The following is a 143,799-nucleotide window of genomic DNA, read 5'->3' on the forward strand; positions in this document are numbered from 1 at the left end:
TGGGGATAGAAGTGAATAGCAAGCCACCAGCTGTGAGTACGACTTGACATCTGTCTAAAAGTTTTACAAGGAGAGCTGGGGACTTACAGGGGGATCTGATAGATGTAATCTCTTCAGGGCAGTAGAAGGGTTCCTCTCGAACCTGGTTACTTACAGGTGGTCTGGGCACCAGCAGCACCATGCCATTAGGGACGCAGTGTATCATGGGCAGTACTCAGCCTTCTTGAAGTAGGATCTTTATTTTTAAACAAGAAGACTCATGGTTCAGAAGCATGGAGAGGTATTGGTGTAGGGTCTGGGTATCGGTTTCTGACGCCGTGATAGAATGCCATGACCAAAAGCGACTTAAGGAAGGTTTATTTTTGGCTCATGGTTCCGGAGGGTTGGCGTCCACACTGGCAGGGGAGGCATGAAAACATGCAGGGGTGGGAACTAGTTGCATTCTGTCTGTACACAGGAAACAGAGAGAACATGCTAGAAGTAGGTGGGTGGGGTAAAGCTATACATTCTCACCCCCCGCCCCTGAGACATACTTCCTTCAGCAAAACATCATGTCCTAAAAATTCCGTATCTGTAGCAAACATTGCCAAGAACTGGGGACCGAGCAAGCCTTTGGAGGATGTCTCTCATCCACGCCACCATAGCTCTCCTTAGAACATCAATTCTCACCCTCTCTGTCTTCCTCCTCGATAGACCAGCTTTTGAATTTAGCCCAAAGAAAATACATCATAAATAGAGGATACCATTGTTCTAAAGACAATGGAAAAGAGCTGTGTTGGAAATTGCTGTAGGACCCTTGAAGCAAGTCAGTTTTATAATGTTGTATGAGTTTCTTCCTGCCACTATAACAAAAACCACAGAAACTGGGTGTTTCAGACCATAGCTTTATTCTCTGGTAGGTGTGGAAGCTAGATGATCAGAATTGTTCTCACTGGGCTAAAGTGGAGCATCTCTGGGGCTGATTCCCTCTGGAAAGCACGAGCAGAGATGTGCTCCCTTGGCGTTGTCAGCTGCTGGAGTCCGCCACACTCCTTGCCCTGTTGCTCCTCTTTGGCATCTCCTGAACCTCTGTTGTGTCTCACGCCCGCAACTTTCACAGTCAGATATCCTGTTTCCCTTATGAGGACCCTTACAGTTACAGTCAAGGCCCAGATGACAATCCGGAGGTTTGCCATCACAGGGTCCTAGGCTTACTCATTTCTGCCAGGCCCCCACCACACTGTGAAATCTTCGTCATCCTCATCCTCATCTCAATGGGTGTGTGTGGAGTGTGTGTGTGTGTGTGTGTGTGTGTGTGTGTGGGTGGGTGGGTGTGTTGAGTCCTGGCTCCTGGCAAACTCCTAAAAACCCGTGTGGAAGATTGTCTTGATTAGGTTAGTTAAGATGAGAAACCACACCTTTGTTGATGACACTCTTTCCTGGACTGGGAACCTGGACTGCATAAAAACTGAGAGGACAACCATGAAGTTGTTCCGTAGAAGCTTTCTGTTTCGATTTTTGAGACTGTGTCTTTCACTAGCCCACAGCTCTTCAGGCAGGCTAGGCTGGCCACAGAACCCTGAAGATCTACCTATCTCTGCCTCCCCAGCACTGCGTCTGTAAGTGAACACTGCTTCTCCTGAACATGGTTCTGGGGTTTGAACTCAGGTGCTCATGCCTGTGTGGCAAGCACTTTCTTGAATGACTTATCCTTGCAGCCTCTTCAGATCCAACGGATTAGCAACCTCATTGCGACCTACTCCCGGAGCACAGCTCTCCAGACCACTCACCGAGCACAGCTCTCCAGACCCACTCTGGAATTTCTTGGGAACAATTTTATCGAATGCAACTCAGGGTCCACAGGGGAATAAGTTGTTTCAAATGAAGACGAACACATCTTTCAATTTTATGGCTACTTCAGATTTCATAAACAAAGCCTGTTGCATAATGGATAAACTTTAGTGGGATTCTTTTATCAAAATCACCAAAACATTTGCTCTTTTTACCATCAGAACTAACAATCACAAATTAATTTCTTTCCTTTCTTATTTTATTGCATATTGTATATTTCAGAGATCATCCCGATTATTTTTGGGGTCCCTAAAATTTTCCAACAAAATACAAATTTCTGACCTGCCCTATAAACGTATTGCTCCTCTGTCCCCCGCAGGAGGACCAGTGTCTGGAAGAGGGGAAGGCAGTTGAGTATCTCTGACACCAAGGCATTGTCCCTCCCAGCGTGTGAAATTCCCTGCTCCTGCTGGCCCTCTTCCCCCAGCAGGTCTGTCCTGTGTGTGGTTACTTAACTCTAACCTCAGAGTTTATATCAGCTCTGGAATCAGCTGCTGTCACTTCCTGTTCTGGCCGAGCCCAGCTGTTAGTCTCATGACCGCAGGACAGTAAAGTTGGTGCGGAGCAGTCCAGATTTGTCCTAGCAACATAGGCTTGGGGGTGGGAGGGCACCTGCTGTCTTGCAGAAGGCTAGGGTGCTGTTCCCAGAACCCACGTGGTGACTTGCAACAGAATTGCAGCTCTCCAAACACTGCACTGGGTTTCCTCACTGTGGAGCTCAGGTCTCGTTCCCTTCTCTGACAGGGTTTGACTGTGGCCCTCCTGACATCCCATGTCCTCTCACCCAATATGCCCAACTAAATCAAGTTGGGTGTGTGATTGTCTGCTATGTGCTAGGCTACTGGGCAGGCAAGGAGGGCAGCCATAAACCACACTTGTGGTTTGTGGTCTAGAAGTAGCCACCTCCTGAGCACCTTAGCACAGAGTACTTTGTGAATAGCCAGCGCCCTTCCTCTTTCTTAAACATGGCCTTCTGCGTCTGGTTCAGGGTGGTTTTGGTGGGAAAAAGGAAGGGCAGACTGTATTCCTCCAGTTGGGGTGGAGATGGCGTACTGTAGTTTGCTAGAGAGGAAGTCACATACAATGGAGCTCGAAGGGACCTTTGTGATTTATAATTTTACCAGTGAGCATTGTTTTCTTGTCTACATTTAGAGCCTGCTAATACGCCACGTACTCCATTAGTACTTTTGGCGGAATCGCTCACTTGGCCTAAGGAGCTCTAAGCCAGTGATCATCAACCTCCCTAATACCACGATCATTTAATATAGTTCCTTGTGTCCTGGTGACCCCCCCCAACCATAAAATTGTTTTCATTGCTCCTTCCTAACTGCAATTTCGCTACTGGTACAAACTGTAATGTAAATATCTGTGTTTTGGGGTGGTCTTAGGTGATCCCTGTGAAAAGGTTGTTTGATCCCCGAGAGGGTTGTAACACACAGGTTGAGAATCACAGTGTTAAGAGGCAAACAATTCACAGTCGCACAAGGAAATAATAAAACTTTGAAACGTTAGTCCACATCCCTCTGTCATGCAGCACATAAGCTGAGCTCAGAAAAAGGACCGGAGCCCTAGAAGTCTGCTCTCAGACTCCGGGTCTCTCATTTCTCATCTTAGCTCATGTTTCTCAACTCCCGACCTTTCCAGATCACCCATGGGCTCAGAGGTGCTCAAGCACAACTCCGCAAATCTCTTTGCAAGCATACACAAGGGCAAGCGTAACTCAGTGCAGGGCCTAGGCAAGCAGAAGAGACTCCTTACTGTTCAAGCATGGGCTTCCCCAGAGGGACCTCTTCTCTCTCTTCTCTAGTGAAAGGCTGTGGTAGTTGTGTTTTGCTTCTTGAGAGGGGCAATTTCAATGCTGGTTGTATGCACTGTTGATGTCCCAGAAGGAATGAAGAGTAAATAGAAGATCCCCTGCGGAATCGATCACCAACCACTTGGCTAAACAAGCAGTACATCTGTCAATCGGCTTTCTCCTGGGACTTCCAGTCATTATATTGCGTTGGTCTCAGCAGGGGTTCTGCAGGTCTCTGTAGTCTGTGGTTGGGTGTGCTGTGATAGCTGATGCATCCAAAGCTTCCTTAGGCTTTTCTGTTCCAAATACCTTCCTAATCCCTTGCCCATCTGTGGAACACAGGATCGACTTCTCATAGGAGAGGCTGGAGTCCACAGCTCCGTGCTGGCTCTCTACTCTCTGGTCCCAGCCTGTTTAAAAACTGGTACTATCTGTTGGTCTAGTGTGTGCCATTGTGGAATGGATGTTGCCTGCCAAGGTTGAATGAAAACGGGCCGCATAGGCCCACAGGACATGACATTATTTGGAGGTGTAGCTTTGTTGGAGTAGGTGTTACCTTGTTGGAGAAAGTGTGTTACTGGGCTTGGCTTTGAGGTTTCAGATGCTCAAGCCAGGCCAAATATCACTCTCTCTTCCTGTTGTCTGCTGATCCAGATGTAGAACTCTTAGCTACCTCTCCAGCATCATGTTTTGATGGGGGGGGGGAGTCTTCTGTTTTGTGTTAATTTCATTGGTTAAATAAAGAGACTGTCTTGGCCCTTTAATAGGACAGAAAATTAGGTATGCGGAGTAAACAGAACAGAATGCTGGGAGAAAGAAGCCAAGTCAGTCAGTCGCCATGATTCTCCCACACACAGACGCAGGTTAAGAGCTTTCCTGGTAAGCCACACCTCGTGGGGCTACACAGATTATTAAAAATGGATTAATCAAGATGTGAGAGTTAGCTAATAAGAGGCTGGAACTAATGGGCCAAGCAGTGTTTAAAAGAATACAGTTTCCGTGTAATTATTTTGGGTGTAGAGCCAGCCAAGTGGCGGGACGCAGCCCCGCCGCTCATATCACTACAGTGTCTACCTGTGTGCTGCCTTGCTTCCCACTGGTATGATGATGGACTACACCTCTGAACTTTAAACCAGTCCCAATTAAATATTTGCCTTTATAAGAGTTGCTATGGTCATAGTGTCTCTTCATAGCAATAGGAACCCTAAGACATGGCCCAACCGAGCTCACACAAGGAGATGGTTGAACCACCAGGGTGGAAGATGGCTGATAACAGGTCTCCCCATTTCTCTGTTCCAGACACATGGCTCTCTTCCCTATTGCCCCTGGAATATACTAGTTCGTGCCCACCTCTTCCGAATGTCCGCTCCTTTGCTTGCTCTTGGCTTTGCCGGAAGGTTTGTCTGTTCTCACTGTGTTCGGGTCTTTGCTCAGAGGCTATGGCGCCAATGAAGACCTCACTATTCTCACTGATTAGAAAGGCCATCTCGCTTCCTGTTCCACTGACCTGACAAGTCTCCTTCCTCATACAGCGCGTCTTTTTCCCTGCAACACTCCCCACTGGCTAATACATCATGCTCACTTATCTGATATATTGCCTGTCTCCTCTCATTACAAGTTTCCCAGAAGCCGGAGGCTCTGCCCCTCTTGCTGTTAGCTGCATCCTCAGCATCTGGCTGGCACATCCTGAGGCACCCCAGGGGAAAGAGTCACTTCGTCTTTGTTGTATGAATGAATCCCAGACAGCCCAATCCCATTGAACCACTGCAAATTTTGAGGGAAAAAATTTGCAGGTCAAAAGCTGTTGAATATTGGCAGTTTTGTGTGGCTTTACCCAATATAATGCAACCCATAACAATTGGTTCAGGAGGACTGTGTGGCAGGGGCATTTTTATCATTTTTAAAACATCAAGATCTGCTTTTAATCTGGTGATAAATTACTCACTGAAATAGGCATGTTGCTCCCTAACCCTGGGGTCCACAGGGTAACTAGAAGAATGTCATGTCGGAGGCAGAAATGCTAGTGTTGCTCCTTCACACCTCTATGTGTAATTTTTCTTGGCTACGGATCAGTTAGATAAACTAGAGTTTAATTGGCCCCAAAACTGACCCAGCATTCGATTCAAAGCTGGGGAGATAGTGGACATCAGTGACGAGACAGAACACAGTCAGGGGAACAAGGCTCTGGGGTAGAGCTGAGGAGGCTAGTCCTGATGGTCACACGCTGTTCAGAGGGCAGAAGTCTTCCTCTGCAACACGGTGGGCTTTTGTTCTTGTTTCCCGTTTTTTTTTTCGTTTGTTTGTTTTTTCCATATAGCCAAGGAAAAGGGGATAAAACCCTAGAACTTCTGACCTTAGAATCCCAGCTCTCTTAAAGCTAGTCTGTTAAAATCCAAATGGTAAAGCCGTTGTTTTTAGTGTCTCCAGCACAGTTCAGAAGACTAATGTTATACAGTCCATAATTCAAGGTGGCCAGACACAGTGGTGAACCCCCAACACGTAGCATTGTCTCTATCATTGTGTCCCCCGCTGTCGGATGTCCCCACAACACAGGGGCTACCTTTAGTCTCTGCAGGAGCTAGGAGTGAAACACACTCAAGTTGGGGCAATGCGTTGGCATGTATTTGACCCTACTACTTTCGACACCAGGCTACGTTGGTTCCCTTTGGAATGCGATGTGGGCACAGAGTTTTCCCCCCGCCTCACGTGTATCTTGAAGAAAACAGTATTGCAGCATGTCTACAGGGACCCTCAGCCCTGCCTCCCAGGACTCGGAGGGTTTGGCTCTGTCAGTGACTCACAGCTGTCTCCATCAGCTGGGGCAGTCCCTGCTGTGTTCAAGCAGTTGTCAAATATTAATAGTGTTCCTGAACATAGGATTGGTGATGTTTTAACTATAATTGTCCTATCTTATAGCTAGGGGTAGCTGCTCACTCTCACCATGCCCCGTTCATAAATTAGACCTTATTGTAATCATGTCTATAGAGAACCAAAACACACCGTATGAACGGATTAGCACTGTCTGAACTCGGTGGGGTACTGTATTATATCAAGAGGTGTCGTTGTGCACATGAAATGGAAACAGCCGGTCTTGTTTATACTTCTTTAAAATGTCTGCAACTCATGGCATGCTATATTCACAGATTCAAAGATCACAGTGAAAGGCAAGGTGTGTTCGAAAGTGTTGTCACATTGTTCGTCACGGTGACATATACTTCTCTAATCCTGTCACCTGGGAGGCAGAAGGTGGATCTCTGTGAGTTGGAGGCCAGCCTGGTCTACACAGTGAGACAATGAGTTCCAGGCCAGCCAGTGCCTGAGGTGACTACCTGACTCCTTTCACCACCCTTGATGCTTCCCTCATTGTGCATGGCGGGGGACACATTTGAATGCTGTTTCTTGTGTAGCCTGTCTTTCTCCCTGCCCCCTTGCTTCCTGAACACGTCTGTGGTCTCATTTCCAGGGAAGCTACCCTGGTCCTAGGCAGACTTGGTTACTCCTGTCTCCACCATACCCTACAAGAGCCCCACTTCTGTGCCCGGAACTGCACTGGGTCCACAGTCCTAACCCCCACCCACATCAGGTCTCATTCTTCGTGTGCACACCCCCTCTGTGGCAGGAACTGCAGCCACCCAGCCCCAGTCACCAGAGTCAGGGGCAGGGTGTCTCTGCCTCTCGTGTAGGACCCTTCATGGTTCTCAGGTCTCCCGTGCATTCTCTTTTCCTTGTGTGACCTCTCTCCCTCACTCTTCTTTCCATTTGGATGTTGGGTTCAGCCTTTTTACTCTGCCAAGCTGAAGAAGACTTTTTGGCCATCTCTATTTACCTGGAAGAAGTCAAAGCTTCACCTAAACCTTCATGGAGGCCAGGCCTGTCTTTCCTCTAGCCCTGTCTCTTTCCCACTTCTCTGCACTCCTAGAGCAAGAGGAGGGGTTCTTTCTGTACACTGCATTTGCTCTTCTAGAGCGCTCTTTATAACCACCTTCTCCCTCTCGCTCTCCCCACACACTTCTTCCCTCCATTCCCTTTCTCTCTCCCTCTCCCTTCGCTCTCTCCCTCCTTTTTGTTTGTTTGTTTGTGAAGGGATCTTAAACTCAGGGCAGCCTGCCTAGCTCAGCCTAAGTGCTCAGATGCCACAGATGGTCCTTTTCGAAACCTCCTCATCTCCCTGAGACCTATGTCAAACCAGAGTGTGAGAGAGGCTGCTCCAGGAAGCCTCCCCCTTTCTGTGAGTCCCACTTACGCCCCTCCCACGTGAACTTTCACAGCCCCCTGTACTTCCCCATCATATCCCTTCTTGCGCTATATTTACCTGTCCACTTAATTGGCCCTCTCCTTCCCATTAGTTGCATCTGGGAGGTGGGAGAAGAGAGATGAAGGAGAGAGACAGAAATCAAGTTGCTTGTTCGTGGATTTTCCTTCAGCAAAAAGTCTAAGTCCTTAACAAATCCTTAGGGTTGATAAACAAATACACGGATGTTTGCTTTTGCTATTGCTGATGCTAACTCAAACTTTGCCGAGACATCTGGTTCTTCATCTTCTAAAGGTCAGAGCAGGAGCAGCCGAAGCAACACCAGGTTTCTACCCCCACTCAGGGGCTGACACCAGCTTCGGCCTCAGGGCTGCCAAGAGCAGCTTTTCCAAGGTGGCTGCTTTTGCTGATTGACTTTCCGAGTGTGCACAGTGACTTCCCCATGGGTCATGTGTTTTTCCAAGACTTTCAGGAACTCACCCTAGAGAGTCCAGGAAGTTTCCCATGTGTCTCTAAATGCCTCCTTCAGAATTCCTAAGTCAAAGGTCCCAGGACTGAAACTTTGCCTGTGAGGCTGCCTATGGAGCTGCTGCCTGAATGGTGCTCAAGGGGGCTGGATAAGGAACAGTGTGTTGGGTCAGGCAGCAGGTAGTGTAGACCTGAGGTTCCAGAGCCAGAGCCAAAGTGAAGGAACCCAGCACTCCTGTGGTACTGGGTGGCAGCCAGGGAAGCAGGGCAGTTCCTTTCTCTTGGGGCCATGAGTACTTCCTGTCTCAGTGACTCTGGGCTCGTTCACGTGACCCACGTGGGGTAGTGGAATGTAAGCAGAGATGAGCATGGGGGCCTGAAATACATTGTTGGCTTTTTACTCCTTTAGTCCCCAGTGAGAAGGACACACTCTGGGTCATCGTGTTTGGTCCTCGGGTATTGACTTTGGATTAGTCTGGGCTGCCTCTAGGAGATCTAAGTGTATATGTACATAATTTGGAATTCAAAAGTGGTCGATTCTGGAAACACACATAGGGGTTGTTATATACATGGCGTAACTAAAGTCTTAGGGCAGCCAAGCTTGTCAAGGTGATAAGGGTGGAAAAAGAATCTCCTGGTGGAATCATGGTTTACAGGTTGGAGAAACGAGAAGGAATTAAAGAGGAACCAGAAAGAGAGCAGAAAGAAAGGGGGCGGAAAACCAGGCCAGCCGTGGACCCTGAAGGACAGATAGAAGGTTCAGAGTCATGTGACGGGGCAGTGCCCACTTATGTCTGACCCTGCAGGCAGGCCAGTGAGGTGAGCCTAGAGACCTGATCTGCTGGTTTAGCGACAGAAAAACCACTGGTGTTCTTGAGAAGCCATCCTATGTAGTCCTGGGGACAAGGGCTTCAGATGAGGAATCCAGGAAAGAAAAAGAAGGGAGATAACAGGAAGTTCAACAGTCCTTATTTAAAAAATTCTCAAAAATCAGGCTACAGCCAAAGGAGGAAGTAACATCAAGAGAGGTTTTTTTTTTTTTTTTGAAGATGTGAGAAACGTTAATGTTGATGGGAAAGACCCAAGAGAAAGAAGAAAGAGGTGATGTAGCTGAGCTAGGGGAGAGGGGAGGGCTTGTGCAGCAGGGAGCAGGAAGCTGGGTCATCAGTAGACAGCATGAGAGGGGAGGAAAATGCACTCAGCGCTGGCCAGTGGGAAGGGAGCTAGCCGGCCTGGATGTGTGGCCTGTATGCGGTGATTATGCAGTGAGGCCTGGGGTCTGCAGGGACCTTTACTGAAGTCCGTGAAGTCCCTCTGTTGATCACTGCATTTACAGATGAGGGCCTCGAAACAGGAAATAGTCAGAACAGACCCAAAGCTGCACAGCAAAAAAATGTAAAGCTGGGATGTGAACACCAGCTATCTGTTTCTAGACGTTTTAACTGCTAGGTCAAGCTGGCTCCATTAAAGATATAAAAGCCTACCACAAGCTGAACTAGGTAGAGTGAAGGCTAAATTAGAGATTGTGGGGTAACTACCGTGTGCCAAAAATCTGTACTAGGGGCCTCTGCAACAACTCGGTACACCCACGGTCGGTAAGGAGCCCGTTTTTGTGAAGAAGACATGGAGGCCCAGGAAGATTCTTCCAAAGGGGAAGGGAACCTGGGTCATTAACAGTGGGTCTGGTTGTAAATACCACACCATGTACACAAGGTGGAAGAAGCATTAATCCTCTGCATGGTTCTGCCCAGCTGGAATCAACTTAATCAGCGGAGTGCATCCTAGTCTCCCCCCCACCCCCCACCCCCGTGCTTCAGGAGGGGGCACCAGGAACCTTTATCCCAAGCAGGTGAGAGCTATGCAGGCCTCACACAGCAGGGATTTTAAAGAATTTTAAAGCTTTCTGCCTGGCTGCCTGAGTACTCTTAGGCACTGAAAGTTTGAGGCAAGAGCACAGGAGTTTGAGGCACGTGCTGAGAGCCTTGGGATTCTCTCTCTTTTTAAATTAAATCCACACAGCCTTATGTCACAAACACGCTCTAGCTTTACAAGAATTTCTAAATGTCTTCTGAGGAAAGTGTGCTCATAACGCCACAACGCTGAAGCCACCCACTTCCTCAAAATTGCAAGGAAGCAGACAGTTAAAAAAAAAAAGCAGAGGCTGTTGTTTATCACAACTTTGCTTCAGTAAGGCCTGAGATTCTTCCGCGCAGCGCCCTGCTTCCCACAGGGCAAAGCGTCAACTGGGATATTTCTGGTAAAACTCAACGCAAAGCAAGGTGCCAGCCCTGGGGGACTGTGAGTGGGATTAGAGGAGCTTGGGTGCCATCCCCAAGTGACAGATGGATGGACCTTCCTTCTGAGAGAAAGGAAGAGACACGTGGGCTGATCAGCCTGGCACGTAAGAGTGCCTGCGAAGCAATCACTAGGCAGAGCAGGCAGACGAACCGAAGGGAAGATCAGAAAAGCCAGAAGGGCACGGACTGTGACACACTGGCCACTTGACCAGCCACTCACCCAAATCGGAAGCAAGATGTCCCTGAAGTTGCCAAGGAACTGGGATTTCAACTTGAAAGCAGAGGCTGCGAAAATAGGTAAGGTCCAGGTCTTTTCCTGCGGGGGTCTTATGCTTGAGCACCCACTATTTGCATGCCGGGCTGAGGGAGCTCAAGTCAGTATGAGCAACAACACTGAGCTGGGTGGAAATTTGCATTCAGGTAGATGTGTTGTCTGAAGTTTCAGCATGCTCTCCTGCCCAGAGGTGGGGTCCACGGATCAAGGGAACTTTGGTGGTCTTAGGCTGTGCCTTGTCTACAAAGTTGAGATTTCATTGGTGTCTCTGACTCAGGAAGTCGTCTATCAACTGAATGGCTTCAGTAAGAGCACGGAGATTGCAGTGTTTAGTGATTCATCTGTGAGTGAGTTTAGGTGAGTGTCACATTTGTGAGCCAGGGGTCAGCGAGGGGCTGCCTGCGGGAAGGAGGAGACAGGGAGAAGGAGGCAAGAGCATGGAGACTTTTGAAGAACGAGAACAGCGTTGTAGAGGAAGAGAATGTGAGCGAGCTCAGGAGAGGTGAAAAAGACAGACGTGGAACATTCTGAGATGTTCTGGCTCTCAGCTCATCCCATTTGCCTCTAACGACGACAATGACACATTGGCTCAAATCTATTGTTGGTTATTATATAGGTGTCTTTTTGTTTGTTTGTGTTTTAAGACAGGGTCTTGTTATGTAGTTCTAGCTGGTCTAAAACTTGCTATAGAAACCCCTATTCATAGAGACCTATCTGCTTTGCTTCAGTGCTGGGATCATCGACATGGCTTGCATATCTCGTTTCTTTTCCTATTAGATTTTATTTTTAAATTGGTCACAGTCAGATGAAACAATTGGGCTGAACGTGGTCGACTAGGTTACACACACACCATCTACATAGTGAGAGAACTCTATTTTAGACATTGGTGTTAAGGTGCTTGCGGCAGCTTGGAAGGATTTTGCTTGGAGGAAAGTTTAGGCTGATGGTTCGTGGTAGTCGGTGTGTTAAATGGTCCACTGGAAGCTCACAAATGGGAAGCAGGTCAGAAAAAGGGCTTTGAGATTAAACTGAAAGTAAGCCGAGGAGTCATTCATCTTGGTGAGCGGAAGACCGCATTACCAAACAAAGCTGGGACTGTGCTGGGCTCAGTCCAGAGATGAGGAGCAGGCAAGCGGTCTCTGCCCTGTCCACACAGACATCCGTGTCTGATGTTCACCCTAAGCTACTCACATCCAGTTTGAAGGTAAAGTCCATGACTGGGTCCCCGTGGAAATGTCTTGCCCTCCCGTGTAAAGGCGCCTGCTCCCCCCATCCATGTTTCAGCTGCAAATGGGAAATGAGAGAATAAACACTAGATTATTTTCAGAGATACAGAAAATCAGCACATAAGATTCTCAAGCCTGGGGTTAGGTGGAGAGGGATTTTAGATTTCTACCACTGGTGGGCTCAGGTGGGGACCCTGGGATCCTGCACTCTTGTGAGCATACACCTGGTGAGCTTCAGCTTCCAGGGCTAAGTGCACAGGTTCGAGTGACTGTACACGCAGTACGGGGGCACAGGTTAGGGTCACTGTGCAGGCAGCACGGGGCACAGGTTAGGATCACTGTGCACGCAGTACAGGGGCACAGGTTAGGGTCACTGTGCAGGCAGCACGGGGCACAGGTTAGGGTCACTGTGCACGCAGTACGGGGGCACAGGTTAGGATCACTGTGCACGCAGTACAGGGGCACAGGTTAGGATCACTGTGCAGGCAGCACGGGGCACAGGTTAGGGTCACTGTGCAGGCAGCACGGGGCACAGGTTAGGATCACTGTGCAGGCAGCACGGGGCACAGGTTAGGGACACTGTGCACGCAGCACTGAACCTAGTACCTGCACCAGCTGGGCAGGATTTGTTGACTGAGTGAAATCTGATTATCAGAAGGCCATATTATTCAGTGTTACTCAATAACTTATAATAATGAGTAACTAATGTTGAGAAGAGTCTTTGTCGTTACCCATGTCATCTACATGTGTGTCACCATGTGGCAGAGTGTTATACGAACTGGCATCCATTTCATAAGTAGCCCCCTCTGAGAAGAGCTTGATTCAGTTGTGAGATCTTCAGTCCTATCTCCCATGACCAGATACAGCGGTAGGGATCCATTTGTCTATATGTCCGAGAAGCCACCTCCATAGGAAAGGCTGTGTAATTAGGAGTCTCACAGGGAAGTCAGGGGCTGTGGTTTTCTGTCCTGGGTAGTATGGTGGAGGGGGATCGGGGCTTCTCTGCCTGGCCACTGTTGATATTTGTGCCTGGGTAATTCTTATTACCAGGGCTTTTCTGCACACTGTAAGACAGTGAGCAGCATCCCTGGCCTCTACCACCACGCACCACAGCAACCAAAAATGTCTCCAGACATTGCCAAGTGTCTCCTGGGGAGAGGAGGTTGTAATATTTTCCCTGGACCACTGTACCAAAGGGTTACGGTTATAAGGTCATGGGCATTGGAGCCCATACATCATATAGTTCAGTTTTAGAAGGCTTTTGTTAAGATGTGACTTGAAGGGGATGAGAGAAAGCTTAAGAGTTCCAGGAATGGCTCTTGATGGGAAAATATAAGACCCAACCACCGTGGAGCCCAGCAGGGAGCTGCTTTTCCTTTCGGTTCCTCAAATCTTGAGTGCTGAACTAGGGCAGAGGGAACACCAACATCTCTGAGACTGGGGAGGACTCAGCAGCTATGATTTTTTTCTCAGAAAATGGAGGGTACCCTTAGAGTAAGTAACAGAACTGCCAGGAGACCCCCACCATGGCCTGGGTGCTCCTGGGGCAGAGATGAGAGAACATGAACGAGGCCACCTTACCCTGACCCATCAATCCTAAAGAGGAACCGGAGTTAGAACGAGAGGGTAAAGGCAGTGAGCAGGACTTGAGGTGGGACCAGGAGCACATCTTTCTTCTTGAGATGTGGCATTGTCCACCGCTTTAGTCTAGCCATTTGGACTATGACAGCCTGCCACTGTCATGTTCACATCTGGTTTTCTAATGTGTACACGTTTGTACTCCCTCCCTTCTGCCTCGCTGTGTGTGTATGTGCACACAGAGGTGAGAGATCAATCTCAGCCATCATTCCTCTCACCGGCCTGAAGTTCACGCAGGCTCGGCGGACAGTTAGCGAGCCCCACAGATGTGCCTGTCTCTGCTTCTCCAGGGCTGGGATTGCAAACACGAAGCACAGATGGATACATAGATACACAGAAGTGAACGGATAAAGACATCTCTGAATCACTGAACAGTAGGTAGACAACGCAAATAGTAATACTTGACCTTATGAAAATATATAATCTCACTCTTCAGAGGGTGCAAGTAAGAAGCACCGTGGCAATTCATTCTCATCTACTAAATCAAATAAACAAGAAAACCAGTTAATTCCAAGTGTTGTCCATGACACGGTGCAGAGAGGAATTGAGCCATTGCCGGAGAAGCCTTTGGCATAGCTCGCCTGAGCTGATGATCCACAGCTCTCCCCATGTCGTCTTTCTCCCCTGAGACGACATCCTAGAGAAGCCCCGTGCATGTCAGCAGATTAATGTGCAGGAGAAATCTGTGTGTTCGTCAGCAAGGGAGTGGTTTAATGCTCGGTAGCATCTTCATGAGATGGAGCACGGCACAAGAGCAAATAATTGTGGTTATGTACAAGTGAAACTGACCAGCAGTGACTTATTTTGGAGTTCCCAGGGGAGAGAGAAATGCGCTCCTATCCAGTTTAAAAAGTACATAGGCTTATAGCAAAATTATAAAGGACAACAGAACTGCATGGCTTAAAATTCAGGGTTATTGCTCTTTTGGGAAAGAAAGGATGGAAACCATATGTATGAGGTGTGAAGGTCCTAGCTCAGCAATCTGCACACGTGTGGTTCTATGCCAAATGAACAATCCCACCACCTCTTCCAGATACATGGTAAACTATCAAAGACATGCAAGGTTTGTGAGCAGTGGTTAACTATGGGAAAAGGCTTCACCAGGGAGAAGCACTCACACACGAATGTGTTATTACCCTGAGACTTAGACTAATTGCTTAAATTAAATGCCGTGTACGAGGAACAAGTGTTACTGTGTCATTAAAAATGCCCCTTCCCAAGTGCTTGACCAAACAAGTTGGCCAAGGTCTTCACACAACACAATGATCCTTTAGCAACGGGCTCCAAAGCTCTACGTTGGCTGTAGAGGCTCCCCTGGGCTAGGACCCGCCCTTGCTCCTCCACACATCTCCCAGATGTCCCAGGGAACAAGTATTTCTTGAGCGAGCGCCATCATTCTACAGCTGCCGGGTCAGCCTGCTGGAGTTCACCTGGACACTGAGATGCTACTGCTCCCCAGTAAGGCATACTGGCGCCTCACGGTCCAAAGCCACCCGAGACAGACATGTTTGTGGGTTCAGTTTTAGAGATCTTTTTCCACTTGTCAAATGTAACAGATGCCGATCCAGACCAGCCTGCCTCTCGATCACCGAGGTCTATTTTCTGTGGCTCACACCAGTGTGCTCCCTGTGCTGAAGATTACCACACAGGCAGCAGAGTCCTGGCTAGAAACACACCTTCCTTCACTGTCACCAAGGGGAGTACTCGGTCCAGGCGCCACATCTGTCTTTCTGCAGAGGTTACATCATTGTCCCTTGTCCCTAGGCTATTGTCAACTTACTTCTAAGTTGTTAATGTTAAGTGGGGGACAGAGCCTTACAGTCAGTTGGGTAATGAAGGCTGAATGTCCCCTCTGGGTATCCTGCAGTGGTTGCTGGGAGAGGATGGACTTTAGAGGTACAGGGAAGAAACACCTGTTTTCTACCTACTCACACACTGAGTGTTACCTGCAGACACTTGACAGTCTATACTTCCTGCTAGATTAGGAGCTGAGTGGCAAGGTAGGTGACTCAGAATCCAAGTCTCTTAAATGGGTCTAGGTTGAGATGGCTCTGGCCTGGGCATGACAGCCTTCGGTAGCTCACAGGAGTGTTCTGCACAGCATGTCTGTCTCTCACAGTGCTGTTCACAAAGCGTCATCAGAGTCCCGTGGGAGAAAGCCATGGGGATTCTACGCAGCAGCAGTGCGGAGGATTCGAGGATCTGATGGGAAGGATAAGTTGGTGACAACAGTAACTGGAGGCTGCATTTTCATTTCCTGGCTGCCCAGTCCCCACTAATCACACAGACACTTTTATTAATTACAAACTATTTGGCCTATTAGCTCAGACTTATTATTAAGTAGCTCTTACAACTTAACTCATTTCTATCATTCTATATTTTACCGCGAGACTTGTGGCTTGTTACCTCACATCTTGCTTCTCCAGCAGCTGCTTGCATCTCTTTCAATTCTGCCTTCTTTCTCTCTCTATCTCTGCTTGGATTTCCCACCTAGCTATATTTGCCCTAGGCCAAAACAGCTTCCTTATTAATCAATGCTAATAAGACATATTCACAGCGTGCAGAAGGGCATCCCACATCAGAATCCCACAACTGTCCTTTTACGCACAGGATGGCTTGAAAAAGAAAAACTTTGCATGAATTAACACCATTTGGGGTTACCTAGGTAACATGAGCTATGACATGGGAGGGCGCAAAAGACCCCAGCTGTGGCCATAGCAACAGAGCCCGAATGACCCCCAGGGGAAACTGAGAAATCATGGACATCACAGTAAGGGTCAGGCCATTTAGTTTGGTCCCATCACAGAGGACAGCAGCGAAGTCTTGCAGAAGCCCAGGAAGAACTGAGATAAGAAAGCCACAAGAGAAAAGAGACTTCGCCTGTCCCCCTCTCCTCATCCTGCTTTGTTCTTTGAAGAAAAGACTCTCACAGAATTAGCAGCCAGATCTAGGCAGCTACCCTATGTCTTAGGACCCCACGGGTAAGTAGAGGCAGACAGGGAAACAATTGCAAGATTGTGCTGAGAATAGCTGCATGGGTCACAGGGGACGTCACTTCTGCCACCATCTTCTTCTTTATAAGATACTGACCATTATTTCTTAAACTTCCTCTGATTATGAACTTTTTTTAGCCCAGGGAATTTTCGTACAATTCCGGGTACATAGGTATTTTAAATTGGTATACAATTAGTATTTATTGGTATTGATTCTTAAACGAAATTCCAATACGTCTGTGGTATCCATATAATTTTAGCACTTATTGAAAATGAGAGCACGTTTACAAACTAGTGAGGAAGATTTATTCGTTCATTTCTTGCACAGGGAATTCAGTCTTGGCTGAATATTTGATTGCAGAACACAGAGCATCTTCGAGGGTTTTCAGAGCTGTTTTAATACTTCGGTTTTATAACTCAATGCTGAGAATACTAGTTTGCATAAATATATAATATAAAATGGCTTGGGGCTGGGAAGATGGCTAAGTGGTTAACCAAACGGTCTGCTCTTGCAGAGCACCCAGGTTTTCTTCCCAGCACCCACAGAGCAATTTCCAACCATCTGTAACTCCAGTTCCAGGAGACCAGGTGCCTCTTCTGGCCTCTGCAGCTATCACCCATGCATGTGGCACACATGCATACATGCAGGCAGACACTCATATACACAACATAAGAAAAACAAATCTTTATAAAAATAAAAACGAGACGGCAAAAGTATGTTTAGGGCCATTTCAGAAATTGCTAGAAATTCTGCCCCAATTATAAACCAAAATTCATGAAATACTTTCTTTTCAATGAAACTGAAGTAAGGAACTCAAACAAGTTTTATTTTTATTTTATTTTATTTATTTATTTATCTTTTGATTTTTGAGACAGGGTTTCTCCATAGCTTTTGGTTCCTGTCCTGGAACTAGCTCTTGTAGACCAGAGCTGGCCTCGAACTCACAGAGATCCGCCTGCCTCTGCCTCCCGAGTACTGGGATTAAAGGCATGCGCCACCACCGCCGGGCTCAAACAAGTTTTAAAACCAAGCATTACAATACAATCTAATCCAAAACATATTAATTCGATGCTTACATGCTGAGGAAGGACGGTAGGAGAGTGGTTTTTAATTGAAGCATTTTGCTACTACACATTTTTTTGTACGTCTTGTAAAATCCCTCCCATAATTCCGTGATAATTTCAAGTCTGAGTCAGATGTACCGGCAGTGCGTGCTGGTTCTGTGCGATGCAGGCTCGGCGCAAAGGGTGCGTGCTCCGTGTTCAGAACCAAGACCACAGTGCATCCTGGGATATAGCGTAGGTGAAAGCCGTCGCAAGCACCTCGCATTCATCGTTTGAGTTTGAGTTAACTTTTTGGCCATTGCATATCCAGAAGGTTTTTTACTGTTGCCATATTTTCCACAGCCCCCACATCAGTTACATGACCCTCCACGGGGCTACAACCCATAGATTAAGAAGCTCTGAGTATAGGGTTTATATTCTTCAGTGAGTCTCAGACTTCCCTTCAGGCCTATGTTAATTTTACTGTGTGGTGTCTCGTGCATGTTTTATATCCTTCCTCTTCAAGAAAGGAACCAAACTGGAAGGGCTTGTGATCTAACCCCGGTACCCACCCCTTCCTCTTGCACTTCCCAAGGGTATCACACTGCAGACTTCAGTTGACTTCTTCACTGGCTCGCTCACCCTCTTTCTGCTCTGGGCTTTATCACCCAGCCCGCTGGAAGTCAGTTTATCTCCGGAAAGAATATATAATGGTCCTTTCTAACAATTTCAACAGAGAAGTTGACTCTTTTGAGATGATATCTGTGGATGCTTCTGAGCTCGCGTGATATAACTCAGTCCTGCCAACTAATTGATCGATTTTATCAGAGTTGGTTCTTCACTCTGTGGACCTACTAGTGAAGGTGCGCCTCCTGCTGCCTGGAAGAGTTGGCATGGGCATGAGATTGGCATAGGGTTGGACTGTCTGTTGATGATTGATAGACAGGAAGGAGGCCAACATTGCCTTGGATGATGCTGCCAGTTGATGGCAGACCTAGGGCACATGGCTTAAATTCTGCAGTAAGATTCCTAACACCTATGCGTTATGAGAAAGGAATGAAGTCTTTTCCTGCACATCGCATACGTGATGTGCTCAGCAAACATTGTGTCCTTTGTTTATAGACAACCTCATCTTTAAGCTTGGATCAAACCAGCAGCTGTGTTTGGGCTCCTGGCAGAAGAAAGCCCACTGAGTGTGCTCTGGGCTATGCTCTCGGGCTTTAGTTTTACTATAAAACTTGGTGCAAGTTTTCCGGTTTGGTAGTAAGAACTGCCAAGGGCCAGCAGCTCTGAGATATCACCCCACGTGACAAAGCTTTCTGAGTCTCCTGATAAGCCATCCATCGGGACCTACTATGTTCCCCTTTCATCTTGGCTTCCAGGAAACTGAGTCACGCCAACTTCTACCCACGCATTAGCATACTCGCCTTGCTGGGTCTCAGGGAGAATTTAGGTGTTCTTTGAGAATGATTGTCCATGAGAACATGAAGATCTCACAGTAACTTTCTCTGACGACAGCATATAAGAATATGCAATGTATCGGTTCCCCTGCTCGTGTGTCCTGTGGGCAGAGTTCATATTTTTCAGCAGCAACTTTTCGATCTAAACATTGTGATCTGTCTCAGAGGGGCTTGAAGAGTACTTTCGCGATGAGGGCCGTTCCTTCCAGTTTTGAGTGAGAGCACAGCTCCGCGCACACTCCTTCTCTCTTTAGAGGTTCACGGAGCAGCAGCATCTTTGATACTTTCGGGCCAGTGACTTCATTCATTCATGCTTGTTTATCCACTCACACCAATCTGTTCATTCCTCCAGGCAGACGCTCTCCAGAGGGTGTCCTTGCCTCTCTCTGGGTGTCTCCTGTGTGGAAAGCATGTCTCCCCCACCTCCGCTCCGCCCACCTTACTAAAGAAAGTCTTCCTTAACCTCGAGCCCATCACAGTCTACAGAAACTGAGTACATTGTGTCGGCGGGATTGGCTGGCTTTGACGAGCCCCCACACTCCGCAGCCTCTCCCAAGCGTGCCCAGCCAGATCTTGTTTCTAGACGAGTCCAGGTGCCTCCAGGCTGCCTCCGACTGAGTGTCCCGGGCTCCTCTGAAACCCACATTTCAGGGCTGTTTCCTCTCCTCCCCCCACCCCTGGCACTGAGCTCACTCTGAGCATTCCAAGTTCTTCCTTCTGTCAGCTATCTCAGTTTCCCTTGGACTCAGGGTGGGGTGGGGCCCGCCAAGGTGAATTTTCTACAAGGCCACACACACTATTGGGGGTAAAAATGGAACCGGGGAAAGTATTTTTAAGCTGGAATCTTTCTTCTTTCCTGGATCTGAAAGTCCTCCAGAGACTTTGCTCAGCCTATCTGAGGCTGTTCCTCTAGCTGTTAGGCAGCCTTCCCTTCTGCTCACACGCTGGCAGCCACATCTGCCGCAGTGCTGTCAGGCTCTTCCCGGAATCACACACAATCCCAACCCGTATGTATCCTAAGTTTGTCATTCTGGGTTTGGGTATCCGTCCACCTCTGCCCCTCCATCCCCATTGCCATGGCTACCACCCTCCCCCTGGGAAGCCTAATCAAATTGCCCAGGTGGGATCAGTTCTCCATTTTGGTCATTTTTTTTCTTTATCCTGGTTGATGTCTATTATTGGGTGTCTGTTATGTGCTGGACATCACACTCAGCTCAGGACTCTCAGAGATAAAGAGATTCGGACGCTTTCTAGAGATGGCTGCCATGAAAGAGTGGTTTCCGGTCATGGCAGGGATGCTGCGTATGTGACCTTATGGTGGGTATGACTGCACACACAAGATCAGGTCAGCCACAGTTCCAGCTTGGGCTGGGGAGGGACTCGTGAGGTCCCACCCCTGCCTGAGGAGCTGTTGATAGCTGATGGCTGCAGAGGGAAGGAGAGCCTGTGTCCCCATGCACCAGTAGACAGTCTGGAAGCGCTAAGTGGACTCAGTGGGTTTAAAAAAGAAAGTAGTAATCTGGGTAGTGAAAGAGGTGTTAGAGCGTATGGGGAGGGAGGGAGGGGCGGGGTGGACTTGGTCAGAACATAGGACATTTCTCAAAGAATTCATTTTGCTTAAAATACTCCCACAGTGCCTTTTATCTGAGGGAAGAGGCCCACCCCACCAGAAAGATCAGATATACCATAGTCACAATCATGTGATTGTCATGACAACATTTAAAGAGCCAACACAAAGTTTGTTCTGTAAGGCCCTTATGTTGATGCCTGTCATTCAAGCCTGGGTGGGCCTGAGAAACCTTCCACTCCCAGACTGCATTCCCATGTACAGCCAGCAGAGGACGCCCACAGACAATGTTCTGTGGTTCCATTGCTACAGAGAGACTTCATCGATTTTCCTTCCATATACTTCCCCAGAAAGCCTAGGATTTAACCAGTTCTCTGAACAGCATACAGCTCCCCCACGCTTCATCCTTCTATGACCCGAAATGCCTAGCAGTACTGAATAGAAAACGTAACCACCCGCCTTCTCAAGGAAAAACTAGCCGTCCAGATTAAAGGATTTCTTTAATGAGAGGAAAAAGATCTTGATTTGGGAAGCCATTCATAGTGCAGAGGTGGGGTTGGGATCAGATTTGAGGACAGAGTCCTTGAAGACACACACATGTGGATCGGATTAGAAGCTCAGCCCATTGCCACCCCTGACTCTGGACATTCTACATCAGTGTCTGCAGGGGAGTCACTCTGCTGCTTTATAGGCTATTAGGCAAAGTCTCCTGTAACAAGGACAGGCCACTCACTGTACACTGTGCCATCTCTGACTTCACCTAAGTGCCCCCCACATGATGTATACTTAGTTACCTCATCTACCCATTCTCTGACATCAGCCCCTGCCACTCTGGACATCCTATAGTTCAATAACCACTGGGCAGTCTGGTTCTACTTCAGGCTTATGCCCATCACCCTAAGTAGGCGATTAAAGAGTCACTGAGAGCCTGACTTATTATCTGTGCTAGGATTGCAAAATATCTGTGACTAGTAATGCTAAAGTTGAGATTTGTGCCTCACAGCACTGGGTGCCGGGAATCCCAATGCCAAGGTTGTTGGTGGTGAAAAGCTATTGCGTATAGATAGCACTACCACTGGCGTGATGGGAGGTGGGTAAAGAGAGGTCACACACTGTGACTTCAGAGGGCAGAGGAACAGAAGAGCGTAAACCTGCTTCCTTAAAACATTTTGTAAGCCAGGTGGTGGTGGCGCACACCTTTAATCCCACCACTCTGGAGGCAGAGACAGGCGGATCTCTGTGAGTTCAAGGTCAGCCTGGTCTACAAGAGCTAGTTCCAGGACAGGAACCAAAAGCTATGGAGAAACCCTGTCTTGAAAATCTAAAAAAAAAAAAAAAAACAAAAAAAAACCTCCAAAACATTTTGTAAGGGTCCTGGGTCAGTCAGCTGTTTGCCAAAGAGTCAAAATGTCCAAGAAGGTACTTGAAGGGAAAACAAAACTTATTTCAACCCCTGTTCTGAAGATCTCTGTCCACTGTTGTCTAGTCTTATCTCTTTGGTGTGAAGTGAGATCAAACATTAGGGAAGACTGATAGCTGAGCAAAAATGGTCACGTCATGGTGGGCAGGAAGCAGGAGGGGGATGGGGCAGGGACTATGGACAAGATGTGCCCTCCAGAGGGGCACCCTGCATCCTCCACCCAGATCCAGCTCCCCAGAGCCCACGTGGCTTTCCAGAGTCAGTGGATGGATTTACTGTACGGTCAGCATCCTTAACACCCAGAACTACTCAATAGCACCACCAGCTACAGACCAAGCCTCCGACACAGCGTCCTCAGGGCACAGCTCAGATCGATGCTGTTCTTAACTCTGTCCTCAGGGGCAGCGCTCTCCTTGCTCAACAGCTTGCTAAGGCATAGCTACTTTGGGAGTTGAGCTTCAATATGAATTTGGAAGGGGCATTCATCACACAGACCATGGAATCTATCAACCAAGGTTACTTTTCTTTGCCCCAAACTCTTGCTGCTGAAGGTGATTGGCAACCTGATTGGAATAAGGGCCCCTGGGATGAGATGAGCCAGACACATCTGTGGGTGTGTCCATGAGGGAGTTTCTAGAATGCACTAGAATCTAGTTTGCCCTAGGAACCCAGAAGGAATTTAAAAGGAGGAGAACGAGAGAGAGCTCTGTGGCAGCTACTTTCTCTCTCGGCTCCCTAACCACCATGGGTTCCCTTGCTGCCCCACGATAGCTAATACTCTGAAACTGAGAACCAGAGAAAATTGTCCAGTTTTCCTCTTAGGTATTTATCATGCTTTTTCCTTCTTAGGGTCTTAACAATTCCTCGTACTCTGTCTCAGACTTTTATATTTCAAAATGAAAAATGCGGCAGCGAAGTGAGAATTGCCCCCCTCTCCTAACACAAAGAGATTTCACCTGTCCCTACTTTTACCTCCAGTCTCCCTCCTCCCACTCTCACCAGTCTCCCTCCTCCCACTCTCAGCAGTCTCCCTCCTCCCACTCTCACCAGTCTCCCTCCTCCCACTCATCAGTCTCCCTCCTCCCACTCTCACCAGTCTCCCTCCTCCCACTCTCACCACTCTCCCTCCTCCCACTCATCAGTCTCCCTCCTCCCACTCTCACCAGTCTCCCTCCTCCCACTCTCACCAGTCTCCCTCCTCCCACTCTCACCAGTCTCCCTCCTCCCTCTCTCATCAGTCTCCCTCCTCCCACTCTCACCAGTCTCCCTCCTCCCATTCATCAGTCTCCCTCCTCCCACTCTCACCAGTCTCCCTCCTCCCACTCTCACCAGTCTCCCTCCTCCCACTCTCATCAATCTCCCTCCTCCTCCTCCCACTCTCATCACTCTCCCTCCTCCCACTCTCACCAGTCTCCCTCCTCCCACTCTCATCACTCTCCCTCCTCCCACTCTCACCAGTCTCCCTCCTCCCACTCTCACCAGTCTCCCTCCTCCCACTCTCATCACTCTCCCTCCTCCCACTCTCACCAGTCTCCCTCCTCCCACTCTCATCACTCTCCCTCCTCCCTCTCTCATCAGTCTCCCTCCTCCCACTCTCATCACTCTCCCTCCTCCTCCTCCCACTCTCATCAGTCTCCCTCCTCCCATTCTCATCAGTCTCCCTCCTCCCACTCTCACCAGTCTCCCTCCTCCCACTCTCATCACTCTCCCTCCTCCCTCTCTCATCAGTCTCCCTCCTCCCACTCTCATCACTCTCCCTCCTCCTCCTCCCACTCTCATCAGTCTCCCTCCTCCCACTCTCATCAGTCTCCCTCCTCCCACTCTCATCACTCTCCCTCCTCCCACTCTCACCAGTCTCCCTCCTCCCACTCTCATCACTCTCCCTCCTCCCTCTCTCATCAGTCTCCCTCCTCCCACTCTCATCACTCTCCCTCCTCCTCCTCCCACTCTCATCAGTCTCCCTCCTCCCATTCTCATCAGTCTCCCTCCTCCCACTCTCACCAGTCTCCCTCCTCCCACTCTCATCACTCTCCCTCCTCCCTCTCTCATCAGTCTCCCTCCTCCCACTCTCATCACTCTCCCTCCTCCTCCTCCCACTCTCATCAGTCTCCCTCCTCCCACTCTCATCAGTCTCCCTCCTCCCACTCTCATCACTCTCCCTCCTCCCTCTCTCATCAGTCTCCCTCCTCCTCCCACTCTCATCAGTCTCCCTCCTCCCACTCTCACCAGTCTCCCTCCTCCCACTCTCATCACTCTCCCTCCTCCTCCTCCCACTCTCATCACTCTCCCTCCTCCTCCTCCCACTCTCATCACTCTCCCTCCTCCTCCTCCCACTCTCATCACTCTCCCTCCTCCCTCTCTCATCAGTCTCTCTCCTCCCACTCTCATCACTCTCCCTCCTCCTCCTCCCACTCTCATTACTCTCCCTCCTCCTCCTCCCACTCTCATCAGTCTCCTTCCTCCCACTCTCATCAGTCTCCCTCCTCCCACTCTCACCAGTCTCCCTCCTCCCACTCTCATCAGTCTCCCTCCTCCCTCTCTCATCAGTCTCCCTCCTCCCACTCATCACTCTCCCTCCTCCCACTCTCATCAGTCTCCCTCCTCCCACTCTCATCACTCTCCCTCCTCCCACTCTCATCACTCTCCCTCCTCCCACTCTCATCAGTCTCCCTCCTCCCACTCTCATTACTCTCCCTCCTCCTACTCTCATCAATCTCCCTCCTCCCACTCTCATCAATCTCTCTTCTTAACTCTTTTTTATTGATTTTATTGAGCTCTACATTTTTCTCTGCTCCCCTCCTGCCTTTCCCCTGCCCTTCAACCCTCTCCCATGTCCCCATGCTCCCAATTTACTCAGGAAATCTTGTCTTTTTTACTTCCTATGTAAAATAGAACCATGTATGTCTCTCTTAGGGTCCTCATTGTTGTCTAGGTTCTCTGGGATTGTGAATTGTAGGCTGGCTTTCTTTGATTTATGTCTAAAAGCCACTTATGAGTGAGTACATATGATATTTGTCTTTCTGGGTCTGAGTTATCTCACTCAATATGATGTTTTCTAGCTCCATCCATTTGCCTACAAAATTCAAGATGTCATTTTTTTCTGCTGTGTAGTACTCCATTGTGTAAATGTACCACAATTTCCTTATCCATTCTTCAGTCAAGGGGCATCTAGGTTGTTTCCAGGTTCTGGCTATGACAAACAATGCTGCTATGAACATAGTTGAGCACATGTTCTTGTGGTACTATTGAGCATCCTTTGGATATATAGCCAAAGGATATATTGCTGGGTCTTGAGGAAGGTTGTTCCCTAATTTTCTGAGAAATCTCCATACTGATATCCAAAGGGGCTGTACCAGCTTGCATTCCCACCAGCAGTTCAGAAGTGTTCCCTTTACCCCACAACCTCTCCAGCATAAGTTGTCATCAGTGTTTTTGATCTTGGTCATTCTTACAGGTGTAAGATGGAATCTCAGAGTTGTTTTGATTTCTCATTTTTCTGATGACTAAGGATGTTGAGCATTTCCTTAAGTGTCTTTCAGCCATTTTAGAATTCTCTGTTGATAGTTCTCTGTTTAGGTTTGTATTCCATTTTTTATTGGATTATTTACTTTTTTGATGACCAATTTCTTGAGTTCTTTATATATTTTGGAGATCAGTCCTCTGTCTGATGCGGGGTTGGTGAAGATCTTTTCCCATTCTGTAGGCTGTCATTGTGTCTTGTTGACCGTGTTCTTTGCTTTACAGAAGCTTTTCAGTTTCAGGAGGTCCCATTTATTAATTGTTTCTCTCAGTGTCTGTGCTGCTGGGTTATATTTAGGAAGTGGTCTCCTGTGCCAATGCATTCAAGCATACTTCCCACTTTATAAGGTTCAGTGTGGTTGGCTTTATGTTGAGGTCTTTGATACATTTGGACTTGAGTTTTGTGCATGGTGATAGATATGGATCTATTTTCATTCTTCTATATGTTGATATCCAGCACCATTTGTTAAATATGCTTTCTTTTTTCCATTTTTTATTTTTTGATTCCGTGTCAAAAATCAGGTGTTACACACAGACAGAATATTGTATACATAATAAATAAATAAATAAATATTAAAAAAATCAGGTGTTAGTAGGTGTGTGAATTAATATCCAGGTCTTCAATTTGGTTCCATTGGTCCTCCTGACTGTTTTTATGTCAATATCAGGCTGTTTTCAGTACTGTAGCTCTATGGTAGAGTTTGAAGTCAGGGATTGTGATGTCTCCAGAAGTTCCTTTATTGTACAGGATTGTTTTGGCTATCCTGGGTTTTTTGCTTTCCATATGAAGTAGAGTTCTGTTCTTTCGAGGTCTGTTAACAAGTTTGCTGGGATTTCGATGGGCATTGCATTGAATCTGTAGATTGCTTTTGTTAAGATTGTCATTTTTACTATGTGAATTCTGTCTACCCAAGAGCATGGGAGATCTTTCCACTTTCTGGTGTCTTCTTCAATTTCTTTCTTTAAAGATTTAAAGTTCTTGTCATACAAGTCTTTCACTTATTTCTCAGGTCCATTTAATTGGAATTTTTTTCCCCAACTCTTTACTCTGAGGCAATGTCTGTCATTGAGGTTGAGGTGTGTTTCTTGTATGCAGCAGAAGGATAGATTCTGTTTTTGTATCCAATCTGTTAGCCTGTGTCTTTTTTGATCTAGTCTATTTAGTGTTCTGTAAACTTCTTGTATCTCCACAGGCATATCTTTCTTTAGGTTCAGAAATTTTTCTTCTATGATTTTGTTATATATATTTTCTGTGCTCTTTGAGTTGGACTTATTTTCCTTCTATACCTATTCTTGGTTTGGTCTTTTCATGGTGTCCCATATTTCCTGGATATTTTGTGTTAAGTTTTTGTTAGATTTAATGTTTTCTTTGACTGATGAGTCTATTTGCTCTATTGTATCTTCAGTGCTTAAGATTCTCTCTTCTATCTCTTGTATTCTGCTGTTAATGCTTGCATTTGTGGTTCCTGGTTGTTTTCTCATGATTTCTGTTTCTATAATTCCCTCATCTTGTGTTTTCCTTATTGTCTCTATTTCAGTTTTCAAGTCTTGAAGAGTTTCTTTCATATGTTTGATTGCTTTTTCTTGGTTTTCTTTAAGGGATTTGTTAATGTCTTCCATTTTTTTTGTTTGTCTTTTCCTACATTTCTTTGAGGCAATTTTTTATTTCCCCTTTAAGGGCCTCAAACATTCTCCTACAGTTATTTTTAATCATTTTCTTCTGCTTCATCTATATGTGGTTGTTTAAGTTTTGCTGTTGTAGGGTCACTAATTTTTACTAGTGTCATGTTGTTCTTTGTGGTGTTGCATGTGTTCTTACCTTGTCTACTCGTCTTTTCCTCTGATTGCTGTAGTTGGGGCTATCTGTGACTCTGGTGATTAATCTTCCAGGTGCCAGTGGATCCAAGGCTCAGATGTTTGTCACTTTGTATTCCTGAAGGTCATTCGGTGTTCCTAGGGTTCTCTCTGCATTCCTAGGGGTTGTTCAAGCCTACTCCCACGGAGATTGCTTGCTTGGAACTTTTTCTGCTGAGGTTGCTTCCTTGGACCTGCTCTGGCAGAGATTCTGGCTCAGGCATACTCCCTTGGAGGTCCCAGACTCATGCCTGGACCTGCATCTCCTTTCACTCTCAGCAGTCTCCCTCCTCCCTCTCTCAGCAGTCTCCCTCCTCCCTCTCTCATCAGTCTCCCTCCTCCCTCTCTTATCAGTCTCCCTCCTCCCTCTCTCATCAGTCTCCCTCCTCCCTCTCTCATCAGTCTCCTTCCTCCCACTCTCACCAGTCTCCCTCCTCCCTCTCTCACCAGTCTCCCTCCTCCCTCTCTCATCAGTCTCCCTCCTCCCTCTCTCATCAGTCTCCTTCCTCCCTCTCATCAATCTCCTTCCTCCCTCTCATCAGTCTCCCTCCTCCCTCTCTCATCAGTCTCCCTCCTCCCTCTCTCATCAGTCTCCCTCCTCCCTCTCTCATCAGTCTCCTTCCTCCCTCTCATCAGTCTCCCTCCTCCCTCTCTCATCAGTCTCCTTCCTCCCACTCTCACCAGTCTCCCTCCTCCCTCTCTCACCAGTCTCCTTCCTCCCTCTCATCAATCTCCTTCCTCCCTCTCATCAGTCTCCCTCCTCCCTCTCTCATCAGTCTCCCTCCTCCCTCTCTCTCATCAGTCTCCCTCCTCCCTCTCTCATCAGTCTCCTTCCTCCCTCTCTCACCAGTCTCCCTCCTCCCACTCTCATTACTCTCCCTCCTCCCTCTCTCATCAGTCTCCCTCCTCCCTCTCTCATCAGTCTCCTTCCTCCCTTTCATCAATCTCCTTCCTCCCTCTCATCAGTCTCCCTCCTCCCTCTCTCATCAATCTCCTTCCTCCCTCTCATCAGTCTCCCTCCTCCCACACTCACCAGTCTCCCTCCTCCCTCTCTCATCAGTCTCCTTCCTCCCTCTCATCAGTCTCCCTCTTCCCTCTCTCATCAGTCTCCTTCCTCCCTCTCATCAATCTCCTTTCTCCCTCTCATCAGTCTCCCTCCTCCCTCTCTCATCAGTCTCCCTCCTCCCTCTCTCATCAGTCTCCTTCCTCCCTCTCATCAATCTCCTTCCTCCCTCTCATCAGTCTCCCTCCTCCCTCTCTCATCAGTCTCCTTCCTCCCACTCTCGGCAGTCTCCTTCCTCCCTCTCATCAGTCTCCTTCCTCCCTCTCATCAGTCTCCCTCCTCCCTCTCTCATCAGTCTCCCTCCTCCCTCTCTCATCAGTCTCCCTCTTCCCTCTCTCATCAGTCTCCCTCCTCCCACTCTCACCAGTCTTCCTCCTCCCACTCTCACCAGTCTCCCTCCTCCCTCTCTCATCAGTCTCCTTCCTCCCTGTCTCATCAGTCTCCCTCCTCCCACTCTCACCAGTCTCCCTCCTCCCTCTCATCAGTCTCCTTCCTCCCTCTCTCATCAGTCTCCCTCCTCCCTCTCTCATCAGTCTCCTTCCTCCCTCTCTCATCAGTCTCCCTCCTCCCTCTCTCATCAGTCTCCCTCCTCCCTCTCTCATCAGTCTCCTTCCTCCCTGTCTCATCAGTCTCCCTCCTCCCTCTCTCATCAGTCTCCTTCCTCCCTCTCTCATCAGTCTCCCTCCTCCCTCTCTCATCAGTCTCCTTCCTCCCTGTCTCATCAGTCTCCTTCCTCCCTCTCTCATCAGTCTCCTTCCTCCCTGTCTCATCAGTCTCCTTCCTCCCTCTCTCATCAGTCTCCCTCCTCCCTCTCTCATCAGTCTCCTTCCTCCCTCTCTCATCAGTCTCCCTCCTCCCTCTCTCATCAGTCTCCCTCCTCCCTCTCTCATCAGTCTCCTTCCTCCCTGTCTCATCAGTCTCCTTCCTCCCTGTCTCATCAGTCTCCTTCCTCCCTCTCTCATCAGTCTCCTTCCTCCCTCTCTCATCAGTCTCCTTCCTCCCTCTCTCATCAGTCTCCCTCCTCCCACTCTCACCAGTCTCCCTCCTCCCACTCTCACCAGTCTCCCTCCTCCCACTCTCCTCAGTCTCCCTCCTCCCACTCTCACCAGTCTCCCTCCTCCCACTCTTGTTCCACGCCATATTCTCTACACCAGTCCCAACTCAGCAGTTCTTAAAAAAGAATCAAATCATGTAATTTGTTCCTTCAAACTGTCAATGCATTTAGAATTAAATTAAAAATCATGGTCTCCATCTATAGGCTAGGCCTGCCCCTACCAACCCAGCAGCAAGAGCTCTGGTGTTGTTGTCTGTGCCCAGGCACACTGACTTCCAGTTCTGCATGTGCTCTGCTTGGGGTATTCTCAAGGCTGGGCCTTTGGTCTCCTTGAAATACCCTTTCTGAGATTTACCATAGCCTCCCACCACTCATTCAGCTTTAGTGAAAGCACATCTTTTCAGAAAAAGTGTCTGATGAGCTCCAGCATCTCAGCATCCCGCTCTCTGTGTCTTCATGATGTGTCTGATAAGCTCTAACGTCTCAGCATCCCACTCTCTGTGTCTTCCTGATGTGTCTGATGAGCTCCAGCATCTCAGCATCCCACTCTCTGTGTCTTCCTGATGATGTGACTTCAAGTCTGAAATGATCTCATTTGTTTGCATTACTGCACTGTAAGCTCCCTATAGTCAAGGCTTTGTCTATTTCTTTTACTTTCAAATTCCCCAGGAGTCAGGATATGCCTTCACATGGCAGCTACCACCAAAAATGCTGTGGTATAGGTGTTTTTTTTTTCTGACTTTCCTTTATCACTAAATTAAAATGAAACTAAAGCATATTTATTTATTTTAGTTATCTCTAGTTGTTGTAAAGAGGAGCGCGGACCCCTTGCTCCATCCCACCTGGCTAGCTTATGCCCTAAATAACCACATGGAAATCTGTATTATTAAATCACTGCCTGGTCCATTATTTCTAGCCTCATATTGGCTAACTCTCACATCTTAATTAACCCATTTCTATTAATGTGTATTGCCACTTGACTGTGGCTTACCAGCATGAGTTTAACCAGCATCTGTCTTGGAGAGGTGAGCCATGGTGTCTGCCACACTGCTTTCTTCCTCCCAGAATTCTGTTCTGTCTACCCCACCCACTTAAAGGCTAGCCTATCAAAAGGCCAAGGCAGCTTCTTTATTTAATCAATGAAAGTAATGCATAGACAGAAGACCTCCTACACCATTTCCCCTTTTTCTGTTTAAACAAAAAAGAAAGGCTTTAACTTTAACATAGTAAAATTACATATAGCAAAACAGTTATAAAGCAAGAATTACAGTTACAATATTTATATCTATTTTATCTTTTATCATAACAATGGAAAACTATAACTATCTATCTATTCTTCAATTCTATCAAAGACTCTAGAAGGATATAATATTACCTAAGTAAACAAGAAGTAAGTAACTTCCAAAACTCTAGAAATGACAGAGACATCTCACTGTCTGTACAGTCACCCAAAGTTCTTTTGTACCATTGGGGCATCCATCTTCAGCCTATAGGTCCATAGTACCATAGTATCCAGCAGACTTTTCCGTGAAGCAGGATACTATGGTACTATGGACCTATAAGTATCATTGCCTGTCTATGATGGATGCAACACGCTTGCTTCTCTAGACACTTCATTAGAACTTCATCCCACCTCCCTGTGGAGAGGTTGGGAAGCTAATTAGGGACTCTCTTGCAGCTAAAGATTCTGGAACCAGATTATGTGTATTGATTAAACCATCTAGATAAGATCAGTTAAGGGAGGTGTCTTCCTGTGGTTCCACCATGGCTGTATCCATGGCTAGCCAGGCAAGATCTCCAGAATTTCCTAGAAGCTAAGCTTCCAGTCCAGCCTTATGTCCATGCCATCAAAGCCGTGGCAGTCATCTCAATGGTGAGGCAGTTTTCCAGGAGGTGGTTTTAGACCTCCTCTGACAATGGAAGAATCAAGTATCCTGTCTTGTGGAGGTATTCTAGGTGAAAAGAACTTGCTCCTTCAGTTCCTCCAAACATTATGATCGTCCAAGTCTTCATCAATCAGTTCTTTCTTGCACTAAACTCTGATTCCTACACTGCTCCATGTTGTGTTAGCAGAAATTTCACACATAATTCTCTTCTCTACCCAGATCAGCCTCCCCACACTATCAATGACTACTTCCCAGTCATTGGTACTCCGAGCATCTCGATAGCCAGTCAGTGCCTACAATCTCAGTGATACATCATGCCGTTCAGACCATTCACTTAGCAAGAGAGAAATCTACACCACTCTCACTAGCATTTCTGTGGGTTTTTGCATAGAAAGGCCGTTAATGGTTGCCTTCTATATTAGATACTTTTCTCATTGGGGTGACAAGCAGAACCAGCTTAAGGTGAGACAAGTTTACTCTGGTTCATGGTTTTGGGAACTTCAGTTTGTTATCAGTGTGTTGGGAGGGGTATAATGGCATGAAGGACTGGAGCCAGCAGTGTGCATGGTTCTCAAAGGCCTGCCTCTAGGGACTTCTTTGTGCCCATTAAACCCTACCTGCTAAAGGCTCTACAGCCTTCAAAATGGCACCATAGCTTGGGACTGGGCATTCAAACTTGCATCCCTGGTCATTCCGGGTACCTCCTTTGTGGGGGTCTCCTTCTTGTCTCATTAATAGCTAAGATCCCCTGCCCACAGTGCCAGCTTTGCAGTGTGCACTGGCAGCCTCCTGACCGCCTCTAGCCTGTGGTGTGTACAGGCTTTGCTTCTTTTCTTTTTCCCGTGAGAGCCTGTTACGTATTAACACTTTCATGTTCAGTGCAATCATCCAGGCTCCAGCCAATCAAACAGCGGTGACTTTATGCTCTAGGGATGAGTGCCCTCTACCTCTCCCCTGCTTAGCAAATTTGGCTGCCCTGGAAGCCTCTCGTACATTTCCACACCAGAGTTGCCAACTGAAGTGACCTGGGGTAGGAGCTGGAAACTTAGAGATTTTAGATTTTTAAGTAAGTTACTCTTGTGTGTGTGTGAATGAATGGATTTGCCATCATGGGCCTGCCAGCCCAAGGAGACCTTTCAGGACTCGGGTCTCTCTACTGTGAGGTCTAGAGACTGAAGTCCTGTGGTCAGGCTTGCACAGCAAGCGGTTTTACCTACTGGGCCATCTCACCAGACCTAGAAACTCAGACTTTCATCTGCTCAAGTGATCAAACGTGCAGCAAAGTTTGAGGTTTGCTGCTGTTGGTGCGGCGTAGCCAGACTCAGCATCCTGCAGTATTTATGTTGAGTGGAGGGGGACCTGGAGCAGGACCTGAGAGCTCATAATTATGTTGCTCCATTGCAGCAGTGATTTTGACTTTTGAAACCTTCTCCTTGCTAACAATGTCTATTTTAATAAAGGGTTGCTTGTATTCTAGAGTAAAGCTTGAGGAATATGCAGCTGTCCTTGAGAGAACAGTAACAGAGTTCTTTTAAAACCAAGGGGAATGGGTTCTCTCTGTGTGTGTGGAAGGGTGTGAAGGGACTGTAGAGACTGAGCCATGTGTCAACAGGTTCAGGGAAAGGAGGAGGCTGCACCCCTTTTCCCTCCTGCACCCCTTTTCCTCCCTCGGCTGTAGGACCTCTAAGAACCTCACTGCAGACTCCAGGCCATGTGTTCATTGTTTCTCACTTGTACTTGTTGGTGGGGGGCAACTTAGCCCCGACCGTAGGGATTAAGACATGTTTGTCCTCAGTTGCCCTGAGAAACCTGAGGGTGTGCTCATACTGGATGGTAAGGCTGTTGGCTTGGCTTTTTTCTGAGTGTGTCTGGTTTTCTCATTCCCATCACAAGCCTCATGGACAAAGACTTTGGATGGAGATGAGACGGGTGGGAGGGACCAGGACTCCACCGTGTGAAGCGGGAACGTGGTGCTAAGGGCAAAAGGGAAAGTCGGAGGGTACTAGACAAGAATAAACACAGCTAAGCGCCACACTAGCATCCAGTACGGCCTAAGAAGGCAAGTCCTGCCCCCTAGTGGCCAACAATTTTCCTCTTCCTTTTGTGCTAGCTCCCTTTCTGTTCCAAATAATGTCAGAGTAGCTTAAATGATCCCTAGATAATGTCGATATCAAGCCTGCCATCAAGATTTCCCCCTTTGTGCTCATGGGCTGTTTCAGTGAACCCACGCCCCCTAGAGGTTTTATAAAGAAATGCACGTGAACTCGCCTATTCCCCAATAAGGTCTGTAACCTCACAAGGGCTGAAAACATTGCTGTACCTTTCTAAGTGCAAAGACAGCTCTTCCCTCTTAAGAAGCGAAGCGGCAGGGACTGCTGTTGATGTGCTCGCTAGGCTGTGCAGGTGGCCACAGCCTCTTCCTTAGTTAAGACACTGTGGTAGTATAGCCCTGACTGGTGAGGGGGAGGGCGTGTACTGCTCCTGCGGCCACATATTCGGTCCTTAAAAAGGATGGCAGAAAAATCACCCTCCACCTCCTCGCGTCTGGAATAGACACTGGGGTTGTTTCTGACTGGTAGAGATTGTTACATAGACTGCTGTGAATATCTGCTAGAGACTTCCTGTGACCACGAAGCTTCGTTTCTCTTAGGTACATGCTGATGAACCTGAGCTTAACTCCGTAAGACACTTGACAGTTGTCTGTCAAAATGGCAGTGCCACTTCCTGTCTGACCAGCCTCCCAGGAGAGCTCCTGCAGCTCCCGGCTCCCCAGGCTGCCTTTCAGCTTTGCCCTATGCATTCTAATATGTTTGTGTTGGCATCCACTGGGCTTTTATTTCACGTTTTCCTAGTGAGTAATGATGGATAGCATCTTTTCCTCTGACTAAGTGTCACTCCAAATAGTTTGGCCATTTTTAAGACTGGCATGTTTTCTCAGTGATGTCTTTAAAGAGTTCCCCTCCTCTCTTCTCCCTCTCCTCTCCTCTTCCCACACTCCTTTTCTTCTTCTGCCCTCTCCTTTTTTCTTTTTTGGAGAATATTTTCTTAAATTCGCTGTAGGAAGGTATCAGACTGGGAAGTTAGCGGAGTGTTATCTACAGGCAAGAATCTGCAAAAGTATGTTCTAAATTCAAGTCTTCAGTCAGATGTGTGTGGGGAGGCCCTTCCTCCCACCCTGTCACCTGCTTTTCAATCTCTTAGAGCGTGTCAAAGAGTGAGAAGTGCCGCTCCTGCTGAAATCCTGTGCCAACATTTTCCTGTGTTGGCTTTAGTGTCGAGTATGGCCTTGATGATCTCAGCTCAGGAGACTCTGGGAGTAGCAGATACCTTCCATAAATACTCGGGACTCCGCGCCTTTCCTTCGCCTCCTTCCTGCAGTGGCTTGTAAACATCTTTTATGTCTTCCTCCCTAGCACTGCCCACGAGGACATGCCACAATTAGACATAACAAATATGGGTTTCCTGTGTCTGAACTCTCCGCCCTCCTTTCCCAGACCTCCCAAAGATTATAAAAGCAGTATCTTCTCACAGTATCTTCTGTCACTCAGACAAAAGTGCTGGGAGATTGGGCAGCTAGTGTGAACTTTATGACAGAACACTCTAGAATATCACTCTGCATCCTCTGGAAGCTCATGCCCACAAATGCTTCTACCTCATTCCCAAACAACAAAAGTCAGACACGCATCAGCTGACATTTCTCTTTTAAGGCAACGACCATTTGTTTATATCTGTGTGGTAGCACATCTTCCCCGGTACTAAGGGTACAGATATTCTTGGAGGCTTTTCCTGAATCTAACTGCAACTTCCTCCTGCTTCCCTTGGATCTGATTTTAAGTCAGCCTCTTCTGCAGATGATGTGAGAAGGAAATGCCAAGGAAGAGAGGTAGAGAAGATGATGGCTGAGCTAGGGAGAAAAAGAACGATTCATCCAGAAGCACACGAAACAATGGTTTTCCCCTCATCTTATTTTCAATTCACGTAACTATTTACTCGTGCCATTGAGAAGGCTCCTTGGTAAAAGTACTTGCTATGTGAATCTGATGGCTTCCGTTTGCTCCCCATCCAGGTTCCACAGTGGATGTAGAGAATAGTTGCTCTTTGACCTCCAGTTATACACACATGCACCATGACGTGTGCGCTCACACATATGCGTGTGCACAAACACATGCATCAGACATCCAATAATAATAAGCAAAAATTAAACATTTGCTGTTTTTCTAATTGTATTCAAACTCAGTTTATTATAAATTATACATAAACTATTTTATTTTTGACAAATTTCTATTTCTTGGCAAGATCTAGTTGAATGGAATTATTCAGTAAAACATGACCCAAAGAGGATCTGGGACAGCAGGAACCCAATACAGACATCTCTATTCCTACCTGGGCACCAACCATGCACAATCTACCTAGTGCAACTATTTGGGGTCTCTGAGTCTCATGGAGGCTTCAGTTTGCCAGGAGAAGGTTTGGGTGGCAAATTGTGCTTAATTTTGGTAAATCCAGGTCTTTGCACAGGCATACTCACTGGCCCCCACTACCAGCCCTGTGCCGGGCAGCCACAAATGCATCCCTGGATTGAGTAGCTCTCTGCAGCCAGGGTAGAAAAAAAGATCGAGTCACCAAATGATAGGGATCTGTGCTCTGATTACAAACACACAGGCACAAAACCTTGGAGAGGGGACAATCTGGTTTCCAGAGTCACATTTTTAAGTTCAAATGCTGGGTCTCCCTCCCTCCTTTCTTCTTTCCCTTCCTTCCTCCTTCTTTCCCTTTCTTCCTTTTGCAGAAAAAAAATCACAAATTATTTAAATAAACAAGAAAGCATGGCCCATTCAAAAGGGAAAAACAGAGCAGCAGAAACTGTCTGTGAAAAAGAAATAGAAAAACTGGGCGGTGGTGGTGCACACCTTTAATCCCAGCACTTGGGAGGCAGAGGCAGGAGGATCTCTGTGAGTTAGAGGCCAACCTGGTCTACAAGAGCTAGTTCCAAGACAGGCTCCAAAGCTACAGAGAAACCCTGTCTCGAAAAAAAAAAAACCCAAAAGAAATAGGAAGTGTAAAAGAATATTAAAAGAAATGTTGAAGTTAAAAGTTATTATAAATGAAATAAAAATCTTACTAGAGGGTTTCAGAACCAGACACAAAGAGGAAGAATACAGAATCTGCAAACTTGAGGGCAAGCAGGTGGATGTTGTCAAGCTTGAGGAGCTTGAGCCAGATTCAAGAAAAGTTTTCAGAACCTAGGGGGTCTGTAGGACATGAGTCAACAGAGCGACACACTCATCGTGAAAGTCCCAGGGGGAGAGAGAAAGGGGAAGAGAGGATTCTGAAGAAATAACAACTAAAAACTTCTCACACTTGATGAAAAAGACGAATATATAGATCCAAGAAACTGAGTCAGTTACAAGTGTGAGGAACTCGGGCCCAGGGAGAGGCATTACAACCCAACTTTCAGAAAAGAATAATAAAGAGAAAATTAAAAGCAGATAGGGAGAAGTAACTGATCACTTATGAAGGATTCTCAATAAGATTATGAGAAAATTTCTCATCAGAAGTTTTGTACTCCAGAAAGCAGTGATCTAATAAATTCAACTTTCTAGAAGAAGAGGACCTGTTGACTAAGAATCTTACATCCAGCAAAATTATCCTTCAGTAATGCTAATTCAACTCAAGAAAAGGTGCCCTCCACCAAAGCAGATGACCTGAGTTCAAGCGCTGGGACGTGCACGGTAGGAGTAAAGACCTGACCCCTCGTGCTGGTTTGAAAGAAAATGGCCACCAAAGGACTGGCATTATTAGTAGGCGTGGCCTTGTTGGAGAAAGTGTGTCACTGTGGGGGTGAGTGTGACATACAATCCTGTTGCCTGCAGGACGTAAGACTCTCAGCTCCTCCAGCACATCTGCCTGCATGTCACCATGCTCCCTGTCCTGATCAGAATGGACTGAACCTCTAAAACTGTAAATGTTTTCCTTGTGAGAGTTGCTCTGGTCCTGGTGTCTCGTCACGGCAGTGGAGAGACTAACTAAGACGCCCCTGCAAGTCGTCCTCCGATTCCCACGTGTGCTCTACGAAGTTTGCGTGCACGCGTGTGTGTGTCACACATACTATAGATAAGTCAATAAGAGATAGATTAAAAAGTGAGAGGAAAGGTAAGACGTTCCTAGAGAAACAAACGCTTTTGTGAGTCTCATGCTGCAAGACGTTCTGAATAAAGCCCTTCAGGTCAAAATGGAAGTTATTAACCTGTAACTCAAAAACAGCGAAGATATACGGACCTCAGAAAATGTGTGTGTGTGACCGACAGTTACTGAAGCAAGTTATGACAGTACTGTAAGCGCTACCCTTTTTAGGCATGATTTAACATTTTTAAAGATTACTCTAGATGCTAATATAATTGTAATTTTGCTTTATAATCTCTATGGTTTTTTTTAATAATTTAAGAGATTAAAACATTCAAGATTAGAAAGTTGGAAATTTTCTTGGAATTATAAGACATAAAAATGCAATTTGATGACATTAATAACTGAAGGCATAGGGGCACAGGCATTAAAAACAGTATTTGCATATTATTAATGTCAAATTGGAATAAATTCAAATTAGAATGGAATAAGCTTGGATCATTAAATGCAATTCCAATTGTAATCAACATAAAATAGCAAAAAAAACATATGCAAGAGAAAATGAGAAATGTAAAACTTTTGCTATTAAAAGTTCAATTAAATAAGATAGTAATACAGAAAATGAGGAACCAAATGCCATAAAGAATGTGAAAAATGAATGGCAAATGTACAGAATTATTAAATCCATCATCATCAATGATTACTTTGAATGTCACTGACAAAATAGAGATTTTTCTGAGTGGAGAAGAAAACACGACCCAACAATATGCTGTTTCTAAGAAGTTCACCGTGTACACAAAACCACAGCAGATTAAAAGCAAAAGCGTTAGGATACTTTCCCTGCTAATACTGACTGAGTGAAACTCCACTCACAGCAACCAAAATGCACTGGGACCCGTAGAAGGGGCTGCAGAAGAGACTCAAGTAACTGAGATAAAAATGGAGTTGGAGACACTGCCATCTGGTCCACAGACACACAAATAATGTGTGAGTACATTGGACAGTTACATACCAGCAACTTGGTAACCAGAATTGTTGGAAGAAAGTTCCAGATAGGCCACAATTTCAAGACTCAACCAGGAAGAACTAAGGAATTGGAACAAACCTTCAACAAGATGGAATCAGTAGTCACAGTTCTGACAAAAAAAGACCCCACTACTTCACCAGTGAACTCCACCAAATCTTTATGTTTTAAAATTTATTTTTATTTTATGTGAAAAAGTAAATGTATTTATTTTGCCTACATGCATGTCTGTGCACCTGGTGACCTTGAAAGCCAGAAGAGGACATCAAATCCCCTGGAACTGGAGTTATACGTGGTTGTGAGCCACAGGTTGATGCAGGGAATCAAATCTAAGTCCTCTGGAATAGCGGCCAGTGTTTTTAAATGCTGAGACATTTTCCAGCCCTCCATCAAAACCCTGAAAACGACTGACACTAATCATTCTCTTTTCCAAAAAAAAAAAAAAAAAAAACTAAGAGAGAAGACTTCCCATTTTGCTTTTACAAGCTAGCACCACCCTGAAATCAAAGCTAGCCAAAAATGCTAAACAAAAAAGAAAACCACAAACCATTATCTTTTATAGTATTGTTGTGAATATTACCAACAAAATACAGTCATCTGGACCCCACAATATCCAAGGCCATGCATCGTCACCATGGCATTTATTGCTGGAACTCCAGGATGACTCAACCTTAAAACATCAATCAATATGATAAGCCACATAGCAGAAGGAGGAAAAAAATGCACAATCAAAAATGCTGAGGTTGTAGGAGTGTGCCCCCACACCAGGACATGCTCTTTAATGCCCAGGAAGGGAGTCTTCCGTTCTTACTTTTGACTTTCAATAAGGTTGATGTTGAAGGTATTGAATTCAAGTTTTTTGAGAACAGTGAACCTTTTAAAATTTGTCTTAACTATGGACGATATAAGCCAGTTACCTACATAACTCTGCACTCAGAAGACAGTCTGGACATCTGGAAGAGTCAAGTGACAAAGTGGGCAAAGCTGTCCAACTTTGTGGATTTTATTAAAGTATTTAACTTTATAAATTATGTTGGAAATCATTCTTATTTACCATGGAGAGATTAGTTTTGTTCTTCACTGTTTCTACTGCATTTTGTGTGCAGTAGCATCTCTCTCTCTCTCTCTCTCTCTCTCTCTCTCTCTCTCTCTCTCTCTCTCTCTGTTCCTCTCTCTTGCCCTCCTTCTCTCCCTCTCTCCCTTCCTCCCTCCCTCTTTCTTTTCCTCCCTTCCTCCCTCCTTCTCTCTTTAGCCTCACCTACAACTTCCGATTTTGTTTCAGCCTTTTCGAATTTTCTTTTTACTGTTGCTAAGATTGCCTTGGCCATTTCCATCTCAATGGTGGTTTGTAAAGGAGAGAGCAGTCCCTGGAGGTCAAAGATCTCAGTGCCCGTGTAAAGAATGGCAGTAGTGATGCCAAGGCTGTCCCTTCTTGATCTCCCCCTTATCTCTCTGGGCTTGAGGAGAGTGACTGTGCAGGAGGTGTTCTTCATACCAGCAGCCATCATTACCAGCATCTCCAGCAGCTCCAGCCGCCCAGTGCTCCCATCATTACCAGCATCTTCAGCGGCTCAGTGCTCCCATCCATTACCAGCAGCTCCAGTGGCCCAGTGCTCCCATCATTGCCAGCAGCTCCAGCAGCTCCAGCAGCTCTAGCAGCTTAGTGCTCCCATCATTACCAGCAGCTCCAGCGGCTCAGTGCTCCCATCATTACCAGCAGCTCCAGTGGCCCAGTGCTCCCATCATTGCCAGCAGCTCCAGCGGCCCAGTGCTCCTATCATTGCCAGCAGCTCCAGCGGCTCAGTGCTCCCATCCATTACCTGACTGAATCATAGAGGTTGGAGCAGATCCATGTGAGAGAAAGGTGACCTGTTTAACGTGACATCTGGGTAGTCTCACTGATTCGAGGCTGAGGAGTAACCATCGGCTCTGGAAATGCCGACTTGGAGAAATAGCCCGGATGAAATTCACAGCAGCGACTGATGGCTGCGGGATGGAAGAGAGCCTGATGGGATCTCGAGAGACTGAGAGTGCTTCCCCCACGTGCATTCTGATACATCCCATTTCTGAATTTCAATGTTTATTGAGGTTGTCGCCTTTGAATCTATCCCTTCATTTCCTCTTTGCTGAGATATTTTGAAGCCAATTCCACATACAATGTAACCTTTTGCTTTGTGCTAAAGTAAACATCTTTAAACCCATGGCTATTTTATTCCCTAACCATATTGCCTTGACCATGCTTACCCACACTAATCAATATCTCATGTCAGCCTTCTGATCATACATAAAATAGTTGGATTTCTAATAAGATATTGGATCCTTTTGTCAGGTTGTGTCTCTGGCCACCACACCCCAAGGTTTGTTTATACGCTGGGTAAGTGTCAAAGCAGAAATCATTCTTCTCAAAGTTCAGTGGTGGTCCCAGGAGCCAACTAGAGCAATGTCTGAGGAAGAACAAAGGCCTGTGGCCCCCAAGACTCAGGTCTTGATGGGTTGGGAGTGCTGTTTCCCTGGAGGGTTTCTGCCTGTGAGAGGTAGGACCCTCACTTGTAAAAACTGCAGAGACTTCAAGCACCCTAACACGCTCTGTATGGATGTTAGGGGATAATGAAGCAAACCCTTCCCTAAAGCGGCTAGTTTTGATGCTGGGCAAAGGGCATAGCTCTCTTAATTAACTCTCGTCACTGGGTAGCTCATGGCTGTAGTTATCCCACAGATGTGGAGCATTCTGCCTGACAGTCACTCTGGGGAAGCAGGTAGCTTTTCGATAGCCAGAGCCACGGCTGCCTGGTCTTCGAGCGCTCATTTGCACCCACTGCCGAATCTCTCCTTGTGTCTGCACTGAGGAAGAGGCCGTGCTCAGTAGGAAGTGCTCATGACACTGCGAAGTTTCTTGTTATTACATTTGGTTTCCTGTTATGCAGATATGGGCAGAGAGAGAAAGAGAGCGCGAGAGCTATAGCAACTGGTGAAGACACACACAGACCAGGGAGAGACAACGACACTCTACAGTCCTAACAAACACGGAAGCCCCAAAATGTGAACACCACAAGGGTGTCCTGAGAGGTACCCTAGACCAGAATTTTCCTGAAGGCAGGAAAACTTTAGGGCCTGAGGCTGGTTCCTAGCCTGGGTTTCTAGAGCTTCTGAATGAGTAAAAGCAGCAGAAATCCAGGCCCTCCTAATCCCCACCCCGTCTTTCTCCCTCCCGTCTCTCTTAATAACACACACACACACACACACACACACACACACACACGCACACACGCACACCCTTCTACATCCTTCCTTTCTGTCAGTCCCCCTCTTGTTACTACTGAGACAGCATTCATGCCGTTTCTGTCACAAGTCACTACTATCTTAGAATCCGTTCCCAGGTGGGCTCTGCTCTCTGCATCATCGTGGTCACCCAGCTGACATGAAAGATGTTTCTATCAGATGTAGAAAGCAAAACGCACTCCAGTGGTGAGCAGCCAAGTCAAGCACTCAGGGAACAATTCTAGGCGTTATGCCAACGTGTTCTCAAGGGTGAGTGTGTCCTTTCAGAGAAGACAGCAAAAGTCCCTCTTCTGCCTCCAGGCTTGCAGCTTGTTGTTTGTGTAAGTGGTGAAATTCTTCATGTCAGAGCAAAATGGAATTGAGGTTGCTTCGTGGGCTGTTTGCAGCAGGAGGTAGCCATGGCTTTGCTGCTCAGAGGGTTCCTCAGCAGCTCCCTCTCGGCCTGTGGTGAAGCTGGGCTATCTCAGCACCCTCCTCCCACTCCAGGTCCTCACTAGTATTCAGTTAGCATATGGTTCTTCCAGTGCGCTTGGGCAGTGAGCTGGTGAGACGCAGCAGGATTACCTAATATGTCCATCCTCCTGTTGGTGTCTGGTGGGAGGTTTGAGGTTTCACGGCCATTTTTGTCAGCGTTCCTTCAAGGCCTGATGAGTGTCGCAGATGACACGCTGGACGGAAGCAGAAGCAGGGGGTTGTTTATATGCAATGCTTGGGTGGGGGCCAGGTGGGTGTTCTATGGCTTGAGTCTGCCCTCCAAGGTTCAGATAGTGGGACTTCAGTCTGCAGTGCTTGGAGATGGAGCCTCACAAGAGGTGATTACGTCACAGAGACTTTCCTCATGGATGGAGCTGTGCCTTTGTCTGGAGAATAGACTGTCACAGAGTGACTCCAGGCCGCTCTTACTGGCCTGCTCCTCCCTCTAGACCTCTCATCATGGGGCACTGTAGCTCAAAGGCTGGTGCCACGTGCAGCCTTCCGGACCCGAGAGCAAATGATCCGCTCTGGGAAATTGCTCTGCTCCCAGTGTTCTGTTAAGCAGCAGAGACTCTAGAGGACCAGGAGCTGCCTGTGGTCAGTCCTCATGGATTTGTTGCTGCCCAGATGGAGCGTGGTCATCTCTGTGCTCAGCAGGCTTTTTTCCTTTCTAACCACTTTGATTTGTGATGTGGGCAGCTCTCTTCACCACAGGATGCCGCTCCTTCCTGGGTCTTGTGGCCGGAGCATGGATAGTTGGCTTTAAAATCAGATTTCCAGGAATCACTTTAGCTCTCTGAGTGTCAGACCCTTGCATTTAAAACGGAGGTGCACAGCCAGGTTCTACCTACTGTAGAGCTGGTGTGGGCTTGGAAGTAATTGAAACTTATGGAGTCTGCACCAAAACAGATGCTTGCAAGTACGTGATATGTGTTAAGGAACTGGTGGTTTATTATATTACTGGAGTAGGTGTCATTCCTTGTACGAGCCACTGCCTGCCCTGGGACAGTGAACATACCTAGAAGGCCCACAAATAGAAAAATTTGCCATCATTTGTTACAAATATGAAGTCCCTTGATGATAACTCTCAGTATATCCTTAAATGCTTATTTCATACACTTACTAAATAATCACCAAGGACCATGTGCTGGCCAAATCTCTTGTAGGCTATATGGTATTCTAACTGTGTGGCACTCTCACTGCGTGGCACTCTTACTACATGGTATTCTCATTGTGTGGCGCTCTCCCTGCGTGGCGCTCTCCCTGCGTGGCGCTCTCCCTGCGTGGCGCTCTCACTGCGTGGCACTCTCACTGAGTGGCGCTCTCCCTGCGTGGCGCTCTCACTGCGTGGCGCTCTCCCTGAGTGGCGCTCTCCCTGAGTGGCGCTCTCCCTGCGTGGCGCTCTCCCTGCGTGGCGCTCTCCCTGCGTGGCGCTCTCCCTGCGTGGCGCTCTCCCTGCGTGGCGCTCTCCCTGAGTGGCGCTCTCCCTGCGTGGCGCTCTCACTGCGTGGCGCTCTCCCTGCATGGCGCTCTCACGGTGTGGCGCTCTCCCTGTGTGGCACTCTTACTACATGGTATTCTTATTGTGTGGTACACTCACGGCGTGGCACTCACGTGCCCTGAGGGAACCAGCACATCCTCCTCTTGTATGGAGGACTGTATCCATAGCCTCCAGATGGCTGTTCCCCTCTGTGCCCACTGCTGCTGTGCAGCCACAGTGACATCTGAAGATCCCCCACCACTTCACTTTTTTGAAGTGAGGTTTTCGTGTTAGTTACATTTTTCCTTCTAGCTTCTCTTGATTCAGACCCTTAAATGTTAGGAACCAGAAGTCCTGAGTGGCTGGAAACAAAGCATTCTTGTTCTCTAATCGCAACCCCCTTGTTCCTGAAAATGAGTCCTGGGGCTCTGAAGGTTTCTTGAGGCAGAGAGGTACATGGTTTAGGATCTGATACTGTCCTGCTGCCTGTCAAGGGCTCGGCAATGTCGGCTGTGCGAGCAGTAGGAAGGGTAGCTTTCCTGAGCTGTGCAACCCCAAGCCCACAGACGCCTGGCTCCTTCTTATTCATTCTGCACTCAGCCTGCCCATCCCTTCTCAGTTGCATCTCACAGTGCGTCCTTGCCCACTAGCCCCTTCCTAACCCAGGCTCGTCTGCTCCACCTGGGGATACCGTGTGGTGTCCTGGTAACCTTCCACTTCCACCTTCCTCCCTTTTATCCCTCACCCTTCCCAATCTATCACTGCCATCTTTTTTGACATTAAATCAACTACATAGTAAAATAATAATGTTCACAGCACTGCCTGCTTTTCAATTCTTGTGGGGTTTTTGTTGTTGTTTGTTTTGTTTTCTCTGTGTAGCCCTGGCTCTCCTGTCTGTAGACCAAGTTGGCCTTAAAGTCGCAGAGATCTGCTTGCCTCTACCTCTCGAATGCTGGTCAGTTCTTGTGTTTTAAAACTAGGCGCTGGCTGAGGTAGGTCCATTATCATTGTTAACTCTTGAGGGTTAATCACTCACACACTGCCCCTGATACTCACAAACTCATGAAAGAAGAAACACAACGTGGAGTCGGCTGAGACTCAGCCATGGCCACTGTTACAGAAGCATCTGTACCCCTCTGCGTCCTGACTGCTCTTCACTTGGAGCCAGGACACAGGATGAACAAGGGCAAGAAGAGAAGCAGTGTCCTTGTCCTCTTAATTGCAAGTGGAGAGGGAGACGGTAGGAAAACTACAGGCGAGGTGTCGGATGCTGGACTGCTTATGTGCCCCTGGTGAAGAGACACAGAGACGGTCACAGGACTGTTGTACACAGAGAAGGCAGGCAGCAGGGCTGTGTTTGTGAGTACAGGTGGGAATGGCAGACGGTGTGAAGGCGGTGGGGTAGGGTGGGGGGTTGAGTTTGACTAGTAGTGTGGTGAATTGAGCAATTCCCTGGTGTCTGTAAGCAGCTGGGGGATGAGTCTGCAAGAGCAGTCTGGAGGGAATCCGTGGGAGCTGTTTGTCCAGACAGGCGTCCCCAGTGATAACAGCTGATGGAGAGAGAACAGCAACAGGCCCTCCCAGCTTTAAAGCCTGGTGAGCCTTCCCCGCCACACCCCAGCCCCCTAAAGCAGACCGGGGCAGCTGGAGAGCCCATGCTGGAGACACTTCAAAGGTGGCCCTAGGAAAGTTTGTGGTTATGTTTCAGGTCAGTGGGTCAGCAGATGGGAGAGGAAGAGGAAGTGACAGTGTTTCCGAGGCAACGGCTCTGCTCAGACTTCCTTCTTCAATTTTCTCTTGTTCCAACTTGGGGCAAAACTAACTTCTGCTGTAGAGATAAAACCCCGGGTGCACAGCACATCTTCTGTTCTCTCCTCTCCCTGTAGACTACAATTCAGCACGGACAATCTCATTACAAAATGTCCTTTTTTGTGGTCCCCCCTTATTCAGTAACATGAAATGGCTCCCTTTTCCCTCTCAGAGAAAGGTTGAGGCCCCAGTCTATACCCAAGTCTTCTCTGGGCCCACTAGTCCTACTCGGCAGTCGAGTACCTGAAATATGACGGATGGGAACATAGTTTTACTTAATTCTATGTATCCTAATGCGTTCCTCTGCCTACAGCCACTTACAGAGAGTTCTGTGTTGTCCAGCACAGTGCTTGCTGGGGGCTTGGTCTTCTTCTTTCTGCTAGAATGAGGGTGGGTTTCTGGCCTCACTAAAACTCTCACTGTGCTTTTGCAGGGAATTCTACAAACCCCGTGTGGCTGTGGCTTCACTCTGCCTCCCTTGTCTCCAGTAGCCTTCTGTAGCCCTGTCTACCTAGTTTATTCCTCCTCCCGTAGGGGGACACTTCCCACGGGTATGAAGACCAGCTCACTACGGAGCTTATCACCGACCATGTTTGTTATGAAAAATTAACCACCGACAGCAGCAGATCTCCTACAAAGGGGCTGTTCAAAGATGTGACAAAGAATGGTAGTCAGAGCCAAGGCCCACCAGGCCACTTCTCTCGTACTTGCACCATCTACAAGATGGTCTGATGGCCACAACTGGGACCCAAGACTGGGCAGGAAGCTTCTCTGTTCAGCTGTCACTGTCTCCCAGTACTGGGATCAACTTCCTGCTGTGTAGAATGTGCACAGATCTCTCCACATGGTCTAACTTAGAAGGGAAACCCTGGACATACAAGCATATCAGGGATGGTAAGAGGACAGTAAACACTCAAGAGACACTGGCTCGGTGTATGGTGAGAGGGATCGTGCCAGGCCAGGGCTTGGTATTGTGCTGCCTCGTGGCTATCTTGTCCTCTTTGGGCTGTATTTAAGAATGCCAAGCATTCACACAGCCTCTTGCCTTTCCCAGGCCATTCTTCGGGGCACAGATGTTTTTAGGCGTGATCTTTTTTTGGCTTGGTTATTGTCTTTTACCCTAAAGAATAATGAAATCCCTCCAGAACTAAGTATAAAGAATCCCCTAGCCACTGGGTTCCATGCTAATCAAATTCCCTCCAAGCTACATCTTTCTGGTTTTTTTAGATCCCTGTACCCTTTCTGGATGATTCTGAGATCCTCCACTTTTCTTGCCTCTAAAAGTGACCCTAACCAGGTCTGTGGGGTTTGGGGAGTGGCTAAAGAGACCTAAGTCCTCATAGATATGATGTGGCCTCTGCCAGACTTCTTCCCTTTCTTGTTGGTCCCACTTATTCCTATGGAGCCTCACATTACTCTGCTGCAATAAGGAGTCGTCTTCCATATCTGACATTGCTGTAGATGAATGACCATAGGAGCTGCACTGGAACTAATGGGCTCACACTGAGGCCATATTACAGCAGAAGAGAATGCCATGGCCTCCCTCTCCCACCCTCTTTAAAAGCTCTGTGTGTGAGTGACACTTTCACCTTTATCCAAGTGTGCCCTCTTCCTGGTACAGATGGGTCTTTTCAAGATACACCCCTACAAAGAGAGACACAAAGCCACACGAAGTCTTCAGTCCTTCACTCAGGTCCGCTCCTCCTTGTTGCTCCACAGCCAGAGCCTGTTCATCCTCTCATGCCCTGGTGGTTCCTTGAGGAAGTAGTCAGCCCCAGTGAAAGACTCCAGGAATGAGTTGATAGCTGGGAAGGAAGACTGGAAGCAAAGTCTGTTGCTGTTGTTAGGGTATCAAGACACACTGATACAAAGCAATCTCTCCAAACCAAATGGGCATCAAACTGAAACGTTATCTTCCACAGTCACTGACCATATGCTCTCCCGTGCGGATGGCTGTCCAATGGAAGGCTCAATCAAGCGTGTGTTGCAACTCTTCCAGTTCCCTAGTGGGAGCTAAGGGCTGAAGGTGTGACCCAAGTGTCTTCTAGGAACTCAGAGTAGCTGCAGGGTTGAAGGGCCCAGGTAGGCAGATGCCTGTGCACACAGCTCTATAGCACTCTGCAAGATACAGGTGACAGTTCTGGTCTAGTTGGAGTCGGTGGAGCAGAGACCGCCATTCTGTGTGGTTCTGGTGAGAACTAGCATCTGTGAGAAGGATGCTACGAACATGGATAAAGGCTGAGAGCCATGGCCTAGAGGGATACAAGGAAGCAGGGATCAAACGCAACAGGGAGAAGTTTGCAATTAGAGATTTGCACTAAAGATGGGAGTGAGTGAAATCGGAGGGTCTGAAGCTTGAAGGGAGAGGAAAGCTGCTCTAGAGATGAGCTCCATCCTTCGAGTTAGAAGCAGTCACCAGTGGCAGAAATCAGAGCGGCACATGCTTAACTAAGAGTGTGCTAAATGGTGTTTATGTTGTCTGTCCAATATAACAATTCTGAAGCCGGGCGGTGGTGGCGCACGCCTTTAATCCCAGCACTCGGGAGGCAGAGGCAGGTGGATCTCTGTGAGTTCGAGACCAGCCTGGTCTACAAGAGCTAGTTCCAGGACAGGCTCCAAAGCCACAGAGAAACCCTGTCTCGAAAAACTAAAAAAAAAAAAAAAAAAAAAAAAAACAATTCTGTATTGTAAGGACTATCAGCAACCCGGGTTAGCTAGTATGGAAACTGACTGGGGTTTGGAGAAGTGCCGGTCAAAAGCAAGACAAGAAAGGACAGCTCTCTAGTAGGGTAAGGAAAAGTGATGAGAATAGACTCAATAACTTCACCATATCATTAACATCTCAGGGACCAACCAAAGCTAATGAAATGAGCAGTGAGCTAGAGATGTGCTTCAGCTGCCGAGCGGAGCCCAGACACTGCTGTCAGCAGCAAGTCCAGAACTCGCACAAGGCCATGGCTCTGCCGTGCAGTCCCTGCTGCGCTGGCTAGAGAAGCCCAAAGGCAGGTGTTAGAGGAAAAGGTTGGCTGGAAGCCAGAGAGTGAATGGGTCACTTTGAGGGTACGGGAAGTAAGGACGGAGACAGTTGTTCTGGGTGGGGGTCACCATGGAGGCACAGGCCAGGACCCGATCAAATGACAGGCAGAACGCTGTAGGAAGCCAAAAGCCGATGATAGCACGCAGTGGGTGGAGGGTCCACTTCTGCTTCTGCTAATGGTGACATCTGACCAGAAACATAGGACGGATGTACCAACCAAAGCCCTTGACCCTGCTGCAGAGGGATGTAAACACAGCGGGTAGGTGACTGGAGGACACAAGATGACGCTTGGCCAGAAACTTCATGGGTGCCAAGTCCTCTGGGTCTGGCACGGGGATACAGCCTGTTGGAGACACCGTGTGGGGCAATGGGGTCCAAGCTCCGGGCTGACTCCGCAAAGGGGCCATGGAGGGAAAACAGTCAGCTTCCGGTGGTCTGTGCAGCTGCGTGGGCCTTACTCTGGACACAGAGCAGGGCATTATTTTGTTCTCTGTGAGATACTCCCACGCAGGAAAAGGAAGCACCTCTGTCAGATGCTGTGGCCACTTCCTCTTCAGAGGCCCCAGCCAATCTCCGTTTTGCGGCTCGCGGGGCCAGAGGCAGCCGGACTGCAGGCTCTGGTTCGTTGGGTTCCTTTCAGGAACAGGACCCTGGCTCCTTTCTGGGGTGTGGGGGGACATCAGGGTTTTCTCTCAGGTCCCCCGGCCCCCCTGTTCTTGATTTTCTGCTTCATGTCCCTCAGTCAGCCTGCCTGTCTGTTCCTCTCTATAGCTCGGTCAAGGAGCGTGATGACTGGGGAGCAGATGGCGGCCTTTCACCCACCCGCCACCCCCAACCCCCTGGAAAGGCCAATTAAGATGGGCTGGCTGAAGAAGCAGAGGTCCATCGTGAAGAACTGGCAGCAGCGGTACTTCGTGCTGAGAGCTCAGCAACTCTACTACTACAAGGACGAAGAGGACTCCAAGCCGCAGGTACCCGCTGGGTGTGTGTCCTTGCTTCCGGCCCAGAGGAGCTGGGCAGGGGCCCACTGGCTGCTTTCACTCCCCTAGGCCTCCTCAGTGAGGAGACAGAATCACCAGACACCTTACCTGGGTGGTGCTCTTGCCTTGTCTATATGCCCCGAGTGTGAAGATGGCTGAGATGTTCCCATTAGCGCAGTAGGATTCCTAGGGCACCCCAAGTCCAATCTCACACCATAATGGTGACACAGATGGCAACCCACCATGGTAGCTCAGAAGAACTGATGTGGGGACTCATTGTTGTTGTTCAGTAAGTCTATCTGGAACAATGATTGTATTTAATGCCTGATGCATTCGCACATAAATATTCCCACGCCAGTTCATTGGAGACGTGAACTAAATCAATGAATAGAGCCGGGGAAACAGCTGCTGACACAGTAGATAAGGGAAGCCAGCAGCTCTTGGAGGAACGATGAGTTGTTGGGAGACACATTACGATCTTAGATGGGTGCAGGAGTGCACACTGACTTCGTGCAGGTGGTGGGGATGCTAAGGAGAGGGGGCTGCTAAGTGGACCTCTGGGACCAGAGCCTCCTGGGCAGAGGGAACGGCCACACGCAGACTAGAGGAGCGTGTGTGACCTGGGTAGAAAGCACGAAGGGTTCCGGGTGGCAGGAACAGAACCAGTACAGAGAGCCAGAGGGGAAGAGCTCAGAGAAGTCAGGGCAGGGGTGGAGGTTTAGGGGGCAGGTTGTGAGCGCCGCTGCACAGACTTGGGCGTTTACACTGCGTGTCATGAGAGCCACCGTGGGTTTCTGACCGGACGGAAGGCTGTCTTTAGCTTGCTGTAAACAGATGGTTCTGTGTGTCCTAAACATAATGAAGTTTGAGTAGGGAGCCCAGGGAACACTGTTAGTGGGGACAGGACTAGGAACGTCAGAGGGAGCTCGGGGCTGGGGGGCAGCAGTGGTCAGATTCAGGGTTTACGAGAACAGAGGCACAGCGTCATAGCTGAGGATCAGGATTAGTCCCCAAGACAGCTTTGATCCTAGTCTCAGGCCTGTCCCTTCTCCCTGCACCCTCTATTCTGTCTGTAGCGGGAATGAGAGAGTGAGAGGCTATCATCAGCCATGCCTATGGGACCCAGAGTATGAACTGAGGTCTCTAGCACCCAAGACGGCTGCACACCCACCTAGAGTTCCTATCTGTGGTAACGGAAGCAGCGTGGAAGGGCTTTACTAGAACTTCTTAGAAAAAATAGATTCCAAAAATTAGGAAGGAGAAGATGAGGCATATAAGGATATTGGAGGTGGCTGAGCCGATGAACCGACGAGCAGATGGGTGGAGCCAAAATGAAAGTCAAGGGACTCTGCCTCGCCAGCGTTTGCGGAGATCTGTGTGTGGTGAGTGGACTTCCTGTTCTTTATGAACAACACAGACCTGTCGAGCCTAGCAAACGCACGACAAGATCCCAGTGGCTAGCGTGACAGCAACATGAGAATTCTCTGGGAGGCAATGCCGTGTTTGCCACCGCAGCCTACCGAGAGGGCCACTGAGTAGAGGCTGTCTCTGTGGAGTGTGGAAAGGGGAAGTCGTCTCCCTCGGAGCACTGCGCTCTTCTCGTGGCTCTGCAATAATCTCTGCCTTTTCTGGATTCTCCTTCTTGTTTAAATGAGACAATATTGCCTGACTTGTGTTTATCACATGCTCTAATAATATAAAGTACATATGAAAACCTGTCTTGTAAAAGCAAGCTAGTGACAAGGGTTAAATAGTCATGTGTGAGTTCCTGCTTCTTCCCCGTGTGGGAAACTCACTACTCTTCATGAGTAACCGGGGATGAGTAGGCGATTATGTCCTAAGTCTGCAAGGGCAGTTTATTATGAAATCTGTGGATATAGTAATCGGACCAAGAGGGCAAGTGAGGAAACCACACAACCCCTACCAAGTGGCTAAAAAAAATGATCGATAAAACAACACATTCATTTCAGATCTAAACATGAAGATTGTAGGGCTAGAATGGTTATTCCTTAGACAAAGGACATAATTTGCTGTATGTTGTACTGCATGTTTGTCTGGAAAAGCTGCATTGTACATGGTAGGAAATTTAAATCATTAGAAAAACACAAATAAAAACGATCACAATTCCCATGAAGAAGTAGCTGCCTAAGTCTAGCATTCCCTGGCCAAACACACTTAGAAAGTTGTCCCTGAAGTGTGAAATGAGGATTTCATTTAATGAAAGTGTCAATATGTCACAAATATTGCTTCTTATATTGAATATTATTCTACAATGTCACCAATAATCATGGCAGATAATATACTGTATAAACATTGTGAAATTTAAGGTGCTTTTTTGCTGTTGTTTTTTCATGATAGGGTTTCTCTATGAAGCCCTGGCTGTCCTGGAACTCACCATAGACCATGCTGGCCCCAAACCCACAGAAATCCACCTGCCTCTGCCTCTCCAGTGCAGGGATTAAAGGTGTGTGCCACCATTGCTAGACAAGCGTTATGAAATTTAAAAAAAAAGCTGAATGTCTTCCTGTTGGCAATTGAGTTGATGGTCACATTATTATCCCAAACCACGGCTGGTGACTGTCCTGCTGCCTTCCTGCCATCCCCACCATCTCATTCAAATGCAGATCACATCTATTTAATGTTCTACTACCTATATGGTCATTTGTCACTGCTTTGGGGATTCCTGGAACTATCTAGAAATAACCTGAAAGTTATAACTACAGGCTAGGTTCTTGAAAACAAGTAATGCTCTATTTCCTCATTCCTGACTGTGGGGAAAGACTTAAATAGGAAACACCCATTAGCAAAGAGGCAGAAGACACGGGCAGCTGTCTGCGTGGGCTTAGGAGAGCTGCATTTTAAGAAATAAGGATGGTTTATTTCATAACTGAAAGTCAGTGCAAGAAAATAAAGCTTCAGATAATAAATGAGAAATTCTATGTGCATATTTAGTAAACAAATGTTTTTACCATTTAAAGTACTCTTCCAAAACTGCAAGAAAAATTCAAACAAAGCAGTAGAAAAAATGGCCAAATTTACAAAAGAAATGCAATGTCCAATAAACGTCTACTAGAACCTTTGACCTCAGTAACAATCAGTGTCATACAATATACATTAGTGATCCATAATGTCCTCTTGCCAAAGTAGGAGAAGTGTTCTAAAGTGGTAGTGGATGAAGCCAGGGAACAGGAACCCTGCGCGCAGTTGGTGGAAGTGACATCACAGAAAACCTTTGTCCCAATTTTTCAAGTGAAGGAATTCAGCCCAACAGGCCTGTCAGTGCTGTGACATGTTTAACAACAGGCTCTCTGATGGCAAACCTAGTGTAGGACTTGCCAATATTTCTGCGGTGTAAATATTCATTTCATGTTTGTTTCAAAGTACCACATGAGGCCCAGAGAGATGGCCTAGCAGCAAGGAACATTGGCTTCTCTTCCAGAGTATCCAAGTTTGATTCCCAGGACATGTGTGGTGGCTCCAATTGTCTGTAACTCCAGCCCTTCTTAAGCTTCCACAGGCACCAGGCATACATGTGGCACACAGCTATACATTCAGCAAAGACACCCATATACATAGAATAAAGTTGAACTAAAAAATCCAAGTGCCACATGACGTCACACAAGCTAGAGCTGAGAAGATTTGCAATAGCGCACGTAGTGTTCCACAGAATTTCTACCACACGGATAAATCCCACCACAGACATAATAGAAAGGTGTGGGAAAGAACAAGAAGTGACAAGCTTGGGGTAACACTATCTTTTTCTTTTCCTACTTTGTAATTATATGGGAGGCAGTTAGGGAGGTATGTGCTGGGAACCATTTCCTGGAGCTGGAGCTATGGGCCACTGTGCTGGGAACCAAAATCGGCTCCTTTAGAAGAGAAGTAGGCACTCTTAACTGCTGAGCCATCTCTCCAGCCTCTCATTATTCTTTTGAATATGAAATCATTTGCCATGCACTCACATAGTGTGAGTTTTAGTGATTTGGAATGTACCTCGATCTGCTTTCGGGAGCCATGCACTCTGGTTCTGCTCCGTCTCTACTCAGAATCCACCCAGGCCAGCTGGCAAAGTTAGTGACAGTAGCGGCAAGGCCTGAGCCCTTTTCTTTCTTCCCTGCCCCACCTTTACCCCCCAGGGCATCTTCCTCCAACTTATACCCCCCAGGGCATCTTCCTCTCATCACCCTCCTGTTGGTTATGGTGTGCCAGGGTCTCCGTGCACACAGTGTGTGTGTGTGTGTGTGTGTGTGTGTGTGTGTGTGTGTGTGTGTGTGAGAGATCTGCCGGGAGTGTTGGTGCCCAGTGTGTGTGGCTCGAACTCTGTCACTTCTTTGAGCTAAGTCTGGGTAGGAAATCCTGATCAGGAATTCTGGATGCTCGCTGTCCAGTGTTCACATCATCATTTTCCTGTTAGTGTGACTTGTGGTGTTCGGTCAGCTAATTAACGTCTTGCAGCCTTGTTTCCTCACCTCTTCCGTCAGGAGAACAGTCCCTTCTGGATTTCTTGTGAGGATCTGCTCCACTAATCTATTCGAAGCAGTGAGCAGGGTCTGGCACCTCACAGCTGCTCAACAGATTATACAAACATGCAGTAACGCCAGTACTTTATCTTTACAATTTGTGATTAAGTGATTCGGGGTATCAAGTCACAGTGTAGAGAGGCACCTCTGAAAGCGAATTTCCTTCCTGGGGGCATTCCTTCCTACACAGGAATGACATGCTTTCTTCCTCCGGAGCCATGCTAACCCAGACTAGTAGAGCAGCCATGTGACATCAGGATGGTGTGAGGAGTCAGGTGACCTCCAGACAGTGAGACCTGCAGGTGACAGCATTAGTTGCAGAGGATGGCAGAGCTCCACCTAATAGACAGGAAGCTTTTCCTCCTTTTTATCTGCGCCTTCTTGCTATCTCTTCCCCCCCCTCCTCTCCCTCTTCCCTCCCTCTCTCCTCACTCCTCCTCCTCCTCCATCCCCCTCCCTTTCCTTCTTATTTTTTCTTTTTCTCTCTCAGACATCTTTCTTCCTAGACCCCAGGAAACTTTCTTTTTTCCAGGTTTCTGATGTTATTTTGGAAATGTCTTAATCTTCTGGCCCTTTATGCTTTCACCGTGGCTGGTTTTTGTTTAGACTGGAATAACAACAGCTTAGGACCTGATGTCCAACCTTCAACTCGGTGACTTGTATATAAAACAGGAGCAACTAAGTCTAGAGAAGTCAGCTATGCCATTTATCTCCCAATCTAAATCTCATTGGAATGGTGGATGTGATGGTCCTTGCCACTCGGGTGCTGAGGATCTAGTGAACTGCCCTGTGAGAAAGCCCAATGCGGCGGTGTGCGTGCAGGGTAGAAGTGACTTGGCTCTCTGACAAGGTGTCTCCAGTCAGGCCCTTGCCCTACTTTCCCTAGGCATCCAGTGGCTGCCACTCACCTTGGCCATGACCCGAGTCAGAGGGATGGATGTCCCTTAAACTGGAGGCAGCTTTCCTGTTCCTCCGCTTGCCCTCCTCACTCACTGTTAGCATCTCGTTTGTTTCCCCGAATTAGCTGCTTGCTAGGTAAGAGATTGTCGATTACATACAAAGCATAACCTTTGATCTTTCAGGGATGTATGTATCTGCCTGGCAGCACAGTCAAAGAAATCGCCACAAACCCCGAAGAAGCCGGGAAGTTTGTCTTTGAAGTTATTCCAGGTAAGTCGCCTGCATTTCCACCTCACATCTAGAAGTCAAGGTGACTGTCCCTCATTCAATCATGCCACTTCCACAGAGGTCAGAAGCCATTGATACAGGAAGAGCAGCCACAGCATTCAGTTCAGCATTCAAGGGGACGTCCATCTCACTGTCTGTCTTTGTCTCTTCCTGCCACAGAATCTTCCTATTTGCACACACGAGTGGACATATAGAAATCCTAAACTCAGAACCTATGTTCCCACGACTGTTTCCAAGGCTCCATTCAGCCTAGACTAACTATATAAAATTTTTAGATCATCTCTTTGTCCTCCTCTTGCAGAAGGTCATGGTGCCATAGGAAACAGGATTCCTGATCAGGGCCCTGTCTGGGCAGACCTCAGGTCCAAGGCTCACAGTAGTGCGTATTTAACTCATGGAAGACAACTGTTGAGGGAGGGGCATCTCTACTTTCCTGCCTGACCATCAGCTTGAGAACAAGCGTGGGGGTTCTCCTATTGGGTAACACATCCCACTCAGCCTTCATACGAACTGTTTTAGGAGATGCTATCTCTCATCCAACAGCAAATGTGCTGGGCATCCGCTGAGAGCAGGGGCTGCTGTAGGGCTGGAGCTCAAAGAACGGAAACAGCCGCATGCAGCGTACAGTCCAGCCTCACGCCACATAGCACAAGTGAACTATGTAATCTGGATGGGACAACAGCTAAAGCAAAGAGAGAACACATTCTGTCTGAGGGGATGGAGGTGGTTGCTTCATCACTGATCATGGAGCATGCCAAGGGTGTGCCACTGAGAACGTGGAATTGGGGTAAACTTAGGAAGCTGCTAACAGAGAAAGTGAAGTGTTTGGCTGGAGGAAGCCTTTCTGAGGACAGGGATGACCAGGGCAATGTCCTCAAGCCTCCACATGACAGAGAATTCCAAGTGGGTCAGTGTGCATGAATGGTGATCCGATGGGCACTTCTCAGCAATGATAAGAAAGTGAACGTCTACGCCAGAAGGCTGCAAAGCCGCCGGGCCCTTCTATGGCTCATGTTCAAAATGCATGTGATTTGAGAGTGAAATGTAGGTTGTAGGGATGAGAACAGAGCGGGGATGGATATTAGTGAGGAGACTCGTGCAACAAGGCAAGTCAGAGGTGGTGGCTAAAGGAAATTTCCCGGTGGGGCTTCTCACGGCAGAACCAAAGGGGCTCCTGGAGCCAGTGAATCAAGATGTGTTTTGACGGTGCAGCAGACTGAAGTGTGTTCTTGGCAGAGAAGGACACCAGATAGGTTCTGCCCAGCAGGAGGTCCATAGGGAGGAGGAGAGCACCAGCCTTGCCCGGTGTTTGGCTGGGCAGATACCTGGTATCTCTGGGCTTCGGTCCTAATGACTGTAAGCTGGTAACACAACTTCCCACTCCATCTCAGAAGGACCCTGTGCTTACTCAGGTCATTCTTGGTTCTTCCCTGAGCATGATTTGCTTCCAGGTCTACCCTTGGAGACACCCATGAGAAAGGCTTTCGTGGAGAAGAGACTGACAAGATGCCTTTCGAATTGGCTCATCCAAAACTGAGAAAGAAGGGTTGATGGTACTAAGTCCAAGAGACCAGAACTAAAGGGATTGGAAAGCCGGTTTCTGCAGGAAAATTCAGGGCTGTGTCCCTGGGACAGTTGGAATATTCTCTCTCTCAGATGACCTGGCATTGTAGGAAGAGGGGGCTTCAACAGCATCTGGTGATCGAAGGGATTACTACTATTTTTGTCCCTTCTAACACCTTTATCAACTAAAGAAAGTTTTGTATCTGCAGGTTTCTGCCTACAAGGAGGCGTAGGAAGATGTTAGGTTCCTTTCTTCCTCTCATTTCTTCTTTTGCCACTTTTCCTCATTTTTTGTCCCTTCCTGTGACACCTGTCCTGTCTTTTCCACCATCTTTCTGCCACTTGACCCATTTAAGCTTTACTCTGTTTACTAGAGTGAGAATGGTAAACGAGGCCCCACAGTCTCCATGTGCCCCTTAAGTGAGTGTTGGAAACCCACCCTCCGCAAGGCTCTGTGTGGTCCCAGCAGCCTGTGACGGGAGACACTCGTTCTATGAGAAAGACACTCTGGCACCCATTGTCCCTCTCGCCGGGGGCTTTTGTTCCCTCCCAGATCGCCACAGCTGAGCTCAGGCTGCTTTGAGAAGCCCCGGTTGTGGGCATGGAGACCAGACGTCTCCTTGAATGCTGAACTGAATGCTGTGGCTGCTCTTCCTGTCAGTAGCATTGGCTTCTGACCTCTGTGGAAACGGCCCTCTGCCAAAGCCAGGGCAATTATGAGTCCTGTATTCAGTGACTTGTCAATGGAAATATGCTATTGGCTAAAGCCACAGGAGTGGCCCAAGACCCAGGGTCACTGAGCGAGGCTGGACAGCACTGTTTTGACTCTCGGTGCTTCACTGAACTAAGAAACCAGCTTTTGCCCATCCCCCTGGCTCTGGTTCCTCCGCTCTACAACCTTCCCATGTGCTACTCTTTCTTTCAGCCTCATGTGACCAGAATCGCGTGGGACAAGACTCCTACGTCCTCATGGCCAGCTCTCAGGTCGAGATGGAGGAGTGGGTGAAGTTCCTCAGGAGAGTCGCCGGCACGCCCTCTGGAGGTAAGGACGGGCACTGCACAACCATTTCTGAGCAGGCCTCCTGGGAGGAGGAGGAGGAAGCGGGCTCCAGGCACCATCTCTCTTTGTGCAGTGTTCAGGGGAGGGGTCAGAGACCTCTGAAGCCACTGGCATGATCAGGTCCTCTGCTGAGTATGGGGAAAGAGGCTTCTGGGTATCTCGCTGTCCTCCTAGCTCACCTCAAAGAGCCAACTCCAGATCAAATAGAACCATAGTAAGTCCTTTGCCTTGTCCAACCAAGGAATGTGACACCCCAAAGTAGGGGATTCTCCACTTTAGCTAAAGTCCTGTCTCTAGATGAAGAGATTGGCTAGCTGAGCTGAGTTACTGGTAGCCTTAACTCTTACTGTGCCATGGGTCTATCTGCTATGGATCCAAGAAGTCAAGGACAAGATTGACAACCAAGGCTGGTCAGTATGGGACAGCTGTCCCCCAGAAGATGGGGGTCTTACAGATGTGTGGTAAATTCTGCATTTAGTCCTCTTTAAGGTATGCAAAGTGTTTGAGGTCTCTGGGCATCCTAGCGATATTTTCACTCTTGGGCAATGGTTGGACTACAAAAGACAAATAACAAAAACCTGATGCAAAATATATATGAGATCAACAGATGTGAATTTAGCATGTTTTCTTCATTTTATAAAAACATAAAGTAACTCAACTGGGCGAGTTCACAAAATACCATTTTCCAACATTTTAGGAAAATGAGCTACTTGTGTTGACTCCAGGAAAACTATAAATATGTAATTAATTATTGATGCTGTCTCTTATTTTAGAACTCATTTATGGAAGCATTCATGGTTAAATATTGATTTTAGTTCCCAACAATTTCTTTCAGAAATTATAAGAATACCAAAATATGTTATGTAAAATTGAAAAAAGAATCAGTCATTTGAGTTCTTTTAATGCTTCTTTGTTCCAACCAGGGTTGTGAGTACATATATTTTTTTTCTAAATGATAAATGTAGAATGTATGAAATTTTATATGCTTTATCACTTAGTTATTTCATGTTACCATAAAATCTTTTTGAAGGTTTATTTTTATTATTTGTGTATGCATGCGTGTATGTGTGTGTGTGTATGCAAGCTCACGAATGTATGCATGTATGTGTGCACAGGCATGTACATGCATGTGGTTCTTGTGGAGGTCAGAAAACTGTGTCAGATCTCCTGGAGTCATAGCTACAGGCAGAGGGCTGCCTTGGATGCTGGATCTACACTCGCATCCTCTGCAAAGAGAGGTCCCCTCTTATCTACTGAACCATCTCTTTAGTCCCTACCATAGAATCTTATTGAGTCATTCCAAAGATTGTTTTGATGCAGAATAGAAATCACAGCCAATGATGTTAAGTAGCAGAAAGGGTTGCTGGGTAGATGCACTGAAGACAGGGACTGCCATGGACCCCACAGGTTCAGGAACTGAAAAATAAAATTCTATCAGTTTCTCTGGGTGATGCCTTCACCCATTGGCTTCTCTTTGCATGCCTGCCTTGTTCCCGTCTAGCCAGCAGTCCCTCATGCCCACACTTGTCCCGCATCTATTCTTATGCCAGCCAACTTCTCTGCATCTCTCCTGCCAGCACTAACTCAACCTCTGCAGACCCATTGTTAACCCCAGAGAAAGAAACTCCACCTGGCTCAGCTGAGGTCAGGATTTCGCCTGGGGACGTGGGTCCTGTGGCCCACCAGGCGGGGCTTGGAGAAAGAAGCCTTCAGAATAAGATGCCAAGGCTGTCATTAATGTCGGCACCAATGCACAGAAAGCTCTGCAGCTACGCTGGCTGTTTACCAAGTCCTAGACACAAGCTTCCATGATGGGAACTGTGCCAAGAAGAAGGTTCTATTTATTTATTTATTAACATATGAAAGCTTGCTCCTGTGCCGTGCCCTCTGTAATATCTTCACCACAACCTTCCTTAAGTCCGGGACGGCAAGGCCAAGGACCTGCTGACACGCCCTTTTCCTAGTGAAGGCCTTTGGTCATCGGCAGGGCTCATGGGTGTTATCTGACTTTGCATCTGCTCTGTGCTCTCCCAGGGACCTGTGCCTTCCAGCAGCCTGGAAGAGACTGGGCCTGCCGCCCTGCTGTGCTCTGTCCCTATACTCAAAGGGTTCCTCTCATCAAACCGTCAGCCACCACCCTGAGAAAAAAGCTGAGTTTTAGTCCTGGGAGTGGAGGGAGCACTATGGGCTTATTTGGGGAAGGGAACCGTGTTAGCTGTGGTGTGATGACTACTCACTGGACCAATGTGGCAGTGTCACAGAGAGAAATAAAGGAAACCAACCCTTGGTGTCATTTACCTGAGGCTGAAGGGTTCTGATCCCTCCAAAGGCTGCCCTTTCTACTTATTGAACAACATAGCAAAGATGGCCTCAAAAAGGAATGAAGAACTTCTGTCTTGATCAATCTTTTCTAGGAGTCTCGAAGCGGGGAAATTGAGAAAATTGTTTTTAGGGCCCTACTGACTCAGAACAGCTCACGAGGCCACAGCCAGATAGCACCAGTCGGTATCTGAAAGCCGTTTGCATCGTGTTTGTTGGGGGCATTGCTTCAAGGCCTTCCTGCTTTCAGCAGATGGTCTTTAGTAACCACATCTTACAGGCACACTCCTTGTTCTGAGGCAGGTGCATGGCTGAGCCTCGAAGGAGAAATAGGTATCATGGGGCCTCACTGAGGAGTCCAAAGTGTCGTAAGATGGATGAGGTTGCTTCTCTTAGAAGTCGTTAGTCTAGACAGCTGGGAAGCGGTGTGGAAGCCGAATGAGTGCCTAGTTCTAAATGATCTCAATGCACATTATTAACTCGGTTACAGCTGAGGTAAAAGTGGGATTTGTAAAGACAAGTGTCACACAGCACTTCTTAGAAAAGTCATTCCCAGACCTAACATGGCCTGCAGACAACAGAGCTTCACTACAGCCATGACATCCCTCGTTGGTTCTTCCCATGTTACATGAGGGAAGTCTAGACATGAAAGGGTAGATAGTCCCCAGGAGACGAAGGGTAAATGGCCACCCCCAGGAGACTATCTGGAGAGGGCCAGTGGCAGGGCTAGAGCCAGGGCTCATTGTACGGTGCCATCAGTGAACTGCAATTGGATCGCAGGACATTCTCCCAAAACTGTGACATCACCAAGACACATTGCCATCTCCTTCCAGGCCTACGGCAGCTGTGCGTTTCCCATGTATGTCTCGGCCACTTCTCACTACCTCCATTCCTCCACCTGGTCGGAAACAGAATCCTTCCTGCTCAAACCCACCGCTAACCGTGCTCACCTGCCCTCTGACAGACATGCTAATGTCATGCCAATCATGTCAGGTCCCCTCTGCTCAATCCTTTCCTACTCTTCCTTTATCAAAGTAAAAGCTTCATACGGATTCACCATGCACAACGTTGCCTTTGTTATCTCTTTGTCCGTGTTTTCTGGTTCCCGCCCCATGCCCGTTCCTCTCCAGCCTCCTCAAACACCACGGGCATGCGCCTGCCTTAGGGTTCTGAGCCTTCCCTTCTCTGTTTAGAATCCTCTGCTTGGCTTGGTTACTTGTGTGTCTTTTGTCTGGTTGGTTGGTTTTCTTCAGGTTTTTGCTTAAAGGCCACCTCAGTAATTCCCCATGGGGTCATTCTGTTGAACATTTAGTAGCTTTCTTTACCTAGTCCAGCCCTCCCTCTTCCTCTGTTCTCTGTTTTTCTCTCCGGCATGTAAACCCTTCCTTACTTGATAAGTGTTTGTTTCATAGTCTCCGTCATTGGGATAAAAGCCTCAATCTGTAAGGCAGGATTTGGTTTCCTCTGTGGATCCCAGGACTGAAGCAGTACCTGGCTTGTGTTTAATGGACTGGTTAAGGAGGAGCCTCTCCACATCAGAGTCACTCTGAGTAAAAGCCTCAATGTGTGTGGCAGGATTTGGTTTTCTCTGTGGGTCCCGGGACTGAAGCAGTACCTGGCTTGTGTTAAATGGACTGGTTAAGGAGGACCCTCTCCACATCAGAGTCACTCTGGGCCACTGTCCCAGGCTGTTCTTGCCATAGGCTGATGCCCACCAAGAAAGAACTCAGTGAAGCGAACGGCTTCTTGTAGAACTAGCTCCCATGGAGAAAGTTAACAGCAAGTCTAGCTGAAGTTCTTTTTGATCCTTAGAAAAGCCGACGAAAGTGTGGAAACTGGCCAGAATGGTAGCTGGACATAAAGAGTCTTGCCTCCCACAGTGGGGGTTTCTCTGACACCTGTAGCCCGCCTGAGTGCCAGCCCTAAATGAGAGAAGCCACTCTGGGCAGAACAGACACCTTCTCTTGCTCCTGCTGCTGAAGAGGTGGCCTCCAGGTCTCCTAGCTTCTCAGATGTCCCTCCTTCCTGGCAGGCTCTGCAGGGTCCTCACATCTCCTCAGGGAGCAGCTGCTTGGTGTCTCCTCAGCAGACTAGCTGTCTACAGAGGACCAGCTGGGTAGACGGGCCGGAGCAGCATTTACCCTGGAAGCTGGGGATGGAATCCCAAAGTCTTGCCAGGAATAGAGAACAGAGGCAATCAACTTCTAATAGCTCATCCCAAGCCTCAGTTTTGGTGTGTGTGTGTGTGTTTTCCAGACTCCTCTCAGCATGGAGACCACCCTCTTGAGTCATCATGGTGAAATTTGGCTTCTATCCCCGGTGACAGGCATCCAGGCTGCAGATGGTGTCTCTGTTGACTGTTTTCCCTTGCCCTCTGGGCGCCTGCTCAGTGGCTCCTGGACACAGGGGTTCTGTGTTAAGTTTCACCCTTCTCACTGAAGCTGCAGGTAGAAGACAGGGTTCAGCTCCTTTGTTTAGGCTTTATGGTGGATTGGCCAATACATGGCTTATGCAATGTAAATATTGACTTATTATAAACCTCAAGGAGTTCTTCTTCCTCTGGTCCTTTATTTCTTTATACCCTTCAGGACATGGTTTCACAATCCCCAGCATAGTGCAGCTTGTGGGATGTACCATCCATTATTCTGTGTGACCTCGTCTTTCTTTCTAGCTAAGCCTGGTAATTTTTATTTATTTCTACTAACTCCCTATCTCCCCTTCCTCCATCTCCTAAATATAAGAAAGGCATACATTTGTTCATTTACTCTGGAACTCTCTACTGATGAATTGCCAACACTAGGGAGAAAGACCTCTGGTCCTCCCCATGGAGGGAGGGGAGGAAGTGACTCAAGGAACTCAGTCTACTAAAAGACACTAAAATTAAAATTTAAAAACCAAGGGATAATATAAAACAATAATTTGAAGAACGCTATAAAAGCTCGGTATGATTGCTCATACCTATAACTCCAGCACTTGGGGCGTGAGGTAGGAGGATCACTGAGAGTTCGAAGCCAGCCTGGGCTACAGAGTGAGTTCTAGGTCAGGCCGGGTTAGAGTGAGAAACTGCCTTATAAAATAAAAATGCATCATGAAAGGAAAAACCAGAAACAAAGTAAATCTTTGTGAAGGAGATTGAGGAAGGCTTTTCTGAACCAGGAACGACTCACTGAACTCCAGATAGGCAGGGGAGGTGAACCAGACAGAGAAGCGAGAAGAAAAGGGATGGTGTCTATATCAAAGGGAACAGCAGCTGCAAATGTCTTGAGACATAAAGGTGAGTGTGTGCTGGAGTTTTGAGATGGGGTGAGGGTAGGTGGTAGCAGTAGAGACAGCTGGGGAATGTGTTGGTCACCAGGACCAACAGGCAGCCATCCTGGAGAAAGGTTCAAGAAAGAAGGTGGTAAAGTCAGATTACATTTAAGTTATTCTAGTTGCTGTGTGCATCATAGCCTGGGCTGGAGGCCCAGAGAGAAGGCAGTAGACCAGAAGCTGGAGCTCTGATCCAGGCAAGAATAGATTAGTGGCAGCTTGTATAGGACGAGGGCAGCGGAGCTGGGAGAATCAAACAGGTTTGCACAGCGTTCCAGAGGTGGCATTGCCAGGACATGGGTGTGAATTCCATGTGGAGAGAGAAGGTGGTGTCAACGATGAGTCCCCATTCCTGGCTGGGGAATGACAGAGGGATGAGCACTTGGTTGGCAGTGTGAGACGGCCCCAGGCCCTTCCTGGCAGTTCTCTCCCTGCCTGGACCTCCGTGATGGTCTCTAGGTGCACAGGGTCAGTTACAGCCATCCGTTCTGTCTTCATAAAGTGTGTGTGGGCGGGGGTGGGGGGTGGGTAGCTGGCTCGCTTCACCCAACAGCCTACCTCTGAGATCATTGTCTCAGAAGACCCTGACTGAGCCATGCGTGTCTCTGAAAGCCTTTCCAGGAGAGGGTGGGCTGGCTTCATAAAGGCTAAGTGGCATTCTGTGTTGCTGCCAGACAGCTTGATATATGGCGCAATGCTGGTAAACGCTTGCGTGTGGGATTTTCTTTCTTTCTTTTAACCCGCTTCTGAGCTGTCCCCTGGATGGCGGCTGACAATCAGCTGCTAAGTAAAAGGAGGCACTTATTTTTATTATATTCCGACAGCTTTACGTTTACTCTCTGAAAGCCAAGGGAGCCTCTTGTGTGTAAAGGTGAGTAGGGAGTAGGGAGAAGTGTTGGGAAAGGGCCGGGCAGGTGCCGACACATCCCTAGGGTTCCGCCCAGGAGTCAGAACCTGAGCAGCCTTTTGCAAGCATGTGCTGAGCTGGAAGTCAGAGAAGACAGTTAGCTCTTGCAGCGCAGGCAGAGAGGCCAGACTGACTCCTCGGAGGCACAGCGCTCAGCAGCCATGCCTCACGTCCCCAGGATGCCGCGCTGGGAACTGGGCTGTGGCTTTCCCACCCTGACGCTCCTCTTTTGCTGGGACTTCAGGAAGAGAGCCCCCAAGCTCCGAAAGAAAGGTATTTCTTTCATATTTGATCATTCTTCCACGATAGGGCACTTTTCTCAGCTGCCCTCTGCTCCCATGTCAGGATAGGGTACGCGTCTGAAGCTGAGTCCTGGTTAACCCTGGAACTGGCACAGAGGCTGTGCTGGGGTCTGGCTGTGCAAGGGACTCAGAGAAGCCGAGTGGTGGTAGAGGAGGGACAAGACAGAGGGGGAGCTCACCGCTGATCTAGCCATTTTCACTTCCCCAAACCACTCAGTGCCCTGGGGTTTTGTAGCCACTCTGGGGAGGAATCTCTGGGGTTGAGGGTGGAAGATGGATGGACAAGGAACAGAAGGGGTAGCTGTGTTATCTGTGAGAACGAGATGTCACTGTCAAGGGGCTATCAGGACAAAGTATCTTCTGTTCAAAGCCTTGGGTCTGAGGACTGGGGAAAATGCGGGAGATATGAGGTAGGGTGGTATAGTTGGCACTAGAGCATGGTGGGAGAAGCACTGGGTGGCCTCTGGCCTTGGATCCTGAACATGGATGATGTCTTAAAGATTATTACACTGACTTTGTGGGGGCTGCTCTGGTATAAAACCCAAGACTTCTTGCATGATAGGCAAATGCTCTGAGCTATTTTCCCATCCCTTAAAATTAAAAAAAATCCTTTGTGTGTGTGCACATGCATGTGTGTGTGTGCATGTGTGTGTGCGTGTGCATGTGTGTGTGCATGTGCATGTGTGTGTGCATGTGTGTGTGCATGTGCATGTGTGTGTGCACGTGCATGTGTGTGTGCACGTGCATGTGTGTGCACGCGTGCATGTGTGTGTGCATGTGCATGTGTGTGTGCATGTGTGTGTGCATGTGTGTGTGCATGCACTGAGTGTATGTGCATGGAATTGAGAGGTCAGCCTTGGGTGTCATTCCTCAGGGGAGATGTGGTCTCTCACAAACATACCTGGATTCATAGGTTAAGTTGATGACCTGGGGTTTGAGCGTCTGCACCTCACTGGGACTAAGGCCGTGATCAAGATTGGGTACTGGTGCTGGAATAACAAATTCTTTACCCACTGCGCTTTCTCCCCAGTCCCTGGTTTTTTTTTTCTTGCTTTTTTTTTTTTAATAAGACAGTATCCTGACTTCCCATTGACTTTAATAACAACAGATTTAAACTGCTACACAGAAGGTTCCAGAAAAAAAGTATGGTCTTAGGACAAATTTCAAACCTGAGTCTAACTTCTCAGTTTCCAGCTTCAGATTAGCCCGAGTAAATCAGTCAATTGTCTCATTCAAAAATTAGCCAGACCAAAGTCTGTACATCGTAATGAACTGATAAACAGTTAGATTGGCATTCATCAATTGACTGACATGTGGTCTTAGAGAGATTCCTAATCTGAACCCAGTTTATTTTGGTATGTTATACTTTTATTTGTAAGTTTTTAATAATAAAATATTGTTGTTTTTTTAAAAAAACCCAGTCAGCTGCTATAAAGATTATATTGCATTTAGTAATTGTATTGCATATCATACAATGGCTGTAATTAATAAGTTGAATTTTACAACTGTTAAGATGAAAGCACTTCAGCTAAGTGATGGCTCAGAGTGACAATGAGCTCTGGTGAATGATTTGATTGGACCTTACATTGCTGCCAAGAGCAGAACTATGAAGTCCAGATGCCCTGAAGGAGTAGGCACAACCTTGGGAGGCCACAGCAACACCTGCCTCACTCTCCTCTCCTTCACTGGTCTCTCTAGTTTTTGTCCTTGGGCTGCCTCTCTTTCGGTCCCTGTGTATACCTAGAAGCAAAGGTCCATGTATACCTAGAAGCAAAGGTAAGGATAAGGACTAGGTGGTGGTGGCTCATGCCTTTAATCCTAGCACTCAGGAGACAGAGGCAGGTGGTTCTTTGTGAGTTCAAGGCCACCTTGGTCTACAAAGCAAGTTCACAAAAGCCAGGGCTGTTATACAGAGAAACCCTATCACCCCTCCAAAACAGGGTAAAGACAAGGACCACGAGAATGAGACAATACAGTCAGTGTGTTTCTGTGTGTGTGTGCGTGTGCGTGTGTGTGTGACTGGGGTGGGGTGGGGAGTTGAATACCAGGGTCTGCTTTGTATTCCACACAATGTGATCTGTGATGACGAATGATCAAACCTGACCAAGATAAGCCTAGGGTGCTTTCTTTCATGGAAGAAGGGACACAGGGACCCTGTTGTCTCTAGGGTGTATGGCAAGTTCTCCATAGGAAGAATGGCTTTGGCCAAGTTCTGAGCCACAGATATGAAGTTCAGAGACTTCATCCTGGAGGAATTTAAAGTCATGAGTTTATAAGGAAGTGAGCAAGGGCGAGGAAGAGAGCGCCAGGGGACAAGCTAACAACGCCCGGAGGTCAGGGAGAAAGGAAGATGCTTTGGAGGAAGGTGAGAGCAGACAATGATGTGAATGAGGAACCCAGAGAGGGTAGTTCCAGGAGCCACTAGGAAGTGTTGCAAGAGGGGGGCATGACCTACTGTGCCCCAGCTGCTGACTGAACAGCCAAGATGAGCTCTAGAAATCTAACCCCACAATTAAAAAACATAAAGGCCACCGGTCTCCTCGACAAGAGGAAGTTTGGAGAAATGCTGAGCGGAGGGAAGAGTGGGGAGCACGGGAGACAGCAGGTGGAACATTCGTGAAGTCTAAGGCAGCTTCTGTGCCAGGAGATAAAAATAGGCGAACCAGACAGGCTGTCTGTCTCTGAGGCGCTCACAGCTCGTGGAAGAGTGCTGCTTAAATAAATCATCGCAAAACTACATAAGAGGCCATAGAAGAGGGGCGCGAATGGGGGGATCTGTGGATTCCGAGATGGCCCCATCCCCTCCCCAAGTCTTCCAAACTCAGAAAGACTGGGTGTCTAGGGGGTGTGAGAAGAAAGTCATCAGCATGCGAGTTTCTAAGTGCAAGCCTGCTTTTTATTTTCACACCATCTCAAACGTCAAAGATCCTGCAGACGTTTTGTGACTTTGTCCATTCTGCAGAAGAAATTGGCAAGGAGCTCAGTTGTCCCTCCCTCCAAATTGTAATCACATAGACAGTGGCAGTGAGGCTGGAGTGAGTTAACGTGTTTCCGGTGGCCCAGTAGGGCCAGGGAGAGTGTTTAGGGGTAACTCCAACGTGATGCTCTCAGTCTTGCTAATTGCTCCGTTTGTGTTAGGCACCTGGTGTCAGGCTTTGTGTTCTCTGGTCACGTGGGTGACTGAATGCTGTGGGCTGTGAGGAATGCTCTATGGGAAGCAGGGACTAAAGACGAAGCAGGAAGAGTGAGGGATTGAAGAAGACATGGGGAGAGTAGCTGTTCTGTGTGTTCTGAGGGCAACAGAAGAGGGAGGGGACATAGGCTACAGGTATGATGGCAACTGGTTTATAGGTGGTACCCAAATGTGTGGAGACATATAAAGGAGGCATTCGGGAGTCATCCGGATGAGAGTGAAAATTTTTTAGGCACGTGGAGAGGAACTGAAGGAAAGGCAACACGATACTATCAGTGTTTGGAGAAGACCAACGGGTAAAGAATCATCCCAACTCCAAAGGAGGACTTGGCCACTGGGAGGGCATCAGAGAGCACCAAGAAGTTTTGATGCAAAGAGACAAGCGATGGGAACTAAACTAGGATGGGTTGGGAGGTTGGGAACTGGATACATCCAATGGGCTGTGAAGGAGGAAACTCCCTCCAGAAGCAAGCACATGTTTTGTGGGTGCAGTGGCAAAGAGAGAAAGGCAAGAATTGCTGATCTGCAGAACTGAGGTAAAGGATCGCTCCTTATAAACTAGCAAAGACGTAGATTCTCTTGACTCCTCATATCCAGAGAGAAAATGTCACTACACAACGAGGAAGTCTCAGAAGAGGCAGAAAGGGTAGATGGAGCTGACGAGCTCAGAGAGCAGCAAGTTCCTCTAAAAGAGGAAGACCCTGTTGAGGAGGAGGGTAGAGAGGCAGGGCCTGGGGAGCCAGCCATGGCCTTCTCTTTCCACAAGGAGTCACTTGACCTTCTGAAGCAGGGAGTTAAAGGTGGAGAAGCCCAGAGCAGTGAAGATTCAGAACCAAGTTCTCACGAGACTGGAATGGCACAGCAGTAGGCTATGATGCTATCTGCATATAATATGATACCTGACAAAGTCAGACCTGACAGGGCAGGGCTGTTGGAAGGGGACAGTCATACTGAGGAGTGGATACCATGGCCAGAGCAGCATGCGAATGGCTGAGTGTGGCAAGGGAGTGCAGACTGGGCACACGGGAAGGCTGATGAGCTTAGGGGAAGAGAGAAATCCGACTTCTCTTGGCTTTCAGTATATTTGGGCTATTTGTCCACATCTGAATCGAGTGGCCACCGGTGCCCACAATCCATGCTCCAAAAGCCGTTCCCTCTGACAGTGACTCAGCACCTCTCAGAATTTCCCAGTGTGCCATGGCAGCTTGTATTTTAGGTCAGATCATTTCAATCATGATCTTCTGGCGTGGTGGAAATATCTGTCCACTCCCTGTCATAGTAAACATAATCCCCATTCTGTGTGGTCCTGAACTTTCTGACGGTCTTGGTATTCGTGTGTGTGTGTGTGTGTGTGTGTGTGTGTGTGTGTGTGTGTGTGGTCCTTTCGTTTGCATAGTGGGAAGTTGGCTGATTGGAGGCAATGACAACGTCTTTGTGCTCCTTGTCATTCCGGAAACAAGGCTGCAGCTGGCCAGTGCCAGGCACTTGACGATTGTTGCCGAGGAAACTGGATTGATTTGTGTGATGACTGTGAGGGTTCCAACCAAAGGAATGTCAGAGTAACTATGGGTTTTAGAAAAATACTTGTTTAAAGATACTAACCCACCAAGTAATTCAGCAAAATCTGTTGCCCATCCTCCTTGCGCCAGGCTCACCGGGGGAAGCAAAGAGACCTCACCTGTGTTTCTAGCCACAGGAGCTTATGGTCACATGCCCAGACATCGATGCACAAGTCACAGCAGCCCTATTGCCACAGTGCAGTGGGCAGAGAGGAAGGAGAGCACACACAGGGAGGATGAAGTCTGTCTACCTGAGGGCAAGAAGGCCTGGCAGAGATGCTGCTATTGAAAAAGTCCCATGAGAGTCTAATAGAATCCCAGGAGGCAGGGAAGGGGGCAGACATGGGAGGGAGAAGAGTGTTCGAGAAACTGGCGAGCACTGTTTTGGGAACATCCAAGTGAGGCGCCTTTGAAGACAGGTTAGTGGGTCATGTGCGAAGGGCGAGTGGATGTCAGGCAAGCACTAAGATCCGCTAAAGTCAAACAAGAACATCTGGGCAGGTTTGGAATCAGAGACGATACCCTCAACCCCCAGAACCAGATACCACGAGAGAGGAACCATCGGGCACTGAGGCCAGTTGAAGAACACTGCCCTGGCAACCGAGGACGAGGTGTATGACCTCAGATGACCTCAGAAGCAGGGCAGCAGTGCTCAGCAGCATTGAAAATGCCGGATACTGGAGTGGAGGATTCCAGAGTCCAATACTGTTCTTTATAGGTTAAATCTGTATTAGTAGTGTCTGGAGAGAGGAGAACAGCCAGAGAGTCAGGGATCCAGAGAACCAAGAGGCTTTGCCAAGGGCCAGATTGTAGGACAGAGCCCAGGTTCAGACAGAACTGAAGCCATTGCCCTCGGAACCTAAAGGGAAGAAGCCTTGGAGCTTGTGGGAAGAACAGGTGGGTAGTAGCTCTCTTCATTTAGATCTAATCTTGTCAGGCTCAGGGGTGAGGAAATTACAGAGCTGGGTGCTGACAGAGCCAAGGTGGAGCTGGCCCACGCTTGCTTTGCTGGAGGCTGTGGAATTTGGAAAAATATTTTGGCAAAGCAATTTGCATACCATGGGGACAAACCACTTGACCCCAGAGCTGAACATGCAGAAAGCTGCCCCATGAAAATAGTTGAACAGCATGAAATATCTGTGCTCATCTATCCAAACAGGAATTAATTAATTCAACAATAACCAAATATTATGCCTCCATGTGTGGACATTCCAGCGAACACGTTCACTGTAGCTGCGCTTTTGAAAGTACAGAAAACAATCTGAATTCTAAAAGAAGCCTTAATGGCTTAACTGGGTACGAGATAACGGAGTGATGGGCTCTTTCCTTCTCTTGTCCTTCAGTGCCCTGTATCACCAGAATTCAGTTCTTGATTTTTCCATGTCACCTTTAAAGAATTTAGGACAAGAATATTAACCAAGACCTGAAAACAAATCGTTTAAATTTCCCAGGACTGTAATTTGGGATCATTACTGTCCGTCTCCATTTTGATCCCATTTTGTTTACGTATTTAAGATAGCACTAAACTTCTGCTGAGCACTGCATGCCAGGAAGCTGGTCATGTCCTCTGCTTACTACTGTGGTGCATTCATTTCATCTTGACTGCAGCTCTGAGGTCACAGCACTGTCATGGCCACTTCACTGTCAACTGCACCGAGCCTTGGAGGCCTTGGTAAACTTGCCAGATCAGTAGCCGGGGCAGGGAACATTCGGAAGGCAAGCCTGGTGCTGAGGCCCTGGGCTGCCGTGGGCTGTCTGTCATAATGTAATGGAAACAAGATGCTTCCTCAGTGAGAAACACACTTAGGGATGAAGGAGAGCTCTTTAGTGGTGTTTGGCTGTCTGGGGCTAATGGCCAGCTAAGAGTCCACTCCCCGATATGAGATTTCATTAGCCTACGTGCACCTGAGGCTGAGGCTTATGCATTTTACATGTGCAACCATCCTCCCAGCTCTCTCAGGTCCTGGCCCCAGGTTACACTTCAAGTACCATAAACAGAGTCAGGAGACTGCAAGTCTGCCTGCTTAGGCAGATAGAAGATTTACACAGCAAACATTACATATTGCCAGAAGTATTTTAAGCATACCACTGTTGTTCTCTTTCAAATGGTTGTTAGCCAGTGTCATCTTGCCCACATGACAGGATCACTTCTTTGCTGATAAGAGCACAGGACAGGAGTTAGTGATGGTTGTACCTCCTAGCTGCCCCTTAAAGGTATGTCTTTATTATGCGAACGGAGTATGTCTTAGTCACTGTTCTGTTGCTGTGAAGAGACACCATGAACATGGCAACTCTTACAAAAGAAAGCATTTAATTGGGGCTTGCTTACAGTTTCAGAAGTGTAGTCCATTATCATCATGATGGAGAACGTGGCAGTGAACAAGAAGACATGGTGCTGGAGAGGTAGCTGAGAATTCTACATCTGGATCTGCAGGCAGCAGGAAGAGCAAGCCACTAGGCCTGGCTTGGACTTTTGAAACCTTAGGGCCCACTCCCAACAAGGCCATACCTCCTAATCTTTCAGATAGTGCCACTCCCTGGTGACCAAACATTCAAATCGATGAGCCTATGAGGACCATTCTCTTTCAAAGCCCTAAAGAGCCCAATGACTGGTCAATCTCAGTCTTCTCTCTAACAGGCTGGTTAGCATACTACCTATTTGGAGGGGTATTTAGGAGGCAGTGATCCTATATTCTAAATTTTACTTGTGTGACTTAATGTCTCCTAAGTCAATCTATTAGTAAGTCCTCTATAATACCAATCCTCTGGATCAATAATACTCCCCCAAGAACCATAGACTGTCTAGTAAAACCCCCAGTGACAGACATAAAAATCTCCTTTGGAGCTATTGACCAGGGCAGTGGAAGAGATTCCCCAAATATAGGCTATAGCAGCTGTCCTTAGTTTCCTCCCAGAAGTTGAATGTAAAACCCTTTTGCTAAAGACACCACACAAGCTAGACATAAGACTTAGAGGGGCTGAACTGGGACTGACTTGGAAGCTTTTCCCCGAGGAATAGCTCTCTTCACAGCCAAAGGTGTTATGCAACCTGCCAAAGGAGAAAAGTAATCAATAGCCCTGCCCAACTGTAAAGCCACAACAATGAACAGGATGGCAAGATATTCCCCGAGGGTGCAATAATGGCACTTATGTTTTGGGGCAACCAACAGCTGTCTGATTGGATTGAAGACCTGCTCAATAGAAAGGAATTCATGCCTGATACTATAAAGCTAGCAACTACTCGTGGCTGGTGGAGTATTGGACCCTAGAGGAAAATCTATTACAGCCGCTTTCCTAAACCAGTGTAAATCCTAGCGGCATTCTGGTTTTTTTTTTCTTTACTTTTTTCAGTTTTTCAAGACGGGGTTTCTCTGTGCAACAGTGCTAGTTGTCCTGGAACTAGCTCTTGTAACCCAGACTGGCCTTGAACTCACAGATCTCCACCTACCTCTGCCTCCCAAGTGCTGGGATTAAAGGCATGAGCCGCCGCCTGGCTTCCTATTCCTAACTTCATTCTTAGCGCTTACCTCTATACCCCCATCAGAGAGCGTCTTTTTGCTGGAGTTGAAGATCACTACAGAAGTTCCAAAATCACATGTGGTCCAAAATCCAGAGAACAACCGACTGTGTGGTACCCAATCCCATTAACACATCGGAAACACAACCCCGAAGCTTAGGGAATGTCATGAGAGAGGGGGCGAAACACTGTAAGAACTGGCGCTCGGGACCTCTGCTGGGAGCGTGTGTCTGCTGTATAGATAGGGCAGGGACTATGTACCCATAACAAAGCTCTAAAAATGGCCAAAGAAGCATGACCTGAACAATGACAATACCAGGTGACATGCCAGTGCTGAGGGAATAGACCTCAAAGACTCTCTATCTAGATGCAGAGTTAACCAATCAATGGCTACAGAAAGAGGGAGAATCAGTCTTTCTAGGGACAAGCCCCCTGGTAGATCAGACAATCCCAGCATCAGCCCTAAACAAATACACAGAGCAACACTAAATGGATTTAGTGTGTGTGTGTGTGTGTGTGCACGTGCGTGCATGCATGTATGTGAGCGTTTGTGTGCTCATGCATGTGAAGTGCATATAAAACAATAATTAAAGCAGACGAGCTCGTGGATTTGAGAGAGTAGCAGGGCACATGGAAAGAATTGGAGGTGAAAGAGCGAGGGATGGGAATGATGTAAATGCTAAATTCATGTATGAAATTCTCAAAAATATTAAACTAAAAATAGATAATATTTTGAAAGAAAAAAGGGGCTAGAGAGGTGCTTTAGTGGTTAAGAACACTGAGTACTCTTCCAGAGGAATTCATGGCAGCTCAAAACATTTGTAACTCAGGCCCCACGGCAAGCCGATATTCTCATCTGGTGTCCAGGGGCACTCATGCATGCGGTACATAGACATACAAGCAGGCAAACACACATATGTGTAAAATAATAATAATAATAACTATTGATATAATTGTAAAAAGAGAAGAAATGTGCACAGTCCGTGCCCACCCATTGACTCAAAGAAAGAATAACTCAGGGACCCCACATTTCTTCCTCCCAGCGGTGTTCGGCCAGCGCCTGGATGAGACTGTGGCCTATGAGCAGAAGTTTGGCCCTCAGCTGGTGCCCATCCTGGTGGAGAAGTGCGCAGAGTTCATCCTGGAGCATGGTGTGAGTGAAGAGGGCATTTTCCGCCTGCCTGGGCAGGACAACCTAGTGAAGCAGCTGAGAGATGCATTCGATGCAGGGGAACGACCTTCTTTTGACAGGTATGCTGTCCTCCTTACCTGCCCTGTCCCGTCTGCCTGTGCCCTGTCCAACTGACGAGGCAGAGAAGATCTAGGGGAGCCAGGGAGCCTTCAAAGGCTTCAAGACCCCAGAACGCAATAGGAAGAAGGCTTTCCTTGCTCTGTTCATCACTCCGAATTTTGAGACCTAGGCACAGTTAAAAGAGTGTGCAGATGATTTATATGACATAGTATGATCTGGGCAGAGTCAGGTGATGCTTAGGGCAGGAGGGAAGGGGGGATGCAGAGCATGGGGGAAAGCTGAGGCTTAGCCTAGGAACACTGCCCAGCATCCTCGTCAGGCAGAGGAGAAGCATGAAGAGCAGAGTTATCTGCATGAACACATCTGTGACGATTAGCACATCTGGAACCGCAGGCACCAGAAGACTGCTCCAGCATTCCAGAGTGGCTGCAATGAGTAATTCTCATAAGTCTGCAGGTCCACAGGACTGTGTGATTCTGAACTCAACTTTGAGCCATCTGACTAGAGCACACACCATCATAGCAGCCTGGTGTTCGTTCTTATCCTCCTCAAAGGTTTCTAGTCCTGTATGAGGCACATCTGATGTGATGAAAATTCCTGCAGTCAGTTCCTCTCACTCTCCAGGAACCCAACAAGGATGTCCTTCTCTACCATGCTCAGCTGGTCCAGCCCCACACACTGCATGCTCAACTGGTACAGCTCCACATTGGCATTGCATGCTCAGCTGGTCCAGCCCCACCGCACACTGCATGCTCAGCTGGTCCAGCCCCATATCCACACTGTATGCTCAACTCCCTACATCCACACTGCATGCTCAGCTGGTCCAGCCCCACCGTACACTGCATTCTCAGCTGGTTCATTCCCACCGCAAACTGCATTCTCAGCTGGTTCATCCCCACCGCACACTGCATGCTCAGCTGGTCCAGCCCCACCGCACACTGTGTGCTCAGCTGGTCCAGCCCCATATCCACACTGTATGCTCAACTCCCTACATCCACACTGCATGCTCAGCTGGTCCAGCCCCACCGTACACTGCATGCTCAGCTGGTTCATTCCCACCGCACACTGCATTCTCAGCTGGTTCATTCCCACCGTACACTGCATGCTCAGCTGGTTCATTCCCACCGCACACTGCATGCTCAGCTGGTCCAGCCCCATATCCACACTGTATGCTCAACTCCCTACATCCACACTGCATGCTCAGCTGGTTCATCCCCACCGCACACTGCATGCTCAGCTGGTTCATCCCCACCGCACACTGCATTCTCAGCTGGTCCAGCCCCACCGCACACTGCATGCTCAGCTGGTCCAGTCTTACATCCACCCTGCATTCTTAGCTGGTCCAGCCCCACCTTCACACTGTATGCTCTGTTGACTGCAATACCTGATTGCCTGCATGCACTTGTCCTGCTGGCTTAAGACCAACCACTCTTACCAAGTTAGCTGCCGAGCAAACAAGCTTTTGGTACAATGGGCCTGAACACTACCCAGTTCACAAATGTTGAAATCCCCCAGAGTTATTTAGGTCAGAGGGAAAGTTCTGAAGGCCTGAGTCATTCTTATGCAGGCATATCCTTGCTCTTCCTCTTCAGCCCCATTCTGCTCACCACTGCAGCCGTTTTCCCTCTGAAGCATCTCTAAGGCCCATCGGTTTCTCTCCATGCCCACTCTGGCATAGTCTTTGTTTGGCCCACCTATGACTATGTCTTCTGCCTTTAGTATGCCATAGGCTAATTTACCTATCTAGTTTAGGCAAACAGTGGTATAGTTACCACTGGAACTATAGCAAGTTCTGGGCCTGTTCAACAGAACAGCCAATTACAATCCATAAGCAGGAGCCTATTCCAATAGAGTCACTGTCATTATTCAGGTTCACAGCGCAGTCAGTTACAGTCCACAAGCAGGAGCCCATCCTGGTATATTCACTGTCACTATATTCAGGTTGCTTCTTAATTTTTAAATTATGTTTGAGTTGATCAAGAGATGTAGGAGGATTATTGCTTAAAGAGTAAAGTCAGGATGCCAAACAACAGAGGTTATTATAGTGGGATTTGCTAAATAACTGCCTTGCATGCCTGTTTGAATTCTGCTAGGTCTGTAGTCTTTGATTTCCATGAAATCTGGGAGTTTAGAAGGAGGAAAGCTACCCCCACATACACACATATACACAACCACACACATACATACACACATATACACATACACAATAATTTGAATACACACATACATACATATACACAATTGCACACACATATACACATACACATAGATACACATACACACACATAGACACACATATACACATTTATACAATCACACATATCACAATCAAAGAGAGAGATAGGGGGAAAGAGAGGGGAAAGAGTCCTTTTAGGGCCAGCTCCTGGGTCCATATACCCCTTGAGTGGACAAACCTTATTTGGAGAAGAATGTAGGATTCTTTTGTTCTTGTCATTTAACTAAGTTTCAAAATGTTTAGGGCCCAGGCTAGGAGTGTGTCCCAGCACCTATGGTTGACCGTGGCTTCGCACTTTGCAGGCATTTGCCACAGGCATAGCTGTGGTGTGAGCTACATCTCTCCTATAGTTACAGTTTTTCTGAACCCTGACCATTTATCAATCAGTGAGTTACAGGAGTTGGAAGGTCAAGAGGGCCCTTCCTGGCATCTCTAACACAGGGCCAGTGGGTGGCCACTGGGTCTTGCATGGGTCATACAGAGAGTTGGTACTGTCAAATGATCTACTATGTCTTTTCACCTGAATGGAAGAAACATGGTTCTTGTGCTTGGTGCTATTCTAGCACAGGTGTGCGTGGTTCTCACAAAATAGAGAAAGCAAATAGGAAAGCCTCCTTGTATGGCCAGGGCAGGTGGCTCAGTGGCTAAGGAGCTCCCACACAAGAGAAGATGGGAGTGGGAGTTCTGTGGGATGTAATATTAAGCCTCTAAATGGTTATTCAGGAAATGGCAGGTGAGAAAAAAAAAACCTCTGATTACATGGGGTTCAGATCCCTTGCAATGAATGGAAGGAATCTAGTGACCTGTCTATAATCCCAGTCCTCCAGAGGCCAGGACAAGAGATCCCCTGAGCTATCTGGATAGCTAGATTGCCCAAATCTTTAAGCTTTTGTGTTCAAGTGAAAGAGCCTGCTCAATACATAAGGTGGGAAGAAATCAATGAAGACACCCATGTCAACATCCGTCCTCCACAGAAACATGCACTCACATATATGTGCCCACACATATGGAAACATGCATAAATACACACATAACATACACATGCAAAACCACACATATGGAAACATGCACTCACATATATGTACCCACACATGTGGAAACATGCATAAATGCACACATAACATACACATGCAAAACCACACATTTGGAAACATGCACTCACATATATGTACCCACACATATGGAAACATGCATAAATACACACATAACATACACATGCAAAAACCAGTTTTAAAAATCTCCTTGTTAGTTTCTACTGGGCTTGAATACCTCTTGGTCACAACCCTGACGTCCTTCCCATCCCTGTGTTCTCTTTGGAAATGGACAGGTGTGCTTCATGGTACATATGTGGGCTCCAAGGCAACGTGGCAAGGCCACCAAAGGTGGGTCAGAGCTCAGACCCGACAAAGACAGTCACTTGAGGCTGATTCTTTGGTTTGGAGGGACAGCCAACTAAGAGAAAGACTTAGACCGTAAGGGTGACCCCCCGAGTCAGCACCGACACAGTGGAGGGGACATTATGCCCCCAATACACAGAATGTGTTAGTGCCCAAAACGATAAGTAGAGAAAACAAAATTCAGAGAAAGGAAGCCCGACATAGTCTGGTAAACTAGAGAAGGCCTCGAGAAAATAATGTTGAGGATGAGACCCAATAAACCGAAATAAGAAGCTGGCCAGGCTAACCTCAGGCTATCATCATCAACTCTGTCGAAATTAATTGGGCTTTCTGGATGTTTCTAAGAATATAATATAACATAATATAATATGATATAATATAATCTTTGAATTACCCCTATTGTATCTGTGGCTATACCACCTTTCTATTTCTTCTTCCTTTTTATTCACCCCGAGACAGAGTTTCTCTGTGTATCCCTGGCTATCCAGGAACTCGTTCTATAGACCAGGTTCACTCTATAGACCAGGCTGACCTCAAATTCGCAGAGAGCTGTGTGCTTCTGCCTCCCAAGTGCTCGTCTCAGACGCGCACCCACGGTCCTCCCTGGCTATTCATAACTGGTTATCTTTGCCGTCTTAGTTTCTTGTGAGAAAACTGCCTGTTTGAAGTTGAAATTTCTCGCTAAGGGTCTGGTTTCCATCCTCCTCACTGATAACATTTTTCTCACTGAAACTCTTTTCCTCTCCATTCATTCTATGGGTGTGTTTGTTTTGTCTGTTGGGGCCATGCTGTCAGTGGATAAGATGGAGAGGAAGGGAGGCTAAGGAAGACAGTGGCTATCTGAGTCAGGAGTGGAAGGAGAGGGGCCATAAGGGATTCATTTGAGATGACGACCAGACACGGAGCTTCATTGTGTACAGGGTAGAGGAGAGCGCATAGGCAAGCAGGGCCCCGGATGTGGTAAAGACACTGGGTCAGGTGTAGCACAGGGACATTTAGGAGCATCCTCCTGCAGACTGCCAGCCCGTGATTCTTCTGCCACTTTCTTGGGCTCTTCTCTCTCTGTTCTCACCGAGAGTGCTTTCCCTAGGTGCCTTTCGCTCAGGGGTGTTCTGGACAGTGACTCTGTAGGGTAGGAGGTTTCTGACTATCCATGTTAAGGGAACATCCCCGGCCCACACAACCTGCCTTGGAGTGCAGATGGCATCCTGTGCACTTGTTCTCCTTCAGAGGCAGCAAGTTCACCAGCTTCAGAGGCAGGGGTGGGGGGAACGGATTGAGGGGGTAGGGATGGGGTGTGGTGTGGTATGGGTGGTGCAGAAGTCAAAGCCAGAAATTGATAACTAAGAACAGACACCAAAACAAAAGAAACACACACACACACACACACACTCACACACACTCACTCGGTATTCTTGTTTACCTCGTCTCAAATGCCTCAGTAACAGGCCACAACAGTACTGCCCACGTAGCTTCGGAGCAGAGCAAGCTATAGCACCTGGCTTTATGAAGATCACCCCATGGTTTTTATACAGTGACTGAATTTCCTAGTGGCGCATTTCTCAGAACACACCCCTTATTGGGTAACACACTGGAATGTGGTAGACTCAGATTTAGTTTCTCTTTTAACAGACTAGGCACAACCCTTGCAATTCAGTGGCCAGCAGACGTCCCAGGCCGGGCTGCAGGTAGCATTCTTGGGCTCTTCAGGGCTTTGCCGCTGTCAGGAAGCAATGGCAGTTTGCCAGTGAACAAGCGGGGCTGTGTTCCTCTAAAACCTGGTTTACTGATGCTGTGACTATGAGCGCATACACTTTCCCGTGTCATGAGATAGACACTTTCTGTTTTGTGCATACACTTTCCCGTGTCATGAGATAGACGCTTTCGGTTTTGTTTTCTCCAAGCACTTAAAAAAGTGCTGCGACCTGATGGAACCAGGTATTCCCGCAGGTTTACTATATAAATCATAAAAGGAAGTAAAAGGGGAAGAAAGGATGCCCAAGATAAAAATAAGCTTCCTCATTGGTTATGACTGAATTAACTATTGATGAAGCATATGGCCCAGAGCTGCTTTGAGAACTCTGGGAGTAAACGAGAACAACGGACCAAGGATATAAACAAGTTTACATGTGCAAAGAATGAGAGACTACATAGACATTGTTAACCGTGATCTATTAAGTCGTCTGAAGAAATAAGAAAACAGAAAAAGATCAAAATAGTTAAAGAGCATTTAATGAAAAAGTGACCCTTCATGTTAGCAGCTGTGTGGAAGCAGGAAGTGGCTGCGTTGCTCTGGGCCCTGGTGTCTGGGTCTGGGACTTTCCCAGACGCTGGTCCTTGGTAACACGTCCCTCTGTAGTTCACGCTTTGACCGGGTGGTCCCGTCCCAATAAGTGAGAGGCCTCTGCGTTCTGCGCCCTAAGTGCAGCCGGTTTTCTTCCAGGGACACAGACGTGCACACGGTGGCCTCTCTCTTGAAGCTCTACCTCCGAGACCTCCCGGAGCCCGTGGTTCCCTGGAGCCAGTACGAAGGGTTCCTGCTCTGCGGGCAGCTCATGAATGCGGATGAGGCAAAGGTCGGTGTCTCTCTTGCTGACTGTCCTTCTGCTTCTGAACAGGGTTCTAGCAGGTGGCAGTGAGTCATGGGGCCCATGTCCCTTGGTAGGAGACTCTGTCAGACTCATGCTTCAGTAGCAGTGCCAGGCCAATGGTGCGATCCCACTGGCAAAATAGCAAGAAGACCGGGATTTGACCTTAGTTCTTTATGCACTGTATGAGTTACTACCTCGCTGCTGTGACAAAATACCAGATGAAAACCACATAAGGAAGGGTTATATTGGGCTTGGTTTCAAGATATGGTGTATGGTGGCAGAGAAGCTGTGGCAGCAGGGGCATAGGCAGCTGTCACACCGTACCCACAGGCAGGAAGCAGGCAGAGATGAGTGCCTGTCCTCAGCTGGCTTACTTTTTACCACAACACCAGACTCACAGTCAGGGTGGGCCTTCCCACCTACGTTAAACCTCTCTGGACACACTCTTGCAGATGTCCTCAGAAACCTGCCTCCATTGTGATGTGATATTTCCCTCTGCATGATGTGATTACCATTAATGAATAAAGAAACTGCCTTGGCCTGCTGATAGGCAGAATTTAGGTAGGTGGGGGAAACTGGACTGAATGCTGAGGAAGGCTGAGAGAGAGATGCCATGGAGCCGCTGCCGGAGATAGATGTGCTGAAACTTTGCTGGTAGGCCACGACCTCGTGGTTATGCACAGATTGATGGAGATGGGTTAAATTAATATGTAAGAGTTAGCCAATAAGAAACTAGAGCTAATGGGCTAAGCAGTGATTTAAATAATATGGTTTCTGTGTGATTATTTCGAGGCTGAGCAGTCAGGAACTAACTGGCGGGCCACCTGCAACACCATTTGTCATTCTAAATCCAGTCAGGTTGATAACCAAGAATAGCCTCCTCATGCATGTTCTCTGAGGCTCAGTATATTTACTTGACCCAATAGGATTTCTGTGGTGATGTAATATTATCACTGTCCCATGTGCTAATTTATAGCCATGTGTGGTATCATGTCCATGAAATACAGGTAGTATACCAGAAGAGCCACATTCTTAATTTTATTTACATTGAATGGCTACATGTGGCAATCAGCACACTAGTAACTAAGATCCTTTTGGGTTGAACAGTTCTCTGTTCTTCAGTATTTGTGATATAGTCTGAGTGTCAGAACGTCCAGGCCAGTGAAAAAACAGCTTTCAGACTCCCCAGGGTGGACTGCTGGTGGGGATCCATGATTATTGGGGCTCCTTGGTTATGGGGATCCATGGTTATGGGGATCTATGGTTATGGGGATCATGGTTATGGGGATCCATGGTTATGGGGATCCATGGTTATGGGGAGCCACGGTTATGGGGAGCCACGGTTATGGGAAGCTACAGTTTATGGGGATCCATGATTATGTATGGGGAACCACAGCTATTGGGAGCCACAGTTATGGGGAGTCATAGTTATGAAGATCCTGGCACAGAGGAGTGTTTTCCATCTCAAAGCTAGGATGGGAAGAGAACTGCAATGATGTAGCCACCACGTAGCTGTTTCCTAAGAAGAAAAATTAGGCCTCACTGTCTCCGAGTTTGGGTGTTGCAGGGGAGAGATGTGAGAACCCTTGGTTTGCAGGGACATTTCAGATCGCCTTTGTGAACGAAACTCAATAAAGCTTGCAAAACACCTAGAAAGAACCATACTAGATGCCATCCCCCATGTCACCAGAGGGTGATCACAGTCTCCGCAGGCAGCTGCGGCTGCAGGAGCATTCTTCCTCTCCCTGGCACATGGGACCCATGAATGGCAGCATCTGACATCTACAGCTATTGTAGAATTTGAACCTCCCATCCCAGAGCGTGCCTTCCAGCTTGGCCCGTCTGGCCTATGTCCCAGAAGTTCTCAGCAAGACCACAGGGCTTTAGAGCCACCACAGAAGAACCATTTTCTCATCACTTTTAAGGTCATTCTGAGATGTGAGGTTGTGGTTTGTTTATTGGATCATTACCTCGTTCATTCAGCAAACCATCACGAGTGTAGATTATCAGGTAGACCATTCTTACAGGTGCTCAAAGTTGGGAGTGGGTGGGCTACATTATTTCAAACAGACTTTTTAAATACACAGCAGAAAAAAAAATACAGCAGTTGGGGATGTAGCTCAGTTGGCAGAGGGCTTGCCTAGCGTATGTAGGGCCCTGGGTTTGATCCTCAGCAAGGCACAGACTGAGTGTGGTGGCACACGTGTGTAATCTCAGGTAGGAGGATCAGAAGCTCAAGGTCATCATTGGCTACGTGGGGAGTTCAAGACCAGCCTGGGCTTCAACTCACACTTCATGAATTCTCAGAACTTTGATCTCAAAGTATTTTAACTCTTAGACCTGTGGGAACAGGAGTTTTCCCTACACAGATGTCCCTACATTTCATTGCTAACATACAGGCAGCAGACTTGCTTACTTGTGTCCAACTCTCTTTCCAGGCTCAGCAGGAGCTGGTGAAGCAACTTTCCATCCTGCCCAGGGACAACTACAGTCTCCTGAGCTACATCTGCAGGTGAGCCTCGCGGTGTGGAGCCCCAGCCTCCAGCCACAGTAGGAAGAAGCCCTGGGGAGAAGAGGAAGCCATTTCTAAGATCCCAGATTCTGGTCTGGCACTGTAGAAGGTCAATTTCATTCACGTAGCTCTGAGGGGGTGTTCTTGCACGCACTCCTCAGGGATCCTTAAGAACCTGTACACAGAATGGGCGTATTTCTTCCTTCAGCTTTGTCCCAGAGTATGCACGAGAACCTGGAATCATGTTGTCCCCAAAACTAGCACTCTGGAAACGTTCACTCTAGGCCGCCATTTTATTTTCCTGCAGACTTTTTGGGGACCTACTGTGTGAGTCCTTGGGGCAACACCTTGCAGGTGGACCAGCCCAGGTCTGCTGTGCTGAGAATCTTCACCCCACACACACCTCCATGTTGTCTTTTATTTTTCAAAAATACTAATTTCCAAATTATAAAGATGATTCCCATTTATTCTGGACACCACAAAGATACAAGAACTGTAAGTAAGAACCAAAACTAGACGCAGCCCTCATGCAGTAACTTCTCCTCTTGAGTACTTTCTCTTCCGATAAATCGTTGTTTACATCAGTGTAACTACAGGGGGATGCTTTACACCTAACTGAAACGCATGTCCTTTATCAAAAAATAAATTATCCCATAGTATGTCATTTTTCATCATGTGAACACATCATTTTATTTTATTTCTCAAATTTGGAGTTTTATGGTACTCCACTCTACCTACGTTGAAATGTTTTTTTTAAAGTACCCCAAATTCCTTTACTGATGTGCTCAGTCATTTTTGTTTTTCAAACAAGTCTGAGGACTTCAGGCTTCTGATGGGTGGAAGTGTAGTGGGATTTCCTTGTTAGACCCTGACACCTGCTGAGAGTGAGAGACCTCCATTCTCCGATCAGAGGATGCCTGTCTAAGACCTCACTGACACATCTTTCTTCTCTGGAGACAGGGATGGGGTGGGTACTAAGAAGCAAATGGTAAAGACAAAACACTGAAGCTGTTGGGCACCCATCTGAGTCTTTCTAGCCATGCTTGTTCCCAAACAATCACTGCTGAGAGATTTCCACCTCCAGCCCACCCCTCCCTTGGCTCCTCATCCCTCCTCCATCTGTGAAGTTCCAGATTCTAGTTAAACTCTCGCAGGCAGAGCCCGTTCACTCCATTCCGGAAACAGGGGGAAGAGCTAGAATTCAAGCAGTGTGCCCTTGGGTCCGGGGATTCCTCTCTCATGGCCGCTTCCCATCATCTGAAATGGGGTTTCCTGGTTGCCCACAGATTCTTGCACGAAATCCAGCTGAACTGCGCTGTCAACAAGATGAGTGTGGACAACCTGGCCACTGTGATTGGAGTGAACCTCATCAGGTCGAAGGTCGAAGACCCAGCTGTGATCATGAGAGGTACATAGGCCGATCCTGCGTGGAGAGGTGCCCAGGAGGTGAAAGCGAGAACGCTGTCCCTAGCGTCTGTATCCTGCTTGCAGCTCACAGAGCTTGCCCCTTGCCGTCTCTTCTGCATGGTATTAGCAGCCTCATGAGTAGTGCAGGAATTATGTCTCCTGCTCAGTGGTCCCAGAGCACAGTAGTCTAACCGCAGACCAGTTAACTAGTGTTTCCCCAGTCTTTTGTATGACTTTAAAATACCGTTAACCAAGAGGAGCCAACAGGGCTTTGTTTTATGAGCCGGTTCACAAGTAGGCTGCTGTAAAGCTAGGCTAAAAAGCTTTCTAAGGTTGTGTCTTGGCTTGATAAGCAAAAGCCCTGGTCTGGAGGGCTCATGTCTGGCATATGTGTGGCGAGGAAGTGTTCCTGACACCCATTTGCTTGGGTGCAATAAGATGACAGACATCACATTGAAGACCACAGCAGGAGACAAATATGCTTTTTTTTCTTGATTATTATTATTACCTACTGCCTCATAAAACCTGATCCAGGGCAATATAGGTGGGAAATGTCCTCAACAGCTCTTTGTTCACCCCACCCCCATTTTTATATCTTTATTGTAGTACATTCTCACACCAAAATATTCTACTCCAAATAATTAAGAATGGTCCCATGAAATACAAATGAGGCCTGTGGTTTTCAGGCTATCATGGAAACATCCTCTGGGAGGGTGGCACCCCTTGAGTGCTTCCAGGTTCCTGATCCATGGACCAGCACTCCAAATCTCTTCTTTCCTTCAGGGACTCCTCAGATCCAAAGAGTGATGACCATGATGATCAGAGACCATGAAGTCCTCTTCCCCAAGTCCAAGGATGCACCACTGTCACCCCCTGTCCAGAAGAATGATGCCAAGAAGGCTCCAGTGCCCCGGAGCTCTGTGGGATGGGATGCCACAGAGGACCCGCCCCTCTCCAGGACAGACAGCTGCAATAGCACAGTAAGATGCCTGCTGCCCCAGCAGACTCTTCCTTCAGTCTGGTCATTCCGAGGCAGTGATGGGTGATGCTGGGCTGTGGGTAGAGCTGGCACAGACAGACCCATCAGAATACACTGGGAAAACTTGGGGCTAGTGACATGTGTGAGAATTGCCATAGGCTGGGTTTTGGGACCTTGTCTCCAAGGCAAATTCCCAGGGAAGTTCAACAGAAAAAAATGAATGCAGGATTGCACGTGTAAGAGCTGCTAAGCATTCCAAGGGGACATGCAGAGGGGAGGGCTGTCCTGGTGATTCTGAGCCTGACTCCTTCCTCAGAGCTGGGGACGTGTTCGTGCAGTCAGCCCCATTCCCTGATAAGCCCCTCGGCAGTGTCCAACCCTCGCTTGGAGAGAAGGCTCAGAGCTCACGTTCTCAGTGCTGCCAAACACTGAAGCCTCCAAAATATAGACTACTAGAGGGTGAAAACTGACCAAGGTCATGAGTTTATAAGGACAGATTTTTTTAAAAAGGATATATAGACATTTTTTAGCAGCTTGTTTTTTTATGTGTGATCAGGTTAAAAAATTAAATTTCTATTTTATCAAGAAAGCTAACTTCAAGAAGTCATTGTTTTTTTACTGCTGAGTAGCTAGGCAGTTTGGATGCTCACCTTACTAGATCTGGATGGAGGTGGGTGGTCCTTGGACTTCCCACAGGTCAGGGAATCCTGATTGCTCTTTGGGCTGATGAGGGAGGGGGACTTGAACGGGAGAGGGGAACTTTATCGGGTGAGGGGGAGGGAAATGGGAGGTGGTGGCGTGGAGGAAGCAGAAATCTTTAATAAATAAATAAATTAAAAAAGAAAGCTACCTATGATGTTGTTAAAGATTAGAGGAAAAAGCCGCAACAAATTACTGTGATTGGGGTATTTTATTTATTTATTTTTGGGTTGGTTGGTTGTTTTGCTTTTTTTGTTTTCTGTTGGTTTTTTTGTGGGTTTTGGGGTATGGAATTTGTATGGCTGCATTATCTTACTAACTCTCTAAAACTAATTACAATGTAAAGTCAGGCAACTTTGTTAATAAATCACCCACAGTTCTTGAGAGCCATGGCTCTGCTCCCTTGTTAGTGGCTCTGAAATGACAGGTAACCACTGTGCTGAGAAAGTCAATGAGTCAGTTCCAGAGTCCACACCCCTGGAGGCTGTGAGGTCAGAGTGCACACCCCTGGAGGCTGTGATGTCAGAGTGCACAGCCCTGGAGGCTATGATGTCAGAGTGCACACCCCTGGAGGCTGTGATGTTAGAGTGCACAGCCCTGGAGGCTATGATGTCAGAGTCCACACCCCTGGAGGCTGTGATGTCAGAGTGCACAGCCCTGGAGGCTGTGATGTCAGAGTGCACAGCCCTGGAGGCTGTGATGTCAGAGTGCACAGCCCTGGAGGCTGTGATGTCAGAGTGCACAGCCCTGGAGGCTGTGATGTCAGAGTGCACAGCCCTGGAGGCTGTGATGTCAGAGTGCACAGCCCTGGAGGCTGTGATGTCAGAGTGCACAGCCCTGGAGGCTGTGATGTCAGAGTGCACACCCCTGGAGGCTGTGATGTCAGAGTGCACACCCCTGGAGGCTGTGATGTCAGAGTGCACAGCCCTGGAGGCTGTGATGTCAGAGTGCACACCCCTGGAGGCTATTATTTACCATGCTCGTTTATTGTGGTTGGGCATCTGAGGCAAGAAAGGCTTATTGAGGTGGCAACACTAGCATCCCCTAGTGCAAAATGTCACGTCTGAAGTCTTATTACCACTGCAAGACCGCGTGCTCATACAGAAGCAGGGGATTGGCTAGAAGGTATCTCAGCCCCACCTTTTCCCTCTTATGTGGGACTCATTTTTCCCTTTTCTTTTCAATTTGATTTTACACACAACTACATGGTTTTAAAAAAAAGAGTCCTAATAAGTTACCAGCTGAGAAGTCCTATACCATGTTAGCTCTTATATGATTGCTGTAAGAAAAGACCTGGCAAAAGCCGCTTAGGAAAGCAGAGGTTCCTTAAGCTTATAGTTGGAGCTTACAGTCCACGAAGGCAGTGAAACCACGGCAGCAAGGGCTTGGGGCAGCTGGTCACAGTGTAGCCACAGCCCAGGAGCAGAGAGATGAGCCCAGCTCCCATTCTCCTTTTCCTTCAGTCCAGGAAGCAAAGGCCTGTGATGGCTCTGCCCCTGGTAGGTGGGTCTTCCCACCTCCATTAACTGACTCTTCCTGGCAGGCATGCTTGGGGGATCATCTCCATGGCGAGTCTAGATTCTGGCACATTGCCAGTGTTGATGGGCACACTTCCCTTTTCTCGCCACTCACCCTCCAGTTGTCCCTATATACCTGTATACATAGCTACCGACATGACCTCAGTTTTGGCAACTATATGGTGTTTCATTCATTGACTGTGCTGTGGTCCCCTCCCCAGGTCTGGGATGGACAGGTCAGTTTTGCACCACACAGGGCTTCCATATACCATCCTGCCCACTTTGATGTGTGCTCAGGCAGATACAATTATGGGATAAATTCTCAGAAATGGGATTAGTAGGCAAGAAGGTAAATAGATTTAAATGTGTATTTTTCATACATGTTATTGGCATCTGTGCCATTTTATGCTTTCACAGCAATGCATGAAAGGACCCATGTTTCATGGAGTTGTGCCATCAGGTTTGGGGGTGACCCTATCTCATAAAGAACTGATAATTTAGTCATTTTAACTGGTCACCTGGCTGTGATCTCCTACTGATTTTAAAAAGAGGCTAAATTTTTTTTTAAAGTCTCAGGGTCAGTTTGGTTTTTTTTCCTCTGTGAACTATTTGGGGATTTTTTCTCTAAATATGTATTTATTTTGTACGTATGTACATGAGCCTGCTTGAGTACCGGTGCACTACACGCATGCAAGAGCCTGCAGAGGCCAGAAAGGGGCATCGGAGCCCCGGGGACAGGAGTCAGAGGTGGTTGTGAGCTGCTGTGTGGGTGCTGGGAACTGAAGTTGGGTCCTCTTCAAGAGTAGGTGCTCCTGACCCCTGAGCAACCTTCCAGCACAGACTTTGCCCCTGTCTTCTTGGTCATTGATATTTTCCTTCTCAGTCACTACCACAGGGGGGTCGCCCTTCACTGTCTGTGACATGCGTCACAGAGCCATTGCCAGCTTGCTCTTTGGCTTCTTACTTAGTGGGTGGCGGCATGTTTGCTTTGCCTTCTTCTTCATCTTGGAGGTCGTGGAAATACATTCAGTGGGCTTTACTGAACTTCACTAAGGGTCGTGGCCTTTGAGTCACAACTGACAAAACCGCCCAAGTTCATGAAAGGATCCTGGCTTAGGATTTTCACACAGATTGAGCAAATGATGTTAGTTTACACTCCCTCTCTAGAGTTTGAATGGGTCCCTGAACTGTCATACCACTGAGGTGGCCCACTAAGGGCGTAACCAGGGTAAACTTCTCAGGTTCCTTATCTTGGGGACATGGCACACAGAAAGGAAAAAAAACCCCTTATAATAATATCCATGGCTATTTTTTCCAGGCGAGTAGTCCTGATGCCACCAGCCCCACAGGACCACAGCCAGGTGACCAGTTTCAGGAGGACAGTGGGAAAGGCTCCAAGGAAAACCCGGGAGACTGGAAGGTGCAATCTCGTAAAAGGACTCAAACGCTCCCCAACCGGAAGTGTTTCCTGACGTCAGCATTCCAAGGAACCACTAGCAGCAAACTGGAAATCTTTAAAAATGAGTTTTGGTCTTCATCTTCAGAGGCCAAGAAAGGGGAAGGGCACAGGAGAACTTTGTCTCAAGATTTACGCCACCTTTCCAATGACCAGCGGACTTCTACCTACGACAATGTCCCCGCCCCACTAGGGTCCCCAGGGAGCCCAGCAGGTACACTCTCTCCCCCTGCCTGTGACCCCAAGAGAGATGCTCCAGCCAGCACAGACTCTGAAATGGAGTGTGGAAGCAAGAACTCTGGAGAGGACGACCTTGACTCTTTGCAGAGGATGGTCCAGCACCTACAAAAGGAAATAGAAACCCAGAAACGCACATACGAGGAACAGATCAAAACGTAAGTCCGTGCAGAGGGCCACGGAGCGTACCTGGCTCCTGTGTTTAGGAGGAAGTATATATTGTCTCAACCTTCTAAAATGTTACACCATAAAGTGTTTCAGGGGACGAACAATCTATAACAACCAAACCTATCAAAGGAGAGGACAAACGGGGAGAGATTAGGTGGGAAAGTCCTGCCCTGCTGAACAGATCTTTGGAAACTTGTGAAGCCCAATTAGCCCTAAGGGTAAATACGCTTAGCTGAGATAAGGGAACTTTCACAGTGTTCTGTATTAATGGATGTTTTCGGGGCTGACCGCCTGGTGTTGGATAGCGATTGGTGTGCTCTTCCCTGGGGAGGACTATTTCTCCACTCCCAGCATTCCTTAGCTGCCTGTTGTTCTTCGTGTAGGGTTGAAGCCTTGTGGGCCTTTCCCCATTCACTTTGGCTTGCCTTTGTTTGGGCAGTCATGTTGGTGAGGCTTTATGGATTTAGCTTTTGAGTGGTTGGAGACACAACCTCTCAGCAAACTTCCTGATATTCTGGCTCTTTTCGCTTGTTCAGTCTGTCCACCTCCTCTTCCCAGTTTTCCCAGACTTCTGGTCAGGCTCTCCAGTCCATGTTGTTTCTACTCTCCACTCCAGTCCCTGGTCAAGATCCAGCACCGCATTTCACCTGTGTTTTCTTCAAGCCAGAAGGGGACGGGAAGCTGGGAAAGAAGACTGAGTGTTGTAATGGGAGGGTCTAAAGGAGTGCGAAAGATTGCCGTAGGAAGAGAAAGACAAATGGGCAGGCAAGACTCTGAGGGGAGTCTCATAGAACCAGCCAAGGTTCTTGAATACAGAACCCGAGGCATGGCCTCAGATGACAACTTGTGTCTGCAGGTTCGCACAGGAAGGCTGCTTAGGGAAGATGGAGAATGGCACCCACAGAATGAGCTTGGGACGAGGGAGGCAGCACCCAGAGGAGGAAACGCTGAAACAAATTTCCTATCACACAGTCTGAAGTTCACCCACAGACCAGAAATTTCCTCCTTAGGCTTAAATAATGAACCATGTTCACTCATTCTTAAGGTTTAGTTCTGCACAGCTTGGCAGGGCACCTGGGCTGTGTTAGAATCTCAGCCAGTAGCAATGCCTGTCATGGGAATTCAGGAAGCCTATAGTTCATCCTCCCACCCCCAGGGCAGGATTCAGAATTCCAGTGGGACCCCAGAACCCCTGGTCCCTAAAATGTATTTCCCTTTCCTTTCCCAAATCTTGACCCCAGAGCGTGGGTCTTAGCTAGGAAGGGCTCTGCCCAGGCTGCCCACTAGAGCATGGTGAAGAGGCAGCAGAGATATGGCAGGTCTAGAATATTGAGCATCCACAGCTTTGGCTGAACTAGTCACACACAGTGCTGCAAGGTGGGAACCCAGCTCTGTTACACATGGCCCTTCTTCCAAAGGTTTTGTCTGTTTAAACATAGGGCACAATCCATAAAGTGACATGAAACACAGTAACATGAGAAATGTCACCAGGGTGTTAAGTAAGGCCCTGAAGTGCCTAGGGAATTCAGGTTTCCTGTGAAGTCTTCTGTTGGGCGGAAGGGCATACATCCAAGGCCATGTCTGGAGTGGCATTCACCAGCTGGCATTTCATGTCTCAGAGAGGCAAATGAACAAGAGGCTGTGAATGTGGAGGGAGGGCTGGGAAGGAAGGGTTTAGAGCTAATACTCTGGTCTTCTTCCCTGCAGCCTGGAGAAAGAAAATTACGATGTCTGGGCTAAGGTGGTGAGGCTCAACGAAGAGCTGGAGAGGGAGAGGAAGAAGTTCGCGGCCCTGGAAATCAGCCTTCGAAATGTGGAGCGCTCCCGGGAGGACGTCGAGAAGAGGAACAAGGTCTTGGAAGAAGAAGTCAAGGAGTTTGTAAAGTCAATGAAGAAGCCTGAAACAGAGACCAAGGCTTGAGGCTCCGAGGTGTGTGGCGGGGGCGGTCAACACCACTCTCTTTCTCCTGCTCTGATGACTGGAAAGCAGGATCACCTCCAAAGCTGGACAGGGTATCTGAGGAAAAGTGCTGTGGTCCTCAGCCAATAAACAGAAGACGGGGGTGAGCGGGAACACGCCAGGACACCTGTGACCATGTGCTGTACTCCAGGGACTGTTATTCCACTGTGGGAAGAGTGAACTGGAATCTTCCAGAGCATGGTCAGGTCCAAAGGAGACATTTAAGGTGTGTGGCATCTCAGGACTAGGCCAAGGACTCAGGACTTCGTTTTCCATGTGGTTAACTTGCCTGGTCAGACAATACGAGTCGTTTCTAAGACATGTGCAGAACTTGATGGTTAGCTCTCAAATAGTAACCAGTGAGGACTCTTTGGGGAGGCTGGACTGTTGGTACCAGAATCAAAACAACGAGGTGTATTTATAAAAATAAAATTGGCGAGGAATTTCTATTCAAATAAAGAAAAAGGAAAACAATAATTGAGCAAGGATTTTGACAACCTATCAAAATTTTATAAGAATTTAGTAAGGGGGGGCCTGGAGAGTTTGCTCAGTGGCTATGAGCACTCGCTGTTATTCCAGAGGACACAGAATCCACACATCACAACTGTCCGTAACTCCAGTTCCAGGGATCTGTCCCCCTCTTCTGGCCTCCTAGGGCACAAGGCATGCACACGGTACATATACATAAAGGCAAGCAGAACACCCCCACACATTAAATAACTAAGTATAGTAATAATAACAACAACAAAGAAATATGAATTAGGAAAGGGCACAGCAGGAGAGTCTCACGGCACATGGTTGTGTGAGCGGGGCTTATGCTGGGCTACCCTCCAGTGGCCCAAACTATGTCTGGAAAGCCTAAAAACAAAGGGTTCCAACTATGGGGGGGGTGGCCTCAGGAGTGTGGATTTGTATGGCTAATATTCAAGATGATGTTGATGATGATGATTTTACTTCATCAAAATGAAAATGAATTTGCTCTTTAGAGGGACATCTGGCACTTTTCTGTTTTCATAACTATGGCTCGTGCTGCCTGCCTCGGCCATGGTTTATTGTCCAAATGTAAAAAGTACAGATAGGAGAGTTCTGCTGAACCACCCCAATGCCCTGAAGATGGAACTGATGGAGGAAGTGTGTGGAGAGCATAGAGCATCATCTTCGAAACATGCTTGTGGAAGACAGAGAAGGGGCGGTAGGGCATTACTAAGAGCGGTTAAGGGTTAAAGGACCAGCTTACAGGCCTGACCCGCTTGAGAGATCCCTGGGACCTATATGCTGGAAGGAGAGGCCAAATTTCCCAAAATTATCCTCCGATCTCCACATGTGCATGTACATGCACACACAGACTCACAGGCGCGCACACACACACACACACACAGGCACAAACACACACACACACACACACGCAGTAAGAGGAGCAGTATAACATTCGACTTCTCAGGAAGCCCTCCTTTGTAAACTGTAGAGTCACAGGCATGGTGCCAGAAGCAGGACAGCTGACCTGAATCGATGAGTACACGAAGTTGCTTCTGCCAGCACAGGTCCTCTCACATGACCTCACGTGATTTCTTCGTGTGCTGACAGAGGGGGCATGAAAGTGAACAGCGTCACAACTCCACAGGGGATATTCTTCTGAGTATACAGTCGGGGGTCCCTGGAGTCTGTTTCAAGGCCCGCAGCATAGGAGTTTGGGTTTGGCAGCCTGCAGTCAGGATGGGTAGAAATATTGCATTTAGACCCTACTCCCCTAGTCTAGCAATGCTTTTTACCCTCATTCTGAGACAATGGAGCAGCAATTCCCACTTCAGAAGAACGGGGTCAGTGAGAGAGGAAGCAAGGACTCACGGGTCAATTATTCGGTCAGGTCTAGACCTCCCTGCCTGTGCTCAATACAGGATTATAGTAAATCCTACTCTTCTCCAGACAAACCCCCATTTTCCCTTGCTCCCTCTTGTGTGGCATGCTTAAAGCATCCTTGCCCTGCCCTCTGGCCAGCAAGGCTTCCTCTCCCTCATGGTACCAACCACGGTATGCATAGGTGCATATTTGTCTTAAATATAAGGCAGATGTGGTAATTTCTTTGAAAGTTTACAGACTGGGCGGGGCAATTTGTACCAGGCTTTGTCTGTAACGGTCTCCTCCTGGTAGATATTTGGGTGGGCTGGGGCAGGCTGGGGCAGGTTGGGGGAGACCAAGTGTGGTGGCCTTCCTAGTACAGAGCCTGCAATATGGGAGGTAAGCAATAAGCCGACTTGGTTGTTTGATGAACTTCTTTAAGCTCTGCTCAGGGAGAGGGGATTCAGGAGACAGCTGGAGACTCATAAGGGAGGAGGGCAAAGAGCTCAGAGCCTCAGCGAGTGCTGGCTGGACTCCACAGGCTCATGGGAAGATGCAAGTGTATTCACGCTGGGTAAATGTCCGCATTCCATGACTTCCTGTGCAGATACCAGTGAGGGGCCGGCAGTGGGCTCACCAGGGAGCCAGGAAACATTTGGATGTTGATACTACAAGCAAAGTGGGTGGCCTTTAACTGCATCGCATAAGGAGAAGGCATTGCCCAGGATGGGAGGTCCAGTTCCACCCATCCCAGGCTGGCATCTACCCACATCAGAGAGACAGAGATGGGTCTTATGACTCAGATTCCCAGGGCAGCGTCCAAAATTGTAGTGTTTAGGGAAGATGAATGTAACTGTGGGTTCCGGGTCAGGAAAACTCAGAATCATAGATTAACTCCTTAGTGTATCTAATCCAGCCTATGCATTCAGTGGCCGGGAAACAGGGTGTGAGACATAGCTGCCTGTTGTGAAATGTTACTTTAAGATGTGTTAAACATTTATTAGAGGTGAATATTTATGCTGTGGAATATTTATTTCATGATGCAAAAATGTGTCGCATTCTTTTATGTTGCATTTGTTTAACTCTGTGAAGCTGTGTTACTTCCCTGTCTAAAACACCTGATTGGTCTAATAAAGAGAGAGCTGAGCGGACAATAGCTAGGCAGGAGAGAGACAGGTGGGGCTGGCATTCAGAGCAGGAGAAATCTAGGCTTGAGAAAGAAGAGAGGAGCAAGAAAAGGAGATGAGGAGGATGCCAAGGGCCAGCCTTACAGCCCCACAGCTAGCTTCAGAGGAAGAAGCAAGGAAAGATATATATATAATAAAGAAGGTAAAAAGCTCAGAAGTAAAACACAGTTAAAGAAAAATGGGATACTTTAAATTCAAAAGGTCAGCTAGAAACAAGCCAAGCTAAGGCAGGGCATTCATAAGTAAGAGTTAAGTCTCTGTCATGTGTGTTTATTTGGGAACTGGGTAGTGGGCCTCCAAATAAAAAAAGTTCCAAAGTACTAAACAAGAAAATTAAGGAGACAGGGGACCTACAACCTAAAATTCAGAGATTCTTGGTATCTTTCCAGGAGTTCCTTTGCCTTAAACCTTAGTGGTGGGCTGAATCCCACTAACGTCAGATGCCAAGTACTTACAGAATCCAAAGCTGGACTCAGCTCATGGTCACAGCGAAGAACCACTGAATATGAAGCTGTTTTGTTTACTTCCTTTGCATCACCAACGCTGTTTCTGACAGCGGCTAGTATCAGCCACATACTTAGACTCACTTACGGTCTTTGACAGACATCCTGCTGCTGGGCACAGTGGGTAAAGGCCAGTAATTCCAGCAATAGAATCAGAAGATAAAGGCCTGCTAGGACCACAAATGAGTTAAGTCTAGCATGGGCAACTTACTAAAAGGAAAAGTATGAAAAGTGAGCTGGGGTTCCTGTTACTTTCTGTATTAGTCAGGGTCTCTAGCGGAACAGAACTAACAGAGTGAATCTCTACATATATAGAAAGGGGATTTATTAGAATGACTTACGGGCTTCAGTCCAACTAAGTCAACAGTGGCTGGCTATCAGCGGAAAGTCCAAGCATCCAGTAGTTTCTCAGTCCACGAGACTGGATGTCTCAGCTGGTCTTGAGTGTATATGCTGGAATCCCAAAGAAGTAGACCCTAATGCCAGTGAAGGGATGGACTTGCTAGCAATGCAAGAGCAACCAAAAAAAGAACAAAAGCTTCCTTCTTCCATATCCTGTGTAGGCTTCCAGCAGAAGGCGTGGCCCAGATTTGAGGTAGGTCTTCCCACCTCAGGATCATGATTAAAGGTGTGTTTTCCTGCTTCATAGATCAGAAGTAGATCTTCCTACCTCAAATTAAGCAAAACTCCCTCATAGGTGTGCCCTTAATTTGGGGGTTTTAATTAATTCTAGATGTAGTCAAGTTGACAACCAAGAATAGCCACCACACTTTCCCCGCGTGTGAGATGCCCTGGGTCCAATGAAGGACATAACAAAACAAACAAATAAAAATCAGATTCTCAGCTCTTGTTCCATATCCACTGACTCAGAATCATTTGGGGGAGGCCTAAAGAACTGGATACTTTAAAAATTCCCAGTTGATTCTAATTTTTATTTGTAGCCATGACTGTTAAACACATTTGCATGATCATAACTAATGATAATATTAAATGAACATCTCCCCTCTCCTGTCCCCAGTCCACACAGATCCATTCTCTGGTCTTCCCTACATGCTGCTTTTTGTATCAGTAATTCTAATAAATTCCCCTTCTATATATGTAAAGAGATTTATTTGTAATTTCTCTTACTCTAGAGAATACTGACTAATACAGAAAGCAAAATTTGTAAGACTAAGGGATGCCTAAGAGACAAAGTGGGGATTTACTATACATTCATTTCACAAATGGTAAAATATGTCCCCAAAAAGCATTATGAAAATTCAGTAATAATTCAGTCATGGACGAATTTGGGAATTCTGAGATAATGAGTTTGTTCAACTTGCTTTGAAGTTTGAGTCAAAGCATCAGCAAAGAAAGTGAGCACTTGAGGGTGGATTTAGAGTCCTGGGGGTGGCTTGATTGCGACCGTTTCCCTTTAAGAACCATATTAGAGCAAGAATCCCTATGAGCAGTCTTGGGTTACCCACCTTGAGTTCAGGGTTACTGGGGAATCATTAACACATGCTAATGTTAGCATCTCCTTCTGAGCAGAGCCTGACAGTTAATACTGTTGACTTGATAAGAACTGGCTTTCCCTAGGATACAGATGTCTGGGATTGTCTGTGAAGGAGTTTCTAGGTTAGGGTGAGATGAGAAAAGCCACCCTAGATGTGGGTGACACCATTCCATTGGCTGGAGGCCAGGACTGAATACAAAGAAGTAAGTGAGCTGAGGATGAAGGTTCATCCCTCGCTGCTTCCTGACTGTGACTACAGTGTGACCAGCTGCCTGACTGTGACTGCAGTGTGACCAGCTGCCCGACTGTGACTGCAGTGTGACCAGCTGCCTGACTGTGACTACAGTGTGACCAGCTGCCTGACTGTATTGCAGTGTGACCAGCTGCCTGACTGTATTGCAGTGTGACCAGCTGCCTGACTGTATTACAGTGTGACCAGCTGCCTGACTGTGACTACAGTGTGACCAGCTGCCTGACTGTGACTACAGTGTGACCAGCTGCCTGACTGTGACTGCAGTGTGACCAGCTGCCTGACTGTGACTGCAGTGTGACCAGCTGCCTGACTGTGACTACAGTGTGACCAGCTGCCTGACTGTGACTACAGTGTGACCAGCTGCCTGACTGTGACTACAGTGTGACCAGCTGCCTGACTGTGACTACAGTGTGACCAGCTGCCTGACTGACTACAGTGTGACCAGCTGCCTGACTGTGACTACAGTGTGACCAGCTGCCTGACTGTGACTACAGTGTGACCAGCTGCCTGACTGTGACTACAGTGTGACCAGCTGCCTGGCTGTGACTACAGTGTGACCAGCTGCCTGACTGTGACTACAGTGTGACCAGCTGCCTGACTGTGACTACAGTGTGACCAGCTGCCTGACTGTATTGCAGTGTGACCAGCTGCCTGACTGTGACTACAGTGTGACCAGCTGCCTGACTGTGACTACAGTGTGACCAGCTGCCTGACTGTATTGCAGTGTGACCAGCTGCCTGACTGTGACTACAGTGTGACCAGCTGCCTGACTGTGACTACAGTGTGACCAGCTGCCTGACTGTGACTACAGTGTGACCAGCTGCCTGACTGTGACTGCAGTGTGACCAGCTGCCTGACTGACTACAGTGTGACCAGCTGCCTGACTGTGACTACAGTGTGACCAGCTGCCTGACTGTATTGCAGTGTGACCAGCTGCCTGACTGTGACTACAGTGTGACCAGCTGCCTGACTGTGACTACAGTGTGACCAGCTGCCTGACTGTGACTACAGTGTGACCAGCTGCCTGACTGTGACTGCAGTGTGACCAGCTGCCTGACTGTATTGCAGTGTGACCACCTGCCTCCCATCCCTGCCATCACAACTTCCCCACGACAGTGAACAACACCCTCAAACTCTGAGCCAAAATACACCTTCCTTTCCTTCTGTCAAAACGGCGAGAAAAACACCCAGCATAGGAAGATCACTGTAGGGTGGAAGAGCCCATTGCCTCAAGCATGTCTAAGAATGGGCAGAAGCTGCAACCCTGCCTCCTTTCTGTCCTGTGTTGCCTGTTGGCAATGTCTGTCCTCTTTGTCCTGCAGAGATTCACCATGCTAAATTTGCCCAGGCTTTTACTTGGCAATAGTCCCAACATCTTAACAATGACTACCATGAGCAAGCAGTAGGTACTGTGTGCACCAGACTCTGTGCAGAGCATTTTATACATTCATTCCTTAAGCTCTCAAATTAAATATATGTACACATGTGCGCGCGCATGCACACACACACACACACACACACACACACATTCTGCTTAAATACAGCCAAGCTAGGCATTAAAGAAAACCTGTCTAATTTGTTCAGATATGTATTGCCAATGCCCTTAAGCAGAATACATCAATGCTATCTTTTGGAGGTTAGAAAGATGGCTCAGTAGGTGAAGGGCTTGTTATGCCAGTATAAGGACCAAGTTTGACTTCTTCAAATCCAGTTTTTCAAAAAGTTGGGCATGATGATGCATGCTGGGGAGGCAGAGACAGGAAGATCCCCGCAGCTTCCTAGCCAGCCAGTCTAGCCAAACTGGTGTCTTTTGGGTTTTGTAAAAGGCTATCAAAAAGTACAGTGGAGAACAGTGGAGGAAGCTATTGCCTGATATTGACATGTGGCCTCCACGAGGGTGTGACGGACTCTGCAAAGAGTGTGGTGGAAGGAAGCCAGGCCATGCGTTCTTCATCTCTTTCTCTGAAGATGCCTCTGAGTTGATATAGAGTCTAGTCTATGGAAGTCAGAGCCCAACAACTGCCCTGACTTGGAGCTCTCAACCTGATTCATGTGGTCTGGCTGCTCAACACTCCTGATGGGCCACTGGGCAGAAGCAGCAACCCCACAAGCTCACTGTGAACAAGGCGGAACAAGGCGGTAAGGCACCACGATCCTGATCTGACCTCTGTTCCTTGTGTTTAATCACTGTTGATTTTTCTGGCAAGGATGAAAGTCCTTGTTTTTTCTTAAAAGCTGTTTCTCTCCCAGGCTCTAAAGGAGGGTTGTAGCTTGCTAATGGTCTTTTAGAAGGCAAAAGCTGGGTGAACAGGGGTGTCCTGAAAAGGCCTGTCTTGTTGGGAAATAGTATTTTAAGGTGTGTTATTTTGTTTATGATGTGGAACATTTGTTTAACGATGTAAAGATGTATTTATTTTGTTTGTGTTGCATTTGTTTAACTCTGTGAAGCTGTGATTCTTTGCCTGTCTAAAACACCTGATGGTCTAATAAAGAGCTGACCGGCCAATAGCGAGGCAGGAGCAAGGATAGGCGGGGCTGGCAGGTGGAGAGGATAAATAGGAGGAGCAATGAGGAGAGAACAAGGGAAGGAGGATGTCAGGGTCTAGTCAGCCAGTCTGCTGGGAAGTCCGCCACAGAGTAAGAGCGAAAGTTAGATGTACAGAAGGGGAAAGCCCAGAGGCAAAAGGCAGTCAGGAGAATTTAAGAAAAACTGGCAAGAAACAAGCCGAACTAAGGCTGGACATTTATAATTAAGAATAAGCCTCCATGTGTGATTTATTTAGGGGCTGGGTGGTGAGCCACCCCCCAAAGCCAAAAGAGTAAAACATCACACAACACTTTCTTTTGACTTTCTTTTCAAAGACACAGTTGAAAGTCAGTCCTTTCTCCTTCTGCCTTAGATGGAAGAGGGCCATGGGTATAACAACCAAGGTGGGTTGCATTCAAGGCCCCTGGAATGAAGAATTCCCCTTAACGTAAGGCCTACCACCATGTAGTAATCTCCCAGGAGGGTAGAAATCCCTCCTGGTTCCTTGGGGTTTACCATGTGGGTTCTTGATACAGTGATTACGTTTGGGTTCTTTAACAGCCTTTTGAAAGCCATCGATCCAAAACAACCAGGGTGGTGAAAAATTAATATTTGTCATTTGCATACAGTGAGAATTCACTCCACAGGGAGGGTCGTCTGAATTGGAATCCCTGTTTTGCTCCACTTGGCACTACTTCGAATTCTGTTATCACTATCACTAAGACTGTCAGGAAAGCTTGAAGCCCAGGGTGGATGTGTTCTGGGAGCCACAGAAATTCCTTTAGTTCCAGTGCTGGAGCCTAGAAGCCTGGTGAATAAGGGTGTGGGAGGACATGGTTTCTTCTGAGGCCTCCATGACTGAGAGGCGGTTTTTCCTTCTGTATCCCTGTACATGTTTGTGTCACCCTTCCGTGTGTCTCTCCGTGTCCTCATCTCCCCCTGTAGGGACACCAGGCACATCTGGGCTCATTCCATGTCTTGACCTCATTTCATCCTAGTCACCTTATGTCTCCAGGTCCAAATACAGTCACATTCTGAGTTATTGGAAGGTGGGGGCTCTTCATGTAGATTTTAAGGAAGCACGATCCATCATAGAACAGTGGTTTTCAACCTGTGGGTCACAACCCCCTTGTTAGGATTCATAACAGTAGCAAAATTACAGTTAGTGCTTAGCAATGAAAATAATGTTATGGTTGGGGTCACCACATGAGGAACTTTAACACACGTGTTAAAGGGCGGCAGCTCAGCGTGAGGAGGGACGAGGACCGCTGGAGTGCTCATCTAGGACCTTTGTCAGCGCTTCTGGTTCGCTCGCCCAGTGTTCCTCATCTCCACAGAAGTCAGCAAATGCCCTCATATCTGAATGCCTGCAGTCATGGGCTTTCCGTTTGCTTGTTTTCTATGTTTTACCCCAGGATATAAATACCACACACACACGCACGCATGCACACACACACACATACACAAACACAGGCAGGCATACACACACACCACACCACTACACACACTTCTAAATCCAGAACTGGATTCTTTCTGGTCAGAAACTCCCAAGCCTTCCAGCCCACCCATAGATAGCATAAGAAGGACCCTGGATTGTAGACAGAGAAGTTGGCTTTTTACTATTTTATTACTTAGTTCTTATATATTTTATTATACAGTTAAACACTATCTAATAATATTTTATAGTTTTGTGTGATAGTGTGACCCAGAAACCCTGAAGGTCTGCCCCCATCTTGACACAGGCATTGCCATGACAGGTCTAAGGGGAGGTGGCCTATTGCACATTCTATATTTCTAGAAAGTTTCTTCTCTGAACTATGGTTTTGTTCCCACAAGGTCTGTCATGGGCCTCAGTGCTCACAGGACCCTTGCACTTGGCTCCAGAGTGGATCTGCAACTCACACCCAAGGAAGGCTCAGCAGTCTCCTCCGTCCCTGCATGAGGCAAAGAGAAACAGAGCAAAGAAAATACCATCCTGAGAGGAGGGCAGAAAGCATTCCTTGTGATTCCTTTTGATGTGAGATTCCCCTATGTATATTTTGAATGTTTTATTACAATTGGTTAATAAAGAAGCTGTTTTGGCCTGTAGCAGGGCAGAACAGAGCAAGGCAGGAAATCCGAGCAGAGATGGAGGAGGGAAGAAGGAAGAGTCAGGCAGACACCATGTAGCTGCCAAAGAAGCAAGAGGTAACAAACCATGACCCTCGTGGTAAAATATAAAATAATAAAAATGGTTTAATTTAAGATCTAAGAGCTAACTAGGAATATGCCTAAGCAATTGATACAGTTTCTGTGTGATTATTCGGGTCTGGGAAGCCAGGAAATGGCAGTGCAGTCTCTGTTTATATTCTTCACTTCACAGCTCCCAGCCTTTCTCACATGTGCCTGCTCACAGAGTGGGGGGTGGGACCACAAACAGGGGTGGGGTGGCTTGGGGACTGTGGGGAAAGGAAGGTAAGTCCATGTGCATACGTAAAGATTGTTTAAAAAAAAGAGTAAAATGACTTTGAACTTTTGTCCTATACCTGAGTCTTTGGAGATCAACAATGAAGGGATTTTCATAAAGGCCTCAGAGGAGTCATGGCTCCATGAAAAAATACACAGACAGGACCAATATTGACAAGTTATCCCCAGAGTTGATTAAGTTAAGAACTACTGCAGCCACTAGAGGGAGCCCTGGACCAATGGCACACACTCTGGCTACAGCCTGGAGCCCAGAGCCAGGATATCTGGTCCTTCTGGATCAGAGGTCAAAAGGCCAGTGACAACTCCCCTGTAGTGTGAGCTCTGGAAGTCCTATGCCCTGCCAGCTGGCTTGGCACGAGGTTCCTGAAGGCATTGCTCACCTTTCTTTCCTTAAAGGTTTGAAGAACAGGGATGCAGATGTTTAATAGTAAGATTATCTAATTAATGATGTTGGTCTCGTCTGCTCACCTCTAAGACCTATGAGGCACAGACTGTGTCTCTCCGTGTCATTGCATTAGACACATAGACACTATTTGGAGAATATTGGACACATGGAAATGAATGGTTTTGGAGAGTTCCAAACTGCCACAGCAAACTCACAGGGGCACAATGCTAGTTTACACGGCGTTTTTAAGTTTTACTTTGTTAGTATTATGTGTTTCTGTGCATGAACGTGAATGTGAGCATATGTGCCACAGAGCACATCTGGAGGTCAAAGGTCAGCTTCCAGTTGTCAGTTCATTCCTCCCACGGTGGGATCAGAGGAGCAAATTCAGGTCATCATGTACGCATGGCAAGCGCTTTTGTCCACCGAGCCATCTCCCCAGCTCTGTATTCTACACTTCTGAGAGAAATACAGTGACATCCCCCCCCCAGAACCCCAGAACAGCCTGCCAGCTGTAGGTTCTTGTAGCTTGGCTATGAGATTGTTTGCCTTCCTTCCAGTCACAGCAAACACCACACACAAAGCAAGATGGGCAGAAAACAGGAGTGGCCATGCTCGGTCTAATGTCCAGGTCTGGGAAACCACACAGAATGCTGCAAGAGCTCACAGTCCATTAGTGATTGTGATTATTTGCAGATGGGTTTCTAAAAGCATGGTTTTTCTTTCAATTTCTTTTTTATTTATTTATTTATTTATTTTTTCTTTTTTTTTCGTTTATTTATTTATTTATTAAGGATTTCTGCCTCCTCCCCGCAACCGCCTCCCATTTCCCTCCCCCTCCCCCGATCAAGTCACCCTCCCTCATCTGCTCGAAGAGCAATCAGGGTTCCCTGACCTGTGGGAAGCCCAAGGACCGCCCACCTCTATCCAGGTCTCCTAAGGTGACCATCCAAACTGCCTAGGCTCCCCCAAAGACAGTACGTGCAGTGGGATCAAGAACCCACTGCGATTGTTCTTGAGTTCTCAGTATTTCTCATTGTCCTCTATGTTCAGCTAGTCCGGATTTATCCCATGCTTTTTCAGACCCAGGCCAGCTGGCCTTAGTGAGTTCCCGATAGAACATCCCCATTGTCTCAGTGTGTGGGTGCACCCCTCGTGGTCCTGAGTTCCTTGCTCGTGCTCCGTCTCCTTCTGCTCCTGATTTGGACCTTGAGATTTCTGTCCCGTGCTCCTCTGTCTCTGTCTCCTTTCATCGCCTGATGAAGGTTAATATTCAGGAGGATGCCTATGTGTTTGTCTTTGGGTTCACCTTCTTACCTAGCTTCTCTAGGAACATGCATTATAAGCCCAATGTCCTTTATGTATGGCTAGAAACCAAATATGAGTGAGTACATCCCATGTTCCTCTTTTTGGGTCTGGCTTACCTCACTCAGGATAGTGTTTTCTATTTCCATCCATTTGTATGCAAAATTCAAGAAGTCCTTGTTTTTTACTGCTGAGTAATACTCTAATATGTATATATTCCATACTTTCTTCATCCATTCTTCCGTTGAAGGGCATCTAGGTTGTTTCCAGGTTCTGGCTATTACAAACAATGCTGCCATGAACATAGTTGAACATATACTTTTGTTGTATGATAGGGCCTCTCTTGGGTATATTCCCAAGAGTGGTATTGCTGGATCCTGGGGTAGGTTGATTCCGAATTTCCTGAGAAACCGCCACACTGCTTTCCAGAGTGGTTGCACAAGTTTGCATTCCCACCAGCAATGGGTGAGTGTCCCCCTTTCTCCACAGCCTCTCCAGCAAAGGCTATCTTTGGTGTTTTTTATTTTAGCCATTCTGACAGGTGTAAGATGGTATCTTAAAGTTGTCTTGATTTGCATTTCCCTGATCGCTAGGGAAGTTGAGCATGACCTTAAGTGTCTTTTGGCCATTTGAAGTTCTTCTGTTGAGAATTCTCTGTTCAGCTTAGTGCCCCATTTTATAATCGGATTGATTAGCCTTTTACGGTCTAGTTTCTTGATTTCTTTATATATTTTGGAGATCAGACCTTTGTCAGTTGCGGGGTTGGTGAAAATCTTCTCCCAGTAAGTGGGTTGCCTTTTTGTCTTAGTGACAGTGTCCTTTGCTTTACAGAAGCTTCTCAGCCTCAGGAGGTCCCATTTATTCAATGATGCCCTTAGTGTCTGTGCTGCTGGGGTTATACGTAGGAAGTGGTCTCCTGTGCCCATGTGCTGTAGAGTACTTCCCACTTCCTCTTCTATCAGGTTCAGTGTGTTCGGACTGATATTGAGGTCTTTAATCCATTTGGACCTGAGTTTTGTGCATGGTGATAGATATGGATCTTTTTCATTCTTTTACAGATTGACATCCAGTTTTGCCAGCACAATTTGTTGAAAATGCTGTCTTTTTTCCATTGTATACTTTTAGATCCTTTATCGAAAATCAGGTGCTCATAGGTTTGTGGGTTAAAGTCAGGGTCTTCTATTCGATTCCATTAGTCGACTTCTCTGTTTTTATGCCAATACCAGGCTGTTTTCAATACTGTAGCTCTATAATAGAGTTTGAAGTCAGGGATGGTAATGTCTCCAGACAATCCTTTATTGTATAAGATTGTTCTGGCTATCCTGGGTTTTTTGTTCCTCCATGTAAAGTTGATTATTGTCTTCTCCAGATCTGTGAAGAATTTTGATGGGATTTTGATGGGGATTGCATTGAATCTATAGATTGCTTTTGGTAGAATTGCCATTTTTACTATGTTGATCCTCCCAATCCAAGAGCAAGGGAGGTCCTTCCATTTTCTGGTGTCTTCTTCAATTTCTTTCTTCAAAGACTTATAGTTCTTGTCGAATAGGTCTTTCACTTCCTTGGTCAGGGTTACCCCTAGATATTTTATGCTATTTGTGGCTATCGTGAAAGGTGATGCTTCTCTGATTTCCCTCCCTGCTTCCTTATCCTTAGTGTAAAGGAAGGCAACTGATTTTTTGGAGTTGATCTTGTATCCTGCCACATTACTAAAGGTGTTTATCAGCTGTAGGAGTTCTTTGGTAGAATTTTTGGGGTCACTTATGTATATTATCATATCATCTGCAAATAACGAAAGCTTAACTTCTTCCTTTCCAATACAAATCCCCTTGATCTCCTTATGTTGTCTTATTGCTATTGCTAGAACTTCAAGCACTATATTGAAGAGGTATGGAGAGAGTTGACATCCTTGTCTTGTTCCTGATTTTAGTGGGATGGCTTTGAGTTTTTCTCCATTCAATTTAATGTTAGCTGTTGGCTTGCTGTAAATAGCTTTTATTATATTTAGGTAGGATCCTTGTATCCCTATTCTCTCCAAGACCTTTATCATAAAGGGGTGTTGAATTTTGTCGAATGCTTTTTCAGCATCTAATGAAATGATCATATGATTTTTTTCTTTCAGTTTATTTATATGGTGGATTACATTGATAGATTTTCGTATGTTGAACCAGCCCTGCATCTCTGGGATGAAGCCTACTTGATCATAATGGATAATTTTTCTAACGTGTTCTTGGATTCGGTTTGCCAGTATTTTGTTGAGGATTTTTGCGTCGATGTTCATGAGTGAGATTGGCCTGTAATTCTCTTTCCTGGTTGAGTCTTTGTGTGGTTTTGGTATCAAAGTAACTGTAGCTTCATAGAAGGAGTTTGGTAATGACCCTTCTGTTTCTATATTGTGGAATACATTAAGTAGTATAGGTATTAGCTCTTCTTGGAAGTTCTGGTAGAATTCCGCATTGAAACCATCTGGTCCTGGGCTTTTTTTGGTAGGGAGGTTTTTGATAACCTCTTCTAATTCTTCGTGACTAACAGGCCTGTTTAGATTGTTCACCTGGTCCTGGTTTAACTTTGGTATATGGTATTTATCTAAAAAAGTGTCCATTTCTTTTATATTTTCCAATTTTGTGTTATACAGGCTTTTGTAGTAAGATCTAATGATTCTCTGAATTTCCTCTGTGTCTGTGGTTATGTCCCCCTTTTCATTTCTGATCTTATTTATTTGTGTGTTCTCTCTCTGTCGTTTAATTAGTTTAGATAGGGGTTTGCCGATCTTGTTGACTTTCTCCAAGAACCAGCTTTTTGTTTCATTGATTCTTTGAACTCTTTTCTGTGTTTCTATTTTGTTGATTTCCGCCCTCAGTTTGATTATTTCCAGTCTTCTACTTCTCCTGGGCGCGTCTGCTTCTTTTTTTTCTAGAGCTTTCAGGTGTGTTGTTAAGTCCCCAATGTATGCATTTTCCGTTTTCTTTAATTGGGCACTTAGTGCTATGAACTTTCCTCTTAGCACTGCTTTCATTGTGTCCCATAGGTTTGAGTATGTTGTCTCTTTATTTTCATTAAATTCAAGGAAGACTTTAATTTCTTTCTTAATTTCTTCCTTGACCCAGGTGTGGTTCAGTAGTTGACTGTTCAGTTTCCATGAGTTTGTTGGCTTTCTGTGGGTAGCATTGTTGTTGCCTTCTAACTTTAATCCGTGGTGATCAGATAGGACACAGGTGGACACTGATATTTTTTTGTATCTGTGGAGGTTTCCTTTGTTTTCAAGTATGTGGTCAATTTTTGAAAAGGTTCCATGAGCTGCAGAGAAGAAGGTATATTCTTTCCTATTTGGGTGGAATGTTCTATAGATGTCTGTTAAGTCCATTTGCTTCATTACCTCCAATAATTCTCTTAATTCTCTATTAGGTTTCTGTCTGATTGACCTGTCCCTTGGAGAGAGAGGTGTGTTGAAGTCTCCTACTACTAGTGTGTGTGGTTTGATGTCTGCTTTGAGTTCTAGTAATATTTCTTTTACATAAGTAGGTGCTTTTATATTGGGGGCGTAGATATTCAGAATTGAGACGTCATCCTGATGAATTGTTCCTGTTATGAGTATAAAGTGACCATCTCGGTCTCTTCTGATTGATTTTAGTTTGAAGTCAGTTTTGTTAGAAATTAATATGGCCACACCTGCTTTTTTCTTAGGACCATTTGCTTGAAACACCTTTTCCCAACCCTTTACTCTGAGTAGGTGCCTGTCTTTGTGGTTGAGATGTGTTTCTTGCAAACAGCAGAATGTTGGATCCTGTTTTCGTATCCAATCTTTTAGCCTGTGCCTTTTTATAGGTGAATTGAGCCCATTAATATTAAGTGATATTAATGACCAGTGGTTGTTTACTCCGGTTATTCTTATTGCTTTTGGTAGTAGAGATTGTGTGTCTCCCTTCTTTGAGATGTGCTGGTGAAGGGTCACTAGATGCCTGGGTTATTGTAGGCAGTGTTGGCAGTGTTGGATTTCTTGGGTTGCGATTTTCCTTCTATTACTTTCTGTAGGGCTGATTTGTGGCTACATATTGTTTAAATTTATTCTTATCCTGGAATGTCTTGTTTTCTCCATTGATAATGAACGATAGCTTGGCTGGGTATAGTAGTTTGGGTTTGCATCCATGGTCTCTTAGCTTCTGCAGTACATCTATCCAGGACCTTCTGGCTTTCATAGTTTCCATAGAGAAGTCAGGTGTAAGTCTGATCGGTTTACCTTTATAAGTTACTTGCCCTTTTTCCTTTGCAGCTCTTAATATTCTTTCTTTAACCTGTATATTTTGTGTTTTGATTATTATATGGCGAGGAGATGTTTTTCTTTGATCCAGTCTGTTTGGTGTTCTGTATGCTTCTTGAATATTTAAATGAATATCTTTCATTAAGTTGGGAAAGTTTTCTTCCATAATTTTGTTGAATATATTTTCTGGGCCTTTGAGCTGTGACTCTTCTCCTTCTTCTATTCCTATTATTCTTAAGTTTGGTTTTTTTATTGTGTCCCATATTTCCTGAATGTTTTGTGTTGAGAATTTGTTGGCTTTGCTGTTTTCTTTGTACTGTTCGTTTATTTTCTCTATGGTGTCCTCAGCATCTGAGATTCTTTCTTCTATCTCTTGTATTCTATTGATTATGCTTGTTTCTGTAGACTCTGCTCGTTGACCTAGATTTTCCATATCCAGCTGGTCCTCAGTTTGTATTTTCTTCCTTGCCTTCATTTCAGTTTTCAATTCTTGAACTGTTTCCATTACCTGTTTGATCGTTTTATCTTGGTTTCCCAGGGTATCATGTACATATTTACTCATTTCTTCAAACTTTTTGTTATACTTCTCATCCATTTCTATAAGGGCATTTTTTACGTGTTGCTTAAGGGACTCTATTGCGTTCATAAAGTCAATTTTTTCCACTTCTTCTGTGTTAGATTGTTCAAATACTTCTGTTGTAAGCTCCTTGGGTTCTGGTGTTTTCATGTTGTTTTTCAGATTATTGGGTGAGTTCTTGCCTTGGCATCTGCCCATCTCCTCCTATTAATCCTATCTAATGGGTCTTTTAAAAACCGGATCAGGATTCCCTGCTGGCCCAGGGCTCTGCTTACAAAATGCCCTCGCTCTGTTTCCTGGTTCCTGCCGCAGGCCAAGAACCCTCTCACCCCTCCGAAGGGTCTTCAGGACAGGACCAGGCTCCCCGTTTGCCAGTGACCTGGCCAACCAAAGGCCCACCTCTTTGATTTGATTGTAGTAGGGCGATCTGCTCTCCTTATTGCACGCCTGACCCTGCTGCTTGCGTCTGCTGCCGCGCTGGTCTCCCAAAGCCTCTTCCTGAATGTGGTGTTGCTCCGCCGCGTCTGGCCGCCGCCGCTCCGCTGTGTCTGGCCGCCGCCGCTCCGCCACGTCTCTTCTTTCAATTTCTATGTGTCCTTTCAAACAGCTACGGGGTTACTGAGGCCTCAGCTTTGGAGTGTAGATGCTTCTGGATCAGCTGTGCAGAGACGTGTGCGGGATGATGTCACAGACACGAGAAGGATCCCCTGGTGCTGATGTGGGAGCTGCTGGGAAAGGGTGATGCTGGAGAGTTCATACTGTACATAGAAAGCGATGGACCATCTCAGAGGAATGGGTTCCAAGCAGAGAAGATGAGGTGCACCAAGCAGAGCCATCAATCAGCTCAGGAGCCACCTTTGGTCCAGCCATAGGGGACCAGGTCACAGGAGGCTGAAAAAGAGATGACCAGATGGGAGAGGTAGACGCTGACTGTCCTGAACTCACTCCACAGCCTTGAACAGGCACATGCCCTTACATCTAGCACAAGTGTTTAGCTTTTTCCCCTTGGGTGGACCCATGCGTCTCTCTATGAGGAATTCTTGAAGCCAACCTCGTACTCCTCGCTGGTGCCACCATTTCTCATCCGCTTCTTCCTTCGACTCCACGGTTCCATGCTTCGATTTCACCCCACACTGCAGTGGGTAGAGGAGTTACAGAGTCAGGGTGGGGATCCCAGAGGACAGGCTGTCACTCTGGACGGGCATCTGTTCAACAGAAGCTCCTGTTCCATGACTTACTGTGCCCGGGCCAGGCGCTCACCACCTGGAGTCTGTGCCGTATCGGTCACACTGTGAAGAGACACATCCATCTTTATAAGACAGAAGTCTCTGCTTCCATTCTTAGGGGCGGCCCCCAGAAATAACGTTTTAAAGACAGGATCTTATGTATCAAGACTGACCTTGATCTCCTGATCCTCTAGCCTCCACCTCTGGAGTCTGTTATCACAGGAGTACACCTCCACACTGGGTTAAACATGGCGCTGGGACTGAACTCGGGAATTCCTGCATGCTGCCCATCAATTCCATCAATTTAGCTGCTCCCTTAGCTATGCCCTCAGCTACTCCCTCAGCTACTCCCTCAGCTACACCCTCAGCTACATCCTCAGCTACTCCCTCATATACACCCTCAGCTACTCCCTCATATACACCCTCAGCTATTCCCTCATATACACCCTCAGCTACTCCCTCAGCTATGCCCTCAACTATACCATCAGATACTCCCTCAACTACATCCTCAGCTATGCCCTCAGCTACTCCCTCAGCTACTCCCTCATATACACCCTCAGCTACTCCCTCATATACACCCTCAGCTACTCCCTCAGCTATGCCCTCAGCTACTCCCTCATATACACCCTCAGCTACTCCCTCATATACACCCTCAGCTTCTCCCTCATATACACCCTCAGCTTCTCCCTCATATACACCCTCAGCTACTCCCTCATATACACCCTCAGCTACTCCCTCAGCTATGCCCTCAGCTACTCCCTCATATACACCCTCAGCTACTCCCTCATATACACCCTCAGCTTCTCCCTCATATACACCCTCAGCTACTCCCTCATATACACCCTCAGCTACTCCCTCATATACACCCTCAGCTACTCCCTCAGCTACACCCTCATATACACCCTCAGCTACTCCCTCATATACACCCTCAGCTACTCCCTCAGCTACACCATCAACTGTACCCTCAGCTACTCCCTCATATACACCCTCAGCTTCTCCCTCATATACACCCTCAGCTACTCCCTCAGCTATGCCCTCAGCTACTCCCTCAACTTTCAGCTACACCCTCAGTTACTCCCTCAGCTACTCTCTCAGCTACACCCCCCAGCCACACCCTCAGCCTTTCTTAGCTTCAGCTTCCTAATTCTCTGGCATTGGTCTCAAAACCCTTCTTTGGGCATCCATCTCAGAGTCGGTAGGTTTGTGTGTTTGCTCTCGGTTCCTTTGCCATGCCAGGGGGATGAACTAAATTGAGATCTCTTAGCAGAGAAGCAGGAATGAGCAGGGAGTCTGTTTTACCCACTTCATAAAAGCTGTCATGAGGATTAGGCAAGGTGTCACCCTTGGAGCGCTGCCTGGCACTTACTAAGAAGTTAGTAAGTGTTAGATACTATGTTTTATTTTTATCTTAATCATTTTTATTCTGTCTCATCACCCCTTGCTGTGGCGGCCTGGCCACTGTGTAACCCTTTATGTTCTCTCTGGGACAGGCGAACCATACTCCATGCAATGCAGAGAAGGAGATCTTATTCTTCCTGAGAATCTGCAAACAGACAAGGGCCCCATGGCCTGAAAAACCTAAGGATTTGCAATACCTTTAATGAAATAGGCGGGACAGATGGCCGGCGATGCCCTGGAGGGACGGTGGGCAGTCTCCAGGTCACAGTCTATAGACACTGAGGTGCAGAGCACCTGCTTAGGTCTCGACTTACTCCATTGCAGTTGGGAAGAGAAAAGGAGACAGGAAGTAAGGAAATTCTGCCAAAAGAATGCCACCAGGTACGGGACAAGCATTTACAACCTGCCCTGGAGGGGAAATTTCAGATCCACAACCTGACAGTGTGTCACTGTTCATCAGTCCTGGCCAATAGACTCACCATTCAGAGCCACCAGGAACCCCTCACACCCTGACCATGAAATCCACTTTATCAAGAAGCCAGCCAGTTGTGTTTCCGGATGTATTTCTTCAGTGCATTCTTTCCGGACCTCAGGCGTGTGTACTGCTTCAGAGCAGATCTCGATTTCACCTCCTGCTTCCCTAGCTTCCTCCTACCTTCCTTCACTGCCATCAAGGAAATCTGGAAACTCTGGGAAAGAGAGGGGCAGAGGCCCTGAGTCACAGTAAGTCCCGCTGGCTCGGAAGACTCACTGGCCGACAAGAGTCTTGAAGGCAGGCAGGCAGGAAATGCCGTCCAGAGTTTGGTATGAAGAGAGGGGCTGCTTCCGATGACAGGCCCAGTTGATCAGTATGACCAGCTATGTAGGCATCTCCGGTCATTCCGGTTACCTTGGGCAATGAAGTTGTTTGAGGGAAAGAGTGTGTGAAAGACTTGGCGATGCAATAGGACCATTGATAGGCAGCACAAGAAACTAGGTGTGTGCTCGGGAAGACAGGCCTGGGTCTAGCGTGTCGAGTGTTACACTGGGCAGGTGCAGAGGGGTATGTGCCTGAAGATTGGAGCCGGTCTGGGGTTCAGAGACTCTGTCCCTGTGGAAACAGAAAAGATTGTACAGGTCTAGACTTCCTACAATGGGGGGGGGGGGGGAAGAATCATGCCCCAGAGAGAGGATCAGGTGATTCAAGTCCCTCACTCACCCAATTTCAAAGTACATAGAACACTGGAAATAAGCAGGATTTTCCAATGAGACAACTTAAGCTAATACCGCCAACTTCTTTGAGGCCACGCACTAGCGCTGGCGCGATTATCCCAGATGCTCTCACTGACCTAATTCTAACAGTTGCAAAGTCTTTTGTAAGATAATTTATGAAGAAATATCATATTTTATTCTTTAATATTCATCCATTTATCCATTGGACAAAAGTTATTGGCTCCTACTGCACCAGGCACTGCGCTGGACATGTAGTGGTATATGAGTCCTCAGTATCAACCTTAGGGTGGATCTGAAGGTCTAAGTGAATGCGCCAAGTCAATCTTGTAACTGGCTTCCCAGAGAACACGTGGGCTCTGACTCCAATAGTTTGTGCTTTGGCGGTTCCCAGTCAGCGCACTGCGAAAGTGCTACCTGGTCTCTGAGAGTCATCCAGTCTCTGGAGGGTGAAACTAGACGGATTTTGAAGCCACATCTAGCACAGATACTTAAATCTGCATTCACACAGGGCAAGAAAATATCCCCAAATCCCCTGGCCAACACTCAGAACCCACTTAAACTGGTCAAAGTGGAGTCCTGAGGAAAGAGCGTCACGTGCCAAGACAGCTGAGGAAGAGGAGTGAGAAACGCGGACCAGTGGGCCCATTGCGAATGTGTGCGCAGACTCACGGAGACCACGGAAGCCTCGCCGTGATGTCACTTCCCCTCCTCTGTGCACTGCTAAAGGACTAGCCACAACAGTCCCAATTTTCTCTCTGAGTTTGAGTTAGCTGGAAGCCAAGTCACACAGAGGTCCGCAGTGGACCCAGAGGTGCTGCTGTGTTTGCTGTCTCCTCATCACTAAATGTCTCTGGACATACAGGGGCAGTTCTAACAGGAACAGAATGGGGCTATGAACCAAACTTGCTTTCTGGAGGATAAGAAGGAAGCAGTGGTTTTAGGAATAGCGTCACTCCGCCAAGACCCATGCCCATGTTTGTCTAACACTTGCTCGGGAGGTCTCTCACAGACATAGCTGCTTTAGCATAGCTGTGACTAAGGGGAGGAGAAGGAAAGATCCATTTGACTCATGGTTCAGCAGGACAATGTGGTTGCTTGGTTCTATATGTTTGACCCAAGCATTATGGTGACAGGAACATATAGCAGATAATAACTGTTCACATCAGCAGAGAGTGACAAGAAGTGGCCCCGCAGTCCCTGGAAGATGAAAATAGCAGAAATTTCACTTGCGTCTCTTTCTATGGGATTTTCACTGCCAAATGAGACCATTTCAGCCCAGTCCCCTCCTCTCCAGGGTGCCTACTCTGAGGAGCTGGAAAATGTCTCCGATGTCACTGGAAGCGTCCAGAAGGAGCTCCCTGAGAATTCTGCTGAACAACCCCAAAGTTGTCTGATAAATCTCATCCCATTAAAACCAACAGTCAAGCAGGGGCTATCACTAGTTCGGGTAGATACAACACTTATGTAGCAAACATGAAGCCTTGGGTTCTGTCCTCAACACTGCGTGAGACAAATGCAGTGTCAAATACTTATAATCTCAGCACCTGAGAGGTGAGGTCAGAGTTCAGGAGTTCAAGGTCGTCTTTAGATATAGAGTGAGTTTGAGGTCAGCCTAGTCTACACGAGACTTTGTCAAAAAACAGACAAATAAAAATATGATAAAGTCAGTTCCCAACTTTTCCCTGTGGGGAAAAGACTAAAAGCATGTCACAGGGAAGAGTGGGCCTAAACCAGAGGTGGCCAGAGCCTCCAGAGGAGCAGGCTTAGTGCCGCCGTGAGGTGCTGCCGTGAGGTGCTGCTGTGGCCCCTCACTACTGGCACGCGCTTCATTGAGGATTAGCACCATTAATCCTAACAATTGCCCGTGAGCCTGACACTTGGATTCCTTTGAGAAGCAGAACGGCCAGGCCCCTTCACTCATACCTCAGAACGGGAGACAGGCCAGAGTGAGCAGAAGCAGTGTGACCATCCGTATGTTTCCTGAAGCTTAGCGACTGGTGGGGACTCCTCCTCTTCATCCCTCCAGCAAGGTGAGCCTCATAGGCTTTGAGCAAAATGCTGTCAATTGCTAAAAGTTTCAAGAGTCCTAGGTTTTTAAAACTGTGGCCAGGAAACTCAAGGCCTTCGCCTCTCATTTTCCTTCCCAGTCCCACTTCTGGTTCTTCTAATTTTGCTGTTTTCTGTGAGGTCACAAACGTTTGTCCACATCAAACATATTTAGGGATACTAGCAACACCTAAACAGATAATCACACAGAGAAAACAGAAGAAACTCAAATGCATTCTACAGTGTGAGAAGTTGTCATTTTCCCAATCTTAATGGCAGTGGCTTCAGAGGTATGCATAATATAAACGTGTATCTGCGAGGTCACAGGGAAAGACGATATCACCTTTGAAGGGTTTGTCCCATGGTGGATGGGGTGGGTAATGATGGGGGAGGGTTGGGGTCGCAACCTGAGTCCTTGGCGGTGTCCAGCAGCCACAGCTGCCAGAGTCATCCCCACCTGAGTGGCCATTCCTTCCTCCCAGAGCCAGGATATTGTCTGTGTTGCAGTGATCCAGTTGCAACTGGGGTCCGTGTTGATGTCTGTGGCCCAGGTCACCTCAGGAGGCTTTAGGAATCATGCCAGATGTGATCAGAGGACCATGCAGAGCGGGCCCTGCCCTTTGCTGGCCCCGGGAAAGTTGTCCTCTCGGTGAACACTATAGCAAGAGAGCTGGCCCCCGCACTCTGGAGAGTTAGCCCTCATCCTCACTACAGGGAAGGGTGAACCTACCTACCCTGAGGGTATGCATATAGGGGCGCTGACTTCACCCCCTCCCTTGGGGTGGGTGTCCCAGTGGCTCAGACTGATCAGCTTAGCTACAGCCAGGGCTTGGGTTGACTCACCCTAGCATCTGCCTTACCTAGGACTGGCTGGAGCTGGTGAAGGGATTGGTCCTTTAGAACTATTCCCACAAGATCTCCAAGACTAGGGGCAGCCACAGGATATCCCAGAGGATTTCTGGTGAGGATCTGGTGAGGATTGTGTGCCAGAAACCAGAGGTCTTCAACCAGACCAGTGATCACTGTGATGAACATTGGCCAGTAAAGCAGATGGGTTGAAGGGATATAGGGATATACAGTATGACACACTGAAGCCTCCATTGCCACCAGGATAAATAAAGAGGTGTTGGAGAGGCAGGAAAGAAGCAAAGAGAGTTTTCTGTTGTGGATTCTGTTTTGTTTTGGAGTTTTGAGTTTGCTTTTGTTTGCTGCTTGCTTAGTTTGTTTTGTTTTGTTGTGGGGGGGGGGTGCAGAAGGGATGAGGGGAGGATATGGGGAGATTGGGAGATGAGAACAGGAGGTGCATGATGTGAAACTCCCAAAGAATCAATAAAGAAGTTATATTTTAAAAAGAAAGAAAAAGATCCAACTGAAGGCAGTTTCTTAATTAGTAATAGGTAGCAATGGGCCCAGGACATGGTAGGTGGGGCCATCCCTGGGCTGGTGAGCCTGGGTTCCATCAGAAAGCAGGCTGAACAAGCCATGAGGTACAAGCCAGTAAACAACATTCCTCCAAGGCCTCTGCATCAGCTCCTGCCTCCAGGTTCCTGCTCTGTTCGAGTTCCTGCCTTGACTTCCCTCAGTGACGGGTTATTGTTGGGAAATAAAAGTTGAAATAAACCCTCTCCTCCTCAGGGTGTCTTGTGTTTCATCACACCAATAGTGACCCTAGCTAAGACCCTCAGCCTCAGAGAAGAATGAAGTTACACTGTTTGCAAGAAAGGGAGAGAAACTAGAAGAAATACATATCAAAACAGATTTTTCTTTATATTTACTAGGGTTATTGTGATCTTAAAAATAAAATAAAGTAACAAGTGTTGGCAGGGGTTTACAGAGAGAATCTTGTGCACTGTTGATAGAAATGAAAAAACGAGCAAATGCCATTGTAGCTTGCGGTGGTTTGAATGAAAATGGCCCCATAGGCACATATGGAGTGGCGCTGTTAGGAGGTGTGGCCTCGTTGGAGGAAGTCTGTCGCTAGGGATGGGCTTTGAGGATTCAGATGCTCAAGACAGGTCCAGTGTCTCTTTTTCTTCCTGTTACCTGCCACAGAATTCTCAGCTTCCACCCCAGCATTATGTTTGTCCATGTGCTGCCATGCTTGCCGTCATGATGATAATGGACAAAACCTCTGAATTGTCAGCCAGTCCTAGTGAAATGTTTTCCTTTGTAAGAGTTGTTGAGGTCAAGCCGTGGTCTCTTCACAGCAATAAAACCCTGACTAAGACACAGCTCTTCCAAACACTGAAAATAAAATTACCGTGTGATCCATCAATTCACCTCTGGATATACATTCAAAAGAATTGGAAGCAGGGTCTTAAAGAAATATTTATAAATTCATGTTTATAGCCCCATGACTTATAAGAACTAAAATTTGGAAGTAACCCAAGTGCCCATCAAGAGAAGAATGCTTAGTGAACAGTGGCATATATACATACTATTTAGCCTTGAGAAGGATTGGAATTCTGGCATGTGGGGAGCTATAAGGATGAATTTTGAAGAAATTACTAGAGATGAAAGCCTGAGTGATTACATTTATACGAAGTCTAAATAGGGTTGGAGAGATGGCTCTATCAGTAAAGTTCCTGCTGTGCAAACATGAGGATGTGAGTTCGGATCCCTACACCCCACGTCTGTCATCGCTGCACTCAGTGAGAGGGGAGGATGCATGCAGCTCCCAGAAGCCAGTTTATCCAAGTTAATAAGATTCTGGTTCTGTGAGTGACCTGTCTCAAGTAATAAGGTAGAGAGCAATCAAGGGGAGACAACCAGCCTCTATCTTTGGCCCCATGCAAGCGCACACGTGCACGCACACACACACACACACACAGAGAGAGAGAGAGAGAGAGAGAGAGAGAGAGAGAGAGAGAGAGAGAGAGAGAGAGAGCAGAATAACCAAACTTCAGTGTCAGGAAGCAGAATGGTGGGGTAAAACCGAAACTGAAGTGCTATCACCCGATGGGTATATAATTTGCCTCACAAGATCAGCGAAGTTATTGAGGGCAGTGGTGATGGTTTCCCTCTACGACTGTGTTTAGCATTATTGGCTGCACACCGACAAATGATTAGGACAGCAAATTCAATCAGGTGTGCTTTATCATAGTTTAAAAGCCGGGGAAAGAAGAAACCATGCAGTTTGATAGATGGCATTCAAACTAAGAGATTAGCGTGAACAGCTGTGGTAAGTCAGGAGGGCGCGGGCTCTCCCAGGGCTCACCCCAGGCCAGGAGGGAAAGGAAGACTGGAACTTTGAACTGAGCTCTAGGATGTGTGCTCCTGTCCATTGAAGAATTGTACTTCCTGGAATCGGATTGAAAAGTCTCAACTTTTAAACCCTCTATTTCTCCTTTAGATCTTGGCGTTTGGCTGAGGTTCACACCTGTGCTCTCCAGAGGCCCACCACCTCTGGAGAAGAGGCTTCCTCACAGCTTCAGGCTGCCTGGCTCCTGGGGTTGCCTCTTCTGACAACCCACAGGTTCCTGGATCCTTTGATGGTCTAAGAAGGAGCAAAAGCTGGAAGGAAGACAGCCATGCAGTCTCAGAGCAGCTGAGACAAGTCCAATTCAGCACGAGGACCTCATGTTGGTGGGAGTGAGCCATTGGGGAGCAGGAGTTAGCTAGTGGCATCGAGTTCCACCCTCCAATCTCTGATTTTAAGATTCTGTGTCATATTCAAAGTGAGAACTTTGATGCATTTGGCTGAGCTGCAGGTCACTGATTAACTACATACAACTGTAGGTGGCTGATTAATTGCCTCTAATTGGTAATATTGGAACTTTGGAGTAATCAGACTTCCATCAATGCCTTATTTTGTTATCACACGGATGGCCTTGGAAACTCTGGTTACAAAGCACACACGGTATCTACCCTACAGAATTCTGTTACTCCGTTGCTGACTTCTCATATCCAGTCTTCATTCGTCAAGCTAGTCAAGTAGAGCCACTTCCTCAAGTGTCAGCGCTGGATCCCAAAACATCTCTCAGAGATAAGAAGTTGTCATGGCGAACCACAACAAACCAAAGGTGACAGATCATGGGACTTGGTTACTGTACGTACCGGGGGACACACAGCCTTCAGTCTTTGCTTTCTCTGCACACAGATTTTCAATACCACGTCCTGGGCTGTCTCAAAAGCACTTTGCTTTTTGCTTTGCGTCTCCTCAAGCAAATGGCATTCAACCACACCGTGTGGTTCCTACTTCAAACACAACAATATTTGGCTGGATTTATTTGTTAATACCTGGTACTTGTTGAAGCATGTTTGCAAAAGTTCTGGAGTTCTTTGTTTTATGCCTCCTCAGAAAATAAGGCATCCTGTAGTTGTCCCCCCCCCCTTTGTTCTTTGGTGCTCACCACCCAGCTTACAAATAATCACACAGATTCTGATTCTTGCTTGGCTTGTTTCTAGTGAGTTTTTTCTTAACTTAAATTAGCCCAGCTTCCCTTTACTTCTGGGCTTTTACATTTCTGTATTCTGTATACGGTTCTTTACTTCTTACTCCGTGGCTAGCTGCGTAGCTGGGTGACTGACCCCCAACGTCCTCCTCTCCTCTTTGCCCTCCTCCTCTTCTCTTTTTCTCCTTCTATTTATTCTCTCTGCCTGCCAACCCCACCTCTCCTTTCTCCTGCCTTGCTATTCACTGTTTGGCTCTTTATTAAACCAATAAGGTGTTTCAGGTAGGCCAATTAACACAGCTTCACAGAGTTAAACAAATGCCACATACAAGAATGCAGTACATGTTGCATCACTAGACAGATGTTCACAGCATAAACACATCTTCAACTAATATTCCACAACAGGGTCTGGCAGGTGTCTGGGTAAAGCTTCAATGAAACATTCTGTTTGCATGACACTGAGTCCTCAGCTGCTGGGAGATCTAGTGTTAGAATAAGACTTCTGCTGATTGCCAAGGTAACCTCACAGAAGCTATGCTTATTATTGGTGTTGTTGGATATGCCCCAAAGGAAGAATGATAAATATGGATTTAAAATACACAAAAAGTGGTGGTGGGGGGGATCTGAAAGTTTCTGTACCTCTGGCTTGAATGTGCTGTTAAGATATTTTCAATTTCCAAGTATTTAAAAACCAGAAATGATTTGATTTCAGGAAAACTGTTATGCTATTAGAAAATATTCTCCATGCCTACAAATATTCTATAAAAGTTGACTTTGGTAACTGTTGATTTGCATCTAACGAATCTGAATTTACTTAGCTGACTGCTAAAATGGGGCTGGGTAGGGGCAAATGTAATGAGAGTTGCTTTAAGGAGAGGTCCTGGGCTGTGCCCTTGTGTTCGAAAAGAGAAGAGACGTGGAGGATTTAAGTTGAAGACCGAACCAGGAGACCTGGAGTTAGATGGGGTCGGTGACCTGGACTGGTGGGAAAATGGAGGGACCTTAGGTCTCTCTTTAAACTCAGTAATAGCAAGGAACTCACAATGTGACCAGTGTGCCTGGTGCATTCCTTTGAGGATTTAGAACAAGCCTGCCAGAAGGGGGCAGAGCTGCCATCGCTCCCCTGAGTCTGCATTGGCTTAAGGACTCACATTTGCCCCCAAAGGACCTTGAAAAGGGGGCACTGCGCTTTTGAGGCAGAACATGCACTCTGGGAGCTTTTCAGCTGCCCCAAGGTGACCTTGTGGGGAGAACATGGCAAGGGAAAATGGAGAGCTACAGGCTCTATCCCAGGTGCCTTGATGGTATCTCTGCCACATCTTCGAGAAGTCCCCTCAAAACTGAATCAGCCCAAGATTTAAGAGCAGGAGTAACAGTCATTATCTAAAGAGCTTCCTGGGTGTGGTTTGTTACACTGCAATGGTAGCAATAATGAGGTAATCTTAGAGGCAAGATTTGGACATCAGTACACAAGAATCAGGGCTGGTCCTTGCAGGCGTCAACAATAACATGTCTGCAAGTTTCCAAAGAATTCACTAAGGAGGCAGAGGTTTGGACCGACGACCCGAAAGACCCTGACAAGCTGTGAGGAACTCCCGTGGTTTGTGGTGTGGTGATCCAGCAGGATCTCTTTTTCAGCCCTGACTGCGTGTCCCCTGAAGAGCCCCTTCAGGAGTGAGCAGGTGAACCTCTTCCACCCCTGTAACCTTCTCAGCCATTACGTACAGGCTGCCAGATTCCACAAATAAAAACGTGCAATTAAATCTAAACTTGAGGTAAACTCTGAAGACTTTTAGAATAAGTACGCCTTGTACAATAGTTGAGAAATGTTTATAGTAAAATCGTATTATTTATCTTAGGTTGACGTTTTACTAACCAGACTGAGGACTGATGACTGGCCTCACACTGCGTCAAGAGGGGGCCCTCGGAGCTAGACCGCTAGGCTTTGAAGCCACGTCCCAACCGCACATGCTTTGTAATTGTATTTTTGCAAAAACTTAAAAAAAAAGAAGGAAAGAATAAAACATATGACGATTGCAGCAAAAAAAAAATAACAGAAGCCGGTCCCTCGTAAATATTATGTTAATTAAAACAGATGGCACATAAACAAAATATCTTCGGGGGCTGGTTTCTGTTCTGCCTGGATTTCTTAATATAGTAACTCAGTTCCCATCCTGTTAGCGCCCTTTCCTTATCAAACACTGAACCGGGTGTAAGGAAGTTTAAATTCCCAGGGATTGGAGCGTGTTCTCTAAACAATTGGAACAGATGGTCTCTTGCCTAAAAAGCATGCTTCCTTTCGGGGAATAGACGGTTGAACTTGGCTGTATCAGGAAAATGTCTTCTGGCTTACTTTTAGACATCAGGTTTTCCACGCTTCCCCGGCCCATCCTTCCAGTGAGTTTGCCCACAGGGCAGAGATCCCATGTGCATACATTACATGTCACAGTAAACAAAGAGACCCTAGTCCCGCCTCCCGCACAGCTTCTCACCACTTCGGAGAAAGTGCAATGGCATTAGAGATTTGTAAAGATAAACGTCCATGTGAGAGGGTGTAATTGCTAAAGTCGGACATATCACCAAGTAGCAGAGAATTAACAACAACAAAATGTCCTTTCTGCCCCTTCAGAAAGTTCTGGGTTCCACTCCAGCAGCACACGTGGTGCTGCCAGAGTGCTTTAATCTCTTCTAACCCCTCTCAGTGCCTCAGTCCTGGTTAGCCTTTTCTTTTCTTTTTTTAAACTTTTATCTTTAAAAAGAATGTCTGTTTTGCATAATGTTCTTCACATGGCTCGTCTGATATTTCCTCATAATTAATCAGGTTGTTATATGTTTAGGCAAAGATTCTAATTAGAAGTTAGGCTTGCTGAAAACATCCCTGGCCATCAAGGAAACCAGCCAGCATCCTGCATGTGAAATGGCCCTGCCAAGTCTTTCGTGATGCGTGCGACAGCCCTGTTTATGCCTCCTCTCAGAAAACTTTCACTTCAGCTAAGTGGTCTAAATTGTTGTCAGACTCGAAGAATCTCATTCCAAAGTAAAAGCGGACTGTGTGTCCATGCATTTCCCAGCTTTCTCGGGGTGGATGAGATACTGGAGGTCTGTGCGGACGGACTGAGGAAGGACAAGAGAAGCCGGAGCCATTTTTTTAAACTGACAGTTGAGGAGAGAGAGTCCAAGATAATCACATAATCCATTTATAACCACCAAGTTAACAAGCTCTCACCTCCAAATATACCCCTCATTTACAAAGAGCCACTTCAGGGCAAAAGTAGGCCCTTGTCCATGTGACCAGAGTCACATGCCGGGGTCCCACATCTTAGTCTCTTGACAACACCAAGATCAGTTCATACAAGCTCTTTCTTAGAATTGTAAAGTGTTAAATACACACACACACACACACACACACGCATATAGCCCCGAACATAACTGTCTCACACTTCATTATAAACTTCCTCCTAAAATACTTGCCTCTTTGTTCAGCTCAGTGCATCCCAGTTGCCTCAGTAAAAGAAAAAGAAAAAGACACCCAGAATGAAGTAGCCAATCACAGAGGCCTTGCCCAGGTCAGGTCACATGTGGAGAAAAACTCCAGGCCTCGTGCCATGAGCGGCATCTATAAATGACATTATTTACCGAAGAATGGATAGGTTGCTAAAGGATTCAAAGCTCTGTCATGAGAATGGCTTCCCCAACCCCTTAGTCCAGGCCTGGCCAGTGTCCTTGAGCAGGACTCTGCTCTCTCCTCTCAGGGACTGAGGAGGACTCTGTTCTCTCCTCTCCAGGACTGAACTCTGCCTCCCCTTGTCAGAGCTCATTCAAGGACAAGCAAGGGCTGTGCTCCCTGTCACTCATGCCAGCCAGGGTGTTGAGCCCACTCAAGAGAGGCAGAAGGTCTTATGGGAGGAACTGTCTCCTCCAGTTCTCCCACAGGCTGTCTCCCTGCCCTTGCAGCCCTGCATGCCATGAGAATGAACTTCCTCCCAGTGCACGCCCCGTCCCTCCTCCTGCTCCCATGCATAGCCACATGTCTCACATGTCCAGATGTTTGCTGTGCATCTCCTGGGGCTCTAAAGATCCTCTGTGCTTTCCTAGTGACTTTCCCACATAGTCACCCAAACAATCTGCGAAACCAAGCACAGGAGAGGTCCCTAAGAAGTCAGGATACCCTTGTCTTATAACTAATATTCGCAGAGAATTTGGATGTCTTTCTAGAGAGTAGGACCCATTAGGCCGCTTTAAGCATCCCCCTTTAAACTTGGGGTCATGTGACGTTCAGTAATAAAGAGCAATCAAATGTAGCCCAAATCCTTTCCAAAGTGATTGCTCTTTAATGTAGTACACTCAGGATTCAAAGGAATGATTTCCAGTTATGAGCAAAGAGGAGCCAATTCATTTTCCATCCCTGTTGTTAGTGTTCCTGGGGTTTACAAAAATCATATAGGATGAGAAGAATATATAAAAGCAGAATCTCAGAGCAGCTTTTTTACTGTCTCTTTAAACCATTTCCTGCTGATTAAGCAGGAAGTTTTATTCCACCTGAAAGTATTGTGATGTGGAAATATGAAAAGAGGAGAGCAGGAAAGAGGAAGAGGTTGCACCTTCAAAAAATAAACTGCCAAAGATTATTGTCAAAATAACTTTTCCATTTTATTTAACACAATGACTCTAATGTACACATTTGTTTAATGAACAGAGTGTAAGATAATCTATTTTCATCTTCCTTTTGGTCTAACTTCTAGAAGATCTGACATGAATGATGAATTTGCTTTACTGAAGAACTTGGCTGTGCTTAGCTGATTTGGTGTGTCCAGGTATCAACTAATTTCCTGGATGCTTCTGAACCTGCAGGGTAAGAGCTAGCATCACTCCCCCCACCACAATTAGGCCAGTAGTTTACAAACACCAGTGTGCATGTTTGATAGAAATGAATAGATTACCACAAATGATCATCTCCATGTGGTATTTCCGTGTAGCTATGTTCCTGGGTGTGGAAATGTTCTTTTAGTGTTGGTGTGGTACAGGGATTGCTCTCCCCTTTCACGAAGTGTGTCATATCAGATGTCCTTGGAAACAAGAAAGCACACACAGAAACCAGTGTTCCTTTTCCTCCACATATGATCTTGTGGAGGGATTTTAGTGGGACGGAGTGGGGTTCACTGAGGGGGAGCCACACTGCACTGCAAATATAAATGGCAAAAGATTTTGCCTGAACTTGGTAAAAATTTGAGATATAGATTCCTTCATATGAATATATCTTTCACTGGAAGAATATAAATTATAAAAACGATGTTAAAAATTCCAGCGATCATTTTTGAAGTATTTCATCATTAAATTCTCAGACTCAAAGTCTCACACTGGAAAAGGGTAGCTTGCCTGGAGGTGGACTCAGAGGAACTACGTTAGTACCCTGGACTTTCTTGGTACAACTGGGTGTCTGAGTTACCAGATCAGGAAGACAATGGACATTTTCAGAAAAAAAAAGGCCCCATTTTAGGGGGTCCAATCAAATGCCACTTCAATTAATGGAGCAGCAATCATTCGCTTGCAGCTGACCATGTTTCTCTCTCAAGATGATGTGATCAGGTTGACTCAGGGGATGGACACACCATTGTTGATGTTCGGAAACGTCTGTACTTCAGTATAAACACTGCTATATACAAGTCGGCAGATTCAGAGAGGGGCTCACAGTCTGCCCACAAGACACAAACATGCAAAGCTATGGCCGGATCCCTAAAAATACCAGCTTGATGCCGAAAGCAGAGGCAGACATACGTGTGTGTATTCTAGTCGAGTTACACCCCCAGCAAGAGTACACCGTGGACTGCAGAGGAGGCTATTCTGTCCAAGAGGGAGTCACACACATAAAAATAAAATATTTCATATTCTACACTATATTACAAAAATAAATATATTAATCAATAAATAGTATGGAGCCTAGAAACTTTGACACGGCCATGCTGGTGGCAGGCTGCTCGAGTGCCCTGCTAGCGTTTCCATCAAGAGTTGTTAGGTTTGTCAGCTTTTGCCATCAAAGCATAAGTAATAAAAATAAGGCAAGTCTGGTTTGGGCTGGCCATGGTGGAAGATTCATCATCACAGAAATGTATCTCTAAGTTTTAATTTCCTGAGGACCCATCCATTCTGTGGCTTCAGGGTAAGGCAGTGAATGAGACGGGCTACAGGCAGCTCCCAGGAGAAGGGAGAAGAATGCTTCTATTTATGGCTTTTGTCATTGCACTTTTGATAAGACAGCAAAAATCATAACAATAATGCAAACAGCCACACTTGAATATCCGCCATGTGACTATCTGCACGCCTTGCTACAGGAGGACCACCATGCAAAGCCCCAGCTGTGTCTGCAGCCTGTGGGATACGCAGACAGCCTCAACTGTCACCTCTCTTCAACAGCTCAGCTCAGTCTCTTCAGGAGCTGACTGGGCGAGCAGCCGTGGGCATGGCGGATACAAGAGCTGACACCTCTGATATCAGATGTTAATGTCAGTGGAGTTCTGTGGCCAGAAAGCCTGTGCTTCCACAGATCGGGCTGTCATGTTTTCCTGGAGTTTCCGAGTCATTCAGCATCACATGACACATCTAAACTATGGAAATTACAAGGCTGAGCTTCTGCCTGCCCTGGGCTGGTTGTGGAGCCATGACTAGAACTTAAAAGAAACTATTCCTGCCAAGCTGAGATTTTATTATATGTCTATTACACTGTCCTTGAGAAAGAAGGACCGCAGTACCGTGGAGTTTGAGTATGTGTGGTGTACCATAGAGAATGAAGGCTGTACCATTTCCTCAAGGGATGCTGACATGGCTAGCCAACCCAGCTGCCATGTATACAGACTTATGCGTGTGCTCAGACACACTCTGTGAGAAAGAGGCTGACACGATTACTTCTTAGTTGAACATCCATCTCAGCCGCCACAATGTCCCTCACTGTGTTCCCACTTATGACCAAAATATTCCTCTTCCAGGGCAACAACCTCTCTGAGATTTGCTTTTTGACCGACTAGATATATGGGGTTTAAGTTCAAATTCACAAAATACCTGTCCTTGACAGAACAATCTGAATGTAGAACTCTAAGAAGCTTACGGAAAGGAAGCTGAGAATGGCCCAAAATTAATATCTATAACCCATAGGGTAGAGGTGGGCGATGTACTGGAAGCCATATTTCTGTTTCCCTTGTGGATCCTTGTGTCGCCTGTCTGCTGATGCTGGGGTGACTGCACCTGCCTGCTCTAGCTCCTCCTGTACAGACTCTAGGACCCTAGCAGGAAGCTGGAGGACCAGAGCCAGAGTCTCTGTGTCCTTTCAACGCTCCGGATCATGGACAATGATTTCAAACCGGAAGTAGGGCAGAGTGGGAAGAAAGGAAGTGCTACAGACTTCCTTCCAAGGTTTCAGAGTTTAAGCTCAACATTTGAGTCACCTGCTTCATGGAAAACACAGCATAAAGGATATAGCTACAATCAAATCAAGTGAAATTTCCAGAAGTCTAGAACTCAGATCCCTAGCTGAGTGAAAATATTTTCAGATGCCTCCTCCCAACCCATGCCGTGGGTGGTGAAGAGAGAGAAACACAGGAAAACAAAAGACAGGGTGGGTGGGAAGTTAAACAAAAGGAAGAAGATGGAAGAGAAAGTAGAGGGGGCCAGCAAGAGAGGGACGTCACGAAATGTTTTCAGCAGAGTTCACAAAATAGCTCCCTTCTGAGAGTTCTCTTAGTCTTGGGTCATTTTATTTTGTCCAAAAAAGATTTAGTTATCCCATTAGAATTTTGGCTATTTTTACCATCACACCTGAGGACATCTGTGCCCTTCTCCTTTTGTCCCTCCTCCGCCTCCGTGGCCCTCTACAGCTGTAAAGGCTGGCACAGGTAGCCTTGCCTCCTGTTGACTGGAGGGGAGTTAGTCCTGAAGTCCCCCACCCCAGCCTTCTTGCCTAGGCCCCGCCCTCTAGAGAACACAGCCCAGGGGCCCATTCTACGCAAAAGCATTTCCTGGACCATCGCCTGTCAAGGCCATTTGTTCTGTGTATCTGACAACCACACCCACCTCTTGAGCTTGCAGAAGACTGCTTCTCAAGTCTGCTGCCCGGAGCCATGGCAGCTACAACAGAAAAGAACTGCATTCACACTCCCAGAACAGTTGGAAATTATGCTTCCCTAGACGGCTAAACTCCCGTCTAAGGAAGTCTCTTACCCTAAATCCCATATCCAAAAGTATAGACACTCTGGAGGAAGCTCCTCGCATGTATGAGCCTCGTCTGCCTCTGTTGGATAAAAAGGTTTTCATAAGTCCATGCGCACCTGCACAAACATGCACAAATATCTGTGTGCTGACACTGTTTCCCTTTAGGGGCTGTTCTTTCCAAACTGACACTGAGGATAAGTGGTACGGGCCTGCATTTGGTTGTTAGAGATGGTGTCACTGGGAATGAGAGTCCAGAGAAGATAAATGGAAGGGACTGGATTGTAGAGCAAAATACACATTTTCTATAGCACACTGGCCTGTCCGCTTCCCTAAGGTGGCAACCTCTATTATCTGTACACCTTCATTAAATAGTTTCATTAAATAGAACACAAAATATACACATCTACAGTTATTAAATAAGCCACGAGACTCCTATCTACAGCCGCATTCAGACACGGCCATTCCTTCATATTTAAATTTGTAGGTGACGACACCTTTATCTAAGTAGAGGATGGAGATGGGATCCAGCTTCGTGGGCACGCAGCAGGCTTTGGACGCTTTCTGGGAATTCTTGAGGTGGACTAGGGCCTGGATAATCGCATGTTTTGTGGGTGTGAGGTGCTCGGCCAGAGGGTAGTTACAGACGCCGCGGCACTCATAGGCTTCGTACCCAGGCGGCGCGATGATCCAGGAATCCCAGCCAATCTCCTTGAAGTCGATGTAGAGCGAGGTCTTCTTGCAGTAGTTGCCCTTGGCGTTCCTTCTGATGCGAGCCGTGGAGTCATCGATCATGTTTGACCTCATCTGCAGCAAGGCCGCTTCGTCGGGACCCCTGGAGAAGCCATCGGTGTCCAGGTCCAGATCCTGCTCGTGAGAGATCATCTCATTCAGCTCGTCTTTCTTCTCCCTGTCGTTGCTTTGGTCATCGGAAAACACAACGAGCAAAGGGTCGTGCTTATTCTGGGCACTGATGTCTATTTCCAGTTGTCCCCTTCCGGTGTCCTCAGCTTGGTTTTGTCTGCTCTCGATGTGGATCTCCAGCTGATGAGTAGACGGGCCCGACTTTTGCCAACGCCTGGTGGCATCCGTGACATCGAACACCTCCCACTCACTGTTGATCCCGTAGATCTCTGTTGACACTAAGACCAGCATGCTCCTTTCGTCTTCATTCCCCTCAACACTCTCGAGTACTTCAAAAATGGTGATCTTACGGTCCACGCCATCGTACATCATACGATCTCTTTGCACCAGCGTGTATAACCTGAGTTCAGCCATGATGACCTCTTCGTGGTGCGGGATGGACACGTTGAAGAGGAGAGGGTATTTCCGGAGCCCATTGAAGCTGACAGGCTGAGAAAACAGACCTAAAAAGGAAAAATATTTATGAGAAATCAGACTTGCCGGGTACGCTGCATAATAAAACAGGTGCCTAACTGGGTAGTGCCCAGACTGAGCTGCCTCACGGGGACAGAGCAGGAAAGAACCTTGGTGCTGCAGACAAACCCTCGCTTTGTCCGACCAGTAATGAGCCCTGCAAAATATCGTGGAGATTGTTCTGAACTAGCTCATAACTACAGACTTCAAAGCTTCTGTTTGTAATGGGCAGTGGTCTCCATGTGGTTGGCTGGCCACGGGTCTTCGCGGAAGGTCTCCACAAATCAGGGTTTTTACACCCACAGGCCAAACTGGGACTGTCACGTGCTTTTTGAAAACAAAGCTTCACCAGAGCACAGCCCGTCTTGGGGATTGCTCTGCTGTCTCTGGCTAACTTTGCCCTGCAGAGGCAAAATTAGATATGGACTATCTGGCCTTTGAGAGGAAGTTTGCTGACCCTGTCTGTCCCTACCCTACGTAACAAGGTTCAACAAGGTCAGCAGAACCTTGCTAAACTGGTCCTGGAGCCTGTGGTCCTCCCTGAGTGAGTGAGAGAGGATGCGCCTGGTGGGGCAGAGGTGGCGGGAGGGGGGTGCGGGGGTGCTGTAGATGGCCTGCCTTAGTGCTATTCACTAGCAGTCAGCACGGAGTTGGACATGCACAAACATCCTGAGATCTGTATGAAACAGTTTGTTAGAGGTCCTTTAGTGTCAGAAGCATGTCTCCAAACGCTTTCATACTGTTTGTGTGTTTGTTTGTTGACAAGGTCTTGTGTGGCCCTGGTTGGCTGTAACTCACGGTGTAGAGCAGGCTGGCCTATAACTTGCGGTGTAGAACAGGCTGGTCTGTAACTCGCGGAAGTCCTCTCTCCTTTGTTTTCTGACACTGTAGGCATGTGTCACTATGCCATGCCTGATATTATCTTTCTGGGTGAGAATTTCGCAGAGATCCAAGAGCTCCTGTGTGCCTACCCCGGATAATTTATCTCTACAAGGACTGAGACACTTGACGTCAGATTATCTAAGAATTGTGACACCAAGATGCCAGGGACCCGCAACCGAGGGTCCTCTATTGTCCTTGGCAACCATTCCCCGACTCATGACCTCAGTGGATTCTCTGACCCACACTATGCTCAGCATCCTTCTTTAGTGGATGGCTTCATATTTATTCTCTAAAGGCTTGAAGGTTTGCCCTTAAGCTAGTAATTGTACGGACTTTTTAAATTTACATAAATAAAACACATAGTTACTTCACACATTTCATGGGTGCTAACTAGAATTATCTTCACAGTGGCAGTGGGGACACGGACACAGTGGCAGTGGGATGACCCTGAAGTCACTGGTGTGGCCAGAGCAACTGTAGCCAGGGCTTCCATCCTGACCAAACTTTGCTTACTGTTCATTCTCTACAGCACACAGGAGGCTGCGGTTGCCCAGTGGGTATTAACTGACCAGCTGGATGAATAACCTATTTGGATAGTAGCTTTCCCGCTTGAAGAAACAAAATCAAAAGCTGCATGCTCTCCTCTGTATTCTGTACTGTGGAGGACGTTCTTCTGATTCCTGGAAAGAAAGACCTCTTGCCTCACTTCCACATCTCCATCTTTGGCCTCTGCCTTGAGACCTTGGCTCTCTTTCTCTGAGAGTTTATCCGACTAGGAGTCACCTGTGCACTTGCTGTCAGGGAAACCCAAAAATGGGAGCGCAGGTGCACTGCTCCTCCAGGAGAGAAGGACGGAGAAAATGTTCTCTGGATGGAAGAGGCTTTGGGGGTTGGGCATGCTCACCATCTTGACTGAAGTGGGGGCTTCAGTGGATGTGTAACATGTAAACACTTAGATTATGTACATTAAATGCATGCGGATTTCTATATATCAACTTGAGTCAATAAAGACGTGCTTTTAAACATTAAGCTTACATTCAAGAGGTTGAGACAGGAGGATTGTGAGTTTGAGCCCAACCTGGGCTACATAGTAAAACCTTGTCTCAAAAGAAACTAATAGTTCACAATTTTTTTTTAATTTAAATGTGAGTATTACAACGCCAACCTGGGCTACAATGGTAAGTTCAAGACCAGCTTAAAACAAAACAACAAAAACACAAACACAAAACCAAGCCTTAACTAAATGAAACCACCCACAATCCTTTGCATAGGTGACAAGAGATCCTTGGAGGAGTCACATTCCAGAGCAAGGGGATTGGGTCTCTGACAGATCTCACACACCATTTGCTCCAGAAATTGTGTGCCTGTCATGGTGATGCCCACAGTGCACACACGGATCTGATGCTGGTTTTGCACCAGAAGAAATCAAAGCACCACGTCTGGAAAGCTCTGACTTCCTAGGCAGGACAGAGGATGGAGTTAAGCTGAAACCTCAGCCTGCAGTTTCCACCAGAAATGTGTTAGTGAACAGAAATGGCGGTGATCAGTGGAATTGTAAAAGCAAACACTCTCTTGGTGTCTGAGGAATACCCGCTCAGTGTTTACTCCTGCACCTAGAATATTAATTAATGCATTAAAAGTCATCTTGGTTTGTCCAGCACTTCCTAACAATGAGCCCCCTCTTGCCTCTAGCCGCTTGTGAGTCACTCATTTGTGTCCCGAGGCTTCCATTTTACAGGAGGAAGTTGGGGGGTCCCATCATTAGTTAGTCACAACTTCCCAAGGCAGCTAGCTCTCCGCATGCTGAGCTGCTTCGTGCCACTGCCTTCTGCTTTGAGAGCATCTGGCAAACACTGACCAAACCTCGTTTTCACCCAACTGATGTCTATAAAAGCACAATTGGTAAATAACACAGAGCCAGTTTCTCTATATCCACAGCTTCTACTATCAATATCATAATTTTTCTACCAGTGCCATATAAACACAAGGTTAGCTCGCTGACTCCTTTAAAAATCTGAGGGGAAGGAACAACAATTTGAAATTTGTATATCACTCTTCATGAAGTTACGGTCACCATAAGCTGGCCTCTTCACACTACCAGGGGTCTTATCACGGCTTATTAAATATGACGCAGCATTAGAAGAACCTCCCAAATACAGATCCATTCTATCAGAACACTGCTGAAATGGAGTCACAATTGGAAACTCACCCAGAATTTGAATGAACCACAATTCCCAAATTCCTAATTTATTTTTATTGTTTTCACCATTTTTGATCTAAGGAAAAGCTGACAGATTTTTATCAACCCCAGATAGAAATCAAATCCTGTCTAGAAAGCGGCAGACAAGATAGAAAAGCAGATCAACATTTATGGGCTTTTTTGATACCTGGTGTCCAGATTAAAATGCTGTCAAGAAACTGTTCTGATGCCAGAATGATGGGCATTTTATGATTTTACACTGTGCCTGAGCCATGCATTTCTGTGAATCCATCCTCTCCCGCATCATCCCCACATAGACGTTTACTGATTTCTTCTTGAAATAAAGGAAAGCCAAAGCCTCACAGGTGCAAACACAAGGCAGCCTACCTTCGTTCTTGAAACTCCTAATGATGTTAGCAGACGGCATGGAGGTCCGGTCGGTGGCGAACTTGTTGTAGAGTTCCAGCATGTACTCGGGAGGATCCACTTTGGCCGTGTCCTGCAGGGGAATGTCGGACAGGTTCAACGTCTTGAGAAACTCGTCCTTCATACTCTGCAGCAGTGTGTTGAAGTCAATACCATCTTGCTCTGTGAAGATATCGTCAAAGAAGGGCATGTCTTCTTCCAGGGGTGACTGCTCAAGGCCCATGATGGGGCTGCCAGAAACTGAGTGAGCCACCAGGCAGAAGACGGCGCTTAGCGGCAGGACCAGAGAACCCATGGTTCTGCTCAGTTCCCCAGGACAACCTAGGAAGGCTGAACGCCTCCTGGGCTCTAAGTGGCAGTTTTATCTCTCCGAGCGAGTGTAAATGTCTTATGTCACTGGACACGACACGACACAAGTATGGAAACTCTTCCTCCCTCTTCCCCTCCCCCTGCGCTACTCCCCACCCCCGCCAAAAGTCAGGTTGCAGTAATTGGAATGCAAAATCCCCTATAGGGCCTAGCCTCCACTTATCTCCCCAGCGTAAACTTGTACACCAGATTTCATTTTTATCTTGCAACCCCTTCTTCTTTTAATGAGCATTTTGTAAACATTTCCACATTCTGACACTGGTGAGGGATAAGACAATTTTCTCTTCGCAAAGGCTCTGCTATCCTTTCTTTCATTTGACTTCCTTTTGGTAGGAATGTCTGGATTCTGGGCTTATGGGGTTCAGTTTTGCACGTGTGTAGGGCAGATATTAAAAATCAAGAAAATGGCACACCAGAGGCGATGCATGTAGATTCCAATGACGGGGCTAACTTCAAGTCAAGTGGATATAAATGACTCAGAAACAAACTTTGAAGTATTTGCTTTTAGAAGCAGGGAAGACTGAGAGTCACGGTCATTTTCCTACAGACTCGATCAGGCTAAAGTAAAGCCAGTGCCTGATTATAATGAGGTCTGGAGTGTGGCACGGTGAGGAGCTTTGCAGACATCATCTAATGCGCTTCCTCTAATAACCCCGTTTTCATTCCTGTTGTGTGCGTAGACTCCTGAAATCCTGCAACTGCCCAGAAGTCACTGAATTGCGCAGTCATGTAGCCCCAGGTTAAGCCCAGGCCATCTGATTACTGTGGGCTGGAAACTGCCCAACTTTGTAACCAAGATTTCACTAGACCAGGAATGGGTAGTAACAGCAACTAGACCCCAGCCCTGCCTTCTACCTGGTAGGCAACGAGAAGGCAGGTAGCTAGGTGTGGATTCAGGTCCTATGCTTGTGATACCTGATCTCAATACATACATGATACTGACCAAGATCTCTGCCAAGTTCACCTCCAAGACTAAGTCCAAAGCTCCAGCAGCTTGACATCAGCGTTACTAAACAGATAAAAAATGCCAAGCATCTTGGTAAGGGGGTGGTGGGGCTGGTATAATTGATTGTGTGTCCACTTTAGGAATAACAAGCCTGGCTAACCGTACGGCCCACACTAATTGGTGGCAGCAGGAGGCACGGTGCTGTCCTGGTGGCTCTGTAGCCAGCTCCAAGAAGTGATTTCCCTCAGGGACAATTATAATGGAATCTCTTCTGCTTGCTCGGTATGTTCCTGTGCAACTCTGCAGGCAGCCTTCGGTGCATTCTCGGACACTAGAACACTGTCTTGGCTTCTTGGTTAAGTTTTTCTGCTCTCTTTCTAATAGGCTAGCTGCAGTACCCCCCCCCCTTTACCATTTTCTCCGGTTCCCCAAGGTTCTAATCACCTTTGACTCTTTCTCATCCTCCCTAGGTGTTTGCAGCATTCATTCTGAGCTGTCTTTGGAAGAGTCTTCTTTAATATGACTCACTGTCTGCTTCTCTGGTAGTTGATTAAAATTTGGTGGTTTTTTTTTTTTTTTTGGTTTTTTGAGACATGGTTTCTCTGTAGCTTTGGTGCCTGTCCCAGAACTAGCTCTTGTAGACCAGGCTGGCCTCGAACTCCCAGAGATCTGCCTGCCTCTGCCTCCCGAGTGCTGAGATTAATGGTGTGTGCCACCACCGCCCAGCTAAAATTTGGTGTTTTGACCAATTTTCTGCTCATGTAGCAAAATAGAGACTGCAGATCGGAAATAGATTGCACCTGAGCAGGCCCACCAACGAGCGCATCCCAAAGCCGTGGCCTACTCTACTGTGGTGCATTCCAACACGGGGCTCCTGAACACATGACCGTAAGGCTCCCGTGCCATGAGCTGATCAGGACAAGCACCCGCTTATCTTCATACACACACACATGTCGACACCCCCCCCCCAAAATTCTGAATGGCAGATGTGTACATGCAACTGCCACGGACATCAGAACAAATGGTTGCACTCCAGTCCCCGGGCACACTAATATCAAAGGTCTGAGGACAGAGACCCCCACACACCCCCACTCAAAATTGAGCTCATCACACCCCAGGAAGAAAAATGTGCCATGGAAAATTCACTGGTTTCCGTGTATGTACTTGGTGAGAGAAAAGCTAACCATCAACGTGTCTTTAGCTGGTTAATAGTTGTGCCAGGAAAATGGGCACAGTTCCATCCCCCTCGCTATACTACTGGATTCTAGACCACAGCTAGAGTGACAGAATTGGGTTTCTAATTTTATCTCATTTTAGCCGTTGGCATTTTAATAGCTGCTCTACTTAGTAGTGACTGTCATGTTGGGCAGTGTGGCCCTAGATTATATTCCATAAAAACAAACATAGGAATAGAGTTACTGGCTAGTAGGTAAGGCTTCCAATTTAATACAACACCAGATTGTTCTCCTGAATAGGTTTCCCATGCTTCTTCCTAGCTGTCCTTGCCAGCATGTGTCTGTTGACTTGGGGAGGTTGGGATGAACTGAGTGTTTCTGCGCACACCCACCAACCCGACCCTGAAACTCTTGAGAGATGGGAACTTGAAGAACGGAATTAAGAACAGCTGTATAGATGCGGAAAAATTAGGTGGGGGACTCGTGCTAAATGTTAACGTCTATCAAAACTCAATGACATTTGTAACAGTATCTTATTGTAGGGATAGATCAAAATATAGAAAGAGCCTGGGAAAGGGTTCACAAATAAGGAAAGTTGGTTTAAAAATTGCTGATTCCATGGCTCAATGAGGAAACAACAAACACTAAATAATAAGGGATCGCTTACTGAGATGTTGATTGTCCGTGCCATTCTTTACACAAAAGTCAGGTTCAGATGGATGGAGAGTTCTTACGAAAGAGGAAATCTGAACGTTAGGGAGGGTCCAGTGAGAGTGTCCCTTTTGTCCTCACATCTGCGGCCACTGCAACCACAGAGGAAATCAAGGACAGGAATGCTTTTCTGGCCAGCATGGAAAACGAAGGAAAGGAAGGTCACGTTTAGAGAAAAAGGTACACGTGAATGCCAAGCATCTGACCATGAGAATGCCCCTTGGAACAGTGAGTGGGACACACTTTAAATCAAGCTGACTGCTCACAGGCAGCCCGGAAAGGGGCAGCATTTAGATGTGACAAAAGATTACATCGCCTGCAGTTTAAAAAACATCTTTGTTGATCTTAGAGCAAACACTCCATGTTTAAGTATGCTTTTTAAGTAAAAAATGCTAAAAATGCCCTCCGACCTAGGATATCCTGGGAGTGGACAGCCCGTCAGAGTGCTCCTCACACACTGGAGGTGTTTGACAGCTGCGCTAAGCAACAGTCCAGAGAGCAGTGGTGAGGATGCAAAGGCAGCCAGCGCGCTCTGCCACCACAGGAGATAAGTCAAGCCCTTTAACACCAGCGGCTGCTAAGGGCTTATTCCACACTCGGAGCGAGATAAGCTGCTCTTCATACCTCGCAGCACACCCCAGTCAGGAAAGCAGCTCAGAGAAAATCCAAGCGAGGCAACGGGCACAATCATTTCAGGGATGAAAATGAACAAACTTCAAGTTGTTTTGGTTTTAGTTTGAGTATCTGTCGAAAGCCTGTACTTCAGAATGACTGGCTTTTCGAAACATGTCATCACTGCAGGGTCCGCACGGAGCTACCTGCCAGGCACCTTGCACTCACAATCCAAGCCCCAATGTCTAAAGTACAGTTTGTTTTCTCACTTTTCTGAAGCACCCGGAGTCCAAACAGTTAGATGAAGGGACTGGGTGACACGTGCTTAGAGAAGTTGGAGCCACACCCTTGCCACTAATTCCTCCTAATTCTCTCCACTGCTTTTATTAGGCTGGTAGGTCACAGAGTTGTTGTGACTATACACCTGAGTTAGATACATTAGTGGTCTCCCTGTATTGTCTGCTAAGCTAATTTCCCTGAGACTTATGAACCCTCTGATGTTCTTGTATTTCCTCATTCAGATTCTATTTCAAGTGTACCATTTCCACTTAAGAGCAAGTCGGAATGAATCTACTCCCCCGCCCCCTTTTCTTTTCTTCCTTTCTTACAAAATGCAATCACGTCGTCCATAGAATTAAGTGTAAACAAGTTTTGGAAGAACAGTTCTCGTCTTGACTTAGAGACATCATCAGCAGGTCCCTGCCCGCAGAGCTACCAGGTCAAGGTGAGCCACACTCATTATTCCAGAAGGATGGAGACCTGTAAGAAAAGACCAGTAGGCCAGTCAGTGGGTGCCAACGCCACAGCCTGAGGCCGTATCATCATTGAGGACATCACAGATTAATCCCGATTTCCCATTTCCACAATCTACAGGGGCAATAGTGTTATTAAAAAGGGCGAGGCTCTGAGAGCTGGAAGGAAAATGAGAGGTCAACCTGGCGAGCTTCTAACCCTGCACAGGAAGAGAGATAGAAGCAAGAGGGGAAAGAATGGGATCTGTCTTGTCAGTGAGTGCGGAGCTCCTGTTGACTTGAACTGGACAAGGATCTGCAGGGAAGGTCTTAATTAAACCATGGCTGGTGCATCAAATCAAAGCTAAATGTGACTCATCTTCATTAACTACTGTGCATAAAGGAGAAAAATTTCCGGAAACTGTGGGCCACTTTTGAAAAATTTTATTTAAAGTGTCATTATGATGACAAATGCTTTGTTAGAACCAACTTCCTGGGGAAGAGAAAGTCACACTACCTCCAAGCAATTTTTCCCCTTCCCCCAAAGTTGAGACTGTTAGGGTCAGAGTCCGCTCTAATGCGGTTTGTGAGGCAATCGCTCTGATTATGAAATTCTGATGAGCCAGGGTGAGTGCAGACAGGCGACAAACTGGATTTCAGACAGGGGTCTTCAATAACCTGATTTTGATCCAACTTATATTGTGTGTCCCCAGAGGATCAAAATCATGTATACGATTCTCCACAAGTGCTCCCAAATTATTACCAAATGATCTCTCATGGCTGTTTAAGACTCATCGTTAATTATTCCCGAGGACTTGGAAGGGTTGGCATTGATAACAGTACCTAGGAGGAAGTCTAGTGATTGATAACAGCAGAATTCCTTAAACAGGCAGCCAGCCAGCTAAACCATGCCCGAGTCACTCAATCATGTGTGTATCCCTGAAGATTTCTGCAGTTGCCTTGATGCTTCTATCTTGCTACTCGGCGGCCATTGGTTCAGTAAGATGAAAGCTCCCGGTGCAGTGTATAATAGCGCCAAATGGCCAAATCTGTGATAAAAAATGATTCCAAATTTTGCTCCCAATCAATTATTCCAGACACAAGAGTGATGTTTCTGTTGCATGGTTGGCATAGTTCTGAGTTGTATCAGCTTCCACACGGTAAGGTTAGAATGTCCGTCTTCTCAAATAACACAGACAACTCGGGGGCAGAAGTGTTTTCTGTTCATGTGGCCCTGGAATATCCATAAGGAGCCTGGCACACACAGGATGCTCTCTGGTCAATAAACACAGGTTTTGTGATGTGATTTTGCTTTTTGTTCTGTAAATTACCTATCAAATTTTATTCTGGTAGTCTCCCTTTAGACGGTGTTTTAGGACTATCGGCCAAGGCTTGTTTTATGGGAATCCTGGTCATTCGAATTACTGAGGTGACAAGGAGGGCTGGAAGGGCACTACCCCTTGACCCAAGATTCCCTCTGAACCACTTAGTTTTCCTCTGGGCTTCCTTTAAGCTCTGTCTTCTTAAGCAGACAGAAGTATTAATCCAATAAAAGGCATGAACCACTGAGGAGCTGCTGCCCTTGCTTCTGAGCCTCAAAGCTGCTTCCGGCCAGAGCAGGGTTGCTCCACTGTGTGGAACTGGTCCAGGTTATCAGGGGATCACATGTTTGGGGAAAGTTTTCATAGTAACAGAATGACTGCCCAGAGCACTCACTTCATAACATGGTCTCTCTGAAACCTCCATGAGGTGAAGCATCCCCAAGAAGGCCAGGAATCTTGAGCCTCGGCCAGAGGCGACCTTATCACAGCCAGCAGTTTGCCATTCACGGCCACCACTCGAATAGATGTTCGTTAAGCATCTGCACTATGTAGTGCACAGAGGCACGGGGCTGCCAGGAAGGATGCTCCAAGGCCAGCCATTGTAAAAATAGAAAGCTTCCATCGATTCAGGTTCTGCTTTGTGCCGGACGCCAGAGCCCAGGCTTTGTGTTGGTTGTCTCGACCATTTCTCCTCCAAACCTACGACGTTAGGATTAGCATCTGTATATAAGTCAGAAAGAGAAAGATAAGATTGGTGCCAGCTCTACCAACCCTGAAGGTCAGACCCTTCATTACACCTGCTCTGTACCCCCAAGGAAGTTTAGTCAGTTGGAGGGGTAGCACAGAGGAGGGCACGGTTTGGGGGGGTGGGGAGTGAGACTAGGAGGGGACTCTCTGTTGCAGCTTTGAAGCAGCGAAAGAAGCAGAGAAACGTCATCTCTAGCACCCTGAGCTCTATGTAGGAAGGAAGACAGCTGAGCTCATCTATTGAGAAAAGGAAGGGTAGTAGCCCTGGAGAAGGGACAGTGGAGACACATGGTAATGATGACAGTATCAAACACATGTGCCTGGCCGTGCACTGACCATTGCCACGCATGATCTCTGAATCCTCATGGTTTCTTGACGTCAATACTATGCAGCCCCCAGGGAAAGTGAGGCTTAATGAAGGGCCGTAAGATGCGTAAGATGCCCACTGGGGACCACATATTGTGACTACAATTTTGACTCAGAGACCAGGGCTTCCTGGGAGCAGGGAAGGTGCTCAGAGGTGTGAAATCATGGCCCCTAACTAACTTCTAAACTTAACAGATAAAAACTGGAAAGCCTATAGCCTCAGGAGTGGTTGGTGGGGAAGTTTTGAGCTTGAACCATGAGAGCAAAAATGAGACAGTGGGAACAATCAGTTAAGAGGTAGGAATGCAGAAAGTGGGGCTCAAAAAACTGGAGCAGAGATTTACCAGTGAGAATAATGACCAAACTAGTGAGAAATGGCTCATGATAGGTAGAAATCCCACCACTTACTGAAGTTATGTTTAGGAAATATAACTTCCCCAAGCAAATTCAATATCATATAGCAAAAAAAGGAGGGACCCTTTCAGAATCTTCACTATTCTATACACATAAGAGTAGAGCCTTTCCTGCAGCCACCAAAGTCAATTCTAACACTGAATTTCAGCAACCAGGAAGAGCGATAGCCAATGTCAGGAGCAGAGCTCACGGGGCCTGCAGAACCACGGCAATGGTGGCCAGTAATGTCTGCTCAGCGTGGACGCTGGGTACTCCAGAAAAGGAGCAGAGACTCTGAGTGTGGGAAGCAATGACTGCCCGTGAGGAGGTCCCCTTGTGAGGGAGAGGTAGACTGTCTTCTCAGAAGGTACCTGCTCCCTCAGAGCTGCTTGCCTCACTTTCCTTGCCTCACACCAGTGAGAAAAATCTCTTGGGAGAAGGGAACGGTTTCCCCTCACTGCTGGGTTGCTGCTAACAATGCTTCCCAGGGAACTGTTTCAAGTTTGATGACTATCTCAAGAGCCCTGGCCAAAGTCTGGAACCCCATCTCCACAGTCCTTCAGTGAGCATTGCACAGACTTCTACCCGTTCCTCTCCAGGATGCCAATCAAACCCCATTCTCTAGCCCAGAATGCTATGCACTCACCGGACACACACTCACGTTCCACAGGAGGACACATCAACTCCAGGGCTCTCAATGAGAGGCTCGCGGTGGGGGCGAGGGTGGGTCTTCCAAAATATTTTTAATGTTCACTGCTCAGGTGGCAATGTGGTATTTCCACATTGAATATACAGATAAATTTCTATTCATTTGACACACCCCCCAGGAAATAACATGAAACACATGTGAAATCAGTTTAACAGGATCACACAAGACCTCGTTCCAGAATCTGATGGCCCAGCTCAGGGCTCCCCACTTCTCAGATTGTGACCACATGGTCAGAATACTGGATCCTTGCTCCAATTAAGTGATTACTTATAGCTTCAAAGCTTTCACTTTGTCACCTATAAAAAAGGGCTAAAAATAAGGCTTGATTCTGGATACGTAATACAAAAGCAGAGATCTAGTCGGCTTTGGGCTTTGAAACGTCCTTTTCCCTTCAAGAGAAGTTTTGCTTGGCTTTAATGTCTTCTGTGTCTCTCGTCCATGCCTCTACCTACGACTTAGACACGTTTGACTGCCGCTTAGAACTTTGAGAAGAACAGCGACTGGATGCATACACAGCGGTCTCACTGAACGGGAGGTCATTCCTTGGCACAACGGGCTCTCTCACACTTGCTGTGCAGTTGTGGGAGGCCAGGCCATAACTCCAGGAAATCCTCATTAGCTGTGTCCACAGCGGGGAAGATGTGAAAACTGAAGTTTGAAAAACTTGGAGAAACACAATATCCACCTGCCTGTCTTTCCGTGGGTGTAAAGACGTGGGTGGGTGAGACAACCAACGCACACAGAGGAAAGCGGGAAATGGCCCAGGAGATTCCCGACACTGATGAGATGGGTCTCTACCTGTCTGATCCCCAAGTCCCACAAGGTGACCCAGAGGAAGTTGGCCAGGCGCTTCTCACTGTGGTCGGGGAAACTGGTTGAAGCCAGAGAGCGAGGTAGCCTGGCAAGAGATTATTTTCCAATGGACGATGTCCTGCGTAGTACTGCAATGATGAAACCAGTGGTTAGCTAATGATTTTAACAGTTTCTGATGCCTGGGGCAGGAGAGATGGCTCAGCAGTTAAAAGCATTGGCTGCTCTTGCAGAGGATCCCAGCTCCATTCCCAGCACCCACGTGGTGGTTCACAACCATCTGTACCACCAGTCTCAGAAGATCTGAGGCCCTCCTCTGACCTCTGAGGTTACTGCACCTACATGGTGTACTTTCATTCAGACAAAACTCAAACACATATAATAAAAATAATAAACAAAATCTTTAAAAATAATTTCAGATGTTCTATAGGCCACAGAGTATTTGCTGATAGTTTGAGAAGTTGAAATCAATAGCTCAAGCAAAGCTAGGTATGGTGTCTCTTGCCTGGAATCCCAGAGAGAGAAGCTGGAGGATGACCATGAGTTCAAAGCTACCTGGGCTACATAGCGGGCCCTTGTCTCAAAGAATGAATGAAAGAAAGAGAGAGGGAGAGGGAGAGAGAGAGAGAGAGAGAGAGAGAGAGAGAGAGAGTAAAAAAAATTAAAACCAAAAAAATGGGTGAAAGTGTTATACTTGTTACATTTGGTTCTTCTGTAATAATTCACAACTAGTAAGTTTCATGCATACCTAAATAGATTTACGATCTGCCTAAGGTAATCACTGATTTTTGGAGTGGTCCTCGGAAGGTTTTTGGAGTGAGAGGGGCAACGTTGAACTGTTGGGACAGGGAAATGGTATCGTCAGTAATAGTTGTAAAATAGGATCTTAATTTGTATCTCCTTTTTCCTTATCAAAAACATAGTTGCACATCAGTAAACATTCAGGGAGATTATTGGCACTAAAAGGAGAGTCATCGGAACAGCGGCTGCAAAGGGATCTTGTCAAGTCTCAGGCTCAGAGTTCTGACAAAACACCCTGTCTTCATATGCACCTCTGAGCAGCAGCTTCAGGACAGCTCTGGGGCTGAGCGAGAGTTTTAAATTTTGCTTCTAAGACTAAACTCTGACCTTCCATGGGGCTGCTGACACGCAGTAACAGGAAGAGTGGCGGACTCCAAGTTGGGATGGAAATCAGCTCGCAGAGCGTGCCTGCATGCTCGCAACTTGGCTTTACAAGGCCAGACGGCAGGCTGTTCCTCAGGAGATGGCCATGGCGCGCTCTGGCTCCTTCCTGGTAGCGGTGACAAGACTGCAGTGTCTGTTTGGAGAGTTACACATTCATTCACCGTCAGAATGTCAGGGCGGTTGACACTTAGACCTCTGATGGGGGATTCCTTCAGAATGGACCATGTATGGGAAAAACTCTGTATGATTCCACAGAAGGAAGAAATGAGATGGCAGATTGGAAACTAATTTTAGTCTCTATGCACATACCGGTCCCTGTCACATTCCCACTATCTCCTCTCATGGGGCACATGGTGTCTGATAGCAGCAATGGGCGGCTTCATGATGCTCTTCCAGAATGCTTTGGAAGGACTTAGTATCACCCTTCAGTACCCATGACTTACAAGAATGACTTGTATCATTCCATTGCCCAAAGGACAATGACAGATATCAGGATTCCAAGATAGCTCCAGAAGCAGTTGCCAGCACACATTTTTCCATTCAAAAGTTACAGCATGGTGAGGTTTAACGTCAGGGCTTTGGGAAAGAGTGTTCATCACGAGATGCGGTCAAGTAGTCTCGCGGTATTTTAGAATCTGGTGACCCTTGTTGGTAAACCCAAATGTCCTACCAGACAGAACCCCTTGCTGTCTGGATAGATGCAGGCTGAGAGTTCTAACGGAACGTGTTAGGGCAGGACCCATACAGATTTCATATCTCCTCTACTGCTGCTTCTTATCCCATGTTTTTCTCAAATTAATGCCGTCAGTAGCTGATGGTTGGACAGGGCACTCTGAGACCCTGCTGGAAAGAAAGGGATGCAATGAAGAATTGAGAGGTTTGTCCCACAAGGTAAAGGTTCTGGGTGGAAATTAGGAGACAAGCTGAAGAGGAGGTAAGCAGAGGGGACAACTTCCTAGAACTTCTACATGCAGAAACAGCACCGGGCCCAGCGAGAGACGTCACAGCATACAGGAGACAGGCCTGAATATAAAAGGAAGACGCGGTAAGGATTTCATGATGATGTACCTTGTCGTTCACCATTTCTTCTGCCAAGGAGCTCGGTGATAAGATCATAACAATAAGATCATAGGTATATGTTATTTGAACTTTACAGAAAAAGCACTATTTTAGGGTTTTTTTTAATCGGTTTCAAAATTCCATTTCTGATCTTTACAAACAACTTGGCAAAATCATTTAAAAAACAATACACCACCCCAGCGTTCACGATTTGAGTCATCTTGCTCGGGTTTGGAGAGGAAACTGAAATCTCCAAAGTGAAGCTTCTCTAGCCCACACCTCCATCCGGTCCTCAATGCCACCTGTGCTGGTGTGACGTCAGCTTGACCGGAGTTAGGTTCATCTGAGAGGAGTGAACGTCAATGGAGAAAATGCCTGCGTAAGATAAGGCTGCAAGCAAGCCTGTAGGGTTGTTTTCTTAATTACTGATGATGTGGGAGGGCCCAGCCCATTGTGTGTGGTGCCATCCCTGAGCAGGTGGTCCTGGGTGCTCAGAAAGCAGTCTGAACAAGCCCTGAGGAGCAAGCCAGTGAGCAGCTTCCTCCAGGGCCCTGCATTATCACCTCCTGCCTCCAGGTTCCCTCTCTGTTTGAGTTCCTGTCTATTTCCCTCAGTGGACTGTGACTCAGAATTTGTAAGCCAAATAAACCCTTCCTCAAGTTCCTTTCAGATATGGCGTTTTTAACTGTAACTCCAGCTAAGAGTGCCCCCCGCCCCGGTCATTATTGATGTGACATTGGTTCCTAGTTTGGGGTCACAGGAGAGAATGTTGAGGGGTGGGATGACTTAAAATGTGACCATCAGATGGGCTCTGTCACCCA

General features: G+C 47.0%; 2 protein-coding genes across 3 annotated transcripts; one reads left to right on the top strand and one right to left on the bottom strand.

Annotated features, from left to right (window-relative positions):
- Positions 1 to 10,531: 10,531 nt before the first annotated feature.
- On the top strand, positions 10,532 to 92,175 carry Arhgap25 (Rho GTPase activating protein 25). 2 transcript variants are annotated; one of them, XM_075983578.1, is made up of 11 exons: positions 10,532 to 10,939; positions 49,638 to 49,837; positions 55,449 to 55,536; positions 58,043 to 58,159; positions 74,327 to 74,534; positions 80,612 to 80,744; positions 83,198 to 83,271; positions 84,558 to 84,679; positions 85,462 to 85,658; positions 89,192 to 89,724; positions 91,442 to 92,175. In XM_075983578.1, the coding sequence occupies exons 1-11, from the start codon at positions 10,879 to 10,881 to the stop codon at positions 91,653 to 91,655; spliced, it is 1,947 nt and encodes a 648-aa protein (XP_075839693.1). In that variant the 5' UTR covers positions 10,532 to 10,878; the 3' UTR covers positions 91,656 to 92,175. The 2 variants fall into 2 exon arrangements, with proteins under 2 accessions (XP_075839693.1, XP_075839694.1); XM_075983579.1 differs by lacking the exon at positions 10,532 to 10,939 and adding an exon at positions 49,385 to 49,486.
- Positions 92,176 to 127,393: 35,218 nt separating this feature from the next.
- On the bottom strand, positions 127,394 to 132,138 carry Bmp10 (bone morphogenetic protein 10). Its single transcript, XM_075982018.1, has 2 exons — positions 131,805 to 132,138; positions 127,394 to 128,325 (listed from the first exon to the last, which is right to left on the bottom strand). Exons 1-2 carry the CDS (start codon positions 132,136 to 132,138, stop codon positions 127,394 to 127,396), a joined length of 1,266 nt encoding a protein of 421 aa, XP_075838133.1.
- Between the last annotated feature and the right edge of the window lie 11,661 nt (positions 132,139 to 143,799).

Source organism: Microtus pennsylvanicus, chromosome 8, assembly GCF_037038515.1.
Source record: "Microtus pennsylvanicus isolate mMicPen1 chromosome 8, mMicPen1.hap1, whole genome shotgun sequence".
NCBI lineage: Eukaryota > Metazoa > Chordata > Mammalia > Rodentia > Cricetidae > Microtus > Microtus pennsylvanicus.

Coding starts and splice junctions, on each gene's coding strand:
- Bmp10 (XM_075982018.1), bottom strand. CDS start 132,138: ATGGGTTCTCTGGTCCTGCCGCTAAGCGCCGTCTTCTGCCTGGTGGCT. Junction 128,326..131,804: donor TAGGAGTTTCAAGAACGAAG/GTAGGCTGCCTT, acceptor TTTCCTTTTTAG/GTCTGTTTTCTCAGCCTGTC.
- Arhgap25 (XM_075983578.1), top strand. CDS start 10,879: ATGTCCCTGAAGTTGCCAAGGAACTGGGATTTCAACTTGAAAGCAGAG. Junction 10,940..49,637: donor AGCAGAGGCTGCGAAAATAG/GTAAGGTCCAGG, acceptor TCCTCTCTATAG/CTCGGTCAAGGAGCGTGATG. Junction 84,680..85,461: donor CCCAGCTGTGATCATGAGAG/GTACATAGGCCG, acceptor TCTTTCCTTCAG/GGACTCCTCAGATCCAAAGA.